Source organism: Euwallacea fornicatus, chromosome 26 (genome assembly GCF_040115645.1).
Source record: "Euwallacea fornicatus isolate EFF26 chromosome 26, ASM4011564v1, whole genome shotgun sequence".
Taxonomy (NCBI): domain Eukaryota; kingdom Metazoa; phylum Arthropoda; class Insecta; order Coleoptera; family Curculionidae; genus Euwallacea; species Euwallacea fornicatus.
The window spans coordinates 3,087,225-3,214,000 of NC_089566.1; the positions used below are offsets into that span (position 1 = coordinate 3,087,225).

The window sequence follows — 126,776 nt, forward strand, 5'->3', positions numbered from 1 at the left end:
TTAAAGGCTATAGCCCAGTGCAAGATTAGCCCAGAAATTATCAAAACATCAAGTACGTGGTAACAAAATTAGATAACAATTTAGATGAGACGCAGCTTAGCAACTGTGAAGTGTTTGACGAGCGCAATCACCAATTTTTAACCATTAAGAATCTTCAGCAAGTTACCCAATGTCGGCTACGGAAAGATTTCGATTTAATGTATGATGTGGCATGTACGGTAAGTTCATAATAGACTACAAAACACTAATAATTACAAATTTGAATGATATATCTTATTTATAGGTGTTCGCCTAATAGGACTATTCGTTCGTAATTATGTTAAGCGGGCAAGGATATTTGGATCTTTTAGAAGAACAGAACCATTAGCTGTCGACTGTACAGTAATTATTGAGTTAACTTTCTTTGCTTTACTTACAGAATTCCACAAATAATTATCTAGTTAATTATTGTACGTTGGTAGCAATTGCGATGGCAGCCATAATTTTTTGCGCGAACTAACAGTGCATTTACCTGTATGTGACACATACGGTCACCACAATATCAAGAATGCAACATTCTTTTTTACTAATTTTTCAATGTTTGGAAAGACTTGTAATTGCAAAGCATTTCAAATTACTATCCACATGCTCTACTTTCTTGTTTAAATCCCTGACTTACTGAGAAAACTCTAAACCTATATATATTTCATTACTTATTTAAATCAAATAGTATCACCACAACTCCCTAACAAAAAATTTTCATTTTTGCTTTTTGTTAGGTTTCTCAATAGGAAAATCTGAGAAAAAACTTAATTGGCATTCCTTATTCCCAGTTAATTAAATTTAAATTTAAAGGTTTTCCTGGTTATTTACGAATAACCGTAGTCGACATCATTGCCGATCTTTTTTATTTTTTGGACGAAACACCTTGAAAAACGAAATTTATGAGCCTATATTACTCGGTAGACAAAGTGAGTACCAAAACGGCCCAGTGGACGTCCGATTATTCGCGGTTTCAGGGACAAATCAGTTAATAGGAAAAATAAGTCGATTTTAGGGACGAACGGCGTGGAACCGGCAATACTGTCGACGCCGCAGAAAGGCCGACGGCATGTTAAGGAATAATTAAAACTCTACTCTATTTACTCGCGGTGCAGATCTTTTAAATGAAGGATCTTTATTAGTAGTTTTGTTCGATCTGCCACTGTCCGCCTGCTTGTTATGCGAGCGTTCAACAAGGATACATGTTGCATCACATGCTAACTTAAAAACGTTTTGAAACTTTTTCTTTAAATGACATGTTAATTAGTGTTGTGGTAAGTACCTATAAATGCAAAGGTGCTCTAAAAATGTGTCAATTTTTGAAATTTTACATTATTCCTGTGGTACCCAAATATTGTACCTGCCTCCGAAAATAAAGTTCATTCTCCAGCATTTTCATTCGGGAGTAATATTAAACTCTACCAATCAAATAGCGCTTTGTTAATTAGGATTTTATGGCACCTCACGCCTCTTTTAGTTATATTCGAAATTTAATTTGATTTTATTTAATTCATTGAAGTAATTTTTCAGGGAGACAATAACTTTCCATTAGAATTTATATTTATCAAGACAGGGTTGAAATGGTTTTAAAAAAAATTAAAAATCGTGTTTCAAGTAACGACCATTCCAATACCTGATATGAAAAGTATTTCAATTCTAAAAAGCATTTAGTTGTACATCTTTTATCATAATGAAATTTATAGTTGTATTAAGAAAATTCATGTAATTGAGGACAATTTCTATTTCCATTGTTTTTGGTTTCCCACATCCGATGCAAATGTTACCATTCCAGAACCCTCGATGTTCGGCCTTTTGTTAACAGTTAAATGTTTTATTTAATTCCTTGAAACTCCGAAAAATAGTTTAATTTTCTAATGTCTAGGAAAAAACGGGAACAACAGAGGAATGACAAGTAACAGCATTCGAAATAAAATCTTGTTTCACACTGTATGTCTAATGCAATGCGTACAACGTTGTCATATTGATGTAATCACGTGACCCCATAAATAAATTCTTACAGTGTACACCACAGAAATTCTACTTCGACTATTAATTGGCACACGCCTGACAACGGCTGTGAACGCGTCCCAAAAAACAAAAGAAAGTTGACAGTTTTTGAAGCGTCATCTGTTGGCGATTTACTTAAGTACTACCGATTGAGAAACTTAGCTAGCTAACCAGTTTTCAGCCCAGAGTTTTGATCTATTTAAAACGTAAAAATTTTGATAAAACCCAATATATCTGTGAAATGTTATTAATTATAAGTGAAAAATAATGTTCCAGTGCAAAATGGTGCAAATGTGTCATTGTGAGCTAATTTGTGGTCAGTGAAATGAGGCAAAATGATGGCGTCAGTAACGGGGCTTAGCAGCAAACAAAACAAGTTACTTTTTTAACCGCATTGGGTATTTAACACAGGGGAAATTGTGGATTGTGCGTTCAATAAGAAACTAAAAAACGGTCAAAGGAGCAGAAACAAGATAACTAGGAAAGGTGTTTCCTTCCCTAAATGGAAAAGAAATTCCATGGTTCATCCATTTACGTCAAATGTCAGGCTAAGATGGTGTTGACATTTGTGTCATTTGGGTTTGTTTTCCTACAAAAAAGATTATTTATTATTTATCTTAATACCCGGGAAGCTGTTGTTAAACAATTATTTTTGGGATAAAACAATAGCACCTGAAAGAGTAACCAGTACTAATAATTATAGTATAGAAGAATTCACATAAATTAATATGGACTGCTACAATAAGCCCCACAGCCAACCTACTTTTGTGACATAAATACTTCCAAATATACTTATGTCACTATAATGAAGATGGTTTTTAGATAACTGAAGGTGTTGTATAGTGGAGATGGACCCAAATGTGTCACATGTACCCATCACCACTTTAGCGGGTGTCGCTAGTCTTACTGATTGTAAGGCAGCCTTACCAGCGGAATATAGCATTTTAAAAGGTCAGTACAGACCAAAAGCTGTCTCTGTGAATTTAATCACACTTACTCAACCTACAACTTGTTGTGTTTGTTTTAAGTACATAAGAACCATTTAATTGTTACAGTTTTACCAGAATTGCCATTACCAACTCCTTCTTCACAAACCATAAGTAATAAATCTTTATTGTTTCATCCCAGAGTTGCTGAAGAAGCACAAAATCTGCTTGTGCAGAAAAATGAAGTTCTTGTACCCCAGTTAGTTGCATCTTTAGAAAAAACCTCAGCTGATCATATGTAAGTACCTATCCCTTTTTGAGGTCTGTCTCTTGTGACTACTGATGGAAGCCTCTGACTATTTACAGGAAACTTTCACAAAACTTTGAAATATTAGTGACAATTTCATATTAATGCTTTTGTGAATATTTGCATGGTAGAAAACCACCTTTAAAAAACTAAAATATTTGTTTGAAAAATCAGATTATCGATCAATTATTGCTGCATATACAAAGTGTGAAGTATCATTTAGTAATATTGGTTATTTGTGTTCCCCTCTGTATAGTGTAGTAAATTATTCTTCCATATATTGGGATCTTGAATGCTATAGGAGTTGTAAAGCTAATTAAAGGAAAAAAATTTTAGATTATTCAATTTTTTGACTAGTTGTTGTAATTAAATGAACTGTTCAGATTGTTGAGAAATTTTAAAAATTCCTTACTGATGTATTTTCTAAAAATCATTATAAGTACTCTAGAAGATAATTCAAAACTGTGGAAACATTTCTGAAACTACATTTTTAGTGGAACATACATTTGAAGTTGGATTTTTTACACAAGGTTAAGTTTTCTGGATCCAGGATTTACTTTTATTTTTCTCATGGCAGCACTATTACATTAAACTAAATATAAATACAAAGATTTTATCTAAATATTGAAAATAAGAAAAAAAAACATTTTTTACACAAAGGCAACATCCCAAAAATTTAATTTTTTTTGTTTTTTTTTAAGAGTCTGTTTTTCTCTTTTTGATGAACAGCACTAAAATTTTTCCTGGGATTGATTGCTAACTTTCTATTTTCCTACCAACTGCCTTATGAATTTGTTATGAGTACCGCTATGTTGCCTGCAAAGGCCTGTACTATTATTCAACATAGGGTTAGAGTGGACAACAGGTCATCTACAAGAAATAACCATGGAAGACGTGACGAAACCCCCCATATAAACAAGTTCTTGCTGCCCTAAATTTGATCATGCCCCCATGTAAAGTAACTATAATGATTTTGAGTTTAAAAAATGGATCCAGCTAGTGACTTTAATTTTCTATGCTTTGCCATCCTTGAGTGGTGAATCTGATAGCACATTGTTAAAACTCCTTATACATCCAAGAATATTGGAGTTCTGAAGAAAACTTATTTTTGTCTGAGAAGATGCAGTAAAAGTTTTGGGGATTTACTTCATTAAATTGACATTTTGTAAGTCTGGGAAGACAAAATTGAAAACTATGCTCTATTTTTTAGTTTTAACTAATCTGTCATACTATCAGCTCACTATAAAAATTTCACATTCTTAAGTTTTCATTGGGGGAGACTTTAAAAATATTATTAGATTTACAATGGTTACATTGTTCCTTTTTTTTATTTGTCGTGTATTGTCATTAGTTTTAATTTAAGCAAATGTATAGTTATTTTCACAATAACACTATCTATTGTAAAAACTGAATTATTGGTCCTTGATTACCTTTACTCTTTATAATTGACGTTATATTTTGATTATTTCTACTTATACATCATGCTCTAAATTTGTTTTCCCAGCCAACTAGGCAATGATTTTGATCATTTGAATCAAAACAAGAAAATAAGCATTACTTCTACTTTTCAGTGGAAAAAACAGAATAAATTTCATTATTATAGGATTGTAAATTGTATATAAGGTTATATTTAAATATATGGACAAACTTCAAAAAATGATCCTTTGAGTGATTTTTACAATCAAATTTTACATAAACATATGTTCGGTAATGTTTTCATTTTCAAGATATAGGGTATTAAATTTTTTGAAGAAAAATTAATTGGAGGACACGGGATTTATGTTATCAGATAAGATATACACTGGGAATTTTTTAACGTGTTCGGCAATCGATGTTACAATGAGAAAATTCTTGCATTCCATTTGAAAGAAGTCATTTTCAGCTATTATAATAAATTTTGCGTTACTTATTGTTATATGTTTTTTTTTTATTTTAAAAAATCGCATATTATTTATTTAAGTGTAGTTTTAATAAAGTATTTTTTTGTTTGATTTTTATTAAATGTTAAGCGTTACGCGTGTGCACGCCTTTAACAAAAAAAAGGCAAACAATTTCTAGTTTAAAAAATTCATCTGTGCTACATTAAAAGCTGTCACCAAGTTTCACTGTTACGTTAGTTTGCGTTTTCTTGTTATTTTGGAGTTGTTTTAAAAATACAGAACTATAAAAAAAAACACCGTGACACTTTATATCTTGAAAACGAGGCATACCGGACCTATATCTATATAAAGTTTTCGTGTTGGAAACACTCAAAGAATTACCCTCTGAAGTTTGGTCATGTACTTATATAACACCCTGTATATTTTTCTATTCACCTATAATGTCTGGAGTAACTGTAATAATTGATTAATGTTAAAATACATACAATGAAATATTAACAGTGAAACGTTTTGCATTTGGCCACTGTTCAGTTTACGCAATGTCAATTTTTGCAAGTGTTCATTGAAATATGAGTGTTATCTATCTATTATATGTCATGAATGTTTCAGAGAAGTTAAGGATAATTATGCAGGCACTGAAAATAAACTTGACCACCAAGATGGAATGCCAGACTTGCTGAAGGCTGTGCTTCAAGCAAATCCAGATGTGTTTAGTGGGAAAGGTAAATTTGTACTGTATTTGCTTCAGTTCCTTTTATCCAATCTCTCATTGGGATTTTACTAAAAGGGATTAATATTTTAGCTTATCAGCAGCGCCTTATATTGCAACAGAGACAGCAATATTTACGCCAACAATTTGCACAGCAGCAAGCCCATAGTTCACAGCAAAGTGAAACAGTGCTGCCTCAAGTTCAACAAAATATTACCCAGCCTTTTCCACCTGTATTAGAAGCACAAGACTCAACAGAGTCCTCAAAAATTCAACAATTACATTTGGAAAAATCTCTAAGTCCAATTACCACGAAAGTGATTTTTCATGCTGATCCAACTAAACCTACCGCAGTATTAGATCAACACAATAATAGTCATGTGATAGAAAAGAAAGACTTTCCATCAACAGAAGTGGTTGCGAAGGCATCGGAAACGGCTTCTGCTCCTGTTACTACACCTAATGCTTTTGGTTTGCCACATAATTCAATTACGACGGTCCCAATTGGTTCTACACATTCTACTGCAAGTGAACTGCGTTTGTTACGAAGACCCGTCAATAGGGGTAAGAGACAGTTTGTTTTATTTTTATAAACAGGAAGAAATTTCGTAAATACGTTGATTTGAACATTTAATAACTGCTGTTGAGAAACTAGATTTGTTTTAAAGAGTTACAGGGGAATTTACCTGTCGCGGTTCCTGAAGTACCTAAAAAAAATATATACCAGCATTGCTATTTATGGCCTTGGTAGATATTTTATCTAAATTTTGCACACTAATAATACACTTTCCTTTCTTATGGGCGTTGAGTGGAATTTTATACCATTAACTAAAGAAAAAAATTACGTTTTAATTTACTTTCAATTACTTTCCATAATTATCTTTTTCGTTCTTTTTTCGTTGTGCTTTTTGTTTTAATTTTTTCTTGTTTTTTCATTAGAAAAAATAATCTTTAGTTAATGGCGTAAATTTCAAATATAGCGTTTATAAGAAAGAAAAAGTAGATTATTAACGTGTAAAATCTGATCGACTTAAGTATCTCCCATTGCCGTTTAAACCGCTATTATAAAAAAAAGTCGAAGGTTTAAATTTTGTCACAATTAGATCGACTCTGTTCTCGGTATACTATTTTCTCCATTAAACTCTTCAGTTTTTCAAAGATATATTTTCACATACAGGAGGATTTTTCTTTTAGGTCAGCCACATTCAAACGTTCCGGATGTGAGGGGAGATACTTCTGAGAATCAATCTCAGGAGGACCAGCAATTTTTGGAAGGAAAGGAAACATCAGGCATTTCGCCAGGAATTGGCGATGCCAATGTACCAGGAAATTGGACGGATATGGGAGAAATCGATCATCGGAAAAAGCCCAAAATGAAACAGCATGTCGTTGTAAGGTTGGATAGAATATCCGAAGAGAATCAAGCTTTGATGCAAAAGAGTTTAAGCGAATTTGTTCAGGCTAAGCCAGAATTGGCTAAGGAATTGGGCATAGAACTGAATAAGAAGAACAAGAACTATAAAGAAGAATCAGATTCGGACAATGAAGAAGGAAGACCAACGAGGCGGAAAACTAAACGAAAATGTAGAGAAAGTGATGAAGAATTTGAGCCAGAAGGTGACATAGACCCTTCCGACACATTCAGTGTTCTTGTCGGCAAGAGGCGGAAAGTCATCGCCAAGGAAGAACCCGAACCTGAACCGTTTATCCTTAGTAAACCCAAGTTGAGAAGGGTGGAAAAGAAATTTGTTCCAGTATTGCAGAAATTATCCTCAGAGGAGCTAATGGAGAGTAATACTTATGTAAGATTTAATAAATCTGTTGAGCATGTACTACGATCAGGAGAGGATATTGACTTCGCAGAAATTGGTAAGTAAGAAAAAGATTGCTGATTCGACGAAATTATATGTCAACAAATTGAATTATTGTGCGTGTCTATTAATCTTTCTCAGATAATGACAATTATTTCAGCACCAGATGATATGATTCAGGATGAATACTTGCTGGGCCGTTCTGTTATGTCTGAGCTGTGTACGGAATCTGCTAAGTTAAAAGTTCTAGGAGCGATGGAGATGATTCCCACCGACAAACTCACCAGACTTCTTAGCATTCTCGAGTTAAATATTAGAGGAGGTGACCGAATTTCTCCGATAACAGACGTAAGAGCTTCAGCTTGTTTTGAATAGCCAGAACTCAAAATTAACTCGTTCTATTTCTATAGGAAGATAATGAAAGTATTCGACAATACTGGCTAGAAACAACAATGGAAAGGGTTATGGGAGCGGCAGATGCCTGTTTAATATCCTTATATATTATGACGTCTCCAAATATGTCTAAGAAAGTTTATTTAGAAGAAACTATTGATAGAGTGGTCCTATACATCAAATATCACTTATCGAATACAATATTCCCCAGTTATGATTCCACTTACAAATTGGATAATAAGAAGAAAGATGGCAGAAAGAAGAAAACTGTACCTATGTCTGGAAAAGGCATCACTTCACTGTATACGAAAATCTCCGAGTTGGTTAGTTTATTGTCAGAACTTATGAACATCCAAATTTTAACAGATACATCGGTACTACACGCCTCATCAATGGGTATTAGTCCTTTCTTTGTCGAAAACGTTAGTGAATTGCAATTGGCGTGTCTAAAATTAGTCAGGGCGGTAAGCTGAATCAATTCAACATTTTTGAAAAAAAATTGAATGTACTAAGTTTTAGATATTCACGAGATACGAGACACATCGTCGATTGCTTCTGGATGATATCTTAGCTTCTATAGCGCGTTTACCCAGTACAAAACGAAGTTTGCGTACTTATAGATTAAATAGCGAAGAGCATATCCAAATGCTTACAGCCTTAGTTTTGCAACTAATCCAGTGTGTTGTGGCACTTCCTGAGAAACCAGCAGGTAGCAGGAAGGATAGAGACAAAGGAGAGAAAGAAAAGCAGCAAAAGGTAAGTGCGATTAGCACTCAGGAATTAATCAACATGTGTTGTGAGTTTGATAGAAGTAAGTAATCTTGAAAACAACAGGATTAAAATGAGGCCTATGTCCGTTGTCATAGTTCATTGGTTGTTCATTAAGGCTGTCATTGAATATATGGAATCCGGAAATAGAAATTAGATATCTTTATTATAGTCTGTTACGTATTTGTTGCACTAACAGAGTGCACACGTACTGACGTTCATAATTAATAATGGATTAATTTCTTGGCTATTTTTTTTTATTTAACAAAAAACGAATGTAATGCTTTAAGCAAGTGCTATTTCTAGGTTTGTTTTGCTAGGTATTGGTCCTTCATTCTTGAGCAGTTTCTATTTTTTTCACCTTGAAATTTCCGTTTTTACATCTAGAACCCAAACTCATCCAATGATATATTTCCTTCGTTCTGTAACCTTCAAATGATATACGTGAAAAATAGAAACAGATATTATCTGTCGCTCTAGAGTGATTAACCATGAGCTTAACCAAAGCTCTATATACTTTGTCGCCTATCGTGTTCCACCTCTTCATAACATTACCTTTCTCAATAATTGCTTGGGAAACGCTTATGAAACCCAGAGCCTAACGTTTTTCTATTAGAAAAAGTCTCGAGAAACTATTATGAATACGGATATTAATGGAAAATGTTTTACTTATTACATTCCTCCTTCCCCCTCTCTTCCCAACTGCCTCGCTCTCTAACCCTTGAAAAAATGTAAAAATGCCTCGTTTTTTATATTCTCTTTAGACTTTGGTAATTTGCTTTTTTTAATTTATTTTTTAGGTGGACGACGATGTATTAATTTGCAACAAATTAGAAAAAGCAACAACTACTGCGGGAACATTCTTAAAAGTGTTTTTGAGTAAATGCGGCAACAAATCTGAAGAAATTGACTACAGACCTTTGTTCGAAAATTTTGTTCAAGATTTGTTATGCACAGTAAATAAACCAGAATGGCCAGCAACCGAATTGCTACTCGGCATTCTCGGAAAGATGTTAGTGCAGAACTTTTCTAATAAAGGCACAGATACGTCTCTGAGGGTTGCCAGTTTAGATTATTTGGGAGTCGTGGCTGCGCGGTTGCGTAGAGATAGCGTTTTATCTAGATGTAAATTGAACTCTATTGATCAAATGATTAAAGACATTAGACATGAGGAACGGAAAGATACCGATGAAACTCCAAAAAGAGACAAAAAAGCAGATATGACTAACGATGAAAGAAGTGAATTTTTACAAAGGATGCTCTTGGATTTTTTAGCAGTTAATTCACAAAACGACGAATCGTTAAAGTATGCCCGGCATTTTTATATCGCGTCATGGTATAAAGCATTGGTTAACGAAAAAACTCAGATCGTGAGTGGCGAAAACAAGGTTGGTAGAAGTGCGAAGAAAAACGGCAAGAAAAGCGACAGTGAAGACGAAGAAGACGATGAAGAAGTCGAACCTATCGATACCGAGAAAGAAAATGCGGAAAAGTTTCGGACTATCGAAGAGAAAAAGAAAGCTTTACTGCAAAAGATAAAACCGTTTCAGGAATCCATTTCTTCGAGTTCCGGTAACCGAATTCAAGTATTCCAAACTTACATTGACTACAGCAGCGCCGAATTGATTGCCCAGTTTCTCGCTTCAAAACGGTATTTTTCACAGAGCTTTGATCAGTATCTGAAAGCCATCCTTATAGTTCTAAAAGAAACATCAATAGCCATCAGAACCAAAGCTATGAAATGCTTAACGATGATTGTAGAAGCAGATCCCTCGGTTCTGGGTCGACACGACATGCAAATGGGAGTCAATCAGTCGATTTTAGATCAGTCTACCTCTGTACGGGAAGCAGCAGTTGATCTTATTGGAAAATTTGTTTTAAGACGGCCAGAACTGATTCACAAATACTACGAAATTCTTTCGCCTCGAATATTAGATACGGGAGTTAGCGTTAGAAAACGGGTGATTAAAATTTTAAAAGATATATGTGTCGAATGTCCCGAATTTCCTAAGATCCCGGAAATTTGTGTTAAAATGATCAGACGAATCAACGACGAAGAAGGTATTAGAAAGTTAGTCATGGAGGTTTTCCAGAACATGTGGTTTACGCCTACGAAAGATGAAGAGTCTTTATTACGAAAGGTTATACATATAACAGACGTCGTAGCTTCTTCTAAAGAAATCGGCCTTGAATGGTTCGAGCAATTGCTGGTCAGCGTAAGTATCTCGATGACTTTGCAACATACATATATGAATAATTAATATTCTTTCAGCTGTATAAGCCTAAAGAGGACAAAGATGACTCGACGAAAATAATCACCGAGCCCCCGAAGGCTCTGCTTACCGCTTGCAGACAGATAGTGGATTGTTTAATAGAGAACATCTTGCGTCTTGAAGAAAACAGCTCGCACAGCGGCGCGTCCGAAAGACTCTTAGCTTGCGTCACCACGTTGCAATCTTTCGCTAAAATCAGGCCCCAACTCCTGCTGAAACATGCAAGCACTCTTCAGCCTTATCTAGGGCTGAAGTGCCACACGGAAGGGGACATAAAAACAATAAGTTGCGTTGCCAGAATGCTAGAATTAGTAGTACCCTTGATGGAACATCCTAGTGATTCTTTCTTGGCCCAATTAGAAGAAGATGCCATGAAGCTTATTCTTCAATACAACAGACCGATTATTAGCAGTTGCCTTAGTTTTTTAGGATCTATTATCACTAGGGTAAATGAACATAATAAGGTTAATGTCAGGGTTGGCAAAATCGAAGCATGATATATTATTGAGTTGTCAAATAGTATATAATGACGCTATTATTGGCACAACTATTAATAAAGCGCCACAAGTAAACTGCCTGGGTAAGTTAGCTTAGTGTGCAAAGCAAAAAAAAAGGATGACAAGTAAATGGACAGTTTACAATAAAAAATGAAATGATGATATTTGCCAGCCCTGGTTAATATAAACTGCGCGTCAAATTAAATATCCCAAGGTTTTTTTTATTAGCTAATCATTTGGTCTTTAACATCTTATTTAAATGACTGGTAAATATATTAGATGCTTGATCTTTGCAGAATTAGCTGACAAATCGTGTTTATTCAATATTTTAATTTTTTAAAATTTTATACATGGAGAGAAATAGAGCACTAAAAAATTTTAAGGCTTAACTCTTTGTATATTATTATATATTGTAGTTATCTCATTCCTTCTTGTTCTGTAGAAAATTCGAAAATTTAACTGTTTACGGAAACGTGTCTACTACCGCTTCTGCAAGAGACATGTCTTCTAAAGGTTTTCCAGGCATTTAAATCGGATGGTGCAGGCTGAGGGTACAATTATTCAAAAAATACCAAGGAAATGTCGTCATGTTTAATTTGTACGAATTTTTATTGTAGGTTACACATAATTTCCAATTGATCCGGGACTGTTTTAAAAAATTCAATAAAACTCTTCACGACTTCAAGCTGAACTTGGAATCATATAATCTGAATTTTCTAACAAACTCTCGAAATAGATTCCAACTTCGCAAAGCTCTCTTTGTTGTTGGACTTTTGCTTAGGCATTTTGATTTTACCAATCCAGAAGTTCTGGGAGATCTACCTGTAAGTAACCATAACCGTTATATGTACGATATCAACTAAGAGGGTATAAAATTGATTTCCTTAATTAAATTTACAGCCGGACACGAAAGACCAAGTTTACCTGAACATGATGTATTTCATACAACAAAACGATGTGGATCTTCAAGTGAATACACTCAAGGCAATCGGTAGTATTTGCATAAGACATCACGAATTTATGTTGGAACCGGAATTAAAAGAATTTTATCATCGCCAACTCGTTATAGACGATGCCCCGTTACAGATGAAAATCGACGTCTTGCTTAACATCGAAAATTACCTCATCGAAGAAGAGAACCGCATGATTCAACAGGATCTAGAATGTAAGGATTAGCTTGTAGTCATCAGATCATAAGCACCCAGGTTAGTTTTTGCTGTTTTTGAATTGAGCTTATATTTTTACACTCCTACAGATTATGTTTTTCAAAATAATGTAAGTCTAATTACTTTTTGTCAACAAAGTCCAAATTCATAACTTTTTCCCTACGTGGAATTACAACCAAGTTCAGTTTAAGAACAGTAAAATAAAATAGCCTAATTAAAATAACGTTGTTTGATCTGCCATAATTTGTGGATATAGATTAGCATCTGTGGAAGTAGACAAGCTGCAGAACGTTGGCGAATATTTTACTTTACAAGGTAGCTCTAAACAATTCATTGATAAAACTCTACCTAGCAATCTATACTGTATCAAAACTAATCTATTACAGCTAGGTCGAAAAACAGGATCTCGAATTAAAAAAATATATATTGATAAGCCTTCTGGCATCTAATGTTGAAAAGAAAAAATTCACACCGCATACTAGACGTTATGGGTTTATAGGATATCTTTCTACTGCTACATATTTGTAGCTCTAGGCGTTAAGAGATTAAGTTCAGAACTTGAAGTTCCAATGTTTGTAGGGTCTAAGCGCTCCAAAGAGGAAAATCTTAAGGAGATGAACGATGTGTCCTCAGGGATGGCTAGTACAGTCATCCAGCAATATCTCCAGGAAGTTATGAAGTGTTATTTGCATCCGAACTTGCAAGTGCGACAGCCTGCTCTGAAGGTGATTCAGCTTGTGTGCAATCAAGGTCTCGTACATCCCGCAACGTTTATTCCCTATTTGATCTGTATGAGCACCGACCCCGAAAAATCAATATCGCATACCGCCGATAAAACCCTTTCTGAAATCGAAAAAAAATATCCGGGGTTTGTCCATTCGCAAGCATCTTTGGGAATTGACCTATCTCATCGTCTTCAAAAAGTCATTCACAACAACGAAGTGGTTAGAGGCTACGTGGTGAAAGAGACTGGGGAATATCCGGTGGCATTAAATGGCTATTTGTATTCTTTATTAAGAAATTCCAGACAACAGAGACGTGCCTTAATCCTCAAAATAATGAAACACTTTGACGATCAAGCCGTGAGTTAATGTTTTATTTCCTCTTTTCTGAAAGACAACTTAATTATTATTGTAGCGATCCAGTTTGTCGTGTATGTTGTACTTGGCCGACAATTTAGCTTATTTCCCTTATCAAGTGCAAGACGAAGCTCTCTTTTTGGTACACCATATAGAATTATTGGTTTCCAACTCCGGGACCAATTTACTCCAGTCTTTTAGGGAGGTAAGAATCATTGCAACAGTTAGAGAGCTTTGCACACTTGTATTGATTGTAGGGTTTGATGACAGATGGTCAAAATAAAATTGTAACCGATACTGAAAATGGCGAGCTAAGCATCGTTGTTTCGGCACTTGACGAAGACGATGACGAAGACGCGCTTGCCGCTAGACTTCCCGAGAATGTTAGTCATTTACAGGCTTGCTTAACGGCCGCTCAAGGCTGTCTTCTGCTTTTAATGCTTAAACAGCACATTAAGGATGTGTATGGCTTGAGTGACAGGTAAAACCAGCCTACTTTTTCCATTGTTTCATCAGTACTTAAACGTGTTTTGTGAATTATAGCAAAATACAGTTGTATTCTCCGTCAGAAGCCGTGAAGGTTTACGAGAAAGCCATTTCACGTAGATCTAATGTCCCTTTCAATCCCAAATCAATTCTTCAGAAACTAAAAGAAGGTACTCCTCCAAATTATTTGGATGAAAACGGACGACGAGATTTAATACGGCAATACCTTGACGTAAGTCTCCTATAAACAGCTAACTTCGACAAAAGTTAAAGCAAATTTAATATGTATATTACGTTTCAGTTCAAACATCTAATGTTACAACTTGACCCAGACGATGCGGAAGAAGATGAGAACAGAGGTATGCCCAACTTCGCGGCCAATGTAAATGCGTTGAATCCAAACGCTCCCTCTGCCATTCTTACCGAAGCTGATCAGATGATTCTTCAAAATCATAAGGTAACGTAAGGTATGTTTACATAAATTATATAGAATAACTTTTTGCCGTGCAGGATCATTCTCCCCCTAAAGTGCCGAAAATGGTGATATCTCATAGACGATTTGAGAGTGATAGTAAACGCACACCGCGAAGTCACCGATCGTCTGAAAAAGCTAAGAAAGTGCGCCATAAGAAGAAGAGACGGAAAGTCATGAGCGACAGCGATAGTGATGAGAATGACTACAGTGATCCGGACTTTTTAGTTTAAGACGTATCGTGTAGTTTTGTACAGTGATTTGGTAGACATGCATATTTGATTGTCGACCAAAACTTGGAGGCTTTTTGTTTCATTTTCCATCGTATGATTACGAGTGATAAAATGGGACCTTTAGCCACTGTTGTATACATGTTTTTTTTTGTAATTTTTTATATTAACTTCAGTCAAATTGTTTCGCTCGTATCTTTCGATTCTCGACCACAAAAATATGTCTAGTCACTTTCGTAGTCGAACCCAGTACAGCCCAATATTAGAGTAGCTCAGTGTCGAGCAGAAGTCGCTAAAATAGTACAAATCACCTGTTTTATATATATTTGGTAAATAATTTTAGTTCTTATGTTTCCTCATGAACTGGGTGTATTTTTGTGGCAGAATTTTCTGTATTAATTCATGCGTTTATGGTTACGAGTGTCTGGTTTTCATTAATGTAATGAACGTCCAAGCCTGGAATTATTTTTCTAAATTTAGAACGATCAAGTTAATTTATATATTTTTGGTATAAAAGTAGAGACGTTCAATGTATGTATAGAAATAGCATCACTTATGTATATGCATAATATGCATATAATCTGCAATTTGTTTTTCGTGATTCTTGTTCGAACAGAAGTAGACGAGATTCACGCGAATTCATCTAATCGCAATGGGTACCTTTAGCCCGTAAGAGAATTGTCTCTTTTCGTAAATCGGCTGTTCAACGTATATTTTCAAGTAATCTAATATACACGGTTAGTAAGAAAAAATGAAACGACCCCAATGTTTGCCGAATAATTGAATGATAAAAAATATTTTCTATTTTTAAAGTGGACAGTTGTTGATACTTCGAGAAACCAATGGCCACATGAAGATTTTTAATAGAACAGTCGATATATTCTGACCTTTTTGGATTTATCCACAAATTCTAAAAATATTTCGTGTTTTATTGGAACTTTTGCATTCCTAATGTCAGCTTTCACAATCTTATTTTAACTGTTGAAAAGGGATATCTAAAGACAGATGTCAAACTGCCGTCCAATAAAATAATTAGATAATCAATAACAAGTTAAACAAATAAATATAGGAATGTAAAAACAATTTCTATAAACTTAAATCGTTAGAAGTCGTTACAACCCACATAACAAAAATGGTCATATTTGACAAATAAACATATCTGAAACTGTTAAAATTGGTATAGGGTGTAGAACAACGAAATATTCTTAGAATTTCGAGAAAAATGCACCAGTAGATGTTCAACTTAATAACCTTATTTTGATGTTGCTGTTCATTTTTAATAGAACTAGGGACCCAGACCTATAGATTGCGTCAAGGGAACCATTTCTAAAATATTTTTTCGTCATTCAATACAATAAAGTTTGCCGTATCATTTCGGCTGCGAGGTCTGAGGAGAAAGGGGAAATAAAATACTCGGGTCAAGAGTGCTGCCACACCAAAAATAACAGTTCAAACATATTAATTTATGTTAAAACAGTGACAATTCAGTCAGTTTATTGGTTGACTCTTCGAATACTTTCTTGTCGTATGACTGGAATCCTGTTTTGAACTATACAGGGTGGTGCTCTGGAAACTGCATAAATTAATTACAAAAGAACTATAAATAGGAAATTTCTTCAAATTTTGCTCGGATCGCTGATGTTAACCGGGCAGCTGCCAAACTCACCGAAATTTACATGACTTAAGTAAACCTTTGAAATATTTTTAAATTTAGAGATGGTTTCAAAAATGCACAAACAATTCTATTTTAAACCAGCAAGTTGACTTCTACTTCTGGTATAACCGAAAGTACTGCTGTCTTTAAAATATTTTAGTAATTTTTGCCCCATCAACTTTACATCATGCCAAAATTTCAGATTATTCCTAATTATAGTACTTTCATAATTGACCAATTCATTTCTCGTAGAACTACCCTGTATACATGTATGTAAACTGCTGGACAAATAATTACTCGGATTAACATATATATATCAAAATAACGAACAAATATGCGTATTGACGTTCCTTGATAGCAGACCAAAATGCAACAATGGTAACGGATTTTAACAACGTAGGCAAATTTACGAAAAGAGGGGTGATATTAAAAACGATAAGTCTTGTCAAGGACTATCGTCAAATGAAACTACAAAAATGCAGTCATCAGGTAAATCACGAAAAAGCGCTCAACGATAACTTCTTATTATACTATATTACTTGTAACAGATGTTCAATACTTTACACTTCTGCGCATTTTAAATATATTACACGTGAAAATTAATTCAAAACTATGTTTATCTCATTTATTTTGTCCAGCAGTTTAGATAGCTATGTAAATAGTATACGTTATAAAGATTTTCATCCCAGGAAATGCGTTGAACACGTGTCAGTCATAAAAAATCTTCATTAAGCTCACATATTTGCTTCTCACTTTAAGAAAGATACAATTTAATAACATATTTTATTTTTACTTTGAAAGTAAAATTTCTGCGGGTAGAATATTAGTAAAAATTATATTCAATTTTGGCTGTGATTCATTGAATCTTACGGGGTTGATAGGTCACAGCCAAGTGATGGTAATTCAAAAATCCGTAAAACTAAATGTGCTTAAATTTTGTATTAATGAAAATTGAGGCTGGGATCTACACTATTCCAAAAAATTGACGCACCACCAAAAAATAGTCATATGTTTGAGGTAAATTTATTTTTTAACTAGTTCAATTTCAATTATCTGTTTTATATAATAGTTTGTACCTTTCCAGCAACTCTATTAAAGCTTTTTAAAGAAGTTAACGTAGTTAAAATGGCTCTCTGGAATTCAAGAATTGTAACAGCAACTTTAATAAGTGAATACTTTATATTTTTATTACTTACTTCACATTCATCATATCTACTTCAGCGTAAACGCTAAAAGTTCCAATTTTAATCTGTTCGTAATATTTCAGCATGAATCATAAACATAAGACTAGTTCTTGGTGTATTGACAAATGACACTGGGCTATTTGATAAAACTCTTTATTCACTGTAATCATACTATTTATATAAGCGAATACAGCTCTTGGAGGAATTTTCTATTTATGAAATCGCTAATTGTGTGATCAGCTCGATCAGTATCCAGTCCCTGAGATTGAGCCTACTTATGTGGGAGAAATGGCTTCCTATTGTTATAAGCTGTTCTATTTTAGATATTCCGTATTCTAATAATTTTAATACAGCGTTTTTTTATTAGTTTATATTCTGTTTTTGTTATTTTTTTTGGCGAAGATTGCCATTTTTATTTTTGGTTAAGTCTTCTTATTTGTTCGCTTAAAATTGTTCTCCTTTCTGATTGGATTAATAAAACGGCACATTGTGAACCAGGGATGTTGTTCATTTTGAAAGGTGTTCATATGCGATCAAAGCGCCGAGTCTGGTACATTTCTGAACCCAGCCCAGTTTACACCAGATTATTCCTCATTGTTTTAGTGATTTAATCGTGAGCTATTAGCGAAAATGTAATAATACGTGCGAACGTTTTAATGAGCTGTTAAGGTATATTGTAAATTGAGGTCTTTAGCTATGTATATTTGGTCAAACAGACAGTCGTCATTTACAGTTTTCCATATGGTTAAACTCCCAATTTGTATTTAAATAAATTTATATTTCTAAGAATTATTGTTTATTTATATATATTTTACAACCACCAAAAGCAACCTAAAAAATATCTACCAATAAAAAAGATGGTAGCTCCAATTATTTAATTTTCCTTTTAACAGTTGCAATCCATTAGTTACAGCATTAAAATTATACTTAACTTTAACTTAAAACATACAGGGTGATCAGAAGGAATGGCCCAACACTAAACTGAAAATATTAAATATCAGAATACTGTAAAAATGGCGAATAACGTCGGTTACAACAAATCGCATATAGCGACAGAAATTCGAATTTTTGGTTGGATTTGCATTTACCCCATTATAAAAGTCACTTTTAACGGCCGCAAAAAGATATTTTTAGTGATTTTCTAGCCTAGTATAACGACGCTATAAAATATAGTATAGTAATTGTGGTATAAAATAGACTCTGCCGGCATTCTTTGAAAAGTCATTTGAAGGTATTCGATATTTTTTAACAAAGCAGTGCCTTTAGCGGCTCTATAAACAAATCCTCGGATTTTTTTTTAATTTACATTGATATACCTATGTGATTTATATGTAAAGCTACTAAAACAAACACCGTTTTTTTTTAATGGATTTCCGTTTCTTTTTACGAAGTTTCTAATTATTTAATTAGAACTCCGCAATACTATCAAATTTAAATTGCAATTACCATGAATGAAGGTTCGGAAAAACTTACTCCTGAGTCATAAGCATGAGCATGAGTTGGAATTTTATGTAAATGTTCCGAATCTTGCTATGAATACACAAAAGATTAATTTCTTTGAACCACTTACAGGCACTAAGCAATTAAAACTGCGACAAAGAGTTTTGTTAATTTAAGCCATAGAGTCTGAGTTTTTTATTAGTCGATATTTTCATTTATGTTTTGTGTCGGTAAATGGCGCAAAGTAATTAATTTTTTATGAATGTAGAGATTAGAAATTATAGAGAAACAGGATATTCCACTTACAATGTATTGTGGTTGAGCTCAACGTGGCTTATACTAATGTCACTGGTTTAAGGGATACGACATATTCAAAGTTTAATTTTGTGGCCCAAATTTTTCAATGATTAAGAAAGTTCAAATCAAATGTTGGAAGTATCTATCACCTACCCCGATGCATTTTAAAATACACTGTCTTAAATGCCTTCGAATGTTAAACAAAATTTCCCTATTATTTTTAAATGTATTCATGGCTTTTTTTATTGTCTGCCACAATTGCTTAAGAGAATGAACTTCTTACTGATAAACTAAATTCTTCGAATTTGACTATACGGGGACGTCCAGAGGGTTCAACAGGATGATTGATGTAAAGAGGAAGCGGAATTGTCTTGTCTATCTTGTTAAGCAAAGTGATTTTAGTATAGTAGAGTTGTGGGAAACCTAAACATATTTAACGTTACATTACAAAAACTGAACTTATAATAATTATTACAATTCCCATTTATCAAGTAAAAATTAAATTTTATTGAAGGGCATGTAGTTATCTGGTAAATCCACCAACTTTAAACTTTCAATCCACAATCTTTTGGCGTCTTCTTTATTTCGCGCTGCTTTACTAGGTTTTTTAAGAACACAATCCGCGTAGTACAAACCAGATTCTGTTGCGCATTTTTCGTCTACTGAGCAATAAATTGTGGTTTGAGCCCCTTGTTCCGGGGTTTTTATGGCCCATTGACAAAGGTCCCATAGATAAACGAGAAAAGCTCCATAAGTATCTTTCAAATGTCGGCCTAATTCTGTTTTGATTACTCCAGGGTGTAGGCTGTACACGGTTATATGGTTCATATTCGCTTCTAAAAAGAAAAACAAACGAATTAGCTAAAAACCAAATCTGGAGCAACGTCGTTAAGTGATAGAATAAGAAAAGTTGTTGAAGTAACGTTTTTAGAACTCTCATACTACGGTCGTTTTCTCAATTGCTTGACAAAACTAGTGTTAACCTGTTCGACACGGTGGAAAACAAAATATAATCGTTCGATATTTTGGTAATCAATCGAAATTCATAAGCAACCGTGGTGTCACCGTAAAGCGTTACGCCGCGCTTTTACAATATTTTCCTATTTTGTGGATTGAATTTAATCACTATGGCAAAGACAAAAATTCCTCTTCGTTATTGAATCAATCTATTAATTACTAAAATTTTCAACCTAATCTGCATTCTACTAGGGAATTTAATAACATTATTTTGACATAAGAGTATAAACCAACTCTACCTACCTGCCAATTGTCTTGCTAATTCCATGGTAAATAGTATATTTGCCAATTTACTCTGAGCATAAGCTTTTAGAGCACTGTAAGGTTTATTATTCCAGTTCAGATCATTGAAGTCAATTGTACCTCCTAGAAACAGCTTATACAGTGATTAAATCTATATTGTACAAATTGATAAAAACAAGGATTTACTTTCATGTGCCCTTGATGATACATTAACAATCCTTGCTGAAGGGCTTTGAGCAATTTTTGGCAAAAGTAACAGAGTGAATAGAAAATGGCCTAAATGGTTGGTGCCAAACTGCATTTCAAATCTATCTTCAGTACGGCTCTCTGGACATGTCATTACTCCAGCATTGTTAATCAGTAGGTCAATTTTATTTTCTTGATCCATGATAATTTTAGCACAATTTTTCACTGATTTAAGACTTGATAAATCTAATTCTGTAACTACCAGTTCTCCTAGGTTTTGCTTTGATTTGCATGAATCTTTGATGTCATTAGCTGCTGCTGTTGCTTTCGTTTTGTTTCTGCAGGCCATTATGACCTTTGCTCCTATGGAAATGGGAAATTGCACATTTAATCACAATGTAATGAATACATGACATGGCAACTAAAGCGACTAATAATTACTTTGCTGTCCTACAAAATATTTGATGGTCTAATGACTAAAAACTAGTGACTAATGATGTAAAATTTAATTTGATACAGGATAATAAAGCAAAGTACTATAAGGGCAAAACTTCTGTCAAGCATCTGCTATGGTATGACTTTTTAAGTTTCTACCCCTTCTGATTCTTCTACAACAGGAGACGAAGAAAGCAACATGCAGTCTTTAGTAATAAGCAATGTAACACCAATTGTCTAACTGTACCTTAATGAGGAAGAGACCACAAACAAGTTTTGTGTGAATGTTCAGCAATTGCCACATAAAATAATTAGCTATTCAGCACAACAGAATAGCCAAAAAAGCTGAACATGTCACTTCAAGTAGTGGTCAGGTTTGTGAGAGATATGAAAGTACTGAAACATAATCTGTATGCTACAGTGGCCCACAATCAATCTCAGGTTGCAATGGAGAACTGGGAGGAGTATATCAATATTTACAGCCGAGATTTCTTACAATGTGATTTTAGAATACAACATACCTACATAATAAATTTCCAAACCATAAAATGACGAACTGCGTAATCAGATAGGTACTGAAAAGGCCACTTACCTCTCTCGAAAAAATCTTTAGCTGTAACTTTACCGATACCTGTATTACAGCCTGTAATAATAGCTATTTTGCCATCTAATCGAACTGTGGATGTACATACACCACTGAAGAATGCCATCTTGTCCCACTTCTCCGTAAGATTTCAACCAGCGTCTTTCTTGTCTATACCTCAAAACCCAAATGAATGAAAAACATTGTTGCCTATGTGTTACGCCTACGCACACGTATATATTCACGTGTAAACTTTCTACTTTAAATCCTTGAACGTCTGTCGAATTGATAGTACATATACGTTTAGGTGAGGGGGGGTAAATATTCAAATAATAGACAGAAATAAAATATGCATATCTTCTGTTAACTGGACTACCAGATCAATATTGATAATGAGAATCTATACGTATGTGTATAAAGATGGTGATATGACTGTATGTCTTTGAGTTGACATTTCTTACAGTTTTACCACTAGTAGAGTTGTTACAATATATATTAATGATTTCGCTGGGTTTCGTAAAACTATAAACAGTTTTCGTGATTTAGATTTTGTTTTCCTGGTGTTTTATTTATAAATTAATATTTTTTCATTCCCTGATTTTTGACCTACTTGTGGTATACCGGCTTTTTTGGTTTGAATCCAAAAATATAAAATTTTTGAGACGCTACTGGTAATGTTTAACGTTGACCTTATATTTATTTGATTTTTAAATTGAATTTAAATTATATTTATAATTAATTGCTACTTAATATTTTATTATGCACACACGTCACAACGTTTTATTGAACCTATTTAAAAAAATACGCTTTTAGTTGGTAGCCAAATTCTGACTGTAATTATTCTCTTGAATATAATGTTATAGAAACACAGAGAAAACATAGGACACTGTTATTGGAGAATACTTTTTTTTTCTGTATGTAATGAAAAAATGAACTTCATAAAAGTTGCTTATGTTGAGCAGTATTACTAACCGATGTATCATTACTACTGCCAATACTTAATTCATAGCATATTTAAGACTAACTTTAATCATAATAATTTGTAATTTTGACATTATCAACACTTTTAACAAATGTAATAGCCATCTTTGTTTTGTTACAGATAAATCAACAAATTTGCACTTATACATTGTGTTTTATAATTTGAAGTGAAGTCTTGAATTTAATTTCAAAAATTGGGTATTCAAGAAACCATAAATTCTTGAAAACACACATAATACTGACAATTAAATTTTACAAAAATTTGCTCAAATTGTATCAAAGCACTCATTAATCCATTAGCGATGCTGCCAGTTGTGCGTTTGTAGCGTGATTATTCGAAAATACAGATTTCTTTTTGTTTTTTTTAAGACCTTTAGCAACCAAAACAAACAAATAAGAATTATGTAGTTTATTTAATTAAAGGGATTATTGTGATGTGATAGCAAGCAACACTGTTTTCAACAAATTTACACTTAAATAAATTTATTGAGTATTAGAAAATAGTGACAATTCTAATATCTTCTCTTTTACACTGTTTTTAGAGGCCAAAATGTCATACAATGTTGATTCAGATCTGGAGATAATGGTGCGAAAAGGTAATAAGCAACCAAATATATTCTATACCAGCACTATTTACAACAATCTCCTTACAGCCACTGAAAGAATCTCTGAGAATATGCATATAGTAGCAAATGAGCCATCTCTGGCATTTTATAGACTGCAGCAACATGTACGAAAAGCAATAAATCCAATGGTGGATCTTCGATCAGAAGTGAACAAGTTACATGCAGAATTACAAGGACGATGTTATGATATGGAATATGCAGCAGGGTAAGTTATCTATTGCAATTTTTATGGATGTAATAATTTTCTGTTTTGCACCTAGAGCTTTAGCCACATTGTATTTGAAATGAGCTATCTTCCTTTTTTTTTCTAGAGCCCTTAAATCAATGAACAATGCAGATGAAAGTTTTGCAAACATACGTGAAAACTTAAAAAATGCTATCTTCCTAAAGCAACAACTCAAATATGAAGAATCAAGAAGAAAGAAAGTTGATTCAAGTTCTGTGTATAAGAGACTGTCTGCACATATTACACTCGACTTGCCCGAACTTCCAGAACTTTCAGATGTAGTAAGAGAAACTGCTAATCGAGTAGAGAGTATTATGAATAAAGCTACTCATTCAAGCACAAGTTAATTAATACATTAAAGGTTAATTAAAACTATGTATATGAGAATTGGTCCTTAAGCTAAGTAGAAACAGTAATTTATTATTTCTTAAATAATGTGATACTATAATATTGCCATATTTCAGACATGCTTTTGAAGCATGAATTTTGTATATTTGCATTATATGAGGCAAGGCTTGATGTAGACTACTTCATAACTTTTATAAATATTCCAGAATTTAAATTTTATCACTCTAACAAACCTAGACAAGACAAAAGTTTTTTTTTATTACATAAGATCTGAATGTTGATGACGGGAAGTATCAGTGTGTTTTATAAACATATTTGATCTGGACATTTAATGTTCCTAGTTCAATTTTTTTAACTCTAGTATGTCGTGTAGTGAACTTGGATGTATGAAGCTTATGTTAGTGTTATCCCAAGAGCTATACCATATTGTTTTGTGAATATAATCATAACAGTAGATTTGCCTGGAAAGTCTTTTTAAGAAGAATTTTTAACGTTTTTAATATGTATCAGGTAGGTAAAGTTGCGTAAGAGTTTGTCAAATAAATGAAAAACGTTGCTTAATGCGATATAGAGGTAGAAAATTTTGACTACCTGTAAAATAGACAGAATAACTATATATTGCATATCTAAAAGGAACTAACCGCTAAAGTAGCAAAATTGATTTAATAGAAATGAACACTCGGCTTATTTATTTTGTAAGTACGATAAAATATCTATAAGGAGACCACTACTTTGCGGAAATCAATACAGTCACATTGCAAAAACTTATTCCGTAAAATTTCTAGCAATTTGAAACATGCAAAAGATTTTGGAGATATATGCAAAAATGTGTTTTTTCTAGATAAGCAATAGAAAATTATCGATCGTTTGCTACTTTATTTCCAATGCTTTTCATTAATTTTTAATAAAAATACGATAAAACAGGATAAGTACATATAATGATTGTGTTTTTTTGAAGTGTTATTTATTAACTAAATAAAGTGCAACTCAGTTTGACCTAGATATGACAACATTTTAATCTCTTCTCGTAATAAATCACGAATTTTATAGAATACAACAGGTAATTATTGAAATTTTAACTGTGACCTTTAGCACCCACGTTTAGACTTTTAATATCTGATAAACTATGTCATTATATTCGAAAAAATACGCAACCTTCATGAAATTCATTTTTTGGAGTGTACGGAAATATCACTTAATACTACAAAAGTCCCAAAAAATATAAAATGTAAAAAGCACAATGAGATGTTAATAGATGAGTAGATACTGAAGGTTAATGTGATCTGTTCGAGCGGAACATTTCAGATGATGAGAAGTTGCACGTTATACGCGACTTCCGTTACCTCTAATATATGAGAAACACTGTAATCTGGGGTTTTCCCTAAAATTGGGATCAATAAAACCTTCGACTAAATCTTGAAAATATTGTCAAGATCAACCACACCGACTTCCGCAAGTGGGGATGTGGGTATCCATTCAATGCGATATACCATATATATATATATACTTGTTTACAGCACATTTATTATCAAAAAACGTCTGAAGAAAATCTTTCACAACTCGAGTCACGTTTTTGTAGTATCATGATCACCTTTAGACTTTTGGTTCTTACAACACTTTTAGCACTTACAGCGGCATTCCCTCCAAGTAAGTGCTTTTTAATTGAATGACTAATAATTTAAGAATTTGATATAGATGCATTGACATTATCTATTTAATTTCACTTTTAAGAGAAAATGGATGTTTTTATGTCCGAATGATTTAAATAGATTATTTTTCAAGTTAAAAATTTTCTGTCTTTTTCAGTCGTATAAAAAGAGGTAGGTTTCTTTTTGTCTATTTTGCGTTAATACTAGTAGGTATTAAATTTTCATTGCAAGTAGCGGACATTTTTTCAATAATTCTGAGCACAAATCTACATACTTAACATTAGAAATTAATCCTTTTTATCAGCGATTTTTATTTTATTTTTAAAACTTTCGTTTATAATTGTGAACAAAACAAAAGCTCAATTTATATGTGTATATAGTCTGGACAACTATGAAATAAATTTACTTTCTCGGTCTGAAATTAAAATAATAAAAAATGCTTAGATAAGTCGACTTTAGTTTAAAATTTCACATGTCTTGGTTGGTTAATATTGGCTGTAACGTTATAATCGTTCCAGATATGACGTCAGGATAAATTTTTTTAATGGTTTTTGATCATTAAAAAATACTTGTATGTTTTTAAGAATTTATCAAAAATCTGTTATTTAACATAGTACAAAAGTTTATGTCTTAAATGTTAAAAAAATCCGCCCGTTCACATTAAATGAAAAAAAATTATACTGGTGACGGAATGATGATGATGATGGCACAGCTAATATTATCCATTCAAAATATATGGTATTTTAAACTGAAGTCCATGTGTCCAGGCATTTTTTATTATTTTAATTTCCAACAGAGAAAATGAATTTATTTCGTACTTTATGTACACATTGCATATCTCACATAGACAACAAACAACCTCATGTCATTATGTTCGTATTCTCAGACCCCAACAGATTACCCCGTTCAGCATCTCCCCATCATTTCAAGAAACACGGAGGAAGCCCACCTTTGATCGGAATTCTAGGAGGTGGGCATACAGGAGGTTATGGATATGAAGGGAACTACGGGGGTTATGAAGGATATCCGATAAGAGGACACAACACTGGATATGGAGGACATCCAGGGGGGTATGGGGGACAAGCTCATGCCCTAGGTGAGAATCAATGTCACTGCACTTTTTTGCTAAAAAAGTTATGTTTCATTTTGTTCCGTAACAAGATTTTCGAAATGTTGCGAACTCAGGAAATTTGTGATTTTCATTAAATAATAAAATCGTTTTATAGCTCAATCATCAGCGATTGCAGGCGGACATGGAGAAGCTAGTGCGATATCGCAAGCTCAATCTCAATCGGCTTCCTTTGGGTTCGGTCCATTTTCAGCAATAATCTCTCAGGCCCAAGCACAGACTTCAGCAAATGCAGGCGGCGGTAGACAATTGTAAGACCTTTGACTATGTTTTTTTTTATAATAATGATGAAATTATTTTATATTTTTTAGTTATTGAGCTGGTGTTTAGGAAATGCTGTCCGGAAACATTAATTTTCCTTCTCCACATGCCTTAGAATTCTTCTGTTAGTTAGTATTGATAAGTGTTAACTAGTCGTTTTTATACTGTAATTTATTTATATATATTTTTTTAAATAAGCGTCTGTATAACTCTCAATCCCTCATTAATAGACAGTTATCATTATATAAGATGCCCTTAAACATAGTACCATAAATTCAACCACGTATTCTAGGTCCCAAAATATCACGATAACTTCATATAAAAATATGTCGAAGAGTCTTCGAAATACAGGGTGTGAAAGGTTAGTTCTTGAGAATTATTTTTTATTAATACATTCAAAATGTTTCCAGATAAATGAATGAAATTTTGTACTCTTTCTTCATCTTTATAAAGAAATTGAGACATTTGGATAAATAACATTCTTCAATAGAAGGAAATATTTTTTTATTGTCAATAACATTTCCTGTTGCCCGAGAACAGTCGTAGAAGTATGAAACTTGATATATAAATGGCGATTTTTTGTTAAAAATTTTCCTATATTACAAAAACTTAATCTTAACCAGTTTATGACTAAAGTTTGAAGGTGCTACGTTGGTTTGTGTTTGTTTTAGAGCCATTTTTAAAGATTTTGGAAATATAGGAAAAGAGGTAATCGATACGTGATTCAATACTTTCATTTGAAAAATTTTAGTCTCTCCAACATCAAGGCGAAGTTAGATTATACTTTGGGGGAATCTAGTTCTTGGTTAACAAGTGTAAAATTTTGGGTGGCAGAGTTCAAATCTAGTCGTATAAGCTGTCAAGACGAACTCCGCAGTGGTCGACCCTATGATACTCCATATCTAACTATTCAGATATTGTGGTGAAAATGTACAAAATTATATTGGAACATGGTCAGCTAAAATTGCGCAAAAACATAGCCGTGACGATGGTTGGAGGTAATGTTTGGCAAAAATACGTAGCAGCAAAGCGATTAATGACCTTGAACGAAACATGGGCCCACCATTTCGCACTTGAGATAAAAAAAACAATCAAAACAAGAACTCAAGAGAATTAACTCCAAAAAAAGCAAAAGTCGTTCCATGTGCAGGTAAGATGATAGCATCAGTTTTTTGTGATGCATGTGGAATAATTTTTTTTTTACTATCTCCCTACAGGAAAAACAATAAGAAGAGAATATTATACAAATTTATTGCAGCGTTTGCGCGAAAAAATTAGAAAAAAGCGGCAGCATTTGGTGAAAAATAAAGTCTTGTTTCTTTAGCGATGGCCAAAATCAATGAATTTGGTTTCGAACTTTTTCCACATTTGCCCTATTTACTGGATTTAACCCCCTCAAATCATTTTCTACTTCTGAACTTGAAAAAAATGGCTCGGTGAAAAGAGATCTGCCAATAATGAAGAGGTAGAGTTCGGCGTTGATACATATTTTGAAACATTCGAAGATTCTTATTATAAACAAGGTATATAAGCACCATAAGATCGCTCGGAAAAGCGTGTTTTTCTCAAAAAAACTATTGAGAATTAAAGTAATATTTGCCTTTTTTTTTCTTAAAGTGTTACGTCGGGTACTTCTGAGATTATCCTCGTATGTGTTTCTAGGCAAAATTTTTTGTATGAGGCAAGACATTCAGGGTTGTGTCTGGATTCTTGACATCAAAAATATAGCTGTATATTGCTTTACGAAATCCGAGGTATTGAATGATTGCGCATAGATAAATTAATGAAATATGTCGACAGTTTATTTACAACATTCTGAATTAAACAAGTCCAAATCTCGGCAAAGGCTGACGCCCACCAGATTACCAACATAAGTCATCTAGACAGTTTTACAATTTAAAAAATCACAGTTGAATGCTTGGCGACTTCTTTTCAAAAGGGAATATAATTTACCTTTAAAATATAGGATGTATTTCTCTTCAGTTTAAGGCACCCACTTTGCTGTTGTCTTCTTCCATTCTAAGTATGTCATAGCCACTAGGCCTTTTTTTGTAATATAAAAAAGCTAATAATAAAAGCAACATACTGCAACCTATTACAACTAGTACCACTATAAAATACCATTTTTCGGAAAGTATGTCGGACATCATGTGCGATGGATAGCAGTAGTTTTCTAATCGGGATCTATTGTACAGGAAGGCATCACCAAAGCACTCCGCGCATTGGTAGTCCATGGATCCCCTACATTTCATACAACTATAATGGCACGGCAAACATTTGGCATTACTCGGCAAGTTGGAGTCCTCAGAATTTCGATTCAAATCGTTTCTGCTATCATAAAATCCAGGAGGACAACTGCGAATGCATTTCCAGTTGTGCATGAAGTAGTCCGGATTACACTCTACAAAAATGTGGTCACGTACAGGTTTCTTGGGTTAGTTCGAGTCAACTTATCGCTAAAATCTAAAAACTACAATGTATAAGGAGTTCACGTTAGCGTATACTTTTACTGTGTGTATACAATGAGTGATCGTTAAAAAAATCTGGCAATGGGCTGTAGACCGTAAACGAAATTAGTATTTACCATTAAACGTCTCACAGACAATAGCTAACAAATGAATTTATCCAAAAAGTGCCTTTAATGTTTCATCAACACTTTAAAGTTTGTTTCCAATGATCACCCTTTATTATGCACACATGTATGAGACATACGTGTGCGGTGGTATTGGCAGTAATAAAACAATCTGACAACAATTTCAACACAAGAATTCATGCAGTTATTTAAAGATTTTAGAACTTACCTAAAATTACTTCTTCAAATTACGGTCCGCTGGTATTGTCTATTCTACAGCTAACCAAAATAGCGGTCCCACCAGGGGAAATCCAAAAAGCAGAATGTCTTTGCCACAGATTTTATTGTATTGTAAATTTTACAAACAGTGGTATGGCTAAGGTTACTACAGCATAAATAACAACGAGCGGTGTTTCGCGGTTGTACATCCGGCCAATTGGGATTTTTTACAGAGGGGCATATAAAAACTGGGCCGTGCACAACAGCAAAAAACCTCTTTTTTTGGCCAATAATTTATAGTTTACAATATTATGTCACAAAACTCAAGTACAATATGGCCGAGACGATCACACAATCAAATTCACCCCTTTGAGCGTTTTTTCAAATTTAGGTAAGGAATATAACCTTTAGTTCAAAACTGTTTCCTACAAGAATGATTTAGAAAGTCAATTAAAACATTTGATTTTAAAATTATAATACCTGAAAGTTATATCCCTTCTCCACTGATAATACTTCATATTGTAAAATGTATTATTAATAGAGTCGCGATTATTTTGATTTGTTATTTTGATTTTCAAATAATATACACTAGTTTTTAATATATTCCTATATGTAAATTGGACAATAGTTAAAACATTATTTCACAATTTTGAACTGCATAAGAAACTTACTTTGGCCGGCAAAGCGTCAACCAAATAACAATAGAAACCTAAGAGTGAAGCATATACCTATATTCCGCCTATCTACGCACTTTTATATAAGGACAAGGCGAATAGGTCAAGAAGTGAGATAAAGAATAATCTTCTTACGACATTCCCTTAAAAGATCTACGCAGCCCTTCGTTTCACACCTAAATACTAAAAATTCATGTTTTAACTATTATCCAGTTTAATCTATAATATTATAAAAAATGACTAGAAATGTTTATTCATATATAGTATATAGGTTTAATAATTAAGACCGACATTAAAATATATTTTTTCTCAAATGATATTAAATCTGCACGAATTGTTGAATATTTTTTTCTTGAACTAGTTAAGTAGTCGTTTCAATTATTACTTAGCTCAATCAGAATAATTTTAAACGGACATACAACATTTATACCCTAAATTAATGGTTAACATATTCATTCAGGAACTACATTTAATATACAAGGGACCAAAAAATTAGTAAACATACCGGAAGAATAACTAAAACAAATGAATCAAGATCGACAGGGTGACCCAATAGCGCCAAAAGTCGACAGTACTTTTAACGCCAGAAATGGAGCAAAAAATTAAATACAAGAATTGTAGAAAGAAGTGCTGCACATATTTTGAAGAATTTATATATAGAGCGTTTCAAAAAATATATCATTCAGAAATTATTAGATTGTGATATAACTGACGAAAATACAATTGGAAATATTTTCCGATTATATAAGTTGTGGTCTAATGAAATCACCTCCTTGACGTTTTGAAGTGAATGTTGATTCTCAGGATAATCATGTGAGAGCGCATGCTCGTCTAACGCAGATTTATTTGATTGTTTGACTGCAACACTTCCGTTGGTCTCATATTAGTACTAGCTTTTCTAATGCCTATAGCAGGAGCTCTATGAGATCTCTAAAAGATCTTACAGAAAATGGGACAATGTCGATTACTATACTACGCAAGGGTTGACGGGATATGGCACATTTTGAAAATATTAATACAGAATTGGTAAACAAGATAGCCCAAAATATTGGTTTTGTGGCAAAGAAGAGAGATTGAAACATACTATTTTTATCTGTAATCCTTGTAGAATCCCAAATCGATTAAAACTAACCTAAGCAAATATTAAAATTTTGTTATTGGTATCGAAAAATCACAGGAAAAGTGTGACCTAAACGTTTCATTAAATAGTGAAAACTAAAAAATTTTATGAATCAAATCTATGAATCTTCAACATACAGTTATCATTATGTATAAAGTAATGCCTTCATATTGGTGGTTCCGGATGTTGAAGCATGTTTCTCTGACGACAATGGGTGTACTCGATTATTTCTGAATTAAAAAATCAACCCGAAACAAAATGAATAATTCATATCCCTATGTACCAAATTAACAATGTCTGAAAAAAATTGATTTCCCTAAACCACGTTAAAAAAAGGTGCGTTCATTTCATAATTTTGCGAACAAATGAGACCAGCAGCAACAATAGTCCGCATGGTATAGATTATACGTTCAATAGATTTACATTTATGCCTATTTCTTTTAATTATCCATGTTTAAAACTTCTTAAGAAATGCCATTATATATCACTTGCATCATATTAATTAAATAGAAGATTTACTCTCTGTGAAAAATGGTTTGAGTTTAGAATTTTTTGAAATAGGCATAAAGAATATGAAATACCGTAGCAATTAGTTTAAACAAATCATTGAATTATTCATGGGTATATACGGAAAATGGTTCTGGGTTTAGTTTCCATTTAGGTTTTACGAGTTAAAATTTTATATTCGTCCCCGCATAGAAATCACACAAATACATGCATTATTTCTAGCAGTGTTGCCACTATGATTTCTTTTTCCTGATAAACCCCGTTTTGTTATATTCACGAAAAAAACTTCTGTTTCAAATTATATGCGTACTAAATTTTCGTCAATGTTTAAATTTGCAATTATCACAGATATCATGCCTATCACTTATAATAATTTATAATATATTAAAGTTTCATACTTTTCATATTTTTACGCGAATTCATTTAAAGAATATATCACACTAAATCAAGCCCTTTCTAAATTAAGGGTAATATGAGTAAAAAATTTTAACTAGGGCAAGAGATGGGGTGGTTACGGAATATCCGTTATGAAGTTTGTGACAATGATTTTAACTCATTGATTTTGACAAACGCTTCAAAAAGTATGATGGAGTTTTAAAGCGGCTATTTTTGGAATTTTTAAAAATAATATTACCAATAACTTAATACAAAATAATTTGCTATTGGACGTGTTTGTAAAAACATATATATGGAAAAAATATTTATTTCCATAATAATTATTGATTAATAATTACCTTAGGAATGCCACACTTTTTTTAAGTAACGATGTATATGTTTAAGTAATCCTGTATAATTTTAAAATGTGAACGGTACTTCTTTCTACAATTCTCCTCTTTAACGTTTTACTCTCACATTATAACACTAAAAGGGAAGTCCACTTTTGACACATTAGCGGGCCACCCTGTATATGATGTAAGAAAGACCTAGCACGAGTATGTGTTAGTACAATTCAAAACTCAATAAACAAATCTTCCGCAAAAAATGTATTACAAATTAACATGGACACCCTGTATCAACATTAAATAAACTGAGTCTTTTAAACATTATGTACATCAAACAATCACAGTAAATATCAACTTACGGGATATATCTATATGTACATATGCCTAAATACAGTGAGTTTTTTTTTATCTCTGAACATACTATGTTATTACCCTATGTTCAATTTTAAAAAACACACGTCAAACGCAATGAAACTCAAGCAACTAACATTATACGGAGAATGTTTAAAACATCAAAATCAGTCTTTTATTAATAATTTCCGAACTTTCTAAAAATTATAAAGAATTTAATAGAAATATTAAAAAGAAGAAAAAATATAAATACTCAATTTATACCAAAGCGGCAATAGTTTTACTCGCAGCAAAATATCTTGGAAAACCTATCCCTGCCATAAGAACCATTCATTACATTGTAAATTGTTTAACTCGGTAGATTGTGTAGTCCATTCACATAAAAAAAACTTAAAATCTCATATGTCTCTACTGAAAAAATGAAGTAAAATATTTTATGTTTTGTAAAAGAAAATTTTATCGTATTTTCGAAGCAAGTAGAGCATTATGCAATATTAAAATTTTCTGTACGTAAAATCCTAGAAGAGTTCAAATGCCAAGCTTACAAATATTCTATTCATCAATTATTGTGCGGAGAAGATAAAATTAGAACAGATTTTTGCAACCGTGTATAAAATTTACTCAGTAAAAATGGGGATATTTTAGTAAAAATTTGCTTTTTTGATGAAGCATTCTTCTCCCTAACTGGTTGTGTAAACTCACAAATTATAGATAAGAACTTATTTTGATTCTATTGTACCTCGTTACACTACATTTTTTATTATCCCTTAGGTTACTAGTCAAACAATAACGCCCACGTATAAAATTTAACCCACACATAATATAACACGAAAATCAACGTTGGGATTGGCATAATCGGTGATATCCATATTGGACCATTTTTTATTCAAAGCAAATCTCAATGCACTAAATTTTGGGATCTTTTTCGAAATCAAATTTTACCCGAAACTGTAATTTTAAATATTAAAAATCCGAGGTTGGAAATGAATGGCGTTCCTCTTCATTCTACAAATGCTGTTAGAGATTTACGAAATCAGGAGTTTAGAGATAGCTGAATAGGCAGGTTTGAACCAATTTTATGAGCGCCCAAATGTCCAGACCTCTCGCCAAATGTTTCCTTTCTTTGGGGTTGCTTTAAATCTAAGATTTGTAAAAACTTTCAAACTCAAAATGTAAAGAAAAATTAAACCAACGAATACGTAACGTTTGTACCGAAATAAATCCAGCTTTTCTAAAAAATTGGAAAAAATTAGAAAATTACTTTGCCTATTGTTTGGAACAAGACTTCAAATACTTATTCTAAATTTTTAATCATAAAATATTGACTTTAACATAAAATTTTTCAAAATTGATCATAAGATATTAGCATGATATATTCAGAGATTTAAACAACTCACTGTAATATATATACAGGGTCTTTGGTAGAGCGATAGAAAGTTTTCAATGGAAGCTAAATGGGAACATTGCGAATTTATATAACCAGATACAGTAGTGGAAATATGTAGAGTAACTTTTGAAAAAGTAATATAATTAGAGTTTTAATAGTTATAAATATTTAGGTGTAGGTTTAATATAAAGCCAGTGTTTATCCAAATACTTCTACAAAAAGATTTTTTTATTTTTATTTTTTTGTGGAAAAAAGTAGAGCAACTTATCAAATTATAGCAAATATTTACCTTAAAATTTATTTCATTGTTGACATAACGTTGGTCAAAATGCCTCAAGGCAAACATTTATCAGTAAACATAAAAGAACGTGTTGTAATTTGTACAGAAATGAACAAAAGCAAGCAGAATTTTGTTAAAACATTTAATTTAAACACATTCATTGTTTGTTGAATTATCCGACAATATCGAGTATCCAGGAATACTGATGTAAAAAAAGTGTGGAAGACCCAGAAAAACTAAACGCTATTAAGATAAACAAATTTTTAAAATTGCGAATAGTGAACCATTTCTAGGATTGAACAAAATTAAGAGCCTTATTTTTGATGAGCTCGGTGTTGAGATAACATCTAGAATGATAAGAAAAAGGTTACGAATTTTATGGAAGATCAGCCTCTTTTATCAAAAAAAAAAATAGACGTTCCCAACTTAATTTTGCGGGACATCTTCATTGAATAAAGCAGGACTGGAAAAAAGTGATCTGAAGCTACGAATCAAAGTTTTGCTTATTTAATAATAATAGTATCATCTACGCGAGTCGTTCTAAAAATAAAAGACTCAATCCAAAATACACCTGTTTTATAATCAAGGAAGAAGGTGGGTCGATAATGGTATGAGATTGTTTTTCCGGTTATGGAGTTAGCTTCTTTTAGAAAATAGATGGTCATATGAATAGATCTCAATATTAGGAAATCTTAGAGAATAAAATGGTGCCATATACGGACGATGTTATGCATTTAAGACACATTTGCCAACAGAATACTTATCCAAAACACATGTTTAAATTATGTGAAAGAATGGTTCAGGAGAGGAAATACGCGTTTTGGAATGGCTTTCTGAATCCCTTGATCTAAATTCCATTGAGAACCTCTGGCAAATCTTAGATCGGAAAATCAAAGATAAGGCATATAGGAATCAAGACGGACTGTTAACTGCTTTAAAAGATGTATGAATAAACATAGATTCTGTCATCTTAATCAAATTGATATGGTCTATGACAAAAAGATGCAATGCTGCAAATAAGAACAATGGATATTTTCTAAAATATTTTTTTTTTTTAATGTAAATTGTTGTTTTGATAAATTTTAAAATAAATATTTGCTATAATTTGATAGGTTTCTATACTTTTTTCCACAAAAAAATACTATTGTTAATATAAAATTCCACAAAAAAGTAAAAATAAAGAAATGTTTTTATAGAAATATTTGGACATACACTGGTTTCATATTGAACCTATACCTAAATATGTATAACTATTAAGACTCTAATTATATTAATTTTTCAAAAGCTGCTCTACATTTTTCCACTACTGTATATTCTTATACAAAGTTTCATTTTTTTTTTGAAATATCGGCTAATGTGGGTGAGCAGGAAGAACAAACTAGAATGAGTAAGTAAATGAATTAAAAATGAAGAGCCTCACTTTGAAAATGAAATTAGTTAATAGTAGTATCATCTAAGCAACAACTAACCTTGTAGGTTTTAAAATAATTAATGCTTATTTAAATTTAATGTCCCTAATTTTCTTGCTGTGAATAATATTTCTTATGGTTTTCAGTTTTGTAAACCATAATTTTTTGTCATAATGTCATATAGCATTTGAAAGAATATACAGTAGATAACATTTTAACACTTTAAATTTCTTGAGCTAGAGCAGCATTGGAGAGTTTTTTTACTGGAGAGATAAATTGGAACCAAACTATTTTAACACATTAATATGTCCACATAATTGTTTCTAATAATAATTTTTTTATATATTTTTGTCTATATGCATATTAAGAATATTTAAATAGTTTGTTTTTCCGTGAGCGAAAAATATTTAATACAAAAAATTAACTTAATTGTATTAACTCAATTATTTCGTATAAAAATCTAAAAAGGCTAATATTTCAAAAACGATTAGTTTTTTTATAAGGGTAAGTATAGTTATATATTTAACCCCATCTATCTTGCACTGAACACTTTTTACCGTTCTAACAAACATCCTGTGTATCACTGAACTAAAGAAAGACAATTAAATTCAGACAATAACGTTATTACTTCAAATAGGGGCTATAGATTATTATTAAGTGCATATTTATATTAATAAACGCATTATTTTGGCACACACTCCTAGTTGAGATGGCTTCTCAAAGTTAACCATTTCAATAAGAAGAAAGTTATCGCTTTTCAAGGACGGAAAACAGATCAAACTGCTTCCCCTGTTGTTTTTACTTATAAAACGTTTTTGATGTGTTGAACTGGAAAGTAAACTAAAAAATATTTGTTTCAAACACAATTACCACGACTAGGAATCGTGTCTTTATGCTAGGTAGGGCGATTGAATATTATAATAATCGTTAAAATCAATCACGATATCATATACTATCGATCGATCCATGAAAATATTTACCGTTAGGTAAGTAGGGTTGACAAAACGAGAAGTAATGTAAATTTCGACAAATTTGACTGGTTTAAATACAAGGTGACACTTCATCACATGTAATTGAAAACTGCAACCCGGAAGGATAAACAAAAATACATGTGAACAAGAACAATCAGAAAAAAAGTGATATATCAGACTGTTGTAAGCTTACCTGGCAACAAAGTAATGACCAAACATACGTCAGAAGTATTAATGGAAGACTACAATTGCTTTTACATAGACTATACACATATATGTACATACAATTACGCGTAGACAGATATTCCTAGAAACCTGCATCGCCATTAATCCCTTTAGTACGCAAGCAACAGCGCTTTGATGAGGCACATGCGCGGGATACATTAGTCATAACATATAAATTCCCTTTTTTATAGGTAATGGCACAATACTAAATTCATATTGTACTCTATAGTCGAACATGATTTCATATGTCGGCAGTGAAGCATAACAATTATTTTTTTAACACCCACGACCACAAGTAAAACAATGAAGATTATATGTAACATATTGAAAAAATACTGCAGATTTGGGCAACGAAACCGAAAAGGTTTAAGTAAGTACTTATTTAATTATATCTGTGCCAGCACAGTAATTAAAATGTAATAAACTGGAAAGCCACTTTCCAGTATTACAAGATATTAAATAACAGTTAAATTAAATTTGTACTTATGAACGAAAACGATCAATAGAATATACGTTTTGAGATTCATACATTTCGACTACTAATGATATGTAGTTTTTAAAGATATTTCTGGCGAATTATAAGTATCTATAAAAAAATATGAAGAGCTGATAAAGGGCGAAAATTACGCTGAAATGAACAATGCAATTTCGTAGTCACCCCTGTAAAATGTGCATTCGACTGAAAATAACACTGTGCTAATCGAAAATGTATAAATCACAGACACAAAAAAATCACAGACAACAATAATATCAACAAAATAAGTTTGCGGGTGTCTCAAAACACAAAGCGATTATATAAAGACTGCTTATAGCTTATCGAGACGTAAATACATTGTGCAGTTCTGTACATAAAAATGTAGACCTTATGCTAAGGAGGTTATTGCGGTCTACTAATTCTAGGAACGTCCAACGATTTAAATGATATTATGTGAGAATGACCCCCTTAAAAGTAAAAAATGATTTAAGAACATATATCTAAAAACTGTACCTGAACATTGTGACCTCTCGTACATCGTGACATTGGGTCATCTATGTGAAAATTGTTGTCAGAATTTTGTTTTATGGTAACTTTATCTCTACTTCTATCGTCTATGGCAAAGCTGTGACGATATGGATGATCTGGGATTGCAACTAACGACCTCTTATTAATTACGAACACATGTCTTATGGATGAAATTAGTTCACTACGGGATATTAGTAACACAGAAAGAATATCGTTATTTATAGGTGAACGCATTAACAAAACAAAAACAAAGCATAACAAACCTAAACAAAAATTGCCGTTGCCGCTTCTGCAGGAAGATGAAGTGCTCTTCTCAGTTTCTTCGACTTCAAGTGTGTCTTTGCGATTCTAGAAAATACGATCATTTTAAATATATTGTAATCAAAAACGTAAGCGCAACTTTTACACGAGAAGAAACTAACTTTCAGCTTAACCCGTACAAATATCCCAAATGCCCATTCAGTCGCACGCATGCGTATAGCCCTTCTACTGAATTATTATCTAAGACAGAATTGAACCAGTCTGTCAATGTGGGTTATCAATTTGGAGTTAATTTGTGGCTGATGTCAATATTTTGGTGCTCATTTTATGCGCGCAAAAAGCCTTTTATTGTCAACTAAATGTAAATGAGAATTATAGTTATAGTTAGTGGTCGACAAAGTTTATTTGACAACTGATAGTTTTGCACGCATCATAAACACTCTTGTAAAGCGGAAAAGTGTCGTACAGTTTCAAAATATAATTAAAAAGTGGTTCTGGAGTTAGTTGATAGTTTAAAAATATATACATGAGCTGTTGTTTTTATTAGAAATTACTTTTTATTGTTATATTTTTTCTTGTCTTGTCCAATTCAGATTCCAGTTTAGTCATATGAAACTAAAAGTTCTTTTTAAGTTTATATTCTTTGAATTTTTATATAATATAATATAAAAATGAAGAGAATATAAAACTGTTTATAGTGTTTTTTACAATAAAATAGTGTAAATTTCACAAATTCAAACATTTGCTTTAACACTCTTACTCGGGCGAAGAATTTTTGAATATGGTTGAGCGCATGACCGAGCAAAACTTAAAATTAGAACAATTTCGGTACAGCGGTTTAGATGGACTAAATTAGCGCGCGTTCAATTGCACGCATTATCGTGCGGATAATCCCTCTCGTGTTAAGGTTGCTATTACATAATTTTTGATGATCTTAACCTCTGCGCCCCCTTTCCAGTTCGGTGAGTTGTCTATTGAATTATCCAAAACATCTTTGTACACTTCTGATATTGAAATTCCGCCTTCAGTTTGCTTTGAGTCATAGGCTGGTGGGGTTGCTGTACCATAAAGGGTAAGATCCCATAGTTTTATGTGAGCTACAAACGTACACAAAAAATCAGTAGAAATATGTTGCAGGGCAAAAAAAACGTGGTGTAGACATGCAATAAAGTAATATTTTACAGAAAAAAATAGAACGAACAATCTAAAAAGAGCAAATGAATCGACGATACAAAAGAAATGCATAACTATATATTATAGTATGATTAACAAGGGTGTTTTAAATCTGAATTTCTAAAAGTCGAAAAATGTGGCAATACTAAGCGGTTCTATCAAAACAAGTATCTATAAGCAATTAATTTTTATATGAAAATTGGTTTGATGTTCATTCTCTATAAATTCGTAAAAGTTCTATAATTACATCAGTTGTCTATAAAATAAGTAGCGATGAGGCATGTACTCGAAATTGGTGCAGTAAACAGAGATCAAAATCTACCACGTGTTTAAAAAATAATCAAATATTTTAATGTGCGATAATCAACTAAATAAAAGTTGCATAAACCATAAAACTTAAGATCAAATAACTCGTAATAAGCCAATAATTAGCTACACAAATTTTAATTTAGAATTACCCTTTGTTTCTTTGCTAGTAGAGGACTTTTCGGCATTATTTGGGATAAGTGGCTTAATGTTTTGACTGAAATTAACGTCGCGGCTCTTTTCCTTTAATTTTTGACTTTTCTTGAAATTTTTCTTTTCGGTGGAATCCCTAGCCGGTATCATAACTGGGTATGTGATAGTGACGTTTTTAACGAACTTTAAATAATGCTTGACCATATTCTCGTGACTTAACTTCAATTTACTGTTCGAGATTGCATAGAAGTAAGGTGAGAAATCGCTAGGTACAGAAGTAGTACTAGAGGCAACCAAAGACTTGCTTTTATTTTTCAAAATAACACTGGAAACTGTGTTGTTAAAAACGCTGGCAACAGAATATTTTCCTTTAGAAACGCCCATTTGTCTGGGTTTAGCTTTAGACGAGACTTTAGCAGACTTTATGCTGTGCACTGGTTGCCGCTGATTTTTAATTTTTTGCAAAATTTTTTGCTTTGACTTAATTTTTTTATTCAACACTCTAGACGGCTTGTTTTTGTTCGATACTGCTGACTCGTTAGTTATAGATGAGAACGACAAAAATTGTTTCGTTCCATATAATACCAAGGACCAATTCTGTAACGATGCTCTTCCTGAAAAGTAATAGCGAAATGTTAGAACCGTTGCCGAAGCTACAATTATAGGTAAAGGTACGACAAAATAATCCGTTTTTATTCGGCAAGGCTATTTATTGTTTCCCTTAAGAAGAGGTTAATTACTCATTAAAAATGGTTCACTCAATTTTCGAGCAGTTTAGTTACAAAAAGAAAAAATAATTCTTAAACTTACCCATAAGCCGACCATCATTATGAATTTCGAGCTTCCAAGTTCCTAGCGGTGATTCTCCCCAAGAATGCACTGACATGAAAGGCCAATTGTTGAAACCTGATCTCGAATTATCATGATCTCGTTTTGCGAGAAGAGTGACTTTCGTTCCCATTGGAGAGGTGAGCTGAATTTTCAAATCTCCTCTCCTCTGGGCATAAATGGTCAATTTAGCTTGGACATGCTCCAAATTTTCGACCCCCTCGCATTCCGTGACTTCCAACGGAACTAACACCGAGCTCTTCGCCGGAATGGGTCTAAAATCGTCAATATTTTGATAAGAATATCGGGGTTTAAACTATTTCGAAACCTACTTGGCAGCCTCCGGAGCTGAAACTTCACATTTATGTTGCTCAGGAACCGTAATCCAATTCCTCGCAAGAAGCACCATGGCATAGGCATCCATAAGGCCGTAGCCAAAACTGTGAGAAACGTTCCTGCCCACTCCGTTCACTTGCCAATCGCTAGCTGTTAAATGCTGGGGTCTTGCAGTTCGCACTACAATATGTTGCATATCTCTCCAGGTTAAATTCGGATTTGCTTCAAGAGCCAGTGCGCAAATGCCTGCTGCGAGCGGAGCACTTGCACTAGTCCCCGTGTGGCTGCTGGTGCATGCATGTCTTAAATCAGTCGTAACTACTTGTCGTTCAGTGACAGCACCGCTGCTGTAAGTTGAGGCAAGAGTCGAGCTGCAAGCCTCACTATACCAGGGAACATTCCCGTGCTCTGTGGCACTCGAAATCGATAAACTATATATGGAATTAGTGTAGCCATCACAGTTGCAATTGTCGTGATCTCTACCGCCGTTTCCCGAGGCCCACACAAAGATTGAACCCTTACCGCTGCGACCCTGCGCGTATTTTCTCAAATAATATCATCTCACTTTTTAATAACAGAAAGTAAACTTGCCTTAGTGACTCCCTCAATAAAGGCCCTAGTGGCCAGTTCTCCGGGGCCATCAACAGTTTTCCCATCATCATCGGGACCCCAAGAAGCGCTGTAGATATCGATGTGCTGCGGATTGAGACTCAAACTTCTTGCCTCAACCGCATCTGTCACATCCCCATCGAGCATGCGTACGCCACCTACTTGTGCCCCATGTGCCACCCCTAATGCACAGATACTGTTGTTACTGGTAGCGGCCACTTCTCCAGCGCATCTTGTACCATGTCTGTTTGAATCGATCATGTCATAGCGAGGACTCGGATCAGAATCTTGATTATTGACATCGTAAGACGCCAAGGGATCCTACAAAATGAGAAGCAAGGTATTGGTTGTACTCGGGAAATTAAGTTTATACTTATGTACCCGTTGTTGAGAACCTGTAAAAATATTGCAGAACAAAACTGTATGGATTGTGAATATGTAAAATACGTAACACACTCTGAAAATTCCTGGTCTGAATTGGTTAGTAATTACAGTTTTCAAATAATGTAATTATTTCAAAAACACTGATTTGATGAGTGGGATTAATTTAACTTATCTTGTCTAAAACATTATTATATGTGTTAGTTCTTACTCTAAATGGCATTTCTTATCATATTCTCAATAATAAATTATATAGTAGGTTCGTTTGAAATTAAATGATTCAGAAAATTATCCAAATGATTATTATCATGTTCATATAAATATTTAGTTGATATCGTCTATACATCTCGACCAAAGTAAAGAAAATATTGCCATTCCAGACTTGTGTTGATAATGTCATAATTATTTTGGTACTCAGAATAATTAATTTTTACACAAATCGCTCAAGCTTTGATAATACTCTTTATGTTTAACTTGGTACATTCTTTAAGATGACGTCAATTTCAATTTTATTTTTGATAATTTAAAGTGTTATAACTAGAAACCTTAAAACTGATTAACGTATAATTTGGATTTAAATCTATATCTTTTAGTTTTTCTAAAAAATTTTCTGAATTTTTAATATAAGGATCTGTGATATCTACTAATGCATTTAAACAATTTAACACAAATCAAAACAGTAGATAAGTGAGTTTCTTTATGCTACTAACAATGAGTTTTAAAAGTGATTATTTTTGCAGATATCAGAAAAGCCAAAACAATCAGGTTTTTATGGTTGTGAAGTTTTAATTTGTATTTTTCTACATCCGTGAAACTACTTTTATGTTTTTAAATGCGCTATAAATGTATATTTGCAAAAAGTAATTAAATTCTTTATGCATAGTTTTGAGAGCTTAAACACACAGTTTCTATCGACATCCCTCAGAGATTTTTTGAACTTTTAAAAGATATTTAAATATATTGAAGAAATTATTTTAAGGAAATAACATTAGTCTATAATGTCACACGTTGTTGGTGAGAAAATTAGATACAAAGGTTTAACATTTTCAAAGAAAAATTTGTCTACTACGCGACATATATATTTTATGTTCCTATTCAATAAATAAAAATTATGCTTTTAAATTTCTCGATAATCGCTTAACCAATTATAGACTTAATTACATTATAAAGGATTTTATTTAAGCTTTTTAAACATTATACAGACGTATTTATTTTGATTTTTTAAATACAGCACAAATTTGTATCATCAAACAGTATATCACTGCAAATTTTCATTAAAATATGTCAAAACACATCGATGTTATTAACATTTTTTTAAACAACTTCAACACTATACAATAGTGAGCATAAAACGCCAAAGAAAAGTCGCATAAAGTCAAATTATTTTCGCTCAAAGAATCTGTGGTTAACGAATTAGCGTATTAATTTGGAACATCCTGTATATTCACGTGGAACTTAGCGAGTGTTGATATGTTTGTGCCTATATTTATTAGTTTATTAGCATATTTATTTGTAAACTGTCCGGAACGAAAACCTTTAATGAAAATAAAACTTGATGGCGTTCTGAGACCTGTGCTATAATTTAACTATTTTAATATTACTATCTCGTGGATTGGTAATTACCAATAAATACTCACATAATTTTTTACTAAATCGGGATGATCCTTTTCAAGACCATCATCCAGTATTGTAACGACGGCGCCTTTTCCTGTGACACCGTCCAACCAAGCTGGTATAACGTTCATGTCAAATCCATCGCCTCGATTCTAAAAGAATTTTATTTTACAACGCATTTTAAAAAACTATCAAAGAAATCTTACCAAATACCACATGCTGCCCCATTTAGGGTCAGAGTTTTGCAAACGCATGTCCCTTTTGGAACGCTTCTTGGCCAACTGTTGGGAAGCCCAGAGCACCCGAGTGTCAGCCGCTAATCTGATCTTTTTCTCAGAATTCGGATATAGCGAACGTTTGGCAACGTGATAATGTGAGAAAAAATAATGATCTTCAAATATCTACAAAATAATAATATACAATTACTAAATGAAGAAATAATGTAAGTGAATTTTAAAAAGCGAATAAAATTTTAAATTTCCATCACAGAATAAAATGACATTGAAAAGGATTTTCGAACATAGCTATCCTAAATAATTGACATTTCACCTATTTTAAAAGTTCAGATTTTTTCCCGATTACATGCAAAATATAATTAGAATCTCATTTTCATTATATGTATTTAGTATTGTGTGGAGAATTATATTAACTTTTGAAACTGAACATAAAAACCGTGCAAATTAACAAAATAAAAATACTTGATTAAGTTACAAATATCCTCTCACGAAATTTTAAAAAGTATTTATGTCTTTACAGTCTTTGATGGTTCTCGATAATTTCCACATTGGTTTCAATATGAGAAATTCAGGTATTATACAGTATAATTGATGTTGTACCGAAATTGCTAACTATTTTATTTTACACTGGAGGTCACAGTCCATAGATGTTAAATATGGTCTAACAAAACACAGCAATGTAACTAATCAGAGTAGCGGTATATATATAAATTATTAACTAGATAATCATATTACTAAGAGTTTACACAAATATATGACAAACTTATTAGTAGGACAGAGTTAATAGGCAGCTACGTTATATGACATATTATGCTATTTGAAGTAGTAGGTCGAGATAAATGTACAGAGGTTTCATGTTTTAATGTATAAACACATTAATAACGTTTCCTATGACGAAAAATAAGACCTACTAGTTTTGTTACATAGGGTGTTATTGCAAGTGTACTTATACACATAAATTAAAACTATCCTGGGTGGCCTTTAACTAGTGGTCTAAACTTAATTACTTCATGTGGAATATACCACATGAATTTTAATTTTAAGAAAGGACAGTGATGTATCACTTATTTCTTTTTAAACATCTTGTGATACGAATATACTCATGTCACTAGTGAAGTGTAACAATAATTATTTTCTTAGAGCCTATTGGTTTCAAGTATATTTGGTAGAATACGCTGTTCAAATTCGTAACCTGAAGTGGGAAAATCTTTATAAAATGAATTAATACAAATTAACAAATAACACACCATTATTGTTGGTGACATATAAATACATATAGATATAAATAAATAAATAATAACAGTTTTTATTAAAAGCTCAGGCCCGATTTTATAAGAAAATATGACAGTGATCATGACATTTTTATCATTTAACGTTGCCGAAAATATCATTTTCCCTCTTAAACATTACTGTAGAATTAGGGCTATTTGGCTGCTAAAAAAGTAACTTTACTTTCCTGTTCGAAAGTACTTTTTTAAAATTAAACTTTTCGTAAAGTTTAAGACGATTCAAAAATGACGCTGTTTGCTTCTCAATAAGCAAGCAATATTGATTTGAAGCAATATTTTAGTTAGTGTAAATGTTTGTGATGTGCTGACAAATGTTATTGTTAAAGTCATATGCAAAGCAATGTTTGAATAGAATTTAACATCATTAATTATAAAAAACAACAGTATAATATGTTCTTCAAATTTTTTGTGGAAAAATATACAGTGGTCACTTTTACAATAACGTCCATCATTTGGATATTTGAAAGCGTGACAGGGTGACATAAATCGAGAAAAAGTCGAATGCAAATGAAATTATGATATTTTTAAAATGTGAAACCATGTTCATTTAAAAAATTAATATACCACAGAAACTGCCAATCGGATTTTAATGAACATTAGGTTCACCTTCTAGGTTTTTTACAAAGATGGTAAAGTTTTTCACATCGACAGTGGCCATATGCATTTTTATAGCAGAAATAAAGAAACAACTGCCTTTCTAACTGTCACACATATGCAAAAAAAATAAGTTAATTAATTCCTTTGTTACATTATGTGATTTTTTGAGAACGTATATTATGTCATAAGCCGTTAGAAACCCAAAAATCCAATATGGCGTCCATGCGAAAAATAAAAGTTCACCATTGGTATGAAAAATCTAGAGGACGCACAAGAAATCGGTCAATGTCACCGAAAGCACCATCACAAAATAAATCGGCGACCCAAGAGTCCCATGAAAATCGAATTCACTATTTGTCGAATAATAATTTTCTAAACTGACAAATTTCTGCTTTCAGAAGGATATTTAAGAAATCGTAACAGCCAAATCAACTTATCTACTTTCAAGGTGTATTCTTAATGAGCATTAAAATTTATCCTAACTTAACCGACCTTGCAACTATCACACTGAGGAAACCCAATGTTACTTATTGTACAAGTGACCATTCTGTATAAATCTAGATATTGAAAATAATTATTCAAGACCAGGTTTTACTTTTTAATTATTTGTTAATTGTCAATTTTAATACTGTATCTAAGACAAACACTGTGGTTATTAGGAATTTTTAATTGCTCATTTCACAGATCATTGGGCCAAGTACAATGCATTTTCTTTGTTTTAGATTTATAAAACAAAGCATTACATTGAATAATGCTGTTGATAGATAATAAATTTATATATTGTAAAAATATATTGGATAAACGAAGCCTAAAAGTATATAATCATTGAGGAATTCACAAAAATTGAGAATTGCATTAATGAGATGTAGAAACTCTTTGAGAAAAAATAAAAAATGTAAAGTGTATCACAGCAGCTGTTGCCACAAATTATTGGTTTTTACCGAATCACTTTTAAAGAGCGAAGTTAACGAGATGACTTTGTGTATCCGGATCATAAAGATTAATACAGTGTGTAGTGACTCATTAACTTTAACATTACTAACAGGATATGAATGTAAACAAATGACTGATGATATATGCACCCACTTCCAGTAGACACACAGTATGTACTTCCAGTGCAGCTTTATTTTATTTTATTTTATTTGATAACCACCCAAGAAAAAGAAACGAGTACCTAAGTATGCATCAATCTACCAAACGACTTTACTTACTTGCTTATAATTTTTTAAAACCTTAATGTCTTTTCTCCACGTAACTATCTAGGACACTAGGAAAAAACACATTAACTGCGATATTTTAACAGAAGGAGAGACCACTAAATTTCCAATCAAGAAAGTAATATATGGCGTTTATTTATGTTTCCCAGTGCAGACCTAACTTATAAAAGTCTCCTGGTACCTAATAATATCCGCAGTTCAGTTTATTGATCAAACTGAAGTTTTTATTATACATTCTTTTCAGAGTAATTTTAAATAAGTAAAGCCTGACGTATTCTCTAAGAATAAGGTGGTGGGAAGTATTGTATATATTTTACGATGCAGAACAAATTCTACTGGCTGGTTAGTTTTAAAACGTTTTTTTAAGAAAACTAACAGGCTGTTTCACGGAAAACGAGGAAATTCGTTCAGCAAACCACTAATTAGTAGCAAACAGCAGAAACAATATGAAAGAGACTAATTTCTCTCTTTGAACAAAGGTATTACCAAATTTTTATTTGTACAAAGGACGACAATTATATAAAATTTAATATTTTTATCGATAGTATACAATAACATTGAAATAAATAATTATATAGTTTCAGCAAGACAAAATATATATTTAATGGGACAACTTCAACGCCAGGAGGTTTGTAATTAACTGTAGGAAAGTGGTAGGTAATTTGCGTTTTCCCAGAAAGGAATGTCTCAAGTGCGAAATCATTATTCACATGAAAACTCTTAAATAGAAACTAATTTGCTTTGCACCATGGTTGCCAATAGCCTAGAATAAAACATATATCTATTTATCTATTTCTACGTCCGAAACTTTTTCGATAGTAAAAACTTTATATCAAAATTCATTTACATTTTGGTGTATAAATCAATATTCAAACAAATAATAAAAATACATTATCACGAAACGATACCAATTTAGAGTTCGAACAGCGTAATGTAAGGGTTATAAATATTGAATTCCAATTGTAATAATAAATATATCGGAAAAACAAAAGTTATGACATTTGAAAGTGCAGCGATATTTACATAACAAAACGGCAATTGTGTAAAGGTTTCTTAAGTGAAAAGTAGGAAACATTATACTATTGAAATACAAAACGCTAAAAAAGTTACAACATATCTAGAAATATCTAATATACAGTGTGTATATACGTAAAGTATGAGATAAAATCAGTTTCTCGCTCTAGAATTAAAATAATAAAGATCGATTGGACGCGTTGACTTTAGTTTTAATTTTTTTAACGGTAACCCCTGTTTTTGATAATTTAATGCGAAAGGGCACTTTTTTACATACAGGAGATAAAATTTTTTACTAATTAAATAACATATTTTTTGTGAAATAAAACATACACCTCCCCATGTGTTTGCACTCATCATCACAACTGATCATTATAAAAATTTAATTTCAGTGCGTTATGGTTGAACGCATTTTAATATACTTTTATTTGAAATTAACCTTCATGAAGTCAGACTAAAACTAACAAACATCAAAATTTAAACGTCGTTGATATGATGCGTATGAAACGAATAAAAGTATGGGAATAAATAAATAAATGTACCAGATAAACCAACAAAAAGCTTCCCCGATTCGTTTAGTAGATGTCTACTTTTTATTGTAAAGTACCGTAAAGAAAGAAACGTCTTTAAGAATTTGTCAAAACATTTATTTTGTAACATAATAAAAAAAATTGTCCTGTACATTAAAAAGTGCACTTTTTCACATAAAATTATTAAAAATCATAAAAGAAGTTAACCTTGACGTCGTATCTAGAACGACGGTGACGTCACAGTGAATGTTATGTACTAAAAAAATAGGTCAAGTAGGTTTTGGAATTATGTATTTGACACCGGGCCCGTATGTCTTTGATATGTTTTTCTACATAATCTCGAACCTAAACGTACAAACCTAACCCCATTTAAATACGACTCTGTTTCCTTTATTATTAATTAGATTTTATTAAAAATAATCTGTTTCAAGACTCCATGGACTTGTGTGTTGGTTAAGGTTTTCTAAGTGCTAACGAGAAATACAATAACGGAACTTGGTTTATACATATAGTAATGGCAAAATGGGAAAGTAACTTTTTTCAATTCATTATTATTTTTCGATACGAATAAACCCAAAATTGTAAATACTTCTATATTTACTGCCATGTAATTTATTATTGTTATACATGAAAATATTATGAAGATTACTCTTATTAAAATTTTTGGAAGCAATAAATACTTTTGATCTGGTGTAAAGTAGAGCAACTTATTCTTTTCTAGTATTCAATTGGACTTTTCGGCTGTGTTGTTATAATTTTATAAATTCTTAATTTGTGAAAATGCTTAGGAGCAAGTGTTTATTTAATAATTTAAAAGTGAGAGCTGTGAAAGCATGGAAAAATGGAGAAAAGAAAGTTGCCATTGCAAGACGCTTCGATTTAAATAAAAGCATAGTGACAAGAATATTACAATAGTTTGTAAAGTTTGGAAATGTGAAAACACATCATAAGTCAGGTTGCCAAAAAAAAAACAGTGTTTTTTAAGACAAACAAATTATAAAATGTTCTATACAAAATCCGCTTGAATCTTCGCGGGAAATAAAAGATTTTATCTCAAAGAAACTGGGAATTGAAATAGCTTTAAGAACTGTATGAAAGAGATTACAAGATTCTGGATTACTTGCCAGAAGAGCAGCCAAAAATCCGTTGTTGTAAAAAAAAAATAGACGGGCCAAACTATAATTTGCCAAAGTATATGTTTACTAGACAACACATGAATGGAAAAGGGTGATTTAGAGCGACGAGTCAAAGTTTAATATGTTCAACGCCGATGTTGTTACATTCGTAAGACGGTCTGCAAATGAATGATTGAACAAAAAGTGCACTGTTCCCATGGTAAATCATGGTGGCAGGCCTGTTATAGCATAGGCTTATTTTTCGGGCTTTGGGATGGGTTCTTTAATCAAAATGGTAAGCACGATGAATCGATCGACTTATAAAGAAATATTAGAGAATCATTTCGTGCCATATTCTGATGATCATATGCTAGTAAAACACTGGTTCCAACAGGATAAGGATTCAAAACACGCCTCATAATATGTTCAAGCTTGGCTTCGAGAAGAAAAATTAAACTTTTACATTGGCAATTCCAATTACTGGACTTAGATCCGATTGAAAACTGATAGGAGATCTTAGACCTTAAGATTATAGGGAGATCATACTCCAAACATGAAGAACTTTTCTATGCCCTCGAAGACGAATGAGCAAAAATGGATGAAGCTATTATTGGTAAACTTATCAAATCGATGAAAAGTTGCTGCCTCTAAGTAATAAAAAACAAAAGATACTTTACTAAGTATTGAACAATAAATATAAAATTATTACAAAGAAATATTTGTAGAATTAACTAATAATTATAAGTTTTTTTATCGTTGTTCTTTTTTTGCGAACGAAAAAGCAAATATCCTCAATAAAATTTTTCATTATGGGGTTAATAAAAATATTTTAATATGCAAAAATAATACATATCAAGGGTATAAATATCAGAATAATTAGAATATAAAATTCATAACAATAAAAACATATAATAAAAATTAAAAAATTGCTCTATTTTTTACCACTACTGTATATTGATTTAAAATATTTTCACAAAAAGCAATAACTCTGATTTTCCAAATCTAATGACACACGCGGTACACTTTCAAATATTTTGAAAATAAGCAAAACTAAAGGAAGAAAAGTTACAAACTTGAAAAAATATTTTATCGATGGTTAGAATTTGAAGATATTTTAGAACAAGAAAGAATTAGAAATGACAACTTACCAGTCCATGATTGAGAAACCCGTGATCTCTGGCGACCTGGGTAGCAACTTCTAAACCACCCGGTATATGAACAGCCCATTGTTGAGTGTAGTGTGCAGGCGTGAACTGAATGCAGCTAACAATAATAGTAACTACACAAACCAAATTAAAATAAACTTTCATCGTCATCTAACGATGAAGCGTTTTCTTATATTCTTTGTTTAATGTGTCAGTCTTTCTATTTCTATAATAGGTTTGTGCTTTTCTCAAATTAGTTCGTAATGCTTAAATTTAATAAAATTCCGAGGTTGCTTAATTCTAGCTAATATTATGGATTGAACTTGTATAAAGTATCTTCACTCTGAAATAGAAAAAAAAATTGTTAACTTAGAAATAATTACATCAAGAGTATTTTATCAAATATATGCAACTTCCTCGGAAGTTTTTAACAGTATGCAAAAATGTGTAATAACATGACCGAGACTTTAAAGCCTCTCAACGTTGGAAAACCGTTTTGGCATTAAAGTTCCAGAAGGCAGCAGGTTATAATAAAGTGTGGATTTATAAACATAAAATATCTTAAAATAAGCGCTTGAAAATGCACAATTTTTGTACATATTTGCACATGAATTAGCAATATAAAATAAAATAGGCGGAAAATTTAAGATTACAAATTTATAATTTCTTTAATAACGAAATATATTTGAAATAAAAACATTACGTACTTAACATTTATAATACAAATGTGATAATTTGTCATTGGTTTATTATTATTTTTTTTAATTTAACATTTTTTTATTGGAATAAATCAATAACTAGCTGGTTCTCCGAATTTTTTACAAAAAATCCCATTTTTCTATCACGAAGTACATGCAAAAGATAAGAAAAGCTATTGGAGCATATTTAAACTTAAAGAATAAGAGTTTTATCTATAGCAAGATTTTGAAAGCAACATCCTTTCATAACGTCTGATATTTGATTCAATAATTAAAATCCAGTATTTTTATTCAAAACTTCAGTTACTTTATTAAAAATTATTTGTCCTGAAAAACTACGTACTTTTGAAGAATAATTTTTAAAATTTTCAATTACTTCCATCGTATCTACGAATGCAAGATTTTTCTCTTTAAGTTTTGTGATTAGCTTCGCTTCCGAAACTGTAATAAGTTTTTTAAAACGCTAAATTTCCTTTAACTTTTATTTTTACAATCTCTTGGCACGTTGCATTAACAAACATTTGCATTCTCAAAGGAGTTAAAAAAAAACTTTCTGTTTTTTACAAATCCTTTATTTACTAAATGAAATTGCATTCAATAAGTTTCTGCTGCACGATTGTTCCATGTTTTAAACATGTACGAAGAATTAGATATTCAATAAAAACTTTCAAATTTGAATACCACTTCAGCATGTATACAGCTGCATCAGCTAGCATTAGTAATATTTATTTTTTTATTTTACTGAGAACAAGATTTGTCAAAAAAATTGTTGAATCATCGTAAATAAAAGTAAATATGGCTAAAACATTAGGATATTCCAATTGCTTAGAACTTATTAAAAATACGTTAAAAGAAAAATCTTCAATCAATATCCTATATCAGATACGCCATATAGCTACAGCACGAATAGGTAATTTTATTTACACAAAACCAAATGTGGATATGTAATTACAGTAAAATCTCGCTTGGCGGATGCCTCCGATAAGCAGGCCTCCCTTATAACCGGATAGTTTTCAGGATACCAATTCTTTCTCATAAGAGATTCTAATAAATATTTCTCTATTAAACGGACAATCGTTACTCTCCGATAAAAGAGTTTTTTCAGTGGTAACATTTGTCGAAAATTCACGTATAATTCTATATCCGGCGGTGCTTTGATCATAACTCCATTTATTTTTTCTTGATAAGGCACAATCAGTGTAATTTTCAGGTTTCCTCCTTGACCCTGCGGGTGTTTTAAACACCTATAATAATGTTCCAGAATGTGTGATGCTAATATTTAAGAATTTGCAACCCTTATGTTGTGTAATTCAGGTAAATGTAAGATCATCCCATTTAGTCAAAAATACAAACCGCATACTTACAATAGCAATTTTAATTTTAATTTATTCTACATGAATTTTCTTTTTTTTTCAAATAAGGTGATATATTTTTTATGACACAGGACGAGAAAAAAATGCAATTTTCTTCATTTTGGTATAAAATAATGTTTATTTATTGTAAATATCAATGTAATTATTAATTATTTCTGAACACCCTGCATTCATGGCTAAGTACCTGAGTGTTAAGCATGCGTTGCCATGGTTTCGATCTTTTTCTTGTTTTAAGTTTTAAAAATTAATTTACGGTTTTCCGTTCCTGCGAAATTTGTTTATTTTAAAACTAACCATCAAAACGAAGTATTCTTAACAAAAACCTATTGGTATGATTTATGTATGTAATTTGCTCGTGTGATGGAAATTGTTCATTAGCATTTCGGTACAACGACTACGAATAGAATACAACAATTTCCTAATAGATAACATTTTAATGTAAGGAGCCTAGAAAGTTTTAAGTAGCTTTTTAAAGGGGCAGAAAGTGTTAATTATGAATAGAAAAGTCGAAAGAGCTTCTTAGGAGAAGAAAATTAACTAAACATCACATTGATAAAAAAACCCAAGCAGTAGCTTGAATTTTTTACTAATTATTTTTAGTTAGAGAAATTAGTTAGAAAATCAATGAGCTGTCAAACTTCAAATAAACATCATTGAAACTATGGCATGTTAAACACTCACGCACATACAAATGAATGCAGTTTTTCCTAAAATAATTAATAATTCAATTAATATTTAAGATAAATATGACATTATTTTGTATCAAAATAAAGAAAAATGAAGCTGAACCAGTGAAAATTAACCCTGTAGTATTATGAACTCGCTATGTATAGTTTCGGCTAAATAAGCATTTGTATCTGCTAAGATGATCTTACATGAGAATTCATCTTAAAATTATCAAAATTTATCTTAAGCCAATTGTGATTTCCTTATTTATAAGACACTCAAAATGTTTAAAAAATTTCTAAAACGTCATAGCCTCGAGTAACTGCATAATAAAGAAAAAAAAATCTAGAAACTAACACAGTTTCAAGAGAAGAATTTATCATGTGAAAAAAATGCAGGTCATGCCATTTAAAAAAGTGACAATTTATGATGTCCTGTTTTTTTTTGAGTCTTTTATTTTTACTATTTTTATTTTGAATTTAAAAAATATTATGTTATTACTCAATTATAAATGAATTTTTACAACCCTGTAGGGTTGGCACTAATTTTAAAAGTTATCCTCATTAGTCTCAAGTACATTTCCATAATTGATTGTTTTATAAAATCACAAATAAACTCATGGGAGGCAGTTAAAGGGGTGCCCTATATTTTTCAAGAAAGAAAACATGCTATTATTTAGTTTTTGAGTAGACTATTGAAAGAACATATTACATTACAAAAATCAAAATAAAATTCTTTTTGTCCGAATTGTAAAGATGTACTATCCGTTGCCTCTAACAAAGTTTGCTATTTGTTCCACTTTCCATTGTCTTCAAATTTTATTAATTACTTCTTTTCGCAATTAATCTAAAAAATATAATTTTGACCTCTGTGCCAATTTTGCGGTCAAATTAAACCTCACCGCTATTATACAGCCCCTGCAAGTTAATTTGTTATTCTCATACTTCAATTCCAAATAATATTGCCCGTATGCATTCATCCACGGTTGGTTTAGCATTAAACATTGTGTTAAATATTAGATAAGTAATTGACAATGGAAACACACTAAACACGAAATACTCGTATATGAATATTACTATTGGATTTATTAACAGGTATAGTCTAATCCTAAACCATAACTGAGACGATTTTTGATGGATTTTTCATAAAACTCGTAATGAATAGACAAATCCCCCAATTTTGTGAGGCGATTTTTGACCATCGATGTGTAGGTAGGTATGTTGCCCATCAAAGTAAAACTAACAATAGGCCTGGAGGCGTAATCGGGATATGGTTTCATTCAAAATTTAAACTGGCGTTCATTGAATATAAAAATAATCAACAATCAGAGATTGTATATGTGGTATTTGAAGTAGAGCGTAAAAATGTGCTTAATAAAGTTATGATATTTATAAAAAATATAAGTAACAGTATTTGCCATTTTAGTATTGAAATATGCATAATATTAGTATTATGAAGTGTATGTTTAAAAATGTAAAACACAGAAATAAACATTCTAGAGGACATTTGGTATATCCAGTGGTAGCCATAAAAATAGAACCTCTTTAAAAATTTCAATATTTTATTTCTATCCATAAAGAAATAAAAAAAATAAAACACATTTAATAATAAAACATTCCACAAAAACAGAATTTATTCAAAAATAAGTAAAACTCTCCAGTTGAAATAATGAAAACAAAATCAATATATGATCATGAAAATAAAACCGTTGAAACATTATTAAAAAAAGGGGGGAAAACGAGACTAACAACCGAATATTGCGTAATGTTTAATATATGGTTGCTTCTCTTTTTTGGGCAATTACTACCTTTAATCTTTTAAGCATTGATCTTATTAAGCGCTAGCAGAGCTCAACAAAAATTGTTTCCCATTCCCGTTGAACTCTAGACCACACTTCTTTTTTGTTTTTGATCTGCTAACCCTTCACGGGAACACTAAAGTGCCTAAATGGTACCTAAAGATTTTCGATAAGGATCAGATCGGGTAACTGTGAAAGCATAGCACAACCGGAATTGGTTTCGAATCATTGTCGTATTAACATTTCCAAATTAATGACATTTCTTCCAAAGCATGCAGCAAAATAACATTTTTAACTCTTTTAAGGTATTCCTCTTAGTTCAGGATCCTTTTTATCCAATAAATTGAAGTAACAGAACTAAGAAAAGCAGCCTCACAATTTTTTACTCTCACCTCCATATGTATAGTTTTGAAAATGTGTTTTGGAAGCAATTTCTGTTTTGCTGCCCGCTTCACATACCGTTGGCCATCTGAACCACACAAATTATTTATTGTTTCGTTCGAAAAAGATATTTTTCCACACTGTTATGTTATCGTCTTCATTTTCAAAGAAAAGCTGATTTTTCGCAAATTCTATTTTTTGTGACTTTTTTATTTTTAATGGCAACGGTACCCTTTGACCTATTTGGCCATTTAAATGAACTTCTTGCAACCGTCTTCGAATAGTTCTGGAACTTATTTCCAATTTTAAGTCCTTTTGAAGTTGTTTAGAGTTCACAAGGGGATTTTCTGGGGATTCTCGCGTTATTTGGTGGTCAATCAAAACCGTTGTTTTCCTTTTGCGACCACGACTTTCCTGTCGTTCCTCGTATTTGAAGGCATTTAATATCAAGGTTTTCAATCTTCCTACTTTCCTAGAAATTTCACGAAGGAAATTGCTTTTATCTCTGAATATTCATATTTAAATTCATTCGGCTAAAGAACAGTGCTTTTCACGCCCTATCTATTTTTGTAGTAATCATTAAAATGCATCAAAGTGCTTCAAAATCGTTAGATAGGTCTACCTTTCAATTGTTATCTTATTGAATGGAGAATTATGTAAGTTACGAAAAAAAAAACAATTCATTCTACAATAATATCGAATTTAATTAAATTCATGCTAAAGAGATGAGTGTCATAGATAATAAAGGAAGTTGAACGACGTAGCAATCAATTAGCAAGAAATGCGTGGCAATTCCATTTTTTATAAGTCAATTTAATTACGTAGGATTCCACTTTTGTTTTTGTTTGAATTTCACTTTTTGTTAATGTGTTTCATTCAATTGATTTTGAGAATTTGTAGTTTTTTTTTAACTGATTAACCATTTTCATAAATTGTTATTTTTAGAATTTTTAGATTAATATATTGTATAAATAGTAACATTTTCTGATAGGAATTTTAATTTTTTTCGATCCTCTATATATTTTCTACATGTGCAGGGTATTGTTCATTACTTTTTTAGTTTTTAGATAACGCTTCACACGCCAATAAGAAGTAGCATTGGAATTGCACGTAGTTAAAACTAAATGAAAATAACATTCATACTACACCAAGGGGGTCGGACGAACGTATTCGTTAAAATTATTAACAACTGATAAATTAACAAATTTGTCCTCGTCCTCAGAATCTTAAATAAAAAATTATGAAAAATTGAAAATAAACGACAATCTCAAATGTATGAGAGATGCAAAAAAAAGAGAATGGTCATACGTTCTAATTCATAAATGTATAGCATATTCTACATCATATAGCCATAAAAAATAATAGTGGTATATGTGTTAGAAATTTAGTTATGACAATGCACAACTCTATTGTTGATTTATTTAATATCACATTTGTTACTCATTCATACGTACAAGTTTCGTGGGTGTTTTATATCAAAAAGGCAAACTATAAATATTTTCACTCTCTTTTAATCAAAAGATGTCCTAGGAAAAGGAATAACCAGTAAAGATAAGTGGGCCGTAATCAACCCAATCTGGAACGAATACATATACTAAAAAGTTTGCTTTTATGAGGTTACAATTTTTACATTTTTATGGCATTTTCTATAAGTGATTTTCGCGTTCACAACGACAAATATCGATGTTCAATATTGATTTCAAGGCAAATTGATGTTCTAAACGAGAAAACAACATCTTTTTTCATGGTGAAATGTTAACAGTACGAGAAATTTCCAAGACACGAAAAAGTTGGAGAAAAGACTAGAATCATCAGAAAAAAAATCAATACGATGCAGCTACCCAGTGAAAAGGTCTGGTCATTTTTGTGCGAAGGTAGCTAAGACCTCACTACATGTAAATCGGGAAATAAAAAAATAAATCCCTGCACTAATGAATAAATGCACAATGGGTTTCATTGAAATCCATTTGAAACGTTGTTCAAATATAGTAAAACACATGTTTCTTTTTCCAAAAACTTTGACCATCAATAACGTCTAAACGAAACACTTTTCTCAAATAAGTTTGAATCAACTCTTGATGTACTGACTCAAATAATCTCATGACACCATTTTTGACATGCATTTTCGAGACACCGTGAATAATAACCTAAAATCAAAATTCAATAGGCCACACGTTTTCACTTAAATTCCAACGAGGCCAAGTCAAATTCTAGCCAACAGTTCTACCAACCCCACAATCAGTTTATAAATTAAATTTAAAAATAGTTGGTATATGAAGATTTTCTTTAACGTCTTAAATAAAAAGGAAAATTACGGGGCAAAAGGTCTTTAACGCTAATTAGTGTTACTAAACACACAAATAATGGCAAATTAAAGCAAATATTTACGGAACACTTTAAACCACAATGTTAGTTCTTGATGCGTTCATTTCAATTTAAATCTCTAAGCTAATTGGAAATCAATTTACAACAAGTAAAATAGTTCGTATTCGATTCCCAGAACGACGTGACGAGCTATGCATCATGTAACACAAGACATCGCAAATCAGTCCAGGAGAATGGCGGTGCCGATAATTGGAATTACTGGAATGCCCCGTAGTGGTGGAAATGCATTTTATTGTAACGTGGTGCACGTGCTTATTCCTCAATTGTATTTATTACCATCTACATATTTTACTGAATTAAGGCATGCGTTAATAGGCCTCGTGGCGGTACTTAATGATTTTTAATTGACAAGGCAATTCTTACAATTGCGTTTTACAATTAGAAATGAAACTTTTAAGCTGAAAAACGAAACTTCCATAGCACAGCTACGCATGAAGGATTCATATATAGAATTTTTACTTGGTTATCACATTTCAACGTTCACCAGAGAATGATTGGAACGTCAGAGAGGTCATGATCATATCAACATGAAATGCGTTGTAATATTTATAAAGCAAATCATCACTATATTGCAAAAATTGAAGTTTGATTGTATAAAAAAACTGACAACAAATATAATTGGAGATTTGATTTAAGGTTTCTGAAAGAAGGACCAATAATATCAATTTTTACTTTTCAAAATGGCGGGGATGAAGACATTTCTTTTCTAAAGCTTATCAGAAAGCGTATGGATATCTTACGTAGCCTTCCCTGTTTTGATTCACGTTTTGAGGAAACATCATAAGTAATGTAGTTTAAAACTTTCAACTTGAGCAAACTCATACTCTAAAGTTTTGATTAAGATGTTAAACTTAAAATGTGTCGTCAAAACATTAATTAAAACGTAGCCGCTGTCAAGGCCGATAGCACGATTTGCTTTTATTTAATAGTATTCCATTGCGTCCTAGTTGATTTTAGCCAATACAGGAGGGTGTTTCGTAGGTCAATCCGGTAACCGCAAATTCCTCATGCGAAAATAATTAGACTTGTCTTAAGGCACTTTATACCTATTAGACAAGGTATTGAACTTAGTAAAAAAATTACTTTTCTTAATAACTCAACGCCAGATCCACCATTTTGAAGAGGAAAATAAGTTCGATGGTATGAGACCCCTTGATTCAATCTAACTTTGTTTTCCGATTCCTCACAACATAAAACGTCAGGCGAATGAAAATTGAAGCACATTGCACAAAAACACACTATGCACATATTCAAGTTTTAATTTAATGTACATAAGTAACGCCGAGTTGTTTAAAACTGGAAATGAACCGCACAAGATTGTGGCAAAAATTTTAATTGGATTTTGCATTCTGATCTACTTAAAACCATTAATTACTCTCCAGAGGCGTCCATTTATAAGGGTTCCCTAGTAGGGGTTTTATTAAAAGCCCTCGAGCACTCTCCTTTAGCTCTAGGAAATCGTTTTGTTAAAAGGATTTTTAATGTAGCTTCGTTAATTATTTGTTAAAAGTGCTGGTCACTTTGTAAATTGAAAATCAGTTTTCACGAGGTATTTGGATAGAAAGATTAGATTAAAAAATATTAGGACATTTGATTCTAAAAGCAAATTGGGACATTTTAGAACATATTTAACCTTATGGAATTTTCAAAAATAAATTGGTAACAATATAAATGGAATAATTATTTGCTCATATAAATCAACCTCTGAGATTTGTTAGTTTGGTTGTGTCATTTCTCATTCGCTATAATATGGTAACGCAACAGTTTATAATGTCGTTAAAAGGGAAATATCTTCAAAATGAATCGTTTTCATATACTGGGTGACTTAAGTCAAATCTACAAAATTAGAGATTATTACTAACGAAGATGTGAGGTTAAAACCGTTAATATGACATATTACAATTAAAATTTTGACAATATGAAATATTATTTCGCGATTGGTTGAAATTTTATAATGATTATATTAGTAAATGAGTATTAAAATGTTCGAATTTGCTTATCCTGCTACGTGTCGAAATATTTACATCAATCAACCAAACACCTTCCGCAGAATAAATCTTTAAATCGTGTTGGAAATCTATTTAAAAAACGTAAAACAGTTTGAGACTGTATAGAAATTTGTAGTATAAAAAAGCTGATATATTGACCCTCAAAATGATAGTGACTAATGAAATTCCCAGCAAACAATAATATATTTTTATAGTCGTTTTATATTTTTTAAATATTTACTTTTTAGATTTTTTTATTTGGTAGCAAAATTTACAACCAAATATCATATTTCTGAACTTGTTCAACAGCACGGCTTATCGCCTAATTTTTTGCATTTATTTAACATAAGCATGATAATACTCAAGCTACACGCCCTTGAGAGATGCGGATCCCTTAGTTACCGACTAATCAAGATTTTAAGTATCAAGGGACCAATATTTGCGAACATTTTCTTAGGTCCTGCGGGGCTCCCTCTCCCTTTTTTAGGCGCACGCATCCCTTCAAATCGAATCCAATTATATAGAAAAACTAAAGGCACTGGTATCTCTATATATTGGTAAATTACAAGGTAAGTTCACTGAGTAAAATACTACGTTATACGTATTTGTCGGTTATCAAATATAACCAGGCTTTAATAAAATGTAAATATAATACCACAAGAACATAGTCTTGTATTTACCTATATTATGTAAAGTAACCCCTAATTCTTAAATTGATTACGTCGATCTGTCATTGTATAAATGAATAGAAAATCTTTTGACTGACCTTAATCTATGTTTAAATTGATTATTTATTCTTATTTACGGACAGTAGGCAGGCTTAGACAGTTTTCGGATTTACATCATTTTGCACTGGACACATTAATATCTTTAAAGGAAGTTACTTAACGGGAAACCATTAAAGTAAATAGAGATTGTACATTTTTCAGTTCAAATTAATAGCACAATGATGAACTATTTTCTGTTTCTTTAATTCATAAGAAAAAACTCAATTCAGTTGTTTTGAGACATGTAATAAAATCATAATACACCTGCTAAAGTTGAAAAATTGAATATCTTAATTTCTAACAGCTAAATGCATTAGATGTTTAAATGCAATTACAGTATCAAAAGGGGTGCGTCGTTCTGAAATGTCTCGCGACACTCCTGTTATTTACTGGGAGTACCCGTCGCCGACGACGAAGGAAAATACTAAGACCCAAGCGAGATGTTTTGGGTATGTTATTCGCATTTCAGAGTGAATGTCTCGATACTTAAATACTGGAGCCATGAGAATGATTTTTGAAACATTTACGTCACTATATTTATTATTCTTAATGTATGTATTTGAAAAATAGGTACTTTTTCTATTCAATAGAACACTTAATCAGGGGCAAACACACTATAAGTACATATAAAATAATTACGAGTTAAATATTCATACAGTTCTTATGTAGTTTTTTTCTTGATAATATATTATACATGCAAGTAGGTATTTTTATGGTACAGATTTATAATGTTATGAAGGTCAGATTGTCAGTCTGAAATTTCCCTTAACCTAAGGAAAGAAGAATGATACTGATATTTCCTTCAATCCAGGAAAACGTTACACGAATTGACAACACAGTACTAAGAGGTTTTCCAAGCACATCCCTTAATACGAATTTTCAGTTTTCTAAACCCTCAAACAGCGAATAAATGAAACGATTAAATGCCTCGATATAAACTTACTAAAACATTCCCGGAAACTTACGGATAACTAACGCATTCGCAACTATTCGAAATTATTCTGGAAGTTTCTTGCTAATATCGCAGTTCCAGCAGACCGATATGCAGGGTGTAACAAATTCGAGTTTATGTATGAAGATTTCGGAAACGGAAAGAGATGCAAAGTCGGCTAAGTGGAGGCAAAATTTCATATTTTCACGATTAAGAATAGTCCATTTACAAATTTTAAAAAATCCAAATACTTTCGAAAATATCCGATAAAAACCAAAAACGTTGATTTTTATTTTTCGCAAGAAACCCTTATACCTTTATTTAAAGAACGCTGATAATGAAACACTATTAGATCACTATTTGTGTGGTCTTCTAATGGTGTGATCAATATTTTTGCTTGACGATTGGTTTTTGAGATATCATGAACTATTTTTGATTTTGTTATGGGCACCATCTTGGATTTTTACAAAATTCCAATCTATATAAAATTTGCTTTTCAGTGACGTATTATCTTTCAGTATTTTAGTAAATTTACATGAATAAATGTAAAAAAGAAAACCTTATTCGTCTAAGAAGCCTTGAATTGGGCTGCTATTATCATATCTATCGTGCGAGAGGTGTAACAATAGAAATATTTAATTGCTTCTATATAATAGAACGAAAAAGCTGGAACGGGGGATCCCAACCGTCAAGATTGGAGCTAAACCTCAGTTCTCCCAGATTGACCGTAAAATCCCGTACATGGCCGATTTAGGCTTTTTCTCTACACTTTCTTCATTGTTCTTGCGACCGACTAACATGAACGAGATGATTTTTGCGAATTTGGATATTCTCAACACGTATAACCAGTTCTTATTTTGAGCTGCATTACTTTTCTCATTAGCAAGACACTTGGGCACTAAGCAATCCCATGACAAATTAAAGAAAGCCAAGGTGGATCCGATTATCAAAACAGAGAACATGTGTAATTACGAGATCTATTGACCCATGTCGATCCTATCCTTTGTTTTGAAAGTTGGAAGAAATTTTATATCTACGTGTTCTAAATTTCTGTTCGGAGTCCCATATAATAAATGACAATCAGTAGATACGAACGAAATCCACATCACTGACTATCATTAACTCACTCAAATATGAGTTTGACAATTTGAACAAACAAAAGGTTCGGCACGAGGATTTGTTTTGACCTTTGAAACGCGTTTGACACCTTAGATGATAAACTGGTAATTTACAAGTTGAATAATTATAGCATTCAAAGGATGGCTTCCAGACTAACCAAGTTGGCTTCCATATCAACTGGAAAATTACATATAGGCCATCTTGAATGCTGTTAATTTGAGACAATAGATACCTCAGGGGTCTCTACTTAACCTATCCTGTTTATGTAGTCTATAAAGTACTCTAAAGCTATAATTTTAATGACTGTTTGGTATGAATGTAACACTGTTAAACTTAACTCCATGAAGACCTTTTTGATTTTCTAGTTTGGGAAAACTTTCCTTAAGTTGCCTTTCACAAAAACTTATAATCAAAGTGTCCCTGTTCCCAACTCATTGGGGTTTTCATTTTGAGACTAGATTAAATGGGGAGTCTAAAGTCTAGGCAGTTGTACTGAAACTTGAGACTTAAATCATTTCTAAGGACTGTTTGCCCACATATTACATTGTGAAAACATTCAAACTTTAAAAACTTTCAGAAGAGCTGTTGTGATGTGATGCACCTCAAAGAGATTCATTTTCACTTATTATAATTTCTTAGAATAACTTGATGATTTCCTAACCTTTTAATGTATTGTCACTTTAATCATGGTAATTAAGTAGGAGATGGGATTAGTCAAAACTGCATGATTATTTTCAAATGCATGGGTTTATTCAATGACCTATTTATTTTTGCATCATCTTTCTAGTTTTAACTTAGTACAAATTAAAACATTTTGTCATTATTATTATGTGTATGACTTATTAGATCACTCTGAACACCCAAAAATAATTTTGAGTTATTCAAATTTTATCACCATACAATATTTATATTTTACTTTCTTTTAAAACTCTAATATCTGAAACGATAGATACTTCTTCACATTAATAGGTCACCTTGTATGTTTAGAAACATAGGTAATTCCTATGATGTGCAGTTCTAGACCTAAGAACCATGTAAAACAGAAGGTATAAATTACTTCAAGTTACAACAGAAATAAAAAGATTTTTTATTGTAGGTCACTCCGAATTGTCTGCTCTTAGACATCCACTCATCCTACATCTAGCTAGTATTTATACGCAATTAATCTATGGGAGAAAAATTTTAAAAACCAAGTTTTTAAGTAATTAACATTGGGTAAGGTTTTAATAATGACCTTTGCTCCAAAAAGTATATATTAGATAAGGAATAATTATATTTTATAATATGGAAGTAAAAATGAATTTACACTCGCCCTAGTGGGAAAAAACACAACTTTACAGAAATATTTCCAGCATCACTAAGGTTCAAGCAACTTCCTACGGTACTTTTACTAGATACAACTAGGTTAAATAAGCGGAGATCTTATTTTATAAACTCACCGTTTAAATATCATAAAAGTCATTGTAATGATTCCGTTGGAACATGAGCTTTTTGAACGACTAGACGATCACATGTGCGTATTCTCAGTTAAATGATTTTCCACGAACATTACGATTACGTACTTCAAACTTCAACAAAAACACAAACAACTGTATATCAAACGAACCGTGCTAACTGTGAAACTGTTACTGTGTACTGTGTGGAATATAGGAACTAAACAAGGGAAAATTATTTTTATAAACAAATGACAAGTGACAGTTGTGAATTTTTAATTTTCCATCAATCACAAGTTGTCACAATCATATCACAGATTCGTTTTAGCTTTCAATTCACCTCCAAACAGCACCTGATCTTTTTTCTATCGAACTAACAAAGAGCAAGACAAGTTTCAATGCAGGATGTTATTCGTCATCGAATAACCAAAATATGAAACGATTGGATTATAATCTAGTGGCGCCATCTACTATCTCTTCCATAATACCATTATGAGAAGACAACATGGAAGACTAGATACAAAAAAAAAAGAACAGTTTACTTCATGGAAAACGAATATTGAAAACTAAACGTTATCTGATTCTGGCTTCTTTGTAAAATATTTGATTATTTTATGTGGAATAACGATTTTTTTAGTTTTTTCTGCGACAGTGATTTGATCATTAACTGTTATATGTAGTGTAGAGAAATGTGACAGCAAAAGAACAAGACACAACCTCAATGTTCGCTTTTATTTAAATTTTAAAATCACAAGTTTCAACCAAATCCACAGAACTAACTATCTTTAACTCATTTAAATCTATGTAAAGTAAATGTTAAAAAATGTTAAAAATAAGACCGCAAGCTTCTCAAAGAAAAAAGAACAATATTATTGTTAGTTGATAACTGCCCAGTTCACCCGAATAATAAACTGAATAACATAAAACTTATTTTTTCCTCATACATTTTACAAATTCCTATATTGGTTTTGTACACCATCTATCAGTCAGGGGTTGTATCTTCTACAGCTTTTTAAGTTGGTTTTGCACGCCATCTGCCGGTCAGCGCACTGAACTTAATACAGATTTCTTCCTCCTTCATTTTAAAAATTTCTACATTCCATTCATTTTGCACGCTCTCTACAGGCGGGAAGGTGTACTTAGTGCAGTTTTCTTCTCCCTTCATTTTACAGATTTCTACGTTGGTTTTGTACGCCATCTACCGACCAGTGACTATATCTTCTAAAGATTTCTACCTTCTTCATTTTACAGATACCTACATTAGTTTTGCTTGCCATCTACAGGTCAAGGAGTTGTACTTAATACAGATTTCTTCCCCTTTCATTCCACTGTTTCCTGCAATGCATTTGCAAGCCATCTATAGGCCGGGGAGGTGTACTTAATACCGTTTCCTTCCCCATTCTTTTTACAGATTTCTATGTTGGTTTTGCGCGCTATCTACCGGTCAGAAGTAGTATTTTCTAAAGATTTCTATCTCCTTCATTTTATAGATTCCTACATTGTTTTTGCACGCCATCTACAGGTCAGGGAGCTGTACTTAATACAGATTTCTTCCCCCTTCGTTTTACAGATTTCTATATTGGTTTTGTTCACCATTTACAGACCAGTGAGCTGTACTTAGTATAGATTTCTTCCCCCTTCAAATTACTGCTTACCACTTTGGGTTCTCACTCCATTCACCGGCCAAGGAGTGACAACTATTAGTCTTCTTACCCTTCACTAAAAAGAGTTCTTTTTCTTTAAGTTACCCAACCATTTACCGCCCAAGGGACACCCACTACAGTGCCCCCGCAGCACCATAGGCGTAGACTTTACCAAAAGACGGTTTTCCTTCGCTTTTCTGTTCCTTTCTGACCAGGATACAAACAAAATTCGATGACGCTAATAGAGGAGAGAGAGTGTAATTAAATATAATAAAAAAAAAGCTCATGGACCAGAGTATAATTTGGAGTTTATAGCAGATTTACAGAAAATGTTGGTGAAATTTTGATGAGGTTACTATACAAACTATCAGTAATTGGTTTCGCCATTCCACCTTATCAAAAACATCTAATATGGAATTTGATTCAGAAGATCATATTTCCTTGGCTGAATTAAGAAAATAAATTAATGAATTCAGTAAATTTTTATGATTTTGTAAATGTTGATGACAAAATTGTAAGAGAAAAATTATCTTATACAGACTTAGTAAATTAAGGACATTAAAAAGAATTTGCAGATGTTGAAGATAATGATACTGAAGAAGAAACTGCTGTTACTACAAAAGATTTAGTTGTATACACTTTAGAACAATAGGAAAGCAATGATTTTTTTTTCTAAATTATATAAAATTAAACTGCATCTGCAGTAGACTTACATTTAAAAAACCTCTTGTAAAAGAAAAATAACTAATTTCTTTGAAAAATAATTATGAATAATGTAAATTTCTATATATTACATTTTTTAAAGAGTTATCTTAACAAACAAGTACTTTATTTTTGTTCAATTAGGCATTAAAACGCATTTTTTTAAAATTATGTATGTAATTTGTTTGATTCTTATAAGATACACACTTGGGTACAATGAACTAAATTTCTTGGTCCCCTTAAGTCCAGTATAAACGGATTACACTATATATTATTTTGTTTATGTGGAGCTTATTCTGAGTCCTGGAATTGCATTTTGCGGTGTCTAAGCATTTACTAACAATGTTTTCATTTCTCAAAAGCAAGTAATGTAGTGATCGTTGGGATTTCGTCTACATATGTCTTGTGAAAATTCTTTCAAATCAATGGGAGTCATAGCTGCCTCCCGTCTGTTAACAAGAATTAAAAGAAGTCGTGTGTTCTTTGTAAAGAACAGATATTTATAAGGAGAGGATATATAGAAACCGCAATGGCCTTAAAGTACCAGCTCATGGCTCTTCACTTAAAAAAAAAGACCTTAATACGAGGTTGTCAGTGCTCACTACAGGAGACAATAAAAAATACATGAAAAATTGGAATAATCAATAAAACCCTGGCTCAGGGGGTATGTCACAGCCGCAATATCTTTTACGCAAACAGAGACTTCTTATTTCGGGTCAATAAGAGACTTAACAATAGTTAAATATACTCAATAACCTCCATTCATACTGACGGCAATTAGGGTTATAAATAAACGATTCTACCATCAATTCCTGTATTAAACATTTTCCAATTTCAGTTAGTTCAACATAAGTCATGTTTACAATCTACCTATACAAACTTTATTTATATTTATGTGTCAGTCCCAGTATATTTATCCATTGAACATTAAATATTTTGACCTAATAATATAATAAGAAACCGACTTTCTTTTGAAGTACCCTTTCGATGCTGCACAATTCGGATTTGTTAAATGACAAAGAGTATGTGTACGATAGGACGATCGATAAATAAATTCGTTTTGTGCTAATCTTGTAAGGAAGAACATTACGGACCAGAATTGGACGAATACAGATGGGAATGAATTGACTAGAACATTTAATGACCTCTTGTAAGGCAAGCATTGGGTCATGTGAGATCCTTAATTGAACTAATTCGTAAACTTACAACAAATATTTTTGTCTTCCACATTCCCTAGTACTTTAATATCTATCTAATATCTAAGTTTCTGTCCGGTTTTGCCTTAAAAGTCCCCTTTTCTTGAGATGTTTCAACGCACATTTGGCCGCAGTACATTTTGCTATTCTATAGTTCCTGCCAATTCCTTTAAAAAATCCTTTACCGAACACTTCCACCGTGACTCTAACTCTCCTGCCATCGGCCAATTTCTCGGGTCTTCCAAATTTTGCAGTTTCAGGTTCCAGTTCTAATAATTCTCGAATAGGAGATTTCGGAACTCTGTTAGAGAACAGTTCTATTTCTAATTTCATCATTCGATAATAAACCTTCCAAACATTGTCTAAAGACATTCCAGAATCTAAAAATATTGCCCCTGCTACTGACTCAAATACGTCTCCAAGTGCTTTCGGCACTTCAACGTCCTCAACCTACAATAGTATAATGATCTCACACAATTTATTTTATAAGAATTCAATATATCTTACCTCTTCACACTCAGTTTCAACGACCAAATAAAGCTCATCTAAAATATTATGTCCTCCCTCCTCTTGTAGCCTAATAAACCGTTCAATCACTTCATTTAAACCCGGCGACAAATGCCTGAAATATTTGTGAAACCCGTGCCTAACAGCCAAAGATGCAAATATGGTATTGTTCACTAAAGCCGATCTCAAATCAGTCAAAGCTCCAGGGGAATGCATTCTAAGATCTTCGTATAAGTGTCTGGTTATCAAGTAATCTAAGACGGCATCTCCTAGAAATTCCAGCCTCTGATAACAATCAGTCAAACGATTGGGGCTATAAGAAGCATGAGTCATAGCTTGGAGCAAGTAGGATCGGTCGCGAAACTTATAGCCAATATGCCGTTCAAACTCATCATATCCATCCAAAAGGCGATCCAACTCATGATCCGCATTCGGTATGTGTCTTAATAAAGGAGATTTTGGAATGTCTACCTATTTGACAATTAGGGAAAGTTGATGAAAATATATTCTGTTCCGCTATAGAAGGTGTTTGGTAGTCGGTGGTGGAAACTCAGCAGAATTGTAAAATAGGTCATTCTGAATTGATTTAACAAAACTTAGTCATATACAAAGTGTTACCGTTTTCGAGATATTTAGGATTTTTTGTTTTTCAATTGTTTTGGTGCATTGAAATAATAATTTTGTCTTTAAGAAGATTGATAGTACACATTCCATAACAATTTACCTCAAATTATTATGATCCACATGAAATAGTCAGTTTATTGCACATGAATATCACATTGAGATCAAAATAACTTGATTAGAAAATCGAAATAAGAAATAAAAATAGCTATTTTACAATCTTGCTCAGTTTCCTCCACCGATCACCAAACACCCTGTATAATAAACTACGCGTTAAATCAAACGCACCGGCATTTTCTTGGTCATCGTTAAATAACTCTACCTCCAGTCTGCATTATTCCAAAAAATGATTTTCACATCTTTCGAAACCTTGTTTCTTATACAATCAGAGATTAACATTTTTTTTTAGTATTAGCTCAATACATAGTATAAATAGAATCATTGATAGATTTACGTACAGGGATATAATTCAAAACTTTATGTTAAAGATAATTTACCCTTAAGATTCCGTTTTCAACACGACAACAATCCTAAACAATTCTCAAAGTTAGTTAAACGATTTCTTGGAGAAAACATGCCGATTTTGAAGTGGCTTTCCTAGTCGCCCAATCTGAATTCCATAGAAAATCTGTGGTAAATTGTTGATCAAGGATTTCGAAATAAAAATTATTCAAATTGCGATAAACTGTTTACTGAAATACAAGTGGCAAGATATTGATCCAGCAATATTAAACAAATTCATTGAATTAATATCGCATCGATGTCAGGTAGTCATTGACAATAATGGGAATTTTATCAAATTTAATGGCTTGGAAAAGGTCTCAATTGACTTTTTTAAATAATTTGAAGAAAAATTTAATGTTTTTATTTTTTTATTGACAATAAAGTAACTTTACTAACATTTGTTTGTTATTTCTTATAACGCGTTTTGCGACAAATAACCTACATGCATAGGAAACAGATCAATTAACATATGGATAATTTAATCAAACAATTCTATTTATCTATTTACTTTTGGCCGCTACTATATATCGGAACTCAATAAAAACATATTACGAGTGCCACATTGCAGCATATTTAACTGGTCCAATTTTTTACATAATTTTTGTGATTACATAATGGAAACATAATTATACGGCTGCCGGTGCGTTAATTTGACATACAGTTTACTTACCTCGCCATAACTGCCATCTTCATTTTTAGGTAAAACTCGAATTCCCAACCAAGCCATAAACAACAAGGCACCTCTAGGCCCACACTCAATAAGATACGCTCCTATAAGAGCTTCTACGCAATCTGCAATGCTTTTATCTGGGATGCTATGTTGAGTTACTAAATTGTAAGGAATGAAATTAGGCAAGGTGTGCAAGCTTCGCTCCCGGACCATGGAACAAACTTCTTCGATTGTCATGTTTCTGGTGGCGGCCATATCAGCCACTGTCCAACAATTAGCAGGAAACTGAGCATCTTTAAGTGCGTCTTCCAATTCTTTTGGCACGTAGAAACACGGCGGAAGCCAATTGTCGTGTGGATCAAACTTCGTTGCTATCATAAATTCACCTAGACGTTTTCTTTTGCCCAATTTATACAAGTTTAAGTTGCTAACTTGTTTTGATCTCAAGTGACTTAGCTTGCCTTCATGCACGTGCTCGTATTTTGAATATAAGTAATTCGTAATGGCGTATTTTAAAAATGAATCCCCGATGGTTTCCAACCGTTCTAAATTAATTCCATCGTTAGCATTAGACATAGTTAGAGATTGCAACACGACATTAGGACTTGGGCCCGGATGTGAAGCCAGCTTTGGCTGTAAATCAAAACTAAACTCGAATTCTTGAGAGAGATCGTCATATTCGTTTACAAATGGATGGGAAGGCACTTCATCGAATTTCTCAAAGCTTATTTGGCCGACATATAAACTGTTTGAATATCCGTCATATGGTTGCATTTTATAAACTTCCATGTTACCATCAACAACGTTACCCGGTTTCCTACAAAACTCCTGATCATTTTTTATTAATATACCACTCGACATGATGTGTTCTTTATTTCTGACACACGCTTTGTGGAACTCTCCCCTCAATTCTTCCGTTTCGGAACTATTATCGTCAACTGTCCAAACATTGTTGTCTTCAACGAGGCAAAATGCTTCGTCCTTCGTATTGTCATCGTCAACGGCTTCAGCCTGATGTTCACCGGTGAATTCTATCCGTAAGCCTCCCCACTCATGCCCAGAGTCTTCAGAATCAAACTGAGAGTTTTCTTCCGACATGTCGGAACAATCGTCTTCCCATCCTCCGTTTGGGTAACAACTTGTCGGAGAACCGTATCGTACTATCGAGTTCGAACTCAACGTTCCACCAGCCATTTCATTTGACCAAGTCCCTATTTCCATACCCCAATTATTAGTTTCATCCGCCTCATCTTCACGACCAGAATCTGCATTAGAAGATCTGTCCTGATCTAGATCATCATCACTGTTTGTTATTATTTCGGTTATTTTTAAGGCCTCTAATTTTTCTTCGGCTTTCTCTTGCAAAATTCTCAATTCTTCTTGCTTGCGGAGCTCCTCTTCTTTTGACTTTTTTAACACGTCCGACAAATTCCACCCAAAATTCAAAGAGGGCCATTTAAAATCTGTAAAATGATTTTTGAGAAATTTTTCGAAATCATTTGAAAAAAGGATTTTCATAAATCTCGGGCAACAGAATGTACTCATATAGAGAATTTTTACAACTTTGTTTTTCGATTTTCTTCATGCACCAGAAAAAAGAGAAGCCCAAGATCCCTTTTAACGTTTTTTTATTAAAATTCTTAATGAATCCGTAGATTGGGTGGGCTTTTGCCAAAGGATTTGAAATGAAATCAGTCAAAACCTTTAAATTTCCCATCAAATCTTACTTATTGATGAAACTATATTTTCTAAAGAAATGTTCCTAATATACCCACGAGAAGACTGATGAAAATCCACATGAAATATTACAAGTATGTTATCAGCACTAATTTTTAGTAAATGCGTAGGCCGAAATTATAGAGTAATCATTTAACTGATCCATACTTTTTGCCTCTAAGATTAAATGGCTGTATATCATTTATCCGAATCAGTGGATAGGTCGTAAAGGCCTTGGCCACATAGTGTCTCAGTTTTAAATAAACTATATTTTTTTAAGGTTATCTTAAATTTATGGTGTATACATTGCCCGGTAAAAACGTTGAGGAATTCAAAATGTAAATTGGAAGTGTTAAGGAAATGAAGATAAGAATACCTCAGTGATAGAAATGAGGTTACAAAGGTCTCTAATACTGCTTTTTTGCTCACATAATGTAATATAATCAGTAACAAATATTACACATCAAAGACTTCCTACAATTGATTCTATTGCGCGTTACGATATTTTATTGTTTTGGTCAATAACTATGTGTTTTATGAAAAATATATAACAAGCAAAATCAAATAGAAAAAAGGTAAGATATCAAATGTAATATTTCAAGTAAAATAATTTAGTTTATTTATAAAGTTCTAAGAAAAAAAAGAGACTTTGGATTTCCCTTTTTCCCGGTGGAAAAGGAAAATCTCAGAAATATTAAAAAAGATTCTTACATGAAGATATTTTGTTTTCTAAATTTTTTCAATATCCCCTTTATCAAATTTTTCAAAAAAAAACTAAAATGAAGTTTTCAACATCAACCTTTAAAGCCTGTATATGTGAATAACTACTCCTATTTTTTATGGAAACATCAATTCCTAAAGTTCTTTGTATTGATTAGGAAACACCCTGTATACTACTGCTATTTAAGAAAATATGTAATATGAATTAATCTATTTGTGAATAAATAACTGACCTGCGTGAAGTTGAGTTTTTCCCAAATCCAAATTTGCAGCTACTGTAGTTCGTATTTGGTCAGCCAATAAAAGCGCATTGATTCGGTACAAAATACATGGAAGAGCAACAGCTTTTCGCCAAAAAGACGCTGGAAATGGATGAATAGCGCACAATTCGGGTACTAAAATTTGTTTCTGCTCTAGATTTTCTCTCTTGGCTCTTTTTGTTTCTTCACTACTGGTTGGCAAAGCTACTCCTTTTCTATTCACGTATCTGGGAGTCAAGAAGTTTAATCTTGCTGAAGTGTGATCTACATCTAGTAAATATTGGTCTAAGTTTTGAATTTGGATCCCATATTTTCGGAAATAGTATTCCTCGAATGTTTTATATTCTGAACCCGGAAATGTTGATTTGGGGTTCAAAAATGAACAAATTTCTGCCACATAAAAGTACTGGGGTTGATCTTGGTTCCTATACCAGGGCATTACAACTGCATCTTTGTATTCCTCAATGTCGAATACGTAACCCTTCCGGTCTTCATCAGAAATTAACCGAGGCACGAAATTTAGATTCTCATAAATTAAATCTATAAATTTCCAGTCAACTTCCACGCTTTGCTGGACTGAAGGGAAGTGAATTTAAAATTCTTATATGAACTAAGAAAAACGACTTACTGTCAATTGTGGGGACAATTAGATAATTCTTCATAGAGCTTTTTGGATCAAAGAGCATCAAATACTTCTGAAGTCTTAAGACACTTGTGAAAGTATAATTTACAAACTCTTGAACTTTGCGGGTTTGCTCTTCATCTACTAAAATATCATCAGAACATAGAACTAGTTCAACACTAACTTCACCAGATCTAGTAAAAATTGGAAACGCACTAATCTAAAAATTGCAACTAGAATTAAATTTACATTACGGAGCCACAAGTACACTAACCTTAGGTACTTTTTTTTTTGTTAATATCCCAAACCCTTGTGGCGACTCTTCAGGTGGATATATCTTCCTTCCTCTAGTGTTTTGTTCTTCTGGTAGAGGACAAGTTAGGGTCATCACAATTTTATACAAATATGATGGTTTACCAACTTCAGGGTGGCAATCTAATAATGCATCTGCGATTTTCTTGTAATAATATTGGCGCCTTTTGGTGGTACCTTAAAAAATAAGAAGTAAAAAATTTTTCAAATAGAAAGAAAGGGTGTTTTGTCTTTAAGGCAAGTTCAAAATTAAATGAAATCGATATATATCGAAAAAAAATGTTATATTAGACACACCAGGTCTAATATCAGAATTCTCATCAAATTGTTCTTCCAAGGTAATATTAGTCCAATCTTCATCTTGTGGGACAAAATTTTCTTTACTTATTGGCTGGAGCTGATCATCCAGTTCTCCCAATTTATGTAAATATTGGCATAATATGAATGCAGCGGCTCTCCTTGAAAGCAAAGAATTTGCCATTGGTGGGCTTGTGACAGTTTGTTTAACAGGACTGTTTATGGGCAACCTAATATGACACACCCATCCTTCAGGTAATTGTTCTTCAGACCATACTGGCGTTAATCTAGTGAAACTGTCACTAGGTAGTTTGGCACAGTACTTGTTTACTAATGCTATTGAATTAAACAATGTGACATTGGGAGCACCATCTTCTTTCAGTGGCTGATATGGTGGACAACATGCAGAATAGCTGTCTGCTATCCATTCTTCAGTTTTGTTAGGCTCCAAACTTTCACACCTTCTTAGTAAGGTGTTTTCAATTTCGTTATATTCGGCTAAATGCGTGACAAATTTATCAACTTCATGTTCATTAGGAAAAAGAATGTAGTGAGCTTCTGATGCCCTGGCACGCGCTTTGCTTTGAATGTAGCTATGGAATGTCTCTGGTAAATCAAATCTAACAACCAAGTTGCACTTTGGGAGATCACAGCCTTGCTCCAGAACCGCCGTAGATACAAGAATATTACATTCGTGGCATCTAAATTTCCTTAATACTTCTTCTTGAGTTTTGTGCTCTTGCTCAGCTTCCCGCGGCTCTCTGGTGATATCGGCCACTTTTTCGACTGAAAACAAAGCAGATATCCACCAAAAATCATCATCTTCTTGCGATAAAACCTGTAAAATAATTGTTAGAACTTAATAGTAACCAAACTATCGTTAGTATATGTATACTCTAAACTTACACAAAGCAAAGCAAAAATAGCTTTTGCTTTATATCTATTGTGGACAAATATCAGGGCACACAGCATATCCTCCACTTGCATTCTTGGAATTGGCCGTTTTGGCTTTCCTTTGCCCTTTTTGAGTATTCCTAAAGTAGCCTCATTTTCTGGAGTCTTTTCAGATTCCTCTTCTATCTTTGGCTTTTCACCTGCTGGTTTAAATTGTCTTAAAGTATTGATAAATTTCAAAACCTTGGAAGTGGAGTAATTCCTCATTTTTTCTATTTCTGTTTCATATTTTTCAAATTCATGATCACATATAGCCCTAGTCCGAACCAAGGTAGTTAATGTCATACACAGCAATAGGTAATGCCGTTCATAGGGTGTTTTAATCTAAAAAATATATATATTTTTTTAGTTAATGTAATGAATCTTTGAATTAAAATTCTTGCCAAATCACTCACATAATGTTCATTTTTACTCCAACTTTAAAAATGAGTGATCTGAAAATTAGGAAAACATTCAAACACACTTTGGATTGAATTCAAGCTTGGACGATGTTATTAACCCCCAAAAGATTCTCCAATATGGATAAACAATTTCATATAGAGGATTTAAAATGTCATGTATATTTTTCAAAAGCTTACACGTTTTATAATGTTCTTTAAAACAATAAATTAAAATATACCAATGGGTCATTTGGTTTTCAACATTTTAGTGACATACTGATAAATCCTTATTTTGTGGGTATCCCAACAGTATCTTCATGTACAGTTGGAGAATTAGGAGTCCTAGTCAGAATATATGATATATCAGCATTCAGAACAGCATCCCCCCTTTTAAGAGTGTATTTCCACAAAAGATACCTAACCTGTAAATGATTACAGGAATACCAATGAAATTTCTAGGAGAAATTACACATTCTGGATAGATGAGCTGTAAACTATTTGTAACCATTACTATAACACTCTTTTAAACACTCTTTAAGCTAATCGATAATGCATTCATTTGTTTATAATAAACAATCACAAGAGTTACCTTATGATAGAAGGATTGAATTTAAAAAAATAACAGTTTTATCATTCTAGCCCTGTCACCAGACATTTAACAAATTACAACCCCTGGGTGGAAAATACAGATCTGGATGTAGCTATATTTTTACAATTTTCTACTTAAATTTCAGAAAAATATGCACAACATTCTAAACCAACATCTACAAAATTGTGTTTAAAAAAATATATATATTGAGGCTTTTTTCCAAAATTGTCACAACTTGTTACTTCACATCAATGCAAGCTGTTGTTACATTTTCAAGTTATGTGTCTTTAAAGTTAAGGGCAAAGTTAGCATTATGTGGTTGATTTGGTCTGCAGTGTACTTTTTATACATACTTTCAATTTTTCTATCTTAGACAATATGTTTAGAACAGCTTTATCAGCACCCCAAGGACCTAAGTCATCAAGTATTGCTAAATAATTATCCAATAAAGCAATAGGCAGTTGTTTTGGATCTGGAATGTCTTTGAATTCTTCTAAAAACTCTTCCTCATAAATTTCACTAGGATCATACCTATGGTCTTTTAAAAAGTCTCTGCATTGGTTAATCAAAATTATCAACTCTTCTTGCAAAGGAAAAGGGATGGACTTAGGACACATAATTAAATATTCCTTAGGATGGCAAGATAAACGAATCAATGTTACTATTTCACTAGAGGTATCTACTTTGGAACATAAAAGTTTTTCCAGCCTTCTAAGTTCTGCCTCTAATCTATCAGATTGTAATTCAGTGCCTAACAAACCTGTTGTCAGCCCTAATATTCTGGGTTTATTGCAGTCCTGGAGACGTTCATATTTATTCATAATTTCACTAATTCTTACTTGTCTGCTACCATTCAAGCAATTGTCAATAACTAATAAATTATATCTCTCAAGGTTTAGTAAAGAAGTAATACTTTCACAAAGTTCTGCAGTGCTGACAATAACTTGGTTTTCTTGGAACAAAGCTTCAATATACATGTCTTCTTCAAGTAAACTTATAACCTTCAAATCTGTAAGGTATTTTATATGAGAAGCAAGAAGTGCCACATTTTGCTGGTCTAAAATAAGTAATGCCTTTTTATGAGGTGCTTTCCGCATCTCCCAAGAATATTCTTGCAAGAGTTTGACCAAGAGGAAGGCTTTCGATGAACTAGTACTAGAACATACTATTGTGTTTCGTTTTTTAGCAGATTCAAGTAATTCCACCTGGTATTCTCTGGGGGTAAAAATATGGGTGTAAACATTTTCGTTCATGTAACAAGCCATCTTTCCGTTTATGTGTTCTCAGATGTTGTGGTGATAAAGATGAAAGGTTACACTATTTTCAGGAAAATACTACCTGAGCACTTGGTACAAAAGTTTAAACTGCATTATCTCTAGGTCGATATTCGAAATATTACTTTAACCTTTACACAAGAAAGATATTTAGTTTTGGGCAGGTAATGGGTATTCATAGTTTTTCATAAAACTTGTAACATTTCTTATTTTCTAAATAAAACAAAATTAAAATAAATATCTAAAGTCCATTAAAGTATAGGTTAGGATTAAGAGATGGGAAGTAAATTTTGGAAGGGAGTGAAAGGTAGGAGGTTGATATATTCAAAATGACATGACACTAGATGAATAAATATAGATTCGATGACTGCAATTTAAATTGAAACAATTTAATAATTGAATTGTTTGAATCAATTTTTGCAGAAAAGCAATTAATTAAAACATCAATATTTAATAAAAATTTAAACACTTACCTTTTATCAATTATCTGTAATTTTGACAATGTTAGATATTTTAGAAAATGAAGCACACAAATACATGCCTAATATACATAGTGTTCTAAAATTAACCAGCTAAGAATTGAGAGAAGAATTTACCACCAAAAATAAAGCAGATAATTCATATAAATCTAAGTTGGCAAACGTTTTGTTTCCGCAATACATTGTATGTGCCCAAGTTTTATATATTTTTTTATTTTCTCTTCTTAAGTCACAGAGTTTACGAGATATTTAAATAAATTTAAATTACGGGGTTCTGCAGAATAGTTTTTTCTGAATAGGGGAAAATATGCCTTACTTTTTTTCATAAGCAATGCTTATGCTTAATGCGTTTCCATTTAGATCTCAACATACACGAAATAAAGCATTTGCAGTTATATATGAACTTTGCGTTATCATATTCCTAGATTAATCCATCAGATTTTATGCCATCCATTCGATCCATTCAATTCATATTAATAAAAAAGGTAGTTCCCTTGAATTTTTCTAGAAATTTTTTACATTGGTTATAACCATCCCTAATATGAGGTAATATGCCACTTAAATGTTACAATCAACCATTTTACTGTGATTATAGTGCCGTGAAAGTTAACATAAAATAAGGATTTCATGAAGTTTGTATTTACCCCCAAAGTATAAAATTGAAGTTTATAATGCTGAGTTCAGTAACTACATCTTAACGTTCCGAACATTAATCTATCTCATTTCAACTTGATAAAAATTATGCCAAAAAGTGAAACAAAACTTACCCGATGCGCTCTGGAATTAAAATAATGAAAATGCCGTATTTGGATTCGTTCGTTCTTGTGACTCTTCGTGTTAAGTCAGTGCCTGACAGCTTGAAATAGATTTTCAGGAAATTTATTCATTTAAAAAATATTTATTTTATGCCGCACCTTACGCATTTGATTTCTCCAAAAAGCTGATCAAAAAAAGAAAAAATTGAGGGCTTTGTTTTTGGGACAACTCACAAGCGAAGAAAATGTTGATCAGTTAATTTATATAGAAAGTATTATCACGTCTAGAGCATTAAATTGAAGTGAACAGGAAGTGATTAGTGTTCACAAATAACAATTATGGCAGGCACAGACAGGGTTTCAATGAACGATGCTTTATCCAACGTAGAAGTCTTAGATGAATTACCTCTACCTGATGAACAACCGTGTATTGAAGCCCAGCCATGTAGTGTAGTGTACCAAGCCAATTTTGATACAAATTTCGAAGACCGCAATGGTTTTGTCACTGGTATTGCTAAGTATATAGAAGAGGCTACAGTACATGCAAGCCTTGTATGTTTCAATATACAATTTTTAAAAGCACATTGTTTACTAATACTGTTTTAGAATGAACTGTTAGATGAGGGTCAAGAGCATGCAGTTATGTTGTATACTTGGCGATGTTGTTCACGTGCAATACCACAGCCTAAGTCAAATGAACAGCCTAACAGGGTAGAAATCTATGAGAAAACTGTAGAAGTGTTGGCTCCTGAAGTGAATAAACTTTTAAACTTCATGTACTTTCAGGTTTGTATTTTTCACAGTTCAGTTCAATATTGGTATTTATTTTAAAATTATGTTTTCACAGAGGAAGGCAATTGAGAGATTTTCTCAGGAGGTAAAGCGTTTGTGTCATACAGAAAAGAGAAAAGATTTTGTTTCTGAAGCATACCTTCTTACATTAGGAAAATTCATTAATATGTTTGCAGTATTAGATGAGTTAAAAAATATGAAATCAAGTGTTAAAAATGACTACTCTACATATAGAAGGTAAGTTTTATGCTTGCTAACATTATAGTGTTGGGTGATACTACAAAACTATTGATATTGTGTGTTGATCCATATAATTTTAAAGATTAACTATAGATCTATGTATCACCACAAAAAATATAAATTCACAAATGTATGGATATACAGTATCAAAGTGTCAAAATGCTGATATTAATTTAGTAAATTGGTAACAAATAAACACATACATATTTATTAATAAGTATCTAGAAATCTTGAGTCCAAACAATAAATGTTCAGAGAATCTAATTTCTTTAATAAGATTATTTCTTAATGCCACTCTCAGATTTTTGAAAATCCACCTAAATGTAATTTTTTTTACATCTTTTAAAGGATTAAATTATATAAATTTTGGTATTTTGTTAAATCTGTTACCCATAACACTTAATGTTCAGAGAAGCTTAATTAGATACAAGCAATTTTTAAAACCAGAAGTCTTAAATGTTACCATAAAATGTTGATCTATGCCTAAAACTTCAAAACACATGGATACTTCAAAATATTAATGTGTATCACCCAACATTACAACGATACAATTTGTAAATTTTAATATGTCTTTTATCAATATTTAGGGCTGCACAATTTTTAAAAGTCATGTCAGATTCTCAGACCTTACAAGAATCACAAAATTTATCAATGTTTCTTGCAACACAAAACAAAATTCGTGATACAGTAAAAGAGAACTTGGAGAAAGTAAGTGGTTATGAAGAACTACTTGCTGATGTAGTTAATATTTGTGTGCACATGTTTGAATCAAAAATGTACCTAACACCCAGTGAAAAGCACATGCTTGTAAAAGTAATGGGCTTTGGCCTGTTTCTCATGGACAGTGAATTTTGTAACATTAATAAACTTGATCAAAAGAAAAAGTTGAGACTAGACAGAATAGACCGAATTTTTAAGAACCTTGAGGTTGTGCCTTTGTTTGGGGATATGCAAATTGCTCCTTTCAACTATATTAAGAGAAGCAAACATTTTGATGCAAGTAAATGGCCACTGTCTAGTAGCCAAACACCTTCACCTCAGGCAGATCTGATGGTTCACCTTCCCCAAATTCGTGAAGATCATGTAAAATATATCTCTGAGCTTGCAAGATATTCAAACGAAGTAACAACCACATATAAGGAATGTGGTAGTGATGGAGAAAATAAGGAAACAGCAGATTTGGCACTTCGTGGCTTGCAGTTGCTATCAGAATGGACTAGTGTGGTTACTGAACTATACTCTTGGAAGCTCTTACATCCCACAGACCACCATCAGAACAAGGAATGTCCAAAGGAAGCTGAAGAATATGAAAGAGCAACCAGATATAATTATAATGATGAGGAAAAATTTGCTTTAATTGAAGTAATTGCTATGATCAAAGGCTTGCAAGTGTTAATGGCCCGCATGGAAACAGTTTTTACTGATGCAATAAGAAGGAATATCTATGCTGAACTTCAAGATTTTGTACAAGTAGCTCTCAGGGAACCCTTAAGAAAGGCAGTAAAAAACAAGAAAGATCTTATTAGAAGGCAAGTTTTATTCTTTCAGTGATAGTATATTCTCTTTGAAGGATGTAATTGCTTTTATAGTATTATAATGTCAGTCAGGGAGACTTGTGCAGATTGGCAAAGAGGAATGGAACCCAATCAAGATCCAGCTTTAAAGGGAAAGAAGGATCCAGATAATGGGTTCAATTTAAAAGTTCCCAGAAGAAATGTGGGTAAGTCATAATTGTACTTTGTAAGAGAAACAGAAAATTTTTTCTTCTACAGCCAGATGCCACTTTAATTTGTTGCCATTATTATAAATGGATCTCTTTTTGTATATACCTAATGTGGTGTGAACAGTGCTGAAAAATAGCCAATATAACAGTATTATCTACAACAGTATACTGAAATGTTAATTTGTTGTTTTATTTAGGATTGGCGATGAAGAAAAATTTGTGATAAACCTTTTTTACATAGATTCAATTTGAACAAAATGGTAAAAATCATGTTGGGTAAAATCAAGACATCCTGAAGTTAAAAACAAGACACCATTTTTCTATTAGTAATACTTGTGGCCTCCTAAATAAGAAACGTATTAGGATTAAGGAGGTACGGCTTTGTTCAGTTTAAGAAGACTGTATTTATTTATTTTTCAGCACTTATCGTATAAATCAATCAAATCACAAAAACAAAACTAACCATTAATGAGCCCTGAAGTTGGCTGGCGTCATTTTGGTTACTTCAGTCCAAACGTTCAATTTTTTATATTACCACCTTATAGATTCATAAATTATGGATACAAAACTCATTTATTACTTTAAATGCGAGTACTACATTGTACCATACGCGGCACGAAACGATGTAGAAGTTAACACTTACTGTTTCTAATTTGTTTGTGTGTATTTGGTGTTTGATTTTAAAAAGTTTATGTTGATGCTATTTATGTATGTAACACGCTGCATATACAGTACCGGACTTAAATTAAACAAATTTTGAAAAATGTTTCAAATTTTGTTATACACATAAAAATTAAAAATTAAACCATAGTTTTATCACATACTAATTATATATAAAAATAATACACTACAAGATAACAATTTCCAGCGGTTTCAAAAATTTCAATACTTCGTTAAATTTACGCGACATAAAGTAAGCAACTCTTTTTGTTAGTAAATAAAAACTTTTCAATATACCGAATATTTCCCTTATCTTGATCAATTTTATTAATTTTCAACTGTGTAAACATGTGGTAATGAAGAAGTGTGTCCAATGATTTAAGAAAATTAGTAAATGATAAACACAAACAAACATTACCACGACAAATATTTGTTGAACATTTGAATTTACACACATTTATTGCGAGTCGAATAATTAGCAAATTTAATAAAAATGGAAATTATAAAAGACGTTTTTGTACAGGAAATTCGCGAAAAATATTAATTGTAGTGGACAGAAATATTGTAAGAATTTGTAAATCAGGTCCCACATTAATAACTGCACCACAAATAAAATAAGATCTGAAGCTAAAAACTGTATCCATATTCAGCAAAGATTATGTGGAAAAGGTTTATTTGGATGTCGTCCTGCTAAAAAGCCTTTAATTTCAGAAAAAAATAGGAAAGCACGACTTGAGATTTTGAAGTAAAATTTTAAATACTTTTCAAAAGTTGCTTGATTTATATCCAGTACTGTATATTTTATAATAATCTAATGAATTAGCTTAACTATGTCTTATTTCAGACAATATTATCGTATATATTTCAAACAGCACTATTTTTGTTTTAGGACCATCATCAACTCAATTATATATGATCAGAACAATGTTGGAATGTCTAATTTCTGAAAAATCTGGTGGAAAGAAAACATTGCGGAAAGATATTGATGGCACATACTTAGTGCAAATTGACCAATTCCATAAAACGTCGTTCTATTGGAATTATCTGCTGAGTTTCAGCGAGTCTTTACAAAAATGTTGTGACTTATCACAATTGTGGTATCGTGAATTTTACCTAGAAATGACTATGGGTAGAAGAATTAATGTATATGTTCTCACATTTGTGTTCTATCTTTCACTCTTAGAATCTGTTCTTCCAGAAATGCACCGTTAGACATCATCATAATGAGGAGTGTAACGATTTAATAACTATGGAGAAAAGAATTCAATTTCCTATTGACATGTCAATGCCTTGGATTTTAACTGATCATATTTTAAAAACTAAGGAACCATCAATGATGGAGTGAGAATTTTATTTTTAGGTAGAGCCCAATCTAAACGTGTTTTTCGCAGATATGTATTGTATCCGCTGGATTTGTATAATGACAGTGCCCTATATGCCTTGACTATATTTAGGAAGCAATTTTTATATGATGAAGTTGAAGCTGAAGTAAACCTTTGTTTTGACCAATTTGTGTTTAAACTTAGTGAACAAATCTTTGCCTATTACAAACAACTAGCCGCCAGGTATGATGTTTTATTGTTTGGTGATTGTCTTTAAAAATTGATATCAAAATTATTTTAGCATATTTTTGGATAAGAGATTTAGAGTTGAATGTTCCGCCATAGGGGCCTACTTATTACCTTATCCAAGAGCAAATCGCTATGAGACTTTACTTAAACAAAGACACGTACAATTATTAGGTCGATCCATCGATCTAAATAAGCTGATTACTCAAAGAATTAATGCGGACATGCAGAAATCTTTGGACTTGGCCATAAGCAAATTTGAGGCCGGAGATATTACCGGCGTCGTTGAATTAGATGGGCTATTACAAGTTAACAGACTGTGCCATAAACTTTTGAGCAAGTTATTAGCCTTGGACGATTTCGATTCAATGTTTCGAGAAGCCAATCATAATGTTTTGGCACCATATGGTCGAATTACTCTCCATGTATTTTGGGAAATGAACTACGATTTTCTACCAAATTACGTGTACAACGCAGCTACAAATAGGTTCACTAAATACAGAGGAATTTCGTTTTCACAGGCGGTAGTCAGGGATCGTCCCCCACAAATGTCTCATCATTACTTGTGGGGTACCAAACCACTTAACATGGCGTATACTACACAATACAGTCAATATTCGGGTTTTGTGGGCCCTCAACATTTCCACACAATGTGCAAATTATTAGGCTACCAAGGAATAGCTGTAGTAATGGAAGAACTTCTGAAAATAGTACAAAGCCTAATTCAAGGAAGTTTATTGCAATTCACCAAAACCTTAATGGAAGAAGCTATGCCAAAAATCTGCAAACTTCCTAGATATGACTATGGATCACCAGGAGTACTTGAATATTACCATGCGCAATTGAACGACATTGTGCAGTACCCTGAGGCAAAGACTGAATTATTTCATAACTTTAGAGAATTCGGCAATATTATACTCTTTTGTTTGTTGATGGAGCAAGCTTTGAGCCAAGAAGAGGTCTGCGATTTGCTGCAAGCGGCGCCCTTTCAAAATATCTTGCCTAGACCTTTCTGTAAAGAAGGAGAAAAACTGGAAACCAAACAGAAGAGGCTGGAAGTTAAATACGCTGCTCTCCAAATTGTACCCAATATCGAAAAACTTGGTACGGCAAAGGTATAATTTATTTTTCTAAAGTTTATATTATATGAAATTGTATAAAATTACACATTTCAGCAAGCAATGATATCAAGGGAAGGAGATTTGCTTACAAGAGAGCGGTTGTGTTGCGGTCTTTCAATTTTTGAAGTAGTTTTAAAAAGATTAAGAAGTTTCTTAGACGATCCCGTATGGGTTGGCCCTCCTCCTGTCAATGGTGTAATGAATGTTGACGAATGCACAGAGTTCCATAGGTTGTGGTCAGCATTGCAGTTTCTTTACTGTATTCCTGTCAGTGAAAATGAATTAACTGTCGAGTACGAATTCGTCAAAATTATTTCCACCGTCCATATTTCACCAATAATAATTTTGCAGGGAATTGTTTGGCGAAGGTTTGCATTGGGCCGGTTGCACAATGATAGTTCTTTTGGGGCAACAGCGAAGATTCGAAGCCCTGGATTTTTGTTATCACATTCTTCGTGTACAAAGAGTCGACATGAAGGACCAAGTCGTCAAAAGAATCGTAAGTCTCTGTTTAAGGCCACATTAACGTCCTTTGTTTCTTTTCTTTTTCTTGTTACAGGATTTGAAGCGAATGTGTGACAGAATCCGTCGTTTCCAAGTTCTAAATTCGCAAATTTTTGCAATTTTAAATAAATTTCTTAAATCCGGGGAGAACGACGAACTTTCGGTAGAACACGTGAGGTGTTTCCCACCACCTGTTCATGCGTCATTGTCGACAACACAGCACTATCATGCCCCTGATCATGTAAGACCTTAAAATTGGAACAACAGGACTAAGATTCGTTCGCCCCAATGATATTTCTAAAGTAACACATGCATATATATTTATTTATATTGTTTTATAGTATTGTTAAACGTCTTTTTAACTTTTATAGTCTTTTATAAAACGGCATGATAATCTAAACTATTATTTGTATCAGGCACATTATGATACTACCAAAACACTGTACATATTTGATGCTTACGAGTAAAAAAAAAAAATCATTGTGGTTTAAATGTTTATGGAACTGCTGATACTGGGAAAATCTAGCTCCAGGACTTTCAAGAACGTTTTGAATATGAGACACAAGGTTATTACGATAAGATCATAACGATCTTTAGATTTCAATTTGAAAATATATCATATATAGACATGTAGTATTCATTGTTTCAGTCAAAAGATAAAATGGGCTTATATTGGGCTGAATACCTAGCATCCAATTTAGCAAACAAATCAGATGCTGACCTAACCATTTCATCTATAGCTTAATACATATTTCAATGGATTTAATGTTTTTGTCATTATTTTGTAATAAAATATACAGGGCGATTCGCAACCCAATGGCAATAGAACAGGTACGTACACAACACCTCAAAACAAGTACTTTTCTATCAAGCCTATAGTTACTGAGATATTAATGTTAGAATAATAATAAACACTGTTACACGTTTGATACTATGCTTACTCACAAGGCTAGTTATGCAAGGTTGTGATTGCCAATCATAGTGTTGTACGTTTAATAGTGTTTCTTTATCCTTTCGAACCTTTGAATCCTCATCATATCATGACAGTAGACCGTCTAATCCTTTGTTTAAGTAAGAAATCCCGCTAGCGTAAGTGGATTATTTTGTAGATGCCTAATGCGGCAGTTAGGACTGTTAGAAAAGAACTCGGAAAGCAGTGACCCAAACAATATTTAATGAAATTTTTGTAGTTACAAATTTAACCATTCAGTGAAGTCAAACGACAGCTTGAAAAACAATTTTTTTCCTTCAACAATTACAAAAAAATTACATTTAAGTAATACCAATTAATAGAGTAAAAACAGTATTTCTCTGAAGGCTCTAAATTTCCAGCCATAGTTGCCTTGAAACTTTAAAATTCAAGAATATTAGAAGTTGTAACTACATTCTTGACAGCATACATGTTTCAAGATCAGAAATATATGTAATTAAAAAACAATCCAAAATACAAAAATATATATAATCAAATAAAACTAGAAATAGCAAATAGACAAAAGAGTTGAAATGTATAGAATTACAATATTTTCATACATTACTGAAATATAATGCAAAAGCAATGTGATCTCTTCATTTTGCTTTTAAATTGCAAATACATTCGTGTTTCCAGCGTACACTACTTAAATCAATGGCAGGATAAGGATGTTTGCAATGAATGCATAACATGGGTTGTTCCATTTTATGCTCATCTTTCATATGATTAGCAATATGCCCTCCATTGTCAAAGTTCTTTTGGCAGTAGCTACAACTGAATGTTATTTGAGGCAAAGTAAACTTGCCTGTGGTCAAACTAGTTTCTGGATTAAAATTTTTAAGATGAGCTAAATATGCATCAATCTTTTTATCATTTTCTAAAACACACAGTGCAATCTCTACTTTAGGGATTATAACCTCTGTGTATCCTATATCATAACGAGACGGAATCCCTTTGGAAAGTTTCTTGTTCCTAAAATAAGTGCATTTACCAGTGTTAAAAAGAACAGAAGTATTATTAGCTATAGTTGGTTGACCATTTCTCTGAATATTAAGTTCTTCTACATCCACTAAAAACTCATCAATCACTGTTTGAAAAGCATTCACTACTGCTGGTGATGTGTAAACTGTTTTGAGTTGGTTTAAATAGTCTTTTGTCATTTTTTGCAGGTATTCTAAGGTAAATGCAAATCGAGGCACCTGAGGATTAAGCACTTTAATCTCTTCAATAAATTCTGCTGATGTGGGTGGTAGTGGAGTACCTACTAAACTGATATGCCTTCGAAATTCATGCAAATTTCGCCTAGTAAATGCAAAAACTGGACTCATTAAATGAACACCTACATGTGGCCAACTAATTAGTTGCTTCAATGTAATTGTTTCTGCTATTTTTCTGTCCCATTCTAAAACTCCATGCTGTTTTAAAATAACATCTCCATCAGAGCTGTCTGTAAAAACTATGGTGTTCAATAGTACAGGTTTAGATGATATTTCTATAGTAAATGGAGCCATAGTTTTAGGAGCTAAATTATCTGTTTGAGTATTATGGTCAGTAATTTTCTTTAGCATGTATTTCTTTCGGGTTTCCATAGAATTTTCCTGCTGAAATTCAGCCATAGCTTCTTTATAATGTACGTTTATGGCCTCATTCAGTTTTATTGTAACAAATTTGTGAAACTTCTCATACCATATTTGAAAAGTAATATGTCCTGAGTAGTAGTCAACACTTTTTTGCCATCCTGGCCAATTTTTAATGTAATAAACAAGCAAATATGGGAGCATAGTTGCAAGTGTTGGTTCAAGATTGTCCAATGAAAAATTTAATTCCTTACGCAGCATTAGTCGGAGCACTTCCAATTCTAAATTCACTTGTTTCCTATCTACCAGCGCAGAGAAACATTTTCTTAAGCCACAAAACTTTGAATTTTTACCCTTCTTTCTCAGAGCTACGTGTGAGTTGTTCATAACTGATGAGCAAGTATTGGATAAATCTGTCTCTAAGCTTGATTCTAAAGTCGTTTCTTTTTCAGTTTCCATGTTAGAAAAACTTTGTCAAGTGACTTCTGAATTGCCTCTTTCTTCAATCAGGTCAAGTTTAAACTGCCTTTTTCCCTAATCAGGCGAGAGGCAATAGTCAAATAGATAGATGAACTTCGTGTTAAGTAAAATAATAAACACATATTAAATAATAATAATAAATGTAGACCTTTTCATCCAACTGTCATAAATGTGTTCTTTATTATTCAACTTTTTGTGGTGTCCTACACCGGAGCGTTCTTTATCACAAATTTGACAGAATTGTCTTTGTTCGTTATAGGAGTGTTTAGATTTAACAGGGTAGTGTGATCAAGTTGTACCAAATTTTAGGGAAGAACTGCTTTTTTAGGTTGTATTAACATTGCCAATAATGAACACAAAGCTGTATTGTTACGTTTGGTTCTTTTGGAAAACTAAATTTTGTTTGCACTTTGTCACTTCATGCCGTACAAGGTCAAACATTAATTTTTTAGGTATATAAGTTAGGTTTTACTCTTTGGTAAATTTTCGGAATTTATACTACCGGTCTAGCAACGAGATTTTTATTCACAAAAATAATACAAGATATCTAGTCGCAAAGAATATCGAATCAGTTCTGGCCTTTTTTAGAGACCCGATTCGTAATCGGAAAAATAATATAAACAATAAAGTTGATACGCCGAATATCCGATTCAACGTCTAGGAAGATGTGAACGTTGCATAACATATATCCATTTTCATACTTAATATTTAGGTGAAATAACAGCTATTAGGCCAAAATTAATAGTAATCAGCTATTGCGTACACTTTAACATGTTCTTAACTCAGTCGTTGCGCTCTGCAAAGGTCTTGTTTGGATTAGTGTCGTTTAGAACATCTACACAAAATGTGATATTTCACGCAACGTCGTAACTTCATTATCGAAGGAAAATGAATAGCAAACTTGCAACAGTATCTTCATGTTACACTTTACCTACTACGTGGAGGAACTATTTAATGATAAATGTGCTCGATAACTCGGTGACGTCTCGTCAACAAAAATGAGATTCTTTCTTTGTTCTATTAATGATTATTAACAGTTTCCACAAAGCAAGAAATTTTCAATTCTATATTGAGAATATATAAATTTCCAAGGTAAATAGGATGTCCGTCACGTTTTTACTTTATAAAACATTCAACAAAAGCAAATTTGTGAGAGCTCTTGATGTGATAGTAAAAGGAATTACTGTGATAACCATAGAGAAAAAAAATTAATTAGGATTAACACCTACAGTAAAACTTGTAATAAAAGGTCTTAGAAGACACAAAAAAATATTTAAAAATAGAAACTGGAAATGTTAAATGTCTTGGAATCAAGAGCCAATTCGAAATAGGCTACAAATAATGTCTAATTAAGATATATGGTAGTAGCCCAACCTAAAACAAAAAAAAACGACAAAAAAAAATGAATCCCCATAGAAATACAATAAAAGGGTGCCTAATAAGCGTGCAAAATACCGTAGTCGCAAACTGCAATAAATATTCTTTACCAAATATTTTTAACCACCCGTTACCATCCACAAAAGCATTCACTACAACAGATGTTCTGTGGTGGATCCACTAATACATATAATGGAACTTTTAATAATAAAATTTAACTGTTTAGTAACATAAAGCGATAATGTCAAAAAAATTAATTACTCTTCCTCAGAGTTGCAGAAAACTAGTAGATTTTTTTCCAGCAAAACTTTTATAAACAGATCCATATATATATCATTAATTTAACGAATGCAAATATCGTGAACAAACCAAAAGTATTCTCTATTAACTCAAGGAGGACTCTAAATACTTGATCTGTTGGGCAGTTCAAAAACTGAATGAAAATACAAAGAAATGTATGAAATTAAAATATTTATTATCATCAGTACAAAAATCCATATAATTAAATAATACTAGAAACATCAAACACAGAAAAAAGTTAAAACATATGCAACTACAACAATCTCATAGAAAAATTGGAGAATATAAGAAAATGCAATATGGGACTAAATCCTAATAAGAATATTTTTTTAATCTTCAATCTCAAAAGTAAAAAGCTACAAGAGAAAAATTAATTGAAAAATGCATAATACCTGATTATTTTGGTACATATCATTCTTAACAAAAATTCCAAGAGCGAAGTTTTTAAAAAGATCAGATGTAATTATTAATTCTCACTAATTATTTAATAATGTTCTACAATATCATAGTAATTAAGTATAACATTATAGGAGGGTATTGATGATTTAACTCTTTATTTTACTCTGGAACTATAAATGCATTCATGTTTCCAACGTACACTGCTTAAATCAAGAGCAGGAAAAGGATGTTTGCAACGAGTACATACCAATGGTTGTTCCATTTTATGCTCATCTTTCAGATGATTAGCAATATGCCCTCCATTGTCAAAGTTTTTTTGACAGTAGCTACAACTGAATGTTATCTGAGGTAGAGCACATATACCTGTGGTCAAACTGGTTTCTGAATTGAAATTTTTAAGATGAGCTAAATATGCATCGACCTCTTTTTCATTTTCTAAAACACACAATGCTGTCTCTATTTTGGGAATTATCACCTCTGTGTATCCAATATCATAACGAGATGGGATTCCTTTGGAAAGTTTTTTATTTCTGAAGTAAATACATTTACTAATGTTAAAGAGAACTGAAGTGTTATTAGCCATAGTTGGTTGACCATTTCTCTGAATATTAAGTTCTTCTACATCTACCAAAAACTCATCAATCACTGTTTGAAAAGCATTTACTATTGCTGGTGATGTATAAACAACTCTAAGTTGGTTTAAATACTCTCTGGTCATTTTTTTTAAATAATCTAAAGTAAATGCAGATCGAGACATCTGAGAATTGAGTACTTTGATCTCTTCAATAAATTCAACTGATATAGGTGTCAATGGAGTACCTACTAAACTGATATGTCTTCGAAACTCATGTAAGTTTCTTCTGGTAAAAGAAAAAATGGGACTCACCAAATGAACACCTACATGAGGCCAACTGATTAATTGTTTCAATGTGATTGTATCTGTTACTTTTCTATCCCATTCTAAAACTCCATGCTGTTTTAAAATAACATCTCCATCAGAGCTGTCTGTAAAAACTATGGTGTTCAATAGTACAGGTTCAGATGATATTTCTATAGTAAAAGAGGCCATAGTTTTAGGAGCCAAATTATCTGTTTGGGTATTATGGTCAACAATTTTTTTTAGCATGTATTTCTTCTGAGTGTCCAATGGATTTTCTTTTCTAAATTCAGCCATAGCTTCTTTGTAATGTACATTTATGGCTTCATTCAGCTTTATTGTAATAAATTTGTGAAACTTATCATACCACATTTGAAAAGTAATATTTCCTGAGTAGTATTCAACACTCTTTTGCCATCCTGGCCAATTTTTAATATAATAAACAAGCAAATACGGCAGCATATTTGCAAGGATTGGTTCGAAATTTTCTAAAGAAAAATTTAATTCCTTACGGAGCATCAGTCGGAGCACTTCCAATTCTAAATTCACTTGTTTCCTATCTACCAGCGCAGAGAAACATTTTCTTAAGCCACAAAATTTTGAATCTTTACCTTTCTTCTTTGAAGTTACTTGTGCCTTGTTAATACCTGATGAACAATTATTGGATAAATTTGAGTTGATGTTTGATTCTAAATGTGTTTCTTTGTCAGTTTCCATGTTGCCACAACCCTATCAAGTAGCTTCTTAACAGTCTTTTTTTCCAATCAGGTCAGGTTTAAAGTGCATTCTTCCCTAATTAGGTGATGTGTAACAGTCAAATAGACGAATTTTGTATTAACTAAAATAGTAAACATATTAAAAATAAATCGACTACCCACCAGGAGAAATCGTAACGTCGCTGACTAGGCGCAGGCATAAAAGTCATATGGTCTTCCGGAAGCAATAGTACTTAATTCACAACGCATTTGATCTTGTTTCACGTTATAACGGCCGTTCGTCCTATTAAAAACGTTTAGCCAAATGATTTTTTTACTGAAATGCGAAAGACTACAGCTGTTCTCAGCACTCCCGACTATTTCAACCTCGTTCGTGGAATAATTTGCAGATGCATTTAAACAATTGATTTCGAAGCCCCAATTGAGGTTTTACAGATGTATAACTTCCTTCAGCCACATGACAAGACTCAGTAGACCTAGATCAGGGTTTCTTAGTTAATCACTTCAAATCAATAAAGGCGACGAAAACAAACGATTCGGTCCCTAGTGATTAGACGCCTTTTTTAGACCAACAAAATCAGAATCACCTCATCAAACTACGGACGTCTACAACCAATCCCCAAAAATAGCAGATAACACGAGATGGGCAAGTACGTGTTAAAATAAAGTTCGTACTTCTTTAATGGTCCGCTGATGTCGGGTCTTGGGTGAAGAGGGCGCTTTTAACAGAATAGCGATTAAAAAATACGCACATGGGTACCTTCGAAAACAGTTCTTTATTTGTCGATTTTAATGGTCAAATAAAACTGATTTAAGTAAAATACCATCTCCCTGAAGTAATGCCTTTCGGCAGTTCCGGGGGGGAACAACGGTGAAGAGAGGTGGGTTTTTAGTGGGTAGGCGCCTCCCTTCAGGGGGTGAATCCCACATAACCCGGTCGCCAGTCCATCAGACCGGGTACCTTTAAAAGGTTTTCCCCCTCTAAAAAAAAAAAAAAAAAAAAAAAAGTAAAATACCATGTATTTTATCAAAACTAGTGCACAATAAAATGTAAAATAGGTGAATACATCTAATTCCGCTATATTTGGTCGTGATTATAAAATCTTTGTTTATAAATAACTCTGCTCCTGTTGTTAATGAATTTAACTAGGGCTTACATTAGGGACAGGGCTTATATCAGAAATGCCTTAAAAAAATCATGCTAACGCTTATTTTTTGGTTGAGTCTTATTTTCAGGGAAAAACGATAATAAGTTTTATAGTTCGTCTTTATTATGTTTCGTACGGTCCTTTTTTCACTTGTACAATAGTGATGTTTTCTATTCAACTGGTGATACTCGTATCAAAAAAATGTTAATTTTCTGAAGAGTTTATTTTTTTCGGCGACTTAAAAGCTATTTATATTTATTTTTTGTTTTGGAATGATTAACGGAATATAATAGTTTTAAAGCTTGAGAATACTTTCCTCGCATTTAATTCATCTTGTCTGGATGTAATTTTGATGCTGTTATGATGAATGTCGCTGCTAAGATTTTTTAGTGGGGCAGTTTTCTTACGTATTGTCTTAGTGAACCATTTCTATACAGAGTTGAAAGTTTTCATTTTCCAGCCGTTTAAACACTATTTCAAAGGACGATTTATTGAACTTATTGTCGTGTTTAATTTATTCTCGGTTTTGTGTCCTACACCCTCAGGTTGCATTAATTTTTTAGATTGTAAAACCGATACTTCTCTCTCGTTATGCACTTAAAATGTTCTGGAACTAATTAATATTTTTAGAAATTTGACAAAAATACCTGCAATCCTATAGCAAAAATTATAAAACGTCAATTTTTATCCCAACAAGTTTGTTAACATTTATCAACTGTTTTCTTTCTTACTCATGGTGCAAATGCTCAACAAATTCTTACTTTCGAAATTCCTTAACCTAACTTTTTCAGAGATAACTGTGATACTAAGTAAAACATTTCACTTATAGAAATTTGTAGTGATTCGTGTAATCATTTCATTTTCAAAATTGTATAGAGTCTGGTAAATTATGATTTATCCGAAATTATGATGATGGAACGAAAGATCAAACTAAAAATCCTCAATAACCACATAACTTGCAAGATTTGCAGAGGATATTTGATAGACGCCACTACAGTAACTGAATGTTTGCATACATGTAAGGGTTATTCCTATTTTATAATTATGTATTTGAATTAATCACAAATGTATTTCATATAGTTTGTAAGAGTTGCCTGGTTAAACATCTCGAAGAAAACAATACTTGTCCAACATGTAAAATAGTAATACACCAATCTCATCCACTTCAGTATATTAGCTTTGATCGGACAATGCAAGATATAGTTTATAAGCTTGTGCCAGATTTGCAAAAGAGTAAGTTATTAAGTTACTTGCCAATTTCTTTGTATATTTAAATGTTGTTTAAGATGAACTAGAAAGGGAGAAAGAATTTTATAAATTAAGAAGATTACCAAATCCCAAAGATGTTCCTCCAGCTATTGGGGAAAATACCATGGAAGAGGAACCAGATCCTCATGCCGAATCTGATTACCATAGACAAGATGAGCAAGTTAATGTTTGCCTAGAATGCATTAGCTCTAGCTTAAAGACACTCAAAAGACGTTTTATTAGGTGTTCCGCTCAAGCTACTATTTTACACTTAAAAAAATTCATAGCAATGAAAGTTTTAAATGGCATGGAGAAATATAAAGACATTGATATTTTGTGCAATGATGAATTATTAGGGAAAGACCATACTTTAAAGTTCGTGTATGTAACCAGGTGGAGATTTCAAAATCCACCTTTAACTTTGCAGTACAGACCAAGAATTGACATTTAAGGCTTTTGGTAAACTGTAAATGGTTATATGGTGTCTTGATTTTACCTGATAGGATCAAGACCTGATTTACTTATCCAGAGGAAAACTGTCACATCTGGCTTTTTTTCATATAAAAAGTTCTCAAAGTATATTCTCTAATATAAATATGAATTAAAAGTATCACCTGTCATATGTTGTTTGCTGAAATTTGTCCATAAATAGGGTAAAAATCACAACTTACAAGTCCAATAAATTAATCTTAATTAAGAATTAGGTTTTATTCTGCTAAAAACAGAATTTAAAACTTTTTTCTGTTTTTCTATGGATGAGTCAAATAGACAAAAGGTCCTATGTCTATGTACCCAAGTGGAATATTGCTTTTTTTGATTTAAAACTAGAGATATTTCAATCTTTTTTATATTAAGAAAATCCTGTGATACTTCATTTTATATTTTTTATGTTTATTGTAATGGTAAGTAATGTTTTATGTTATTATCTTGTAACTACAATGACTGTATAAGTTTTAATAGAAAATGAATCAAATGGGGTTTATTTTATCAAAAAAAAAAAATAAATAAAGAATTGTGCCAAGAATTACATCACCTATTACTTACTATTCATCGCTTTATTATGAAAAAACCATTACAAAACAACACATGGAAAAATATAACTATTAGGCAGTCGCCACAAACATGTTATAACTAATTATTTTCAAATAGAAATCCCTGTCTATGCAGGCCCTCCATATTCAATGAGATCAACTACCAGGCATTAAGCTGTCAAAAAAATACTACATTCCAGTCGAACATGACTAGAGGAATTCTGCAATTACCTAATTATTAATTATCAATTAGTCTTTAACTTGGAGGTATTAACACAGGTCTTAGTTAAAATGATCACAGTTTTTCTTACAATTACATATACAACTCTGAGAATTACTTTGCAAAAGTAATAAGAAAGAAAATAAATATTATTTTCAACCTCCACTTTATGATGTTGTGGAGGAAGACATAGTAAAATTGATATCGTTCATATCATGTTCTCCTGTTAACTTTTCTACATACTCTATCCACTGTTTACACTAAAAGAAATTTATAGAAATTAATAGAATCTGAAGTATATTCACATGAACATTTACCCTACGTCCAAGAACTTCTTTCCGATTTGACTTTGGTTCTTTTTTCATGATAGGCAAGATTGCTTGTAAGGCTTGATGAAACATATGTAATGCTTTCTCTTTATTTCCTTCCTTTAAGAACATTTCAGCTGAACAACCAATATCAAAACCATCTGCCAATCTAGGCGTGGATGTTAAATGCTTTCGAAATGCTTCATCACTTATTACCTCAGTGGGGTCTAATTCAATGGGTGGTAAAGTCAGAAGAGTCCTTTCCAAGTATGATATGAATTTTTCATACTCAATCCACTTTTTTCTAAGAAACATTCTATCACTCTCAGTTTCAGACAGGTTATGTTGAATTTTTAATTCAACCGCAGCTTGCATGGCATCTACAAGAGCTTCCCCAAATTTGTTATTTTTGGAATGCTGGAAACTAGAATCTGCATGATCTTTAGCTCTTGTAAAAAAGTCATTCTTATATTGTAGCACAAACTGAAGCTCAATGTTCATGAATGGATGTTTCCTCAATGCATCACCTTGCAATCTGAGTGATTTATCATAAGTTAAAAGACCTTTCAGGAAATCAATGCATTTTTTTGAATATCGTTCGCTTCCTTGAAACTAAAGATTTAAAATTACTATTATCATTTGTTCAGGTTCGGGGAACAGTTTCAGGAATTGATATTATAACTTGATCAAATTAAGTCATTAAAACCAAAGTTATTTAAATAACCGAAAATTTAAAACAAACAGATGACTTACATCAGGTAATGTTTTTCTATTCAATAGGCTACACCATTTTTCTTTTTCCTTTTCCGTTACATTAAAAAGAGTGCGGTTGAAGATCGCATTATACATTATGACACCTGCTGACCACAAATCACAAGTTACATCTACAGGATGCCTCAAAACAACTTCAGGAGCCATGTACAGTAAGGAACCACACTTGTAATTTAAAATCTGGCCCTTTAACTTTATCTCAGATAAGCTAAAACATTCCCCAATTCAAGTTCAGAAAGTTAATATCAAATATCTTATAAGTACCCAAAATCACATATCTTGATTTCAGGGCCATCTGGTTTCATGCTGGTACAAATTACATTATGAGGCTTTAAGTCACCATGGAAAATTCCCAATGTGTGCATATAATCCAATCCAGACATTAGTTGTATCATAATACGCTTAACTATCGCTTCTGAAATGTTCCTGAGATCTTTTAAAAAATCCTGAAGGTTCCCAAAGGCTGCATACTCAGTTCCAATGTAAACATGTCTGAAATTAACAGGTTTCAATTGTAAGCTAGAACTTTCAAGAAAAAATCTCCAATTTCTAATAGTTACATTTGTTTTTGTAAACTAACAATTGAAACATTAGAAACAAAATTTAAAATCAACTTCAAAATTAGATTTCTCTAAAACAGTTTAATCGGTTTTTAGCAGTAAAGCCTATTTACATAGGTGCATTCTATGATTATTCTAGAGTATATCATGTTTCATGCATTGTGCAAAAAACTGCCACAAGGTCGACAAAAGACCATGTTTTTTCGTGATAAAATTTCTTTAATTCACAATTCTTAAAGCACTCTTTTTTTACAAGAGTATACAGACAGATATAGTAGCTTGAATCAAGAAATATGATTTTTTTTCTTTTTGAGTTTTTGCAACATTCCACCTTGCGCACAATATTTACTCGCGATTTCATTAAATGCATGCAATAACAATAAATCTGTAACAACAGCTTTATAAGTATACTGTAATATCCTGTCTGGAGAGAACATAACAAATCTTTTTTTCATCTTCAAAACCTTGTTTGTGCTATTGTTCTTAACCATAAACACAATACATTTGTCAAGTATTAATATAAAACAAGTAAAGTTTGTACTGTCAGTCCTTCTATATTACCTATGTCCCATACCTACTTGAACCCTGAACATAGGAGTTTAAGCCTTCTTGTAAGTTTCATTTATCATCATCTATGGATTGGATGTTATGGAAGCAAAATACAAAACAGGTTAACATAGCAACATCACTACCTAAATCATATTGGTGAAAACAACAAAAAATAATATTTAAAGTTGAAAACTCCACTTCATGCAGAACAATCCTGTTAGCTTATTTGTTAAAAAAATTAAATTTTTGCAAATGACTTCTGGTTATATGATGGAAATTTGTCACAAAAATAAATGAAACTTGTTTTACATTACTAATTCCTAGTTTCATGATATACTTATTTGAGATTATTTCACTTTCAAAAGTCAGTTGACTTGTTTTAAAAGAACTTAGTTCTAAATTTAAAAATCACTTTAAATTTTGTTTGAAACGTTTCATCAAAGCATTAAATTTGTTCTTTAATATTTTACTTGCTGCTTATTTTAGTTCACGAAGACAAAAATGAACTTTAATTAGAAAAATACACTTACGTTCTGCTGATTTCATAAATCTTTAAGGTAATGATATTAGGATGTTTTAAAATCTTCATAATTGCTATTTCCTTGGCAGCAGCAGCACATTCATAATGCACTATAGTATGTATCTCCTGTCGGAAACATTTCAAAGCTAAAATTTCCTTAGTTTCCTATTGAACAAATCAATAATATATTTAGATGAAGGATTTTATTTTTATACAGAATTTTAGTTACCCTATTATAGGCTCTATAAACTTCTGAAAATGTTCCAGTTCCAATAATTTCTCGAAGGTCAAAATTTTTTATGGATTTTTTAAATCCCTCATTTACATGGGGGGCATGTGATCTATGAGGATTATTAGCCATCTAAAAGTTTAATAATTTGTTGGTTACATGGTTCAAATTATATTATTTTGGGCAGTATTAGCGAGTGTTTTTCTTTAGATTGGTAGCAAAGAAATAACAATAAATGGATCATTTGTTATCATTTGGAAAATTGACCTTGAAAATATTAGGTTAGGGGTTCGGAAAGGAATTTGTTCATTACAGCGCAATCGCTTAACATTTGAAATATTTGGCGCTAGTATGAAGAATATATTTTTAATTTTTGTAATTTTGTTCCTTTCATGATTATCAGTTCTAGAACGAGTCTGATTATTAAAGTAAGAGTTTAGTGGGCATTTTTTTATATTCAACACAAGGAAATTTTTTCGCAATTCTGGAAGGAATTTCAGCAAAATGGCAAAGAGAATATCGTTATTACCTTTACTTTTAATTGATTTTGAGGGGTAATAGATGATTTAGTAACTTTTGATTTTTTACTAAAGTTCCGAGAATGAAAGACAAATTTATCTTAATTAAATAAATTATCATCCAGAAACAAAAGCATAAAAAAACAATTGGCAATGACAAATCAAAATGGCTGAACTACACTGTGTTCAGTTATTGCAATTGGAGTACTTCGGATGATTAAACCCTACAACGCTTTAAAAAATAATTTTTTTGGCATCAAGTGTCCGAAATACTATTTGGTGGATGAGAAGGAAAGCTTTTTTTTAAAGGACAATAAGAGAATCAATAAAGGAAATTTGTATTTCGCAACATATAAATTCACGGCCGAACTTTCACTTTTGTCCGTGAAAATAAGAGTCCTAATGAGAACGATATTTTTAACGTAACGGTCGCTCCAGACATAAGCCTATTTCATATCACTTACCAAAAAACAATAATAAAAAGAAAAACAAATATTAACTCCAAGCTCTTGGAGCGTAATTCTGAAATCGGCTCCTCCGACAAAATATCAAGGTATAATGAAAGTACTGCACCCTGCACGAAGGAACTGCTAAAGTATTAGTTCTAGCTACTCTGAGGCCGCTTTCACATATAACAAAAAACACTTAAAAGGGAAATAGAATGTTTCCAAGACCCCTGTCATAACATACAGAATGAAAAAGTCGGATTCTTGAAATCTCGAATCATTTTAATTGTCAGTTTATCAAGTTAAATTGTCTTTTTAAATAAGAACTCAGGAAAAAAAATTAGGATCTCGTTGAGTGCAAATATCTCGAAATGTATTGCCCAATCTTATCGAAAGTTTATTAATAAGACAATTAAACTTAACAAAATTGCAACAGAAATTGAAACCGAGATGTCAAAAATTCGGCCTCACGTTTTATTTGTGACATCATTGTTTTAAACCGAACCAGACTGGTTCTAATTCAGTTGAAATTGATTATGATTAATTCTGATTAAATCGAAAAAGCTTCTGCAATGAAAAATATTTCAAATCGTAAGACAGCGGAAATGTCAACCGTTAGTACTCTCATTTGATTGGTTTAAAATAGAGTTTTAGATTCCGTTCGTAGTTCAGGATCAAACGGGAGCATTATATGTTTGACATTTCCTCTTTTTCTCGGCTTATAAATATTTCCGCTTTTTAAGCCGGCGTCTTCACAGACGTTAAATTGACTATATGAAGTAAACAGAGAGATCTAAACCTCAACTATTTGGCGTGGAGTTCTGTTTTAGATTCTCAGTTGAACTTATATATTTTTGTTGTTAATATTATGTTTGCATCTTCTATTTAAATTTTAAGTTTCTTTTTGCTGATTAATACAAGATATTAAAATTTGATCAAGATGGCCCTGGCTCAAACAGAAGATATATGGCACTCCTACAAAGAGCTAAAAAGTATTGTGTGGAAATATTTGAATCAAGAACTTGGGTCAGATTTACCATCCGCTGACTTTGAAAATATTCTTCGAAGACATAAGCAAAATTTTTTTATTCTGTTGCAAAATCCCGTAAGTCTTAACTTCAATTTACGTTCAATGTTCCATTTATAATGTCTTTAATGTAAGCTGTAAGACCTAATCTTCAAAAATACAGAGAATAAATATATTATCTATTGACATCTTTTGAACGGTCCAAATTTTGCCAGGCCTCTGTGGAGCATCCAAAGCTTTATCACAAATTTCAGCAGAAAGCTTATTGGGATCTCATTACTTATATACCATGTTAAGTATGTGCACTAACTGCCACATTTAGTCTAGAAAGTGTCCAAAAGATAATTGTTTTTAATCAGCTAAACATTACAATAAGTGATGTTTCTTTGAATAATAAAAGTGTTATTGGAAGCACAAAATTGACTTTGGAACTGTTATTCAACATCTTAAGCTAAGACGTTTGAAATGCCAAATCTTACTTCAATTAAATTTATAAAATATCCCTGAACATATTGCTATAATTGATCAAGGCACATTTGTGGAATATTAGTAGAAAATTATCCTTGAGAATTAATCTCCAATTTTATATATGGAAAAGTTTTTGCTTTTTCTTGGACTCTAGAGTATGTGATAAATATATATATTTTTTTAGGCACCTTATAGAATCTTAATGATATGATCAACTTTAAAGAAACAATAAATCTAACTTACCATATAAATTTTTTTTTATGTTATGTTATATTTTTTAGCCCAAAAGTTCGAAAAAAAGAGAAGAACTTAAAAATGCCATGGTAGATGGTATTTACCTGAAAGGAATAGGTCATCAAATAATAACAGAAGATCTATACCAAGAATCAGTTATTTTATCTGATATGTATAATATGAATGAACTTGTTGCTCTTGATTTACTGTGTACTGCCCAGTTGCAAATGCCTTCTTATCCTGGTATTTATACACCATATTCTCTATCATATTCCCTATGTTTTATTTAATTAGGTCTGGCTAGAGGGCTTGTTGCAATACTCCTTTATTATGATGGTCAAAAAGCACTATTGACTTCATTGCTGTATTTAGTGCAAGCCAGAAATGGTGTACAATGGAGCCTCAATGTAAAACCTGAGTTGTCCAGGTTCATAACAGATTATACAGATCAACTAATGGAAGGTGGTATTTTTAAAAGAATTTTGGAACTATTAAGAACATTAGATTTAACCGCTGAAATTGAAAAACTCCAAGATAATTTAGCACTGGGTAAGGAAATCAACCTTTCAATTTATAAGAGTCAAGCTTGGATACATTATTTCTAGGTGGTCCTAGACATCGCAGGGAAGTCACAGATCTTTTCAATGATATTAGAGTTGCTCTAGCAGATATAATGTTTTCCTGGTCTATACAAAGTGGACTTCCAAAAAATTGTACTTTAGCTTTAATGAACTTTTTAAAGCAAGCTACATTAGATACAGAAGCCACTGGAATTATAGATGATGTCACTCTATATTTAGAAGTAGGTGTTATGTACTTAATGAGTCGTTATATATGACTAGTTGTTTTTGTCAGATGGCTCTATTATCAGCCTTTGATCTGAGTATTTTTCACACAAGAGAAGATGGAGAAGAAGTGGTGCAGTCATTGCCTATTTTATCAGACACAACTTTAATCACATCTCTGGTCACAGAGTTGCTGAATTCATCTCCTAAGTGGGTCTGTGAAGGTTTGCAAGCCTTAACTATGTTTGCCATGGCAGTGTCTTTGGCATCCTTAAGGGTTCTTCCTCAAAACTACATCTTTCAAGACGCCATAAATAAAGAGGATACTTTGGTTGATATGTCCATCGAAATGAATGTATTTAGTTTTTTACATAATATTTTGTTGGAAAATAAAACTCTGTATAAGGCAAGTATTTAGAATGATAATTCTACACCAAAAAAGCAAATCTCTTTAAGAAACAAAATTTTTTTCAGGAACAATATTTATATAATAGAATGCACAATTTACTGACTGATTTTGTGGTTCATATGTATCCAAAAGCAAAAGATTTAAGAATGAAGGCGAATGAAGTAGCCAGGACATTGCAAGTTTATATTAGGGAAGATTTGGAAGCACCTGGTAACTTGCCCAGGTATGCTGCCAAAGCAAATTATTTTATTTAGTTAAACTGATGATGATTGCAGGTACTTTGAGTTTTTGCTCTTATCAATAGGAAAGTTCTACAGTAAAAATACTGTAGATCCTGAATTAACTATGAGTTGGTGGAGTCCCATTGAGCTCAACTCTAATAAAAATTTAAACATAAGAATAGCTCCACGTTCAGTAGCCCTCTTTAAGTTTTTGAAACTTTCCGGTGAGAAAAAATATTGCAGTTAAATGTTAATACTGTTGTTTTACATTCTATTTTAGGAGATATGCTTCCTGCTACTCTTTTTGTTCCATTTCTTAAAATGTTAAGTGGCCTTTCATCTACCCCAGAAACAGCAAAGCACTGCTTTAATATGCTGAAGCAAGCTGGTTTGTATTGAACAGTGTGGGTTTTAAGCTAAGTTGTACAGTTGTAGTTTAAGTACCGACCGAAAATAAAATTTAAATTTTGTCAGATTGAGTACAGCAAAAACATTACTAATTGAGTAAACTATTGAATAAGCTTAGCTGCAGTCATAGGGTTTAATTTTCTTTGTTTAATTAGAACTTAATGTTGGTCATATTAAATAAATTTGTGGAAATAGGGACCCATTTATCAAGGACTTTAAGCTGGGATCACTTCTTCCTTTCGTTTGGCCAATACTACCACAATCTCCGACAAGAAACACCGCCTCAGATCGATACAATATACCGGTTAAGGACGGGCTATCACAAAGGTGTTAGTCCTCAAGAACTCGAAGGTATGAAATGCTAATGTACAAGGCTATTCAGAAAGTAGATATAACTTTTCACCCACAAGTGTGTGTGGGAAAGTATACTTTTCTGGACGTGATTGGAAACATTACCCCTTTAATACTCATTATTGTATGCAGTATTTAGACCAAAATATTTGAGAAACAGTTAGAGATAAAGGGAAAAATAATTGATTACATGTTTTAATTTTGGAAAAAGAGATCGTTTCATCTTTATGAAAAAATACAAAATAATCCATATATAAAAGTGGTGACATTTTGAGAGATTTGCGATGCTTATTTTTTCAATTTGACAATAGATTCTCCACAATTTGGATAAAAATTGGTAGCTTAGCTAATTAAAAGATTTTCATTCAATCGTTACAAACAGAAATCAATTAGATTATATAGATATATAGCGAATCACCCAGTACTTTCAAGTATGTCGAAGACTTTGAGAAAGATTGTAAATCATATCTGTTTCAGGATTGCATGCAGTACTTCTTTTGATACGTACAGTAGCCGAATACGATCCGTTTGCACGTGTTGCGTTATGTGAACATCCTGTTTGGTCTCCTCTAGGTATTCTTTTGGGTAAGTATTTTTGCGAACAATAAGTTGGAGTGACGTTTAAGCCTACAAAAATTAGGGTTGGTGAGCTGCTCTGTCCCCATCTTGTTAAAAGCCGATTTACTGCAAACGTTAGCAGTGTTATCTCAATCTATAGCTAACGCCAGTCAAATGTGGGAGAACTTGGAATCTTCTCAAATAATAGTTACCATACATACCACATCTAGTTATGCACCCAGGTGATTTCAATTGTTATACGTACCTACTTAGCAATCCAATGTTGCTGTATCCTCAGAGGAATTCAAACGGAGCTGGATGAAATCGAATCAAGAATGGAAGAGTATCCCTTAACAAGGGGAGTCCTGCAGCTTTTAAACAACCTCACAGTCTTTGGAATACCAAAGTCATTAGGGGCTGGAACAAGAAACCCTAGTTTCGACCCTTATTTATCATTCATTATTAACTCTGTTTTCCTGACATATAACTCTAGGTTGGATCTGAATATATTTTTTGATATAATATATGATTGTAAGATGAACTTGTTTTAGAGGTTATAGAGACTCTGCTGAAAAATACGAAGTTGCCCTGTTATGTTTAAAGCTTTTTGAAAAGTTTTTAAAATGTTATACTCCAAAACCTATAGATTTTCCAACGAAGAATGCCAATTGTGAATTGAGTAGTCATCCAGGATATCATTTGATGGTGCAGTTTAACAACAAGACAGAAACTCTGAGTGTGATTCTAGACATACTTAATGATGGAATTAAGCTTTTTGACACTTACGTACCATTTCACGGAGAAAAGAGAGTGCAGGAATGTACTTTGGCGTGTTTGAACATTATATTGCGAACATTGAAACTTCAAAATCGATTTTTTATGTAAGGCTTCTTACGTCATAATGTTGCTTGATATGTTTAAAATTAAAAATTTGCAGGGCTCTGACAGAAACGTCGACAACCGTGATATTAAATAGCATTAGCAAACTTCTTTTGTCTATCAACAGGAGATCTGGAAGACCTGATCATTGCATCAATATAGCCAAATATATTAGTTATCAGAGACATATGCCTAAACACACATTAGTAGCCATTCAAATATTAGTGCATATAACTGGAACAGCTACTAGCCATAGCCACTTTATGAACATCCTGACATCGACAAACGAAAAAGATGAATTATTGATTAAAGGAGCCTTTTTCCAATGCTTAGATTCAAATATTGATGACATAGAGACAGCTAATAAAACTAAAAATGAAATATTAAATTTACTGAAGCAATGCATGCAGTACCCTGCTCCGAACTTAACTCACTTTCTGATTGGTTTTGAGCTAACACGCGACATATCGAAGATGGACTTTCAGTATCCAGGAGTCATGGGGTTCTCCAGAACTTGTTTACACTCTTTGCTGTCAATTTTAGATTCTACAATTTCCAAAATAGTAGAACCTCCCCCGGTGATGATAACAGAATCCGCTTATCATTTGCTTTATCTTCTTGCTTCAAATTCCAAGACTAGGGGACCTATTTTGAGGTTCGTAAGGCTTAATAAACTCTTCTTTCCATGTCACTTAAAACAGTGCAGAACGCTAATGAAGAAAGGTAATTTAAAATACATTTTTCCCTTATTGTGTATTTATTTCGCATATTTGATGTGGTAGATCCAAAATGTTTAATGCAAATGTCATGGTTGCTGAAAACCTTGGCAGTTGAATTAAAAACGGCCAGTACCACCAAACAAGTTACGTACCTTAAGTTCCTAATCAATTTTCTGGGAAACATGTCTTCAAGCGATGATTCCAATCAAGATAACATGTTTTTACACCAGATTTTACAAATAGAACTACACGAGTTGAAAGGTGAGACTTTAAATTCCTCTACGAATATCCATTATGTTTTTATTTAACATTGAAATAACAACATGTAGATATTCCGGATATAGCCGATATCTCGACAATCCCCGAATCAAATCCAAAACTGCTGAAAAAACAAGCAAGCGATATGAAGCTGTATAATGAAGCATGCGCGGCTGTGGTAGAATTTGCAGATGCGTGGTGCCAAGTGGCTGAGGTACTTGTCACTTATATGCCATTGGAAATTTTAGATGCAAAGGAACAACAAGTATTTAGCATTCATTTGCTTTTATATTTACTTAAAAAAGTGGTCAGGTCACAGTTGTTGACCGCAGTTGCAAGATATTTGTCAGGATCTGTGCTGCTGATAATGGATAATATTAAAAGGTGTCTATGAGGTTTTGATTGTTTAATTTTCTAATTTAACTGCTGCCGCTTTTAGGTATTATTTAAAGGAAAGAAGACATTTCAACGTGCTTATTTATTATTTAGGGTAAGTAGATATATTTTATGAACGAAGTTGGTATACTCAAAATCGATCATTCTCGTCACTAAGGGCAGCTCCAAAATTGAAAATGATGAAAAACCATTATATATTTTTGTAATATGATTATTACACATGAAACGACTTTGTAGCTGAGAAGCAAAAAAGTTATAATTTTTTAAAATTAGAAACTACACTTTTATTCAGGCTACTGAAAGAAATCTTGGAATCTCTAGTCCAATGGATAATGACTTCAGATGTCGTAGATGGTGAACTTCGCATTAATCTTTACGCAGCTCTTGTCACCTTTCTACAACTAATAAGCAGTATACAGTCTGATCCATCAAAAATGTCAGTGTCAGCAAATGAAAACTTATACGTAGCACTTCTAGATGGTTCCAGGTGAGTAGAAAATTATCTGCAGACTTTAGTGTTGATTTCTAATTTAAATTAGGCACCATCTTGAAACGCAAGAAAATGACGTTACAATATCTACAGATTTATTGAGGGATTTTGGAAATAAATTGATGGCAGTTGTGTGTCACGATTGCATTGGAGGTCAAGAAATATGCAAAATTCTTGCCATGTCCAGTTTTAGTCATTTAATGACGTTAAGCGGAAATGTAGGATGGCAAAGTTACCTTTCAGGTCACGGGTTTTTAAAACATATCATACAAAGTTTGTTGGATGGTAATGACGAGTTACGAATGATGTTGGAGCCGGGTGGTGAAAATGCCAAAGCATTGTATTTATATTCGGCGAAAGTTTTGCTCTTGGTACGATTAGCTGGTACATGTTTGTCGTTTCTGTAACAAACTGAGGAATTCAACAATTCGAGTTTATTAGGTTCCAAAGTGGGTGCTCAAATGATCTTGGAACAGAACCTACTGGGGGTTTTTAGTAAGATGAATGTCTTTAGTTCCCACCCGGAAATATCCAAGATCTGGCATAACGACGGTCTTACCAGGGATAAATTTCTTCCTTCTCCGGATCTGCACTATCTACAAATATTCTTACCTACATTAGAGATTTGTAATGCCATATTAACAACTTTGGGTACGGAAAACCAGTCTGCTGTGGGTCAAATAATGTTTTTCTTAATCAGCCATCTAGATGTAGTCGAACTAATACTGAGGTAGGATTCGATTTTATTTTTGCAGAAATTGTAAACTTTTGTGTTTTGTTTTTTTACAGATCAGGAGATACTGCATTATCTGCAACATATTTAAAAGAGTTGGCCCTTTTAACATCTGTAATATCTAGAACTGCCAATAATGATCTTATCAACGTTTTGGAAAATCCTAATCTCGTATGCAGTAACAGGGCGCATTTGTATCGCGTGCAACGACTCATGTTAAATCTTATTCCAAAGTTTTTATTATCTGAGGAAAATATTAAAACGTTGGTTACTATCATATTATGCATTAACTTATTTTAGGTGAATGAATGAAATTTCAGGTTATTAATGTATCCCGATGCAGACACAATTTCCTTCCAAACGTCTGACAGGCTGTTGTACGGTTTGCAGATTGCTGCGAATCTTTTATGGTACCCTCGGAACGTCATAGCCAACAATGACGTTGAACACGGTGAAGTTGGTGTTCTATTTTATCCATCGTTATACGATCCACAACTCCATGCCCTTCAAAATAAATCCGTTGGTCACACAAGCGAACAGGAGCCAAGTTTAGGTAGTATAATCTCTTGAATCATTGAACTTAACTCCTTAATGACCAATTAACAGGGTCAATAGTACAGCAGCTGTTGCACACGGTAAATTATCAACATCAAGGCAAGGTGACTCTTGATTTACTTACAAGAAAACTTAACGAAATTCCTGATATGAATTCCATGGATTTAAAACCCCTAATTGAAGATCATATGGACATGTATGATCTTGAAGTTAAAAGGGAACGAGCCTACGAAATAATTTCAGAAAAACTCGCGAAGAAGGTTATTTGTATTTCCAGAAGTAAGACTAAGGCTGGCTAACTTACGTATCTAACTTTAATTGCAGAGGAGGGAAATGGAGTATTGTGCCCTTATTATTGAAAACTCCTTGTATGTGATTTGGGCCCACTTAGATTATTTCTTGTTGCGTGCTGTGCCTAATCCAAGAAGTACCACATACATTCATCCAGTTTCCAATGCAAATGGCACGGAAGGTAAAATAAATTTATGAATGGATTTGAACTAGATGGGGTTAATAAATATTTGATTGCAGTGTTTCCATCTGGACAATCTGACCTCATCGCCAAAGTGTCAACAGAAATTGTTACAGGCCTGAAGCAAGGTTTGGTGGCTCTGTTTAATGACAGTTTTAGTAAGCGGTTATTAGAAACGTCACAGGTAAGAAGCAAGTACATTTGTCTTTGCATATTTATTAAAGTAATTCTGTTCAGGATCGACCTGAACTTGACAGAGGATTCATCGACGCACTGCTACGTAAAATTAAAAGACTAGTTCAATTCGTGCGTGTCCGTTAATTTAGTAATAGTATAAGTTTTGATCTTCATTAAGTGCTTATCAAGTCTAACGTTTTCATCCTTTGGTTTCATTAGTAAGAATATAGTTGTTCTTTCCCTTAAAATTGTAATTTTTTCCGAAACTGTTCTGTATTTTTAACAAAATTTATAAAAATTATCGTCGATAATTGATCAATGTGTGCCTATTAAGTAATACATTTAAAGGGATCGAGTTAAATCGTGGAAATTCACGTTGAGATTAAAACGTTACAAGGATTAATGTTCAACAATTTCTTCACTCAGTCATTGTTTTATCCAGTTTTTGCCCCGTTTGTGAATTTCAGGTGTTATGAATGGTATGTTCCAATCGCTGTTTTTTCGTAACCATTACAGAAATTGCTTCGCTACAACGGTTCCATTTACTTTTGCTCTTCAAAACTCTTTTCATTAAAGATTCTCGTGTTAGTATGTGTATGCACGCACTTGGTTCTTTCCGTTGAAACTCAATATTTGGATATTTTAATATGCAATGTTTTGCAATATAAAGCATCCCGCAGGTCTTGCATACACAGGCCGGGTTTTTCAGTCGGTTATTTGATTCCCTCGCTTTTAGGATTGGATTAGAAAATTATTGGCAATTTTTTTGTTCACAATGAAAATCCTCAAAAGACATCCAGTCTGCTGTTCTGGCGGTTTCTAAACGTCAGCAAAGTTATTGATTTTTCGTGTGTGGCGCCATCTATGAACTCCGATTTTTACCCATCAAAATTACAGTTTCCTTTCTTGTTTTACACCTGCCATCTACTTTCCAGGGGAAGAATCTTTTACAAATTTCTTCCCATTCAAATTACAATTTCCTTCCGTAGTTCTACATGCGCCATCTGCCGCCTAGAGGCGGAATCTTACAGTTTTCCCCACCTGATTTACACCCCTTTTTTTTCACCTGCATGCCCATACGCGTAGCAGACGAATTTAGAACGGCCTGCGCCCCTTCAGAACCACCCCCATCACCCCAAAAACAGGCATACGGAAGGATTGATTTGGAAAAAAAACCTATGAACTACACCACTAAACATACTAGAACATATCGAATGACAATTAAGACATTCCTTGTCAACAATCGAACCGCGAAAGTTTGTTTTGTGTTTTCATTAACAGAAAAGTGGGAATTAACTTAAAAATTTAAATTTGAAATAGAAATATAATCTCATTTAAAATTGAGAAGCAATAAATAAGAAAAGGTATCATCCCTGTGGAATGAAAGACTATCTACGGACCCAAGAAAGAAGAGGTAAGAAAAAAAAAGAAGCCCGTTCCTAGAGGATCTTCAAAAAGTCCTGTTTTGCAAAATATAGGCTCCTCTATTCCCGAAATATGAGAACTAATAATAAAATTTCCCCTCCTTCAAACGCAGTCAAAACTTATCATTGACATTGTCCCAAAGTAGCATTCCTTTGGTAGAGAACCACATTATATTCATCGAATGTCCCTGCAACTGGAATTTACCCAAAACTATTTCTCTGATTTTAGTACAGAAACTGAAGCGTTCCACCCCGATGAAGCGAAAAGAATTCCACTTCCCACTACAGCAAGCAACTATCATCATCCTTCAGAGTCTTCGAGATATAGCATTGGTTGGGTTCTCAATTTCTGGGATGGTTGAGAAAGTAGGGCTTTTTCACGGCTCCACAGCCTTCACCAAGGTAGGTACAATCAACTTTGGTCTATCATTTTCAATTGCAATTTAGAATAAGTAAAATTGGATTTTCTTGCGTTTCAAGTGTGAATTTGGCGCGCCTGCCTTTTTGGTGGTTTAAGCCCTAACCATTTGTCAATTTTGGCTCTTTCGAAAGCAACCACTCCTATACATTCAAAGGTTCTCATATATTTAGCATTTATTTGGAGAAATTTGCTTATTTCATCTTAGGGTATTGTTTTATTAACAATGTGAGAAATGTTTATCGGAAGGGAATATTTATTTAAGTAAAATTACAATAATTTGTGTTTAAATTTCCATTATAGTAAATCAGTTCATACATTGTATGAACGAAGACACATTGTATCACCAACGTGTCTTTGAAATAATCCACCAACCTTTTGTAGGTAGTTTAATAATTGAAAATTGTAACATAACAACACATTTTAAATAGTGGCATAAAAAATAACAGTCATAGATAAAGAAACAGTGTTAATTAATGTACATATAATTATTTTCAGAATTTCATGCAATGGTTTTCTTTAAAAATTGCCATTTAAAGAAATCCATCATAGGTGAATACTAAACACTTAAACATTCCATTCGGGGAATTCTTCCTATGAATCGTCGTTACCTCGCTTCGTATCCGCCGTGGCGGCGACGTTGCCATTTTTGTCTCTCTCCGAAAATTGCAATAATTTTATAATTTTCACCTTCTTTCGTTATAACAAACGTTTATTTTTATTTATACGAGATGGTTTTGGTATTAGAAAGCTATAATTTGCCATTGGGGAAAGATAGATTCCTCAATTCTTTTCGTTTCCAATTTTTAAAGCGATAAGTGCCTTAAACTCATTACACAGGGATACATACGAATGAATATGATTTTGAAGTTGTTAAACTAAAATTACTTTGTTAATAACTGGAGCATTATCCAGTACTGGTTTAATGGAATTTGTTTATGTAAATTAATCGATTACAGGTAAAAATTATAACAAAAGAAGGTGAATGAGAGGGATGGGATGGTACAAAGGGGGTAATGAGGGGGTGTTGAAGGGTTAATTTGCATTATTCGTTAATGCAAATTGACCCCCCCCAACATCCACAATGATGAAAATTATTGAGGAAACCCAATAATTTTCAGAAAAGCATTCATTGGAAGAATTCCCCTATTTTTTTGATTTCTTGCACAATCCGGCAACACTGTACGACACCGGGCCCAAAGAGGGCCCGGCAGAGAAACGGACGCAACGCAAAGATACGTGGAGAAGAAACCCTCCAGGTACCTTGACGAGGAGTCGGCCTCTCGACCGACCCCTCTTTGGGGGTCTTAACCCAATTGTTAGATCCGGCAGAACAACAACGACCACAAGCCGGAGTCGCCCCCCGGTGAACGGGCAAACGGAGGAATCATCAATGGGGCCAGCACCGATGAGGCCTTCGTTCACGACGCCCCCCGAAGAGGTGCAGCAACAAGTGCCGCTGTCGTTAACTGGTCCAGATCCCGAGGGAAAAGACGGCGACAGCCACCGAAAACTTTACTAGTCTAAGTTCTAGGATTTTGCGAGGAGACGGTTTTTTACCGGTGGTTCCATCTGCGGCCACGATAGGAATCGAACGGTACCGAAGGGCCATCTCAGAGGGAGCTGGTGCTGATCGTCACAAGTCGGAAAGTCAGCGAAAGGGAAGGTCCCAGACGGCAATTCGTTGCAATTCAATTCGACGCAATCGTCGGGAACCACCCGTTCTATCCTCACAACGTAACGAACAAAGGATTAATTCCTTGTTCTTGAATCAAAAACGGATCAATCCACTTATTTCAAGAGGAACGATCCAGATTCAAACGTTTAGAGGGAATAAAGATGACAAAAACGTCGTCGACAGAACGGGGGGTTCAAAATGGGATGGGGGGTAAAATGGGGGCCGAGACGGAGGATCGGAAAAAGGGCGTTAAGGTACATCAGGTAAGAACCCAAAATAAAACTTTAACAGAGCAGAGAAGAGAAAATTTGGTTCAGGTTAGCAGCAGCAACAGCAGAGGGGTACCAGCAGCAAGGGGGCACACCATTGGGAAGTGGCTCGATATGGTTATCGAGGCTGCAGATAGGGAGGGTGTCACCTACAAATGGTAGGGGGCGACTCGCTAAAATAGGTAAAACGTAGGGTTCACAGGGCGCAGCACCTCAAATCGTGGGGACCTAGAAAGAAGATTGGCACCACCAACTTCAAGTTTAAGGTTCTCGAAGAACCTTAACGAGCAAGCAAGCAAGGGGTACAGGGAAATTTTGGACAAAGATTTCCACATTTGCCTAAATTCGCTCCTCATCAATCAATTCACACATCTAGCTTTTACAAAAGACACACTTTGATACATTTTCAGTAGGTAGGTAGGTTTAGCTCGACCAGAACTTTGACTCGAAAGAGTCTGAGTGACTAAAGAAGAGGCAGGATGTCATCGTTTGCCCCCTTTAGCAAACACGGAACACGTTTTATACACGGGTTCACTTTGACGAGACAAAGGGGGGCCAGGGATACATCGAAGTTTCATCGGCATGGACTCTCTCAGCAGGAACAGGGAGTTGGTATTTGTTAATAATTTTTTAGTAACTTTTTTTTAGCAGCTGAAATGGCATTTGGTAAATTCGTAAGGTACATTTGGCGTAAGCAAGGTAAAAAGGAGCAAAGAGCAGAACTTGTCGGAGAAGAAAATATCCAAGGTAAGCACAGAAATTTGATTTAATTTGAATATCGAGTGCTTATTTCCAACAAGGTACGAGTAAAAAGGGTTACTATCATACAGCAGTAGTGTCTCTATACAGGGAACTAATTTAAAATTCAAAATACAACAGTTATACAAAGTGTGTATTACATTAATAACTGAATTTTTTAATTGAAAAAGTAGGCACTCATCCATTTTAACAATAAAACATCTTCAAGGTTAGTTTAGGTTTTTTTTTTAATTTTATAGGGAACGTAAGAAGCTGTAAAATATAGACACATAAAAGGAATTATTTTTTCTTTAAACAAATTATAAAGTGTAGGATCTTTCCTTTCATTTCTTACACAGCTATTTTAACAAAAACCATTATTTACAACAAGTAGATAGTTTACTATATTTCAGTAGAGAGAATTTTTACTCGTATATTATTATTGCTTTGGTAAACATATACACATTCATACACTGACTCATTTGTTTGAGAGGTAGTCCGTAAAAAGTTTATCAAAGGTACGATTCAGCATGGATTTTTAAAAAATTATGGAGCTCAACAAAGTGCACAGTTTCTAAGAGCAAAATTTTGCTTCTAGAAACTGTCCCAGTAGGCCTTAAATTTTACATCCACCAGGCCATTTTTGATAAAAATGTGTAATTTATAAAGCTCTATAATTTAAAAAAAGTTGGGGCCAAACTGTACAATTAATAAAACTAATGCAAATTAGGGGACAGGTTGAAATGAAGATTTTTTCATAAAATATGAGAAAATATGTGAAGGAACCTTCCCTTAAAATTAATGACCTCACTTAACTTACACCCAACATGTACATTTCTTTTAATATTTATTTACAGTGTATTTCCTAAAGGTAAGGAAAATGTTTTATACGAAATTTATCAAAATTTACAGCTATAGTTTCTCACTGGATTATTTAAAATGAATTAATTTTAAAATTACCTGAAAGATAACTCAGCCTCTAAACTTTCACCTATTATTATGTAGGAAACACATTGCAAATACACAAATTTGATTCTGGAGGTATGATCACCTACATTATTACCAAAACGTCCATTCAAAAAATAATTTTAATTCTCTTCTTCATTCCTTTAAATATTTGCATCGAAGTACCAAACACCAAACACCCTGTAGATTTACAGTACATTTACAATTTGCATTAAGAAATAATTCCAATACTTCACTTTTTTTCTTTTTGTTTTGTAAATGCACAAATGTTAATACAAGCCTTTTTAGGTTAACCAAAGGATGTAAAAAAATGAAGAGGAGGAGAAGGAGAATACGACGGTAGCAGCAGCACAAAGACAAAAAACAACAGCAACGTAGCAACATAGCAACATAGTTACATAGCTTCGAGACTCTGCAGTGGATAAGGAGGATTTAAACAAGAACAGAAAGAAGATTTTCTCACAGTCGATTCACGTCACGTACAGAGAAGAAATATCCTAGGTACAAGATCGTTCACGCCATTTGACAATAATTTTCCAGTAATTTCAAAAATCATCTCATTTGGAAATCGAAGAATCGATTCAATTTCGAATAACAAAACATAACATTTTGTAAAAACGTAACTTTAATACATTAATCTCTTTAACGTTCAAGTTAGCTAAGTAGCTAATAACGAAATTAAATTGAGATTTTTTGAAATTTTCGTATTTCGATTACAACACATTCGGTAGAAGAGGATCTGGTATGGCGTGAACGACCCTGTATTTTATTTAGTATTTAAGTTTAGATTAAGCGTTTTCCGGGGTAGTCATCATTCGAGTTAGCAACGAACTTTTAAAGAACGGATCGGGTGAATAATCCTCCCTCACACCCTCACACAAGGGGCGAGTCTCAAGTAGGAGTTTTCTTTTTCTTTTTCTTTTTCTTTTCTTAATACGAATCTTCAGGTTAAATTTATCAGAAATCCGAAATATCAAAAACAACTCAAAACGACTTCTTTACCACTCCAAAACAATCATTCCGTTCCATACTTTTTAGACGAGACGCCAAACTTTTATCTATCGCGACATTCGAACTATTTTAACTAATACAAGTTTAGACTGTTTTGATGACATGTCCTGTTTTTGTCTTTTCTTTTTGTTACACTCACGTTAAACAAATGGTGGACAAGCAGCAATCTCGTATCACTTTCTTTACGAAACCTCAAACATAACGGGTTATCGAAACAGTGTTTGAACTTTTTAAGTAGTTTTTCAAATTTTAATATAATGAAACACTTCACAAACTCACTTAAAAAATATGTATTTTTTGAAATTAAAAATTGGGTTTTGGAACCATACGAAACAACAAGACAAATAAGACAACTTTTACACCTACTAAATATAACTAGAAGAGAATAAAAAACAGGAATGAATATGTCCCATGTAGAACTTTAGATTTATATAATAATAACAGCAACAACAATAACAATTAAAAATCACAGTCAGTATTTTAGAATGAGCAGGATATTGGGGTGGTTTTTGAGGTTTCTCTTAACTTTTTGAAGTCGACATCGCGACACAAATCGAAAACTCCTACTTAATGGTATTAGTTGGCGAACCTCGGCTAACCGGAGATATTCGAAAAGTGACTTTTGCAACAATAACTCGGGCATAGTTTAACGAAATTTTGCAGTAACGCATAGCTCGATCAGGCTAACATCTAACATTCGTGAAGGTTTGGGTAATTAAAAAAAAATGGGAGCTAAGTACACGTTTTCCTTCTAACATTTTCTTTTTTTTCTAATTTTTTAAAATTATTTGGTTCTCTAACAATTCAATCAGTCGTTTCTTTATTTGGATTTTTTCATCGTCATAATAATTTAGATTTACAAGTTACTCTAGAAAATATGTCAGTTTAAGATACCTTCTCTAAGAGAACCAGAACGATTTCATTTTTTTTTATATTCAAGTCGAGAACGTAGTTTTAAAATATACATATACACACACATATTTGCCAGGTTACTATTTTAATTTTCGCGTTACAATTACGTTTGTCAGGTTAGTTCAGGTTATTATTAATTTGCCAGGTCACTATTATATTTTTCGGGTTACTATTACACTTTTCGGGTTTTTCTTTTAATTTTTTTCATGAAACGGTTTAAAGCTACTCATATCGAAGGGTACTAGTAGCAAGGACGAGACTATTAGTTCTCACTTTTATATAATTCACGTAATTTTTATTTTTTCTTTTTTAATTGAAAGCTATACGTCACTGCAAGGTTTCATCAGGGTAAATTCAGTAATTCAAAAGACATTCGAATAATACCGTCGATTACACGATTCGAAAAGAAACGACTAAGACACTTTAAGCGGCAATCCACCAACGGGTATTAGTAGTGTTAAGTCACCAATCTAGATTTTTAGAATAATCGCAACGAAAAAACCGCAACCCATCACTCCTCCTTTCTTTCTTTTTTTTGTTCCTAGGAAATCGGTAGTCTCTTCTCTCAGGTCATTCTTTCTAATCTTCCTCTCTAGTTTCGTTTTACACGACGGGTTCTATTCTTTTTCCAAACCCAAAACCAAAGCATCCAAATCAGTGATCTATTTCGGATTGTTTTTGAACTATTTATCGTAAACACGTCAAGTCGCCGACTTATATTTATTTATATTTCTTGTATAGATTCATGGAACATCTTGGTTAAATTTGAAGTTCAAACAAACATATTTAAAAAATGTACATACAAGCAAATAACACGAGTCGACTTCAAAGTTAATATTAACCTAATCTACGCAAATCTCCGTTAACTAACTCATGTTAAAAAATGTTAACCAAGCAAAACGGTTCTAGAAATTACGGATTTCAAATAACTATTCAAAATTAACCGAGATGACTTCCGATTTCAGGTTACATTCAATCTCGCAACATTACGTGATTTTACAGTTTTTTTTAATTCTTCCATTCTTCCTTTATTTTTGTTTCTTTACTTTTTCCACATTTCACATAGTGGTTCAAATATTATCGCAACATAACTTTCCGTATAAACGGTAAGAATTATCAAAGGGACAGTTTAATTAATCATATACGTCGACAACTTAACGTGTTTATAGCAGATAGGGAAGAAGAAAAAAAAATATATTAAAAGGAACCCATCGATAAGTGAACGGAAGGTAACGAGTTTAATTTTTAAAAATAATCGAAACACGAGACGATAGGCAATCGACCATCTTTGGGGTGTTCAGTTTAGATTTTGGATAAAGTAAGAACAGCGATCTAGCCGAGGTGGCGCGAAGTGCGTCCGGGTCAGGATAGGGAAATTGGAAAGATAGAATTTAGGATTAGTGACTTTGTACAAACTAGGATTTTAAAGTGTCATCGTCGTTTTTCTTTTAACTAAAAAACTAACACGGTAAAGAAAGTGTAATCATCAGGAATATCGTTCGGGAGCGGATCGATACATTACGCGATTTTCGACACACAGGGTGATTTTAGATAAGTGGGGGACAGGCAAAGATCTACAAAAAAAAACATTCAAACAAAGTCTTCTTTATTTTCGGGAGCTCAACTTTTTTTACGTAATTTCGTTTTTCCTAACACTTAACTTTTTTTTTGGAGATTCGAATTCTTCATCGACAGTACAAATGTTTTTCGCTAAAAGTAACGAAATTCACAATAATAACAGACACTAAAAAAAACATTTGATAAAACTTTATTAATTTTGTAGTAAATTAAAATTTATCACAAGAAAAATGAGTCCAACAGACGTTCGAAGCGGTTCCCCTGCCATTCAAGGCATTTACCAATTCGGTTTTTTACGAAACGATCGTTTAGTATTTTCCAGCATTTCAGTCGTAAAGTTTCGACAAGAGTTTTTTTATTCGAATTTTCAGATCTTCGGTACTCGACCATAAACTACCGAATTTAAAGGATCCCACAAAAAAAACGCGGGGAATCGAAATCCATCCCATCTTTGTGAGAAACGTGCATTTAAAATTTGTTCGAACAAAATTTTGATAAAATCGGACCAGTAGCATTCGCGGGGTAAAAACATTTCATCATCGCCAACGAAGAATTCGAATCTCTAAAGAAAATCGAGCGTTACTTTCGAAAAGAAGGCGACTCAAAAAAAATCGACATTAAAAGTTGGGGTACCGGAAATAAAGGGGGTCTCAATATTTTCCTTTATTTTTTGAGTAGATCTTCCTGGTTACAAGATATTCGCTCGTTTCACTTATCTAGAATCATCACCGCGTACGATCCATTTTTATTTTATCCATTATTATTTTTTCCTTTTCTTTAATTTATCATTTCTTTTCATTTTTATACATACTAACCAACAAAAGACACCAAGTACCAGACTACAATTAATTATACGATACCGACGAATTCACAGACCACTCTCGTCCCATCCCGATCGCGGTATCTTCACCCCTTTTCATAGAAACAAACGCCCTAAAGACCGAACATAGACATAGACACAAACGCTATTATTCACCGACATACATATATATTTTTTTAAATATTTTTATTGATGTTTTTTTTATTTGATTTGTATAATTTGTATTACTTATTTATTAATTAGTTTTTTTAATTCATTTTAACTTTTTCTTTAATTTTTTTTATCATTCATTTTTCTTTTCTATATTTTAACTTTTTTATTATTCATTTTTTTTTATTTGATTTGTACGTGTATTACACACAGGATCATTCAGATTCGACGCTCATCGGGGCGAAGTCGTACAATTGGGAGCTCAACAAAATGCCCTTTCAAAATTAGGAAAATTTCCATTACTTCCGGAGATATCCGAAAAAATAATTAAAAACGAATAGCACGTTATAATCGCCACCTTTTTTGAATTTTAACGAAATGACGTATCAAACATAAACGTTTTCTTAAACACATAAATAAAACGTCACGACAAAGTATCCTCGTTCTTGTTTTTCAAAGCACTCTTAGCAAAATCATTTTTCATCAAATTGCAGGTTGCAGGAAATCTAAACGTGAAATTTCAAACACGACTTAAGTATTTTCTACAAGATAAAAAGTGGCAATTATAACGTTCCTTTCGGAATATTCCAAATCGTATAACTTCGCCCCCATTTAACTCGCCTCGTATCTCTCACGGTTACTTGGATCTCGACGAGGAGCGTCGAATCTGAATAACCCCGTATATATATACATATACGTCGGAGATTTATCAGTTCTCAAGTCTAGAAATGGAAAATTTGAGTTGGCAATAAGGGCCATTCGTGAAAACCAGGACGAACAGGTGCCATTGGAAATGGAATGGGAACCGCGAAGAAGACAATAATTTAAAAAAAAGAAGGAAGGTAGCCGTCGAGCAGTAGTGAATTCGTGAGCCTCGTTTTTATTTTTTTACCATACCATCAATCGATACGAATTAGGAATATTCTTCATCATCGATAATTTTGATAGTTTCATTAAATAAATTGACGGTAAGGCAAGGCTAACGAATTCACTTCCCTTCTTTTTAATTACTGCCTTCTCCACAGTTCCCATTCCCATTCCCATTCCCCGTGGTCCTCTCGACTCAAGGGAACGGTATCCGTTCGTCCTGGTCCTGGTTTTCCCACGGGCCGAAACTTCACACACGGCCCCCCTTAATCGCGTCGGTAATAGTGACCAGTGACCTCGTCCTACGTTCTCTTCATCTCCACGATAAACCCGTCAACCTGTCAACCTGTTCTTCAGCCTCATTGCTAATTCAAATTTTACATTAAAAATTTAAGAACTAACAAATCTCCGACATACAGGGTGGCGCAATAGTGTGACAAAGTACCATATCTTCCTTATTTTACAAAATTAAAAAAAAGTGTTCGTATAAAAGTTATATGTGAACATACAGGCTACATTTTAAAAATATTTTTTATCATATAGGGTGTTGCATAAAGACAGGTCAAAACATTTATTCATTTTCTTTAACGGAACCCCCTATATATTATTGTATATTTGGATTCCTCGTAAAATTCTCTTCATTGTAGGATAATTAGTTTTAAATTAAATTGGAACGTTGACTGCTTATGTCGAAAAATGTTTAAATTTGAAGCAAAACATGGTTCCATAACATGCGCTATAACTTTCAAAGCACGTTAATTATTTTAACGAAAATTGACACAACAGAAGACAAAGGGATGCTCAAGTGCCTTGTTCAACGAAAAAGTCGGTTTCTTATTCAGAATACTTTCTACAGGCCCCGCAACTTGGGAATATTCAAATTCATTTTTCTCGAAATTTTTAAATGGGACACCCTGTATTTACGAATCCTATATCGTCGAGATTTGAATCCTCTTCAACTTTTGTTAAGGTAACATTATACGCATTCCCTTTAGTTTTGGCGGAATTCTCATTTCTTTAATACATTCGCAAATAAAACACGCTACGTCTATTAATAGTTTAATTTTCTAGTTTGCCACGAAAGCCATTGACAAATTTTAAACGTCAAATTTATTATTTATCGATCACTTGTACATCAGTTGTAAAGTAACGTAATGTACCCTTAGGCTACGTCTACGAATTCCCACTGCCTCAGTGGTATGTCCAGGATGGCCATATGTCGGGAACCCATTATCTTCCAATAAGAGTTACCACCCTTCATAAAGACTTTCACTCCTCTTCCTCGTAAAGACAAAAGCCTAAAGCATCCACATTTTGCTAAAATCAGACTACAGCCGCAACACCCTCATAAATTACCCTTTCTTACCATCGTCTTGACTTTACGGGTTAAGAATTTTGAAAGTTACCATCTATACATATTTTTTTAAATATTTTTATTAATTTGATTTGTATAATTTGTATTACATATTTATTTATTCATTTTCTTTTCTTTATTTTTAATTCTTTCTCTTTTATCATTTTTTTTAAATTCTTATTGTCTTTATTTTAATTTTTATATTTTATTCTTTCTTTTATCATGTTTTTTAATTCTCATTTTCTTTATTTTTTTAAATTTTTTCTCTTTCAGTTTTATTATCATATATTTTTTTTTAATTTATTGCTACTTATTGTTTTCTTAATTTTTCCTCTTTCTAATTTTTATATTTTATTCTTTTTATTTTAAATATTTTAATTCTCTCTTTGGTTTTTAATATTCATTTATTTTTAATTTTTTTTTTTTTATCATTCATTCATTTTCTTTACTTTCGTTTTCTTCCTTTTAGCTTCAATTTTTTTTTTATTCTCTTTCTTTTTTGTCATGTTTAATTTTTATATTTCGTTTCTATTATCCTTTTTTCTTTACTTCTTTCATTGTTCATTTTCTTTTCTTAATTTTTATTCTTTCTTTTGTTAATTCTTATTGTCTATTTTTTATTCTTTCTCTTATTTTCTTAATTTTTATTATCAGTGTTTTTATTCATTTAAATTTTTTTTTTTTTTTTTCATTATTTAGATTTCTAACTTTCGTTCCTTAATTTTTTAATTCATTTTTTTCTTTTATGTTTTTAATTGATTATTTCATTTCTTAATTCTTATTCGTTATTCTTTCTTTCTTTATTATTTTCTTTTCTGTACTTTTTTATTCTTTTTCTTTTAATATTTTCTTTTTTATCATTTTTTTTTTCTTTATTTATATTTTTAACATTCTTTCTTTAATCTTCTTTTATTCTTTCGTTATATTCATTTTGTCTTTATTATTATTATTTTTTTTTGTTATATTTCTTTTTCTTTTATATACTCTTTATTATTATAAGGTTTTTTTAATTGTTATTTGTTTATTTATTGTTATATTTGTTGTTTGTGGAATTGTGTGTGTGAAATAAGAAACAATGGAAATATGTACAGTTGTTTTATTTAGTATTAAGAACCCGGGTTGGTAAGAAAAAAAAAAAAAACAAGTCAGGTTAGTACAGAAAACACAAAATAAACAACCCGGGTTAGTTTAAAAAAAAAAGCTCAGGTTAGTTCAGAAAAATGAAATATAAAAAACGAATCCACGCCAAATTGAAAAATACATTTTGAACTATTCTAACTGATAGAATAATTTACAAATATACTAGTTCAGGTTAGTTCAGGTTAGTTCAGGTTAGTTCAGGTTAGTTCAGGTTAGTTCAGGTTAGTTCAGGTTAGTTCAGGTTAGTTCAGGTTAGTTCAGGTTAGTTCAGGTTAGTTCAGGTTAGTTCAGGTTAGTTCAGGTTAGTTCAGGTTAGTTCAGGTTAGTTCAGGTTAGTTCAGGTTAGTTCAGGTTAGTTCAGGTTAGTTCAGGTTAGTTCAGGTTAGTTCAGGTTAGTTCAGGTTAGTTCAGGTTAGTTCAGGTTAGTTCAGGTTAGTTCAGGTTAGTTCAGGTTAGTTCAGGTTAGTTCAGGTTAGTTCAGGTTAGTTCAGGTTAGTTCAGGTTAGTTCAGGTTAGTTCAGGTTAGTTCAGGTTAGTTCAGGTTAGTTCAGGTTAGTTCAGGTTAGTTCAGGTTAGTTCAGGTTAGTTCAGGTTAGTTCAGGTTAGTTCAGGTTAGTTCAGGTTAGTTCAGGTTAGTTCAGGTTAGTTCAGGTTAGTTCAGGTTAGTTCAGGTTAGTTCAGGTTAGTTCAGGTTAGTTCAGGTTAGTTCAGGTTAGTTCAGGTTAGTTCAGGTTAGTTCAGGTTAGTTCAGGTTAGTTCAGGTTAGTTCAGGTTAGTTCAGGTTAGTTCAGGTTAGTTCAGGTTAGTTCAGGTTAGTTCAGGTTAGTTCAGGTTAGTTCAGGTTAGTTCAGGTTAGTTCAGGTTAGTTCAGGTTAGTTCAGGTTAGTTCAGGTTAGTTCAGGTTAGTTCAGGTTAGTTCAGGTTAGTTCAGGTTAGTTCAGGTTAGTTCAGGTTAGTTCAGGTTAGTTCAGGTTAGTTCAGGTTAGTTCAGGTTAGTTCAGGTTAGTTCAGGTTAGTTCAGGTTAGTTCAGGTTAGTTCAGGTTAGTTCAGGTTAGTTCAGGTTAGTTCAGGTTAGTTCAGGTTAGTTCAGGTTAGTTCAGGTTAGTTCAGGTTAGTTCAGGTTAGTTCAGGTTAGTTCAGGTTAGTTCAGGTTAGTTCAGGTTAGTTCAGGTTAGTTCAGGTTAGTTCAGGTTAGTTCAGGTTAGTTCAGGTTAGTTCAGGTTAGTTCAGGTTAGTTCAGGTTAGTTCAGGTTAGTTCAGGTTAGTTCAGGTTAGTTCAGGTTAGTTCAGGTTAGTTCAGGTTAGTTCAGGTTAGTTCAGGTTAGTTCAGGTTAGTTCAGGTTAGTTCAGGTTAGTTCAGGTTAGTTCAGGTTAGTTCAGGTTAGTTCAGGTTAGTTCAGGTTAGTTCAGGTTAGTTCAGGTTAGTTCAGGTTAGTTCAGGTTAGTTCAGGTTAGTTCAGGTTAGTTCAGGTTAGTTCAGGTTAGTTCAGGTTAGTTCAGGTTAGTTCAGGTTAGTTCAGGTTAGTTCAGGTTAGTTCAGGTTAGTTCAGGTTAGTTCAGGTTAGTTCAGGTTAGTTCAGGTTAGTTCAGGTTAGTTCAGGTTAGTTCAGGTTAGTTCAGGTTAGTTCAGGTTAGTTCAGGTTAGTTCAGGTTAGTTCAGGTTAGTTCAGGTTAGTTCAGGTTAGTTCAGGTTAGTTCAGGTTAGTTCAGGTTAGTTCAGGTTAGTTCAGGTTAGTTCAGGTTAGTTCAGGTTAGTTCAGGTTAGTTCAGGTTAGTTCAGGTTAGTTCAGGTTAGTTCAGGTTAGTTCAGGTTAGTTCAGGTTAGTTCAGGTTAGTTCAGGTTAGTTCAGGTTAGTTCAGGTTAGTTCAGGTTAGTTCAGGTTAGTTCAGGTTAGTTCAGGTTAGTTCAGGTTAGTTCAGGTTAGTTCAGGTTAGTTCAGGTTAGTTCAGGTTAGTTCAGGTTAGTTCAGGTTAGTTCAGGTTAGTTCAGGTTAGTTCAGGTTAGTTCAGGTTAGTTCAGGTTAGTTCAGGTTAGTTCAGGTTAGTTCAGGTTAGTTCAGGTTAGTTCAGGTTAGTTCAGGTTAGTTCAGGTTAGTTCAGGTTAGTTCAGGTTAGTTCAGGTTAGTTCAGGTTAGTTCAGGTTAGTTCAGGTTAGTTCAGGTTAGTTCAGGTTAGTTCAGGTTAGTTCAGGTTAGTTCAGGTTAGTTCAGGTTAGTTCAGGTTAGTTCAGGTTAGTTCAGGTTAGTTCAGGTTAGTTCAGGTTAGTTCAGGTTAGTTCAGGTTAGTTCAGGTTAGTTCAGGTTAGTTCAGGTTAGTTCAGGTTAGTTCAGGTTAGTTCAGGTTAGTTCAGGTTAGTTCAGGTTAGTTCAGGTTAGTTCAGGTTAGTTCAGGTTAGTTCAGGTTAGTTCAGGTTAGTTCAGGTTAGTTCAGGTTAGTTCAGGTTAGTTCAGGTTAGTTCAGGTTAGTTCAGGTTAGTTCAGGTTAGTTCAGGTTAGTTCAGGTTAGTTCAGGTTAGTTCAGGTTAGTTCAGGTTAGTTCAGGTTAGTTCAGGTTAGTTCAGGTTAGTTCAGGTTAGTTCAGGTTAGTTCAGGTTAGTTCAGGTTAGTTCAGGTTAGTTCAGGTTAGTTCAGGTTAGTTCAGGTTAGTTCAGGTTAGTTCAGGTTAGTTCAGGTTAGTTCAGGTTAGTTCAGGTTAGTTCAGGTTAGTTCAGGTTAGTTCAGGTTAGTTCAGGTTAGTTCAGGTTAGTTCAGGTTAGTTCAGGTTAGTTCAGGTTAGTTCAGGTTAGTTCAGGTTAGTTCAGGTTAGTTCAGGTTAGTTCAGGTTAGTTCAGGTTAGTTCAGGTTAGTTCAGGTTAGTTCAGGTTAGTTCAGGTTAGTTCAGGTTAGTTCAGGTTAGTTCAGGTTAGTTCAGGTTAGTTCAGGTTAGTTCAGGTTAGTTCAGGTTAGTTCAGGTTAGTTCAGGTTAGTTCAGGTTAGTTCAGGTTAGTTCAGGTTAGTTCAGGTTAGTTCAGGTTAGTTCAGGTTAGTTCAGGTTAGTTCAGGTTAGTTCAGGTTAGTTCAGGTTAGTTCAGGTTAGTTCAGGTTAGTTCAGGTTAGTTCAGGTTAGTTCAGGTTAGTTCAGGTTAGTTCAGGTTAGTTCAGGTTAGTTCAGGTTAGTTCAGGTTAGTTCAGGTTAGTTCAGGTTAGTTCAGGTTAGTTCAGGTTAGTTCAGGTTAGTTCAGGTTAGTTCAGGTTAGTTCAGGTTAGTTCAGGTTAGTTCAGGTTAGTTCAGGTTAGTTCAGGTTAGTTCAGGTTAGTTCAGGTTAGTTCAGGTTAGTTCAGGTTAGTTCAGGTTAGTTCAGGTTAGTTCAGGTTAGTTCAGGTTAGTTCAGGTTAGTTCAGGTTAGTTCAGGTTAGTTCAGGTTAGTTCAGGTTAGTTCAGGTTAGTTCAGGTTAGTTCAGGTTAGTTCAGGTTAGTTCAGGTTAGTTCAGGTTAGTTCAGGTTAGTTCAGGTTAGTTCAGGTTAGTTCAGGTTAGTTCAGGTTAGTTCAGGTTAGTTCAGGTTAGTTCAGGTTAGTTCAGGTTAGTTCAGGTTAGTTCAGGTTAGTTCAGGTTAGTTCAGGTTAGTTCAGGTTAGTTCAGGTTAGTTCAGGTTAGTTCAGGTTAGTTCAGGTTAGTTCAGGTTAGTTCAGGTTAGTTCAGGTTAGTTCAGGTTAGTTCAGGTTAGTTCAGGTTAGTTCAGGTTAGTTCAGGTTAGTTCAGGTTAGTTCAGGTTAGTTCAGGTTAGTTCAGGTTAGTTCAGGTTAGTTCAGGTTAGTTCAGGTTAGTTCAGGTTAGTTCAGGTTAGTTCAGGTTAGTTCAGGTTAGTTCAGGTTAGTTCAGGTTAGTTCAGGTTAGTTCAGGTTAGTTCAGGTTAGTTCAGGTTAGTTCAGGTTAGTTCAGGTTAGTTCAGGTTAGTTCAGGTTAGTTCAGGTTAGTTCAGGTTAGTTCAGGTTAGTTCAGGTTAGTTCAGGTTAGTTCAGGTTAGTTCAGGTTAGTTCAGGTTAGTTCAGGTTAGTTCAGGTTAGTTCAGGTTAGTTCAGGTTAGTTCAGGTTAGTTCAGGTTAGTTCAGGTTAGTTCAGGTTAGTTCAGGTTAGTTCAGGTTAGTTCAGGTTAGTTCAGGTTAGTTCAGGTTAGTTCAGGTTAGTTCAGGTTAGTTCAGGTTAGTTCAA

General features: G+C 32.8%; 12 protein-coding genes across 19 annotated transcripts; 6 read left to right on the plus strand and 6 right to left on the minus strand.

The window, feature by feature from the left end:
- Nucleotides 1–2,111: 2,111 nt before the first annotated feature.
- Nipped-B (Nipped-B cohesin loading factor) lies at nucleotides 2,112–18,652 on the plus strand. Its single transcript, XM_066296813.1, has 18 exons — nucleotides 2,112–2,979; nucleotides 3,084–3,252; nucleotides 5,751–5,863; nucleotides 5,944–6,414; nucleotides 7,045–7,719; nucleotides 7,822–8,009; nucleotides 8,072–8,518; nucleotides 8,574–8,810; nucleotides 9,623–11,038; nucleotides 11,095–11,541; nucleotides 12,210–12,416; nucleotides 12,493–12,757; nucleotides 13,338–13,840; nucleotides 13,896–14,042; nucleotides 14,095–14,318; nucleotides 14,381–14,555; nucleotides 14,625–14,780; nucleotides 14,834–18,652. The coding sequence occupies exons 1-18, from the start codon at nucleotides 2,877–2,879 to the stop codon at nucleotides 15,026–15,028; spliced, it is 6,138 nt and encodes a 2,045-aa protein (XP_066152910.1). The 5' UTR covers nucleotides 2,112–2,876; the 3' UTR covers nucleotides 15,029–18,652.
- On the minus strand, nucleotides 18,621–22,886 carry LOC136347124 (retinol dehydrogenase 11-like). 2 transcript variants are annotated; one of them, XM_066296819.1, is made up of 4 exons: nucleotides 22,074–22,886; nucleotides 21,047–21,409; nucleotides 20,861–20,983; nucleotides 18,621–20,436 (listed from the first exon to the last, which is right to left on the minus strand). In XM_066296819.1, the coding sequence occupies exons 1-4, from the start codon at nucleotides 22,189–22,191 to the stop codon at nucleotides 20,099–20,101; spliced, it is 942 nt and encodes a 313-aa protein (XP_066152916.1). In that variant the 5' UTR covers nucleotides 22,192–22,886; the 3' UTR covers nucleotides 18,621–20,098. The 2 variants fall into 2 exon arrangements, with proteins under 2 accessions (XP_066152916.1, XP_066152917.1); XM_066296820.1 differs by lacking the exon at nucleotides 22,074–22,886 and adding an exon at nucleotides 21,729–21,863.
- Nucleotides 22,887–23,180: 294 nt separating this feature from the next.
- On the plus strand, nucleotides 23,181–25,247 carry LOC136347125 (BLOC-1-related complex subunit 8 homolog). Its single transcript, XM_066296821.1, has 3 exons — nucleotides 23,181–23,641; nucleotides 23,699–23,876; nucleotides 23,983–25,247. The coding sequence occupies exons 1-3, from the start codon at nucleotides 23,596–23,598 to the stop codon at nucleotides 24,242–24,244; spliced, it is 486 nt and encodes a 161-aa protein (XP_066152918.1). The 5' UTR covers nucleotides 23,181–23,595; the 3' UTR covers nucleotides 24,245–25,247.
- Nucleotides 25,248–25,385: 138 nt separating this feature from the next.
- LOC136347126 (uncharacterized) lies at nucleotides 25,386–27,483 on the plus strand. Its single transcript, XM_066296822.1, has 4 exons — nucleotides 25,386–25,892; nucleotides 26,781–26,990; nucleotides 27,121–27,274; nucleotides 27,335–27,483. The coding sequence occupies exons 1-4, from the start codon at nucleotides 25,829–25,831 to the stop codon at nucleotides 27,339–27,341; spliced, it is 435 nt and encodes a 144-aa protein (XP_066152919.1). The 5' UTR covers nucleotides 25,386–25,828; the 3' UTR covers nucleotides 27,342–27,483.
- Nucleotides 27,484–29,060: 1,577 nt separating this feature from the next.
- LOC136347123 (furin-like protease 1) lies at nucleotides 29,061–65,303 on the minus strand. 3 transcript variants are annotated; one of them, XM_066296816.1, is made up of 11 exons: nucleotides 65,074–65,303; nucleotides 51,532–51,871; nucleotides 44,592–44,786; nucleotides 44,409–44,537; nucleotides 42,373–42,711; nucleotides 41,778–42,313; nucleotides 41,428–41,720; nucleotides 40,617–41,231; nucleotides 39,925–40,082; nucleotides 38,988–39,072; nucleotides 29,061–29,685 (listed from the first exon to the last, which is right to left on the minus strand). In XM_066296816.1, exons 2-11 carry the CDS (start codon nucleotides 51,697–51,699, stop codon nucleotides 29,264–29,266), a joined length of 2,940 nt encoding a protein of 979 aa, XP_066152913.1. In that variant the 5' UTR covers nucleotides 51,700–51,871; nucleotides 65,074–65,303; the 3' UTR covers nucleotides 29,061–29,263. The 3 variants fall into 3 exon arrangements, with proteins under 3 accessions (XP_066152913.1, XP_066152912.1, XP_066152911.1); XM_066296815.1 differs by lacking the exon at nucleotides 40,617–41,231 and having other exon boundaries at nucleotides 29,061–29,349; nucleotides 29,406–29,685; nucleotides 65,074–65,293; XM_066296814.1 differs by lacking the exon at nucleotides 40,617–41,231 and having other exon boundaries at nucleotides 65,074–65,293.
- A 2,906-nt stretch (nucleotides 65,304–68,209) lies between these two features.
- Dcr-1 (Endoribonuclease Dcr-1) lies at nucleotides 68,210–78,375 on the minus strand. 2 transcript variants are annotated; one of them, XM_066296882.1, is made up of 10 exons: nucleotides 77,611–77,741; nucleotides 77,114–77,557; nucleotides 75,744–76,115; nucleotides 74,838–75,675; nucleotides 74,503–74,717; nucleotides 74,235–74,448; nucleotides 73,580–74,182; nucleotides 70,911–72,373; nucleotides 69,116–69,586; nucleotides 68,210–69,058 (listed from the first exon to the last, which is right to left on the minus strand). In XM_066296882.1, the coding sequence occupies exons 1-10, from the start codon at nucleotides 77,611–77,613 to the stop codon at nucleotides 68,672–68,674; spliced, it is 5,010 nt and encodes a 1,669-aa protein (XP_066152979.1). In that variant the 5' UTR covers nucleotides 77,614–77,741; the 3' UTR covers nucleotides 68,210–68,671. The 2 variants fall into 2 exon arrangements, with proteins under 2 accessions (XP_066152979.1, XP_066152978.1); XM_066296881.1 differs by having other exon boundaries at nucleotides 77,114–78,375.
- Nucleotides 78,376–79,360: 985 nt separating this feature from the next.
- Nucleotides 79,361–86,509, plus strand: Sra-1 (Cytoplasmic FMR1-interacting protein Sra-1). The gene is made up of 12 exons (XM_066296883.1): nucleotides 79,361–79,820; nucleotides 79,875–80,054; nucleotides 80,116–80,297; nucleotides 80,888–81,829; nucleotides 81,890–82,020; nucleotides 83,573–83,826; nucleotides 83,882–84,024; nucleotides 84,075–84,248; nucleotides 84,307–85,366; nucleotides 85,427–85,665; nucleotides 85,724–85,871; nucleotides 85,932–86,509. Exons 1-12 carry the CDS (start codon nucleotides 79,608–79,610, stop codon nucleotides 86,127–86,129), a joined length of 3,864 nt encoding a protein of 1,287 aa, XP_066152980.1. The 5' UTR covers nucleotides 79,361–79,607; the 3' UTR covers nucleotides 86,130–86,509.
- An 807-nt stretch (nucleotides 86,510–87,316) lies between these two features.
- LOC136347151 (uncharacterized) lies at nucleotides 87,317–89,268 on the minus strand. The gene has a single exon (XM_066296884.1). The coding sequence runs from the start codon at nucleotides 88,880–88,882 to the stop codon at nucleotides 87,443–87,445; it is 1,440 nt and encodes a 479-aa protein (XP_066152981.1). The 5' UTR covers nucleotides 88,883–89,268; the 3' UTR covers nucleotides 87,317–87,442.
- A 1,772-nt stretch (nucleotides 89,269–91,040) lies between these two features.
- Nucleotides 91,041–93,245, minus strand: LOC136347018 (uncharacterized). Of its 4 annotated transcripts, none has more exons than XM_066296644.1 (2): nucleotides 93,160–93,245; nucleotides 91,041–92,694 (listed from the first exon to the last, which is right to left on the minus strand). In XM_066296644.1, the coding sequence occupies exon 2, from the start codon at nucleotides 92,571–92,573 to the stop codon at nucleotides 91,134–91,136; it is 1,440 nt and encodes a 479-aa protein (XP_066152741.1). In that variant the 5' UTR covers nucleotides 92,574–92,694; nucleotides 93,160–93,245; the 3' UTR covers nucleotides 91,041–91,133. The 4 variants fall into 4 exon arrangements, with proteins under 4 accessions (XP_066152741.1, XP_066152739.1, XP_066152738.1 ...); XM_066296642.1 differs by having other exon boundaries at nucleotides 91,041–93,048; nucleotides 93,160–93,238; XM_066296641.1 differs by having other exon boundaries at nucleotides 91,041–92,888; nucleotides 92,939–93,224.
- Nucleotides 93,246–93,351: 106 nt separating this feature from the next.
- Nucleotides 93,352–95,992, plus strand: LOC136347020 (polycomb group RING finger protein 3-like). The gene is made up of 3 exons (XM_066296647.1): nucleotides 93,352–94,738; nucleotides 94,801–94,953; nucleotides 95,007–95,992. The coding sequence occupies exons 1-3, from the start codon at nucleotides 94,627–94,629 to the stop codon at nucleotides 95,417–95,419; spliced, it is 678 nt and encodes a 225-aa protein (XP_066152744.1). The 5' UTR covers nucleotides 93,352–94,626; the 3' UTR covers nucleotides 95,420–95,992.
- Nucleotides 95,993–96,004: 12 nt separating this feature from the next.
- LOC136347019 (myosin light chain kinase A-like) lies at nucleotides 96,005–99,438 on the minus strand. Its single transcript, XM_066296645.1, has 6 exons — nucleotides 99,157–99,438; nucleotides 98,938–99,092; nucleotides 97,563–97,790; nucleotides 97,281–97,506; nucleotides 96,537–97,139; nucleotides 96,005–96,479 (listed from the first exon to the last, which is right to left on the minus strand). Exons 1-6 carry the CDS (start codon nucleotides 99,286–99,288, stop codon nucleotides 96,387–96,389), a joined length of 1,437 nt encoding a protein of 478 aa, XP_066152742.1. The 5' UTR covers nucleotides 99,289–99,438; the 3' UTR covers nucleotides 96,005–96,386.
- A 1,393-nt stretch (nucleotides 99,439–100,831) lies between these two features.
- Nup205 (nuclear pore complex protein Nup205) lies at nucleotides 100,832–109,571 on the plus strand. The gene is made up of 26 exons (XM_066296654.1): nucleotides 100,832–101,225; nucleotides 101,897–102,092; nucleotides 102,144–102,398; nucleotides 102,455–102,651; nucleotides 102,705–103,040; nucleotides 103,109–103,266; nucleotides 103,319–103,488; nucleotides 103,545–103,652; nucleotides 103,868–104,023; nucleotides 104,501–104,608; nucleotides 104,664–104,823; nucleotides 104,880–105,074; nucleotides 105,133–105,462; nucleotides 105,519–106,183; nucleotides 106,243–106,440; nucleotides 106,509–106,821; nucleotides 106,877–106,927; nucleotides 107,126–107,320; nucleotides 107,373–107,707; nucleotides 107,765–108,053; nucleotides 108,113–108,319; nucleotides 108,377–108,609; nucleotides 108,663–108,871; nucleotides 108,936–109,083; nucleotides 109,143–109,267; nucleotides 109,321–109,571. The coding sequence occupies exons 1-26, from the start codon at nucleotides 101,061–101,063 to the stop codon at nucleotides 109,402–109,404; spliced, it is 5,586 nt and encodes a 1,861-aa protein (XP_066152751.1). The 5' UTR covers nucleotides 100,832–101,060; the 3' UTR covers nucleotides 109,405–109,571.
- Nucleotides 109,572–126,776: the final 17,205 nt, after the last annotated feature.

What these genes read in the sequence shown, in the direction of transcription:
- Nipped-B (XM_066296813.1), top strand. Translation starts at nt 2,877, where the DNA reads ATGGACCCAAATGTGTCACATGTACCCATCACCACTTTAGCGGGTGTC. An exon ending in GGAATATAGCATTTTAAAAG is followed by an intron (nt 2,980 to 3,083) that starts GTCAGTACAGAC and finishes TAATTGTTACAG; the next exon opens with TTTTACCAGAATTGCCATTA. An exon ending in TAATACGGCAATACCTTGAC is followed by an intron (nt 14,556 to 14,624) that starts GTAAGTCTCCTA and finishes ATTACGTTTCAG; the next exon opens with TTCAAACATCTAATGTTACA.
- LOC136347124 (XM_066296819.1), bottom strand. Translation starts at nt 22,191, where the DNA reads ATGGCATTCTTCAGTGGTGTATGTACATCCACAGTTCGATTAGATGGC. An exon ending in ATCATCAAGGGCACATGAAA is followed by an intron (nt 20,984 to 21,046) that starts GTAAATCCTTGT and finishes AGCTGTTTCTAG; the next exon opens with GAGGTACAATTGACTTCAAT. An exon ending in ATTAGCAAGACAATTGGCAG is followed by an intron (nt 20,437 to 20,860) that starts GTAGGTAGAGTT and finishes TTTTCTTTTTAG; the next exon opens with AAGCGAATATGAACCATATA.
- LOC136347125 (XM_066296821.1), top strand. Translation starts at nt 23,596, where the DNA reads ATGTCATACAATGTTGATTCAGATCTGGAGATAATGGTGCGAAAAG. An exon ending in GGAGATAATGGTGCGAAAAG is followed by an intron (nt 23,642 to 23,698) that starts GTAATAAGCAAC and finishes ATCTCCTTACAG; the next exon opens with CCACTGAAAGAATCTCTGAG. An exon ending in GATATGGAATATGCAGCAGG is followed by an intron (nt 23,877 to 23,982) that starts GTAAGTTATCTA and finishes TTTTTTTTCTAG; the next exon opens with AGCCCTTAAATCAATGAACA.
- LOC136347126 (XM_066296822.1), top strand. Translation starts at nt 25,829, where the DNA reads ATGATCACCTTTAGACTTTTGGTTCTTACAACACTTTTAGCACTTACA. An exon ending in TACAGCGGCATTCCCTCCAA is followed by an intron (nt 25,893 to 26,780) that starts GTAAGTGCTTTT and finishes TCGTATTCTCAG; the next exon opens with ACCCCAACAGATTACCCCGT. An exon ending in GGGACAAGCTCATGCCCTAG is followed by an intron (nt 26,991 to 27,120) that starts GTGAGAATCAAT and finishes ATCGTTTTATAG; the next exon opens with CTCAATCATCAGCGATTGCA.
- LOC136347123 (XM_066296816.1), bottom strand. Translation starts at nt 51,699, where the DNA reads ATGACGATGAAAGTTTATTTTAATTTGGTTTGTGTAGTTACTATTATT. An exon ending in CCGATTTAGTAAAAAATTAT is followed by an intron (nt 42,712 to 44,408) that starts GTGAGTATTTAT and finishes CTCATTTTGTAG; the next exon opens with GATCCCTTGGCGTCTTACGA. An exon ending in CAACGGCAATTTTTGTTTAG is followed by an intron (nt 29,686 to 38,987) that starts GTTTGTTATGCT and finishes ACATTTTTGTAG; the next exon opens with AGTGTAATCCGGACTACTTC.
- Dcr-1 (XM_066296881.1), bottom strand. Translation starts at nt 78,025, where the DNA reads ATGGCTTGTTACATGAACGAAAATGTTTACACCCATATTTTTACCCCC. An exon ending in AATTGTCCCCACAATTGACA is followed by an intron (nt 74,183 to 74,234) that starts GTAAGTCGTTTT and finishes ACTTCCCTTCAG; the next exon opens with TCCAGCAAAGCGTGGAAGTT. An exon ending in AAGATGGCAGTTATGGCGAG is followed by an intron (nt 69,587 to 70,910) that starts GTAAGTAAACTG and finishes ATTGTCAAATAG; the next exon opens with GTAGACATTCCAAAATCTCC.
- Sra-1 (XM_066296883.1), top strand. Translation starts at nt 79,608, where the DNA reads ATGGCAGGCACAGACAGGGTTTCAATGAACGATGCTTTATCCAACGTA. An exon ending in AAGGAACCATCAATGATGGA is followed by an intron (nt 84,025 to 84,074) that starts GTGAGAATTTTA and finishes TGTTTTTCGCAG; the next exon opens with ATATGTATTGTATCCGCTGG. An exon ending in AAAAACTTGGTACGGCAAAG is followed by an intron (nt 85,367 to 85,426) that starts GTATAATTTATT and finishes TACACATTTCAG; the next exon opens with CAAGCAATGATATCAAGGGA.
- LOC136347151 (XM_066296884.1), bottom strand. Translation starts at nt 88,882, where the DNA reads ATGGAAACTGAAAAAGAAACGACTTTAGAATCAAGCTTAGAGACAGAT.
- LOC136347018 (XM_066296644.1), bottom strand. Translation starts at nt 92,573, where the DNA reads ATGGAAACTGACAAAGAAACACATTTAGAATCAAACATCAACTCAAAT.
- LOC136347020 (XM_066296647.1), top strand. Translation starts at nt 94,627, where the DNA reads ATGATGATGGAACGAAAGATCAAACTAAAAATCCTCAATAACCACATA. An exon ending in AACTGAATGTTTGCATACAT is followed by an intron (nt 94,739 to 94,800) that starts GTAAGGGTTATT and finishes TATTTCATATAG; the next exon opens with TTTGTAAGAGTTGCCTGGTT. An exon ending in TGTGCCAGATTTGCAAAAGA is followed by an intron (nt 94,954 to 95,006) that starts GTAAGTTATTAA and finishes ATGTTGTTTAAG; the next exon opens with ATGAACTAGAAAGGGAGAAA.
- LOC136347019 (XM_066296645.1), bottom strand. Translation starts at nt 99,288, where the DNA reads ATGGCTAATAATCCTCATAGATCACATGCCCCCCATGTAAATGAGGGA. An exon ending in TTTATAGAGCCTATAATAGG is followed by an intron (nt 99,093 to 99,156) that starts GTAACTAAAATT and finishes TTTGTTCAATAG; the next exon opens with GAAACTAAGGAAATTTTAGC. An exon ending in ATCAAGATATGTGATTTTGG is followed by an intron (nt 97,507 to 97,562) that starts GTACTTATAAGA and finishes GGAATGTTTTAG; the next exon opens with CTTATCTGAGATAAAGTTAA.
- Nup205 (XM_066296654.1), top strand. Translation starts at nt 101,061, where the DNA reads ATGGCCCTGGCTCAAACAGAAGATATATGGCACTCCTACAAAGAGCTA. An exon ending in CAGAACGCTAATGAAGAAAG is followed by an intron (nt 106,184 to 106,242) that starts GTAATTTAAAAT and finishes TTGATGTGGTAG; the next exon opens with ATCCAAAATGTTTAATGCAA. An exon ending in CAGAAAAACTCGCGAAGAAG is followed by an intron (nt 108,872 to 108,935) that starts GTTATTTGTATT and finishes CTTTAATTGCAG; the next exon opens with AGGAGGGAAATGGAGTATTG.